The sequence below is a fragment of the Oculina patagonica genome, chromosome 8, assembly GCF_052425735.1.
Source record: "Oculina patagonica isolate OP01 chromosome 8, crgOcupat, whole genome shotgun sequence".
Taxonomy (NCBI): domain Eukaryota; kingdom Metazoa; phylum Cnidaria; class Anthozoa; order Scleractinia; family Oculinidae; genus Oculina; species Oculina patagonica.
Genome location: NC_135765.1, coordinates 8,729,063 through 8,861,395, shown reverse-complemented (window position 1 = coordinate 8,861,395; position 132,333 = coordinate 8,729,063). Strand labels below are relative to the sequence as shown.

Genomic DNA, 132,333 nt, shown 5'->3' with positions numbered 1-132,333 from the left:
GATCATAAAAACAAAGTGACCGTGTTGTGATATGACTTTACAAGTCCTGTTTGCATATAACGAACTTCCCAAAACAGTGTGATCAGATATCAACTCTCCTTAAGATATCAGTACAAAGTATAATATAAAGATAATGAAAAGAAACGAACTGATCGCAAGAACAAAGTTATGACTGTCTTGCGATATATAATTTAATTCTCCCAGCAAGTACTGCAGGGAATACATGGACACCTTAGGGAGAAATTATAGGCTGACTTTTACAGCGCTGAAACGCTTTAAGCAATACATGACACAAGTGGTAAAACTGACGAAATGGTCGTTCAGTGATATAGAAAGTTGTAAGCTTAAAAGTACAGTTGTTTAGGAAAAAAATCGACTTCAACGCTTGATTTCTGCGGGCGTAAGTTATATTTTTGCACCAGTACAATCTCTTTGAATTTTGATCATGAGAACAACCGTTTAGAGAGATTTAACGGTTTGGTTGCGATGCTTTGAAACCACCTTCAGCTATTGTCGAGCCTCACATAACTTCGTACACCCTTGCAACCAGAAACATGAATTTTCAACTTGCTGTTAAAAATGTAATGTTTGTATGTGGCTTGGGGAGATTAGAAATGTTGTTTTTGAAAGGGGAGGGGCAGGGGGACTGATTCAAAGAACATGGAGAAAAGGTAAAATAAACCTTAAACTGGACAAGAACCAACAACAAGCTCAAACCACATACGATACTGAATGGATTCGGGCCATTGTGGGATGCAAGCTGAGCGCTTACCCCGTTCGCCGTTTGGGTGAACGTGTAATAATACCTCGACAGCTGAGACCTCAGCTGCGTTTCAAACACTTGTAAACGTTACCTGAGGCCCTTAATCACACCAACACCTGGGGCAGTCACGCGACAGGGATGCCTGGAGCGCGAGTGCAGGGGCGCGCGCAGTGGACCGAACTGATGCGACAGCTGAGGGACGACTCCAGGAAGGCTCAGCCACAGCAGGACCTTCCTCGCCTTCGTCTCGCCCACTGCCAGGGTCCCTCGCGCATGGCTCGTCACCACAGACCTGTTCCCAGCGCACCCTGGTCCGGCCGCGCGCCCCGCACCCTTCCCCTATCGCGGACGCCCCTCACTCTTCGACAACATCGGGTTGAAGTGAAGAGAAAATGATGGGAAAGGCTTGGTCAGTACTCTGTTAATCGTTAAAGCTTGCAATTTTTAAGGTATTGTTTTAAAATGGAAAGCTATATCGTTCGAGTCCTGGTCTCTGCCCTTGTGTTGCGTACCCCAGGGGAGGTAGTCCCATATAAAAGAAACAGGGGTAATCGTCAAAAATTTTGAAAGGGCAGCCCCGTAAAGTTTCCAGAATCTCGTTCTGTGGTCGTGGCTTGCATCTACATCCCTCGTCAAAAGTGTTGGCACGAATTCCAATTAAAATTTCCTTTTTTCCCCTATCCCCTTCTCAAATGTTGAGCTTCTTGCGGGGACATATTGCACAGTCAATTCATTAACAGCCACAATGGGTTCAACATCGAAAAGGGGGGGGGGGGGGGGGAGGGGGACCTCTAAAAAGTTTGAGCGTCAAGTATCCGCATTTTTGTCTTCTTGCGTGCGTTCCCTCTTTGTCTCGGTTTTCTGTCGGGTGTGGTCAATTGTGGTTCTTTGATGCTTTGGCGCGCTGTGTGCCTCCCCCAAAATAGGCATCGATTCTAAAAGAAAACTAGTTCCTGACACGAGCTCTTTCTGGCCCATGGTAAACGGAGCCATCCATAACCTCGAGACCGTCACTTTAACTTCTTAGGCGTGAAGATACTAATGCAAAGTTCTTTTATTCACTCAAGTTTATAAATTGGTACCTACAGCTTGTTGGGAAACAGGCTTGACAAGAATCGCTGGGACTTGCTATAGCCGACAGGCATCGTAGCAAGTGAAAAAAGTAATACGATCAGTCAAAAAGAGCGAATTAAGGGCTGAGGTATGCGCTGGCAGTTGCGGGCTGCCACGCTGGTGAAGACTCAATTAGCAAGGGCCAATTAGCAACTGAGTGGAGAAGTGTTTTTAAATTATATACCGGAAAGTAAACTATTAAGTTGCGGAATGAGTTGAGCGAATGTATTGGGTCGAGCGGTCTTTACTCACGCGCTCCGCAGGGCGGGGCGTTGCCGTGCACGACCGGCGCGCTTTCTCGGCTCCGAGGTCGCGATCCTCTTATTATGTTGTACTTTTAAGTACATTAAAATGCAGTTTCAATTTTATACGAGTCACTTTGCTGCCGATACGGTCTCTGCCAGGAAAACTATCAAATTAGTACTGCCTTCATCGCATCTATCAAGGCGCAAGCTATATGTTATATCCATTTGATATGCGCCCGATAATTATCAGCGGCTTTCTTTAAAATGATATTTCAGCCTAGAAATTTGTGCACTCTAAACGGTATCTCACAGCTAAAATGCCGCGGTGCTAGAATATAACGTTTATTTCGCTTGCACACCACATTAAACAACGTTAAAAATACTGTTCCTCCAAACATCGGTTCTTCACGGACGAATATCAGCTAACGATGATTTTTTCGCGAATCGCCGGTGAACTGTTTTGACAGGGCGTAAAAAACAAATTCAAAGCGAGCGCTTGTTTGTGTCGTGTGCTCCAACCAATACTGATGTCCACCGCGAATATTCTAAATCGCGGGACTATCATTTCAGGTATTGAAAGCGCAATAATATTTATCACGTAGATTAAATCAAGGAGGAGATTTCGGCAAAGCGAGTGCTGAATCTAGCTTTTCACGGGCAGTTTTCGCGGGCAGTTGTTCAGGTTGACTATATACTACCTGCGAAAAAATGGGTGATTTTGATGGCTAACTAAGAAAATTTATTTCCATATTATTAAAACTAAACAAACTCTTCATGATCGTCCCATGGTTTTATTGCCGTTTTGGTTAAAAAATTGACGTTTTCCGGCCGGTTGTTACATTCAATCTGTACATCATGTAGTACAAGTTAACTGTTTAACAGAAAATAATGTCACTAAATTGTTTTCAAAACCAACTTCCAACATCATAAATGTGCATGCACTTATGTTATTAGATAACTCTGAGTTAGCTATTTGCCGGTCAGCCATTGAAGTCAGCATACAGAACTGCCAGTTTGAAACAAAAGTTGTTCTAACTTTTGGTTGGAACTACTGTAGTTTGTGACATTCCCAAATGAAAGCTGTCTATACAAGGTGGTTCTAACTTGTAAGGTTGTGGATGAAACCCTAGTGTGTGGCCATTCAAATAAAAAGTATCTAGCAGTACTTCCAATTGGTTCTGTTTATTATGCTCTACAAGGTGGTTCTAACTTTTAGTCTGTGGATGAAACCCTAGTGTGTAGACTAATTCAAATGAAAGGTATCGAGCAGCACTTTCATGCGGTATTGCTTGAAAAAAAAAAAAAAACCACCAAAAAAAACTACGTTTTCAATGTTTTTCATAGTAAAACCTACTTTTTAAAAACTCCGCGCTATTGCAGCGCTCCACACCCAAAAACCCAACATAAATTATATAATTGCGACCCAGTGGGAACTCTTAAACAACGAATCAAACATTGAACGATTTATTGTATATACGTTTCTGAGTGCCCCTAATGTTAGCTTTACCGGTCAGTTCTTTTTAAACTGATGATTGCCGAAAAGAACTAACTGAATAAAGAGGAACGATTAGAATCACTTCGGAGCATAGAGACATCAGGTTAAACCTTGAATAGAACATGTTTGTTTGGATTTTTGTTCCTCGACACCTAAGCAAGTTTAACTTTCGCTAACTCGCTCCGTTTTAAGATCTTTAAAGATCTTTTCAATTTCTTAGTTTTCAGAAAGAAAGTGGCAAACTCTTAAATGACGAGACGGGAAATTAAAGATCAAATATTTCAACACCTGAAATACGTTTCAAAAACCTTCTCCCTTACGTGAATGAGGAACAGAGCGTAAGAAGAAGTGATCTTTATTTGAAAGAACGGTGATATTTCCTAAGGCAGGTAGTTATACCGCAAGCAATTTTCATTCACTCGCGCGCTTAGAAAAAAAAGATTGACAAGTTTTCAACATCAACTCTCCAGTGCCCTCACCCTCAGCGCCAGCTCAATTTGGCGGGAAACTAGGAAAACCACCTCGTCTGTGTTCACATTTTCCCGCCATTTTCGCCATCAGCTTGAACCCGTTGATTCGCACAACAACAAAATTAATCACGCGGTTAAAACTGATTGGTGAAGTGGCAAATGCAATCTAGAAAGATAACAAATGTTGCACTCGCAATCGTTTGTTATATTGCTGTATTATTCATTTTCAAAAGCTTCAAATTCCACGATTAGTATCTAGGTGGTATGACTTTCAAAACTCAAACCCGCCGGAAGGTGTTTAAGTTACACTCAATTTCTGCCCTAGCGGGAAGAAAAAAAAGGCACTGGAGCACTTAATTACAGCAGGAATATTGTTTTCCAACCGTGGTTGAAGCTAAATTTACAAGCAAACAGGGTATTGATATCGAAGATATTGACCTGTCAGTCAGTACAATTTAAGTATGCCAATATATGAAATATTTCGATTCGCAGTATTTCAGATTATAACGAAATGTAACAAAACAACATGTACTTTATCGTCCAAGTGTGGTGTGGTTGTATGCCCCTTTCCCTCTATTTTGTAGGTATAAACATCGTACGTTTCAGTATGTTCTATAACAAACATTTTATCACGGCCACACCCAACACGTACATGCCTTAAAACCTCTCAGTTATAGTTGGAACACTCCAAACGATCAAACACTTAGTAGTATTCAAGCTTTCCTAAAATACACTTTTTGAGTGTTTTTAGTTTTAGCCTTTCCGGTCAAACATCAAGAATATTTTTTAAGTGAGGAATACCATTAATCGTTGCACACGTTGCACACGTGATTATCTGATCATGCAAGAGCCGAAGGAATAGAAGAGGATTGATAGATTCTAGGTTCTTACTAAAAGGAGCTATGCCACAGAGAACACATCTTGAAAAAATTGTCAAATTCTTCAAAGTTTGTCATTTGTAATCCGTACAATCTTCGTCAGTCGAAGATCCATTGGTTATTTTTGGGTTTTTATTACTCTGCTGATGTTTCTCAACCTTAGGAAACTATAAAACTTATTTCGAGGTTTCCTTCAATTTGAAACTAATTAAAAAATGAGTTAAAGTACCGTGACATAGCTCCTTTAAGTTTACTGTTACGAAGCGTACAAAGGTAATAATTCGAGTGTATAGGTTGTTTGGAATTTTATTGCACGCTTGCTATCACACTAGCATTATTTCGAAGTCTTTAACTAGCCATTTTGGAGGGAAATGTTAAGTTTGGGACAGGCAGGTTATCACTGCTGCCACAGCACTGTAAATTTGGCGCCAAAAGAAACAATTCTGCTTTCTGATTTAGCAGTCTTTATATATCGGTGCTTTCGAAGGTTCGCAACAGTCTTGGGGTGTTGCTACTTACGGGTAGCTAAATGTATACCATGTGTGGCTTGGTTCCATCTTTTGAAATATAAGTGTTTTAAATAGAACTTCGTCTTTTGTTTTAAGCTCTGGCCAAACGCTATTTAGGAAATAGACCGCACTTTCTAGGGCTTTTCTAGCGTAATTAAACCACGCGGGATGTTAGGAGAACACGAGAAAAGCTTGTAAATCACGAGCCGTCAGGAACGATATCCATGTTTTTAATATTTTTCCAGTCCGGTGAAAGTGGACCTGTTTATTTTGTGTTCCTTCTCATATGTTTGTCTCTGCGTTTTCGTTTTTTTTCTCAAGTTCCTTCGCTCCAACTGCATGTGGTGGGCGGGAGAATTTATTTATGTGATCCAACCTCACTAAGATTTCATAATGATCATTCACGAGAATCATATCCTTCGTTTTAACCATCAGATAGACCAAAAGAAGACATTAAACGAACGTTAATTATTCATTCTTATGCGTGGTCCAGCGTAATACGGCCATGTCGGGAAGCGGGAGTTTACCGGTACAATAGTACATAGGTTTTTTGACCAAGTTTACCAATCAGAGCGCTCGTAGTATCTGAGTTATTTTATAATTGCTGATAGAAAACGATCGCGCGCGTCTCTCTTGAAAGGGAAAATTGATTGTTTTACCATATTTCGGAACTTTACGAAAACCATATTTCAGTAAAATCGTGTTGAGTAATTCACATTGCGATATCGTGCATTTAAGATACGGTATCTAAGTATCGTAAAAAAAATAAAAACAGAAAAACAGAAAAAATAGCTTTCACTCAAAGGATTTCTTTAATTGTAACTGGGAGGGGAGGAGGAGGGTGAGGGGGTGAATCCCATATAAAGGTTACGAAGGGTCCTTTGGTACCCTAAAAGGCACCCGAACATAATTATGTGGGCGTGGCCCGAATTCATATTCACCTCTAATCTTAGGTACCATATCTGACACAGGAAGAGGTTCCTGTAAATTTGTTTCGGCAGTGATACCATAAGAATTACCAGGATAGCTATACCCTAAGCGAAAACAAACACAAAACGATAATTCCTAAAAGGTAACACGATTCGTCCCCGTCACTATAATGACGTATATTTTTCTCGCAAACGGCAAAAGTATTTTTGTGTTTGTTGTGAATGTGGGATTTTCCCCCTATTTTTATGAGGGATTAATTTTAGAATTCCATAAAAAGGTAACAAAATGAAAGGCAAGCTCGCGTATGCTGTTTGCCGTATAACGTCATGCTTAATCTCTCTAATGTAATTTTTTACCCACGTGACACGGAAGAGCTCAGGAGCTCGTTAAGACGTGTACGTGCATCAAGATCGAATTGGAATTTAGAAGTGTCGGTTTTTGTGGAGGGAGGAAAACCGGAGAACCCGGGGGAAACCCTCGGTGCAAGGACGAGAACCAACAACAAACTCAACCCACAATGGCACCAGGCTGGAATCGAACCCGGGCCACATTGGTGGGAGGCTAGCGCTCTCACCACTGTGCCACCTTTGCTCCTCTGCTCTACTATAAGATGGGAGCCCCCGACTTTCACCGCTTCCTTCCCCAGGGCCGTACCTAGGATTTTTTGTCTGCGGGGGCAAACTCCGCTAAACTCCGCTGCGGGGACAAACTCCAATAAATCAAACACTATGTTAGAAATGGAGATTTCCTGGCGGGCGCAACTAAACCACGCCACCTGCCCCCCCCCCCCCCCCCCCCCCCCCAATAAAAATGATAAAAAGAAAAAGTGAAGGATTCAGGTAGCTGTTGAAAATGACGCCATAATGCAAAATTTATCTGGCAACAATTTGGTAGGGTTGGATGATGTGTCAGGAACTTGACATCACCATGGCAACGGCATTTTGACAGGAATGTTTTCCCAAATTTGTAATTTTGCGTGTTTCTGTCAATAAAAATTAACTTAAATGGAATTCTGTCTTGATTTAATAAAAGGTGGCTACAGTCTGGCTGTCAAGAAAATTGAATGGGGTTGAGATTTTTTTTTTTTTTTTTTTTTCTTTTAAGGACATGGGAGATTATTTGGCTTACTTTCAGTGGAAATGAAGTGCTTTCAATTTTATACTCATGGCTTTTATCCCTTCTACCTACCTACCCCCTCCCCCCCCCCTTCCATTTACTTTTGGTTAGTTTACCCAGGCTCCAACTCGCCATATCTACCGAACTTTGAATTCTAATGGCGCGCGCTGACTTGTAGAACAGAGGTGATCTAGTTTTTCATTTTGCTGTCTAAAGGAAGTTTGCCGGAGGACATCATTAAGTCCTATGAAGGTGGAAGTCTAACGATTTGCAAGTTTTGCGTCGGCTGTTATTGTACCTTAGAACAAAGCTTTAACGGGTTGAACTCTTGACTCGGTACAGTTTTGCTAGGTACAAATAGCGTTGTGCTTGCTTTAGACGGACGGCAAAGGTCTTCAGCCACATCAACTAGGACTCGGAACTAGACTTTAGGGCTGATTTGAAGGCGGTCATGGCGATATTCGGCTTGAACTCTTCCTTGGCTGGAGACTTAGAAAAATTCTGTTGTAATGTCCGGGGGTATTGGTTCCCTTTATAACGATTTTTTCCACATCCGGGGTATTACATTGTGAATAAGATGGAAAGGTTGCAAAGAGCGCAGCTGATGGTCGAAAGGAAATCACTTCAAACCCTTATGTGAGTAGAATTCTCTTCATTTGATGATTATTTTGCCGTTTGGCTAAGCTAGCAATCAGAGCGGCCTGTGATTCGATAGTCAGCAGCAATTCGATATGCGGGGTTTCCGGCCGTGAATTGACATGAACTATGACCGAATGGTCTCGCTGAGTCATGAATTATTTAGTTATTTTAATCCCGAATTCGTTGAAAATGAAGCGATCGTCGATGTAAAATGCTTTCTGATAGTTCATTTTAGACCATGCATGGATTTAGAAAGCTTTAGTCCATCTCTCGCTCCGGCGCTTTAAAAATTTGTTTTCATTTGATGTTATTTCATGTTGTAAACAAGTTAATTAAATTGGTAGAATTCATGATTTGAACAAAATGCCGTAAATGCAGTCTTGTTGGTTCATAAAGAGATTTATTAGAGTAATTTACGTTGAACATGAGCTACAACTAGTCGATTCATGCAAAGCTTCTTGCAAAAATATGTCTTTAGAACTAGAGCTGTGTCAAAATCTTTAGACACCTTTTATTAAATCAAGACAGAATTATTTTTACATTTTTACGGGTTTAAAGTACATTTTTATTGATTTTGAGTACTTTGCAGTGATTTTGGGTGGTTTTCTGGCATTTTGGAAAAATTTTGAAATCCAAGATGGCGGATCCATGATGGCGGCTGTTCAGAGAAGGTATATACACACGTACAATGAATAGGGTTCATAATAAAACTAGAAGCACAGGTAAGCCAAGCTCCCTCAGAGACAATCAGAAAGTAAAACTCGCTGGAATCGCTTTGAAACGGCCCCAAAATTTCGCCACGGAAACACAAGTAACAGACAGAAGAGGAGAAAAAAGGTCGTTTTTATTGCATTTCTTTTCCATATTTCGAACTCCTGTGTACGATCGTTACATTCCCATACAAACTCTTACGTTTAGGCTGTTACGCAATGCCATTTCATGTTCACGGCTCTCAACAATCTTGGGCTACCTGTGCTGGAAGTACTTACAAACTACCTCGTAAAGGTAGAGGTTTTGAATTATGCTGGCAAATGGTTTGTTTAATTTTAATTTTCAATTATCTACGTAGTCATTCCTGCTCAGTTTCTGTGTGTATTATATTTATTAAATTCTTTACAATTAAAAACTATAAAAAAGATATGAACACATTGGAAAGCGTTTTTTTTTTCTATGTGATAATGATAGCTAAAAAAAGATGCAAAAAAATAAATAAGTTTCACCGTAAAACTCTACACACAAAACTTGATTCTTCCTGAGTATCGGGTCGGCAAAATTATAGATCTTGCTGGCCTCGTATTGCGAGGATATTTGTATCCATTTTGGATTTCCATGGCAACGATCACCTTAACAACCAGCAATGTTTCTAAACTGTGGCGGCACAATTTGGTATTTCGGAAATATTTATTGAGTGACGAATAGCTTGCTATGGAGGAATTTCGTTTGAACGGTGCTTCCTATTTTCTTAAACAATTTTGAATTGCCTGTTTCTTTGGCAACCGGTGACGTAAAATATTTGTTCCAAAGCAAGCAGGTTCTGTAAACAGTGAGAAGATTTTTTTTGTTTTGGTTTTGTAGTTAATATCTAAAGGATAACTTGCGTCGATCTCTCTTTTAAGAGAGAAAAGCACGTCATATGTAGTCAATAATTCAATTAGTTTAGGCGTTGTCAGTTTCCTTGACAACCGTTTACGTAAAGGATTATGTGGGCCACGCCCAGTTATCAGCTAATACGAATTATAATTCTCATTTTTTTGCTGCAATGCGATTTGGACGGTTATCACATAGTGCAGATCATAACATCAGTTTTACAAATTTAATTGTTTGGCATTTAAAGATGTTTCAAACGGCTCAACGTTTTTGTTGTTTTCGTTTCCAAAACGAATGGTTACTATAGGAAAAACAAACGTAAATCCATGTTCAGTTGCCATAGTAGCCATGACCCTGACTACCAAAATGTTTAACAAAACATATTTTGTTGTCAAAGCAAGGAAATTCTGTAAAGAGTGAGAAGATTTTTAATAGCAACTAAACTAATCAACTATCACATTATAATTACCCACCCCTTACGACGCAATGCAAGTCATGCAGTTCATTCTTTTGGTTTTGTAGTTAATAACTTAAGGCAAATTATATTTGCATCGATCTCTCTTTTCCTCAGTTTAAATGGATTCTAAGCACGTCATATGAAGTTAATAATTTAGTTGGATTGGGTTTTGTCAGTTTCCTTGACAACCGTTAACGTAAAGGATTATGTCGAGACCAAGCCTAGTTATCCGATATACGAATTATCATTTTTATTTTTCTGAAGGAATGCAATTGAACAGCTATCAAATAGTGCAGATCACAACATAGATTTTACAAATTTTATTGTTGGGCATTAAAAGATGATTTTTTTCTGTTTTGCATTAACGATGCATAAACACAACGTTTCTTGTTTTCGTTTCCAAAACGAAGAGTTACGTTATAGAAAAAAACAAACGTAAATTCATGTTCCGATTCCATAGCAACTACGACCACGATTAGGAAAATAATTTCAAAATACGGCGGGCATTGAAAGAGTTTTTTCGATGACGTTTGCCTCAAAACATGACAATATTGTTGTACGTGTGTATAAGTTGCTATGGAAATAAAGTCAGACGAATTTCACTAAGTGCGGAGAACAACCCAATAAATAATCGATGGTTGCCAAGATTTTCTGCATTCCGCCAGCAAAGGTGAAAGTCGAATGCACAGTGAGAAAAATGGCTCTTGCAGAAGCAGAAGGCAATTTTGATTACTCTTTCCTTGGAAATGAGGACAGGCATTTCAACAATAGTGGTATGTATTTTTTTTACACATTTTTTTAATCAAACAAAGCTGGCTGTGTGTCGGAGTTAGTTAATTGATTCTGATACGCATGAGAAGCGAGTTAGAAGAAATCTTACTTCGGGATAATGTGTTACTGAGAAATAGAGAAAATCTTTTAGTGTTAATTTATGTTAGAAACAGCAGGGGAGTTGACCAAAATTTTTTCGTTTGTGATAAATTCTTGATAACGGACTCCACCGTTACATTTTCGCAACTGCCCTATGCCATTTCACTTGATTTTGTTTTTTAGCATTATTAAATTATTAGCAAAGAAAATAACTAAACAACAATTACAGTCAACGGACACCTCACTATCACGGATGCCATGTTATTACGGAGAGAAGTCGAACTCCCTAGTGAATAAAAATTACTGAAAACAGCTCTCGCCATAACAGACTTCTTCTATTACGTTCACAACTTGCGGTCCCGAAGGTGTCCATTATGTGGGAGTTGGACTGTATCGATTAAAGGGACTGTGTCAGGGCTGAGTTAAGTTTATATGATAAAGTTTTGCCAAATACTAGCTATGTTTACAAAAAATTATTTCTATGGATCTAAATAACAAAACCATAGCTTCATTGCAACCAAATGTGTCCCCCGGCCGTTATAATTTAAAGTTATACGCAAACAAGATGAACTATAAAAATTGTTCCGCAGCCCAACGATACATCAAAGACCCATATCGCAATCCGTTTCAATCGTCGTCGCTTTTGGCCATGCATCTGTACCTTCTCTTGTATTTTGTGTGTTTTTGAAATGTTCCTTCACTGTTTTAAGAGGTTATTTTTATATCTCAACGAATTTGATGTTCATTTTCCATGCCTAAATTTAGCTAAAATCCGCGACACAGTTCCTTTAAATCTTATTTCTCGAATCTGTTTAATTTGTAACCGAGCCGGCTAGTTTAAATAGCATGCTTTTCTCCTCAGTTTCATTGTATAATTTTCCATATTTTGACTTATCTCAGCAGTTCTGCCCAGCAAACTCTTTAGAGGAACTAAGCTTTTGGAGTTTATTCTTGACTTGCTGTCGCAGCCTCGGTACTCTGCGATAATTTCATGGGAAGGGACCAGCGGACAGTTCAAGATCATAAACCCAAACCAGCTCGTACGTCTTTGGGGTGAAAGGAATGGCCGTAGAAGCATGACTTACCAAAAATTCAGCCGAGCATTGCGTTATTACTACCACAAGAACGTCTTGAAGAAAATTCGTGGACAGAAATACGTGTTCAAGTTTAATCTCCAGGAGCTTGAAAAGCAGTATGGCTCACAGGGAGTATCATTTCCCGCCACAAGCGACTCGACTGGCAACGGCGACAACGAGATTCCCGCCACTGGTGGCTGCATGTATCGTCCAATCGCTGAGCAGTTCAATCTCCAGGAGCTCAAGAGGCAGTATGGTTCACAGGGAATATCATTTCCCGCCACAAGCGAGACGACTGGCAACGACAGCCACGAGATTCCCGTCACTGGTGGTTACATGTATCAGCCAATCGCTGAGCAGTTCAATCTCCAGGAGCTCAAGAGGCAGTATGGTTCACAGGGAGTATCATTTCCCGCCACAAGCGAGACTGCTGGCACCGGCAGCTACGAGATTCCCGCCACTAGTGATTGTATGTATCGTCCAATCGCTGAGCAGAACTTTCCCGCCATGGGCGTTTTTGGAGTAAGTTCTTCCATGGCCTTCACGGGGCCGCGTGAACAACAAGGCATATTTTCCCTGCCTTATCCAAATTCACATTGGTCGTCCCACTGTTACAATCTTTAAGAAAAAGCATGTGCATTTTACGTCTTGGCTTGTGATTTTCAAAGGCATACGCGCACATTCCCGTTCTTTACCAGTTGCAAGTACTTTTTCTTGTTTTAAATTCTGATTGGTTTATAGCGCGGATACATCGAATTTTTGATAACTTTAGCTTTAATTTCAAACGCTTTGTAATGTTTTTTGCTTAAATGCGTTTAGGTGACCGCACTGGTCACCAACAACAAGCTTCTAACTACACCGTCAAGAGGCTTTTCAAGAGAGAGAAGTCAAAAGATAATTTGTATATTTTATTTCCCAAAAAAATATAATATATTATTTTTTTCCTAATATAAATAAACAAATTAAATAAAATACTGAAATCACTTTATTTAAGTATCAATGTATTTAGCACTGTTGTGCTAATTGTGGACCCTAAAAAAATAACCAAATATTGCAAATCGAGCATAAACTTGTTAAAAATTTAAACCTCAACCGGCAGGAGGCTGACCAGTTCGCTATTTACAAAGCGTGGAGGAGTTGAATTCGGGACGACCGAAGACAAATCCATTTAATGACAGGGAGGTGGATTTGAACCCGGGGTCTCCGGATTACAAGTCCAGCGCCCAATCCGCCTCCTAGGCTCGTATGCAGACTTTAACTTATATTAGCAAATCTTGAAATGTATCAGTATCGCCCCATGTTTTTATCCAAACTAGGCAGGATTAACTCCAGGGAAAGCGTTTACATTAATGAATGCTTCATTCAAATATACGAAATCAAGCTTTTCGACGATGTTTCACTGTGAAAACAGGGTCGGATAGTTGCTCTCCCCCAGCTGACTGACTCGCTACCCTTCAATAGAACAATAGATCAAACAACAGGAACAATGTCCCTAGCACCCAAAAACAATAAATGCGGCACCAGCAAAATGACAAGCTTGCGAGGGCTGCTACACTTGTGAAAAAAAAATGTATTCAAGAGTGGTTCTGAATCTTGTATGTGATCAATTTTGGAATAAAATTGTTTCATAGTTGATGAGCCCGAGGCTGTGTTTTGTGCTTATATTTAATATAAGAATAAGAATAAGAACTTTAATAGTAAACTCCCTCACAGGGCTTTTCAGTTACTATTTACAATAAAAAATAAAACTACTTAACTCTAACAAGAGTTAGGAGAGTATTTCAGGAGAGTATTTCAACCGTTGTTAGCGCTTCCAAATGTATCAACCACCCCCCCCCCCCCCCGTTTTACATCGTCGTTTTTGTGATCTAGTTTTTGTTCCTCACAGACCCCCTTTGTGGCAAATTTAATGCTAAGTGGTAACCCTGAGATGGACTAGCATCCCATTTAGGGTGGGAGGGGGGGGGGGGGGGGAGTGAAGTACTCCTAGTCGCTTCATACTGCGGAAACCGGGATATGCTCCGGCCTGATGGGCCATGCACAAGGCTCGACGTACACTTTACCTTATCTACCTTACCACAGTCCTTCAAGGTATTTTTTCTTACATTGCTCGGCGTCTTACCGTGAACATCACACAAAGTTTTTGGATTTAATTTTGACAACGTTTTTGACATCTTGACGTTCGCTTTCTCCCATTCACCTTGTATTTTGATTGGCCAGTTGAAACAGGAACCGTCAATTAATTTATAAACTTGCTTAAGTGGCAACGGAACGGCGCGCTGCAGACACGTGTACATCGTCGAGAGCATGAGCAAAACATAAAAATTGCGAAGACTGAACAAGTGCGCGCTGGTCTTTGTGGTTGTAGTAAAGTGCATTTTATTTATACAAGAACTTATGCCGGTTATGAGATGGCGTTTTCCTTTTTTTTATAGGCAAGTTCCTGTGCGTTGTGCGGAGAATCCCAATAAAAACACAGCCAGTACTGATGGCTTGTTTTTGAAGACTGCAAGTAGTCCGTCAGGAACTACGGCATGTTATCTGTTATAAGGTGATTGTGCGATGCAGTCTTTGTGTCACATAGCCCACGAATGACCACTGCTCAGTAGCTCAGTGGTTAGAGCGTGCGACTAGTGTATGGAAGTTCATGGGTTCAAACCTCATCTAGGAACTCAGAATTTTTTCCTGAGTTCTCTGATAAACACACGTCATTTCATTATCATTTATTCGTAATCTACCACTTAAATTATTACTCCTTCTACAATATAAACACGCAGCTCACGAGCATCATGGCGATTGTTAAAGCTTTCAGGGCAGCTTGTATGCTATACTCGGCTCGGTCAATGCCCGCTGCAGTTTCTATGCAGTTAGCGTGTTATGATCTGTTGTGGCTTCTCGTATGTCCTGTGAGTAATTGCGCGCGCGAGGTCCACGCGAGCTTTACACACGTTGATCATGTGACCTGCGACCACATGTCAATCACGTGGTGAGGCTTTGTAACGCACAATAGTATTTCTTTGCTCATCGAACAGTTCAGCTGAACCGTTGTCAATCTCTTGTCATTTTAACGCATCGTCTTCACCAAAATCTAATTTTATTATCCATCAAACGACGTATAAGAGGGAAAGAAGAGCGGAAACGATCAAAATTCTTACAGCAGCACTGGGCAGACGACCTTTACACTGAAGTGAGTAGAAATGAAACACGCTTGGTCTCGCTTGTGAGTCATATTCCGCTTTCAGATCAAGATATTAACAACATATCTTTCATCTATGTTATAATTGCTGTCTGCTAATCTAATTTAAAGTATTTTTTAATTATATGTTATCGAATAATCGAAATTGAGTTAGATTTCGTATGAAGATAAGGACATTCTGGTCGATTCTCACGCGACGCTTTTCCAAGCTTCACGACAAAACCGTTAATTTATGTATTGTTTTATTTATGATAATTCTCTGCTGGATATGGCCCATTACGCATAAATTAGCTTCACAAAAGAAATGCAGTGTAGTCCCTAATTAATTACCTTTTGTACAGTGTTTGTACAGGAGTCCGCTGAAATCAAATTACTTACTCCTGCGTGACTATGCATCGAAGTCAAATAGGTTTTATAAAATTGACCTGAATCAATCTCAGTTACCGTTAAAATATACAGTCAAAGCTCTCCTGGCGACCACTCGTTAGCGACAAGCTGTAAATATGACCACCATTCTAAAACCATTGTAAAACCACGTTTACCATCTTTATTATTTACTACTCACGTTTTAATTGTCACTCAAACTAAAAGCTCTCGTAAGCGACCGCGGCCACCTTTGGGAATTACCAACTTATACTTTCCTTATTTTTAGCTGGCGTGCAGGCTAAAAGGAGCGACTGAATGCAGGCTACTTGTTTGTAGGCTCTCGCAAGTGAGTGACCGCTCGAAAATGCTGATTCTTATAAGTGACCAATTAAACAGAAGTACACACTACTTGGTCAAATTTACCGGTGATATAGCATTGTCCGACAGATTTTAGTCTCCCACGCAGACGCTGTTTGCGCTTGTCACGTGAGGAGCCCAAAGAACGACTGTGTAGGAGGATATAAAAATTCTTGTTGGTAATAATCTCGAATTAAATGTTCAAGATGGCTTACGGCTGGAGAGAGAATTTTACCCCGAGAATGAGGTAGAAAGCTTTGTGCTAAAAGCTCTGCTATTCGACCATCGGTTACAAAAGCTCATTCACTTGCATGAATAAACTGAACGAACGTGCGAATGATTTTTATTGAAGTACGGGTCTTTTGGTCTTTTTAAATCACTATACTTATGACTACTCGCTCTCGTTTGAGCGAATAGTGAACCAGGCGCAGAAAGCAAGAGCGAGTAGTCTACTGTTTTAATGGACACTTTAAGGCTGCAGTCCAAGGCCTTTAATTTTGTGTAATTTTTTTACGCGATCATGTTCTATCAGGAAAACAATGAGAGAACCAATCAGATTTGTGGATTTCTAATAGAACACGGTTAAGTGTCTACAAAACTCAATTATTCACTGTTCTTTTCGACATTATAAATTTAAAGCTTGCAAGTTCTCTTTGCGATATTTACTCTTATCTGTATTTTTTTACATGCAGGGAATAGAAGAACAGTATGTCTGTAAGCGTGAAAGAAAGCCCGAAATCACAAGGAGATTACAGTAAACCGTCTGAAAACCACACAAGCAAGGATTGCAGCAAGAGTGTTGTTAATAAGTCACCCAAACAGAGACACAAAAGTGTCCACGCTGATATAAAGCCATTTAAATGCAGCGAGTGTGGCAAGTGCTTTCGTTTTAAGTCGTACCTTACAAGACATAGCATGATACACACCGATGTACTGCCGTACGCCTGTGACATTTGCCCGAAACGTTTTCGCTATACTCAATCTCTTAAACTTCATCAAATTACACACACCGATGAGCAGCCCTTCACTTGCGCCGAATGCGGCAGAAAGTTTAACAGCAGGCGAAGTTGGAGGAGACACCAGGTGATTCACACCAAGGAGAAGCCCCACAAATGCCTCACTTGTGGCAAGTGTTTCGCGCTTCATCAAAGCCTCAAGGAACATTTTATACTCATGCATACCAGTGAGAAGTCCTATAAATGCCCTCAGTGCGAAAAACAGTTTAAAAGGCCACGTGATGTGGTAGTTCACCAGAGAACACACACGGTTGATAAACCATACAAATGCCACTGGTGTGACGCGCGTTTTAAATGTTTGGCAGGCCTCAAAAATCACAAATTCAGTCACACCGGTGAAAGGCCTTACGTTTGTTCAATCTGCAACGCGACGTTTACACAAAATTCAGCCCTACGAAGGCATAAGATTCTAAAACATTCTAGTGACAGACCTTTCAAGTGTACCCAGTGCGAAAAGGCGTTTGCCCTCAAGCGACATCTTAAGGAACACGAGAGAATACACACGGGAGAAAAGCCTTTCGAATGCTGGGTTTGCTTGAAGAGGTTTAATCGGAGTGAATACATAAAACAACACATTCGTACACATACAAAAGAGGCACCCTATAAATGCCCTAAGTGCACGAAAACATTCATGCACCATAGCAGTTTAAAACAACATCTAAAACGACATTAAATAATCAGGTATGGTTCGTGATCGAGAAACTCGCTCAAGGCCCGCTTCGCAAATTAATGACGAATGCGAGTGCTCTAAGTGCCGAGATATTCTGAGACATGTTTTTCTCCTTTCTAGAACAAAATCCCTCGAGAAGCATGCGTACAATGAATGAATGGATGAATTTTATTAATAATGCGTCAAAAGTATCTAGCAGAGGAGAACCCTCAGCTAATAGTGGACACCTAACTAGGCTGTACATGTACATGGAAAACTATAATTGCTATTTTCGTAGTACGGAAGTGTCGATTCCGCTTAAAACTTAACCATGACAAACTGTAACTGACCAATGTCTGAAGTAAATTTGACGGCTACAGAAGAGTCTTCAAAAGACTGTATCGGAACACGTTAGAGTGACTTAATTTAACCCGTGAAACAACATCAAACAATTAGTGCCGGATAAATAGTTAAACTAAAAAAGAAAACAATAGAATTAGTGTCCAATAGTATTTTGTTGTTTTGACTATTTCACAGGTTAAGGAAAGCTAAGTGAAATCACATTAATTACAGTGAAAATACGAGAACCGTGAACACTTTAATAATACTTAGAAAGAAAAATTAGAGAAACTAGTTATCAAACTGTTCCAAAAAACTCTTGACTCCATCAGTGTCCATGTTTTAACATTTTCCACCATTTTGAGCTATCATTTAGTTTAGATAGTTTTAGTAGTTTTCTGCAACAATTTTAATTTCCAAGATTAATAAAAGTGTTCACGTTTTTATGGTTTTCACTGTAATACATTGTAGAAAAGTGATTTCTTTTTCTTTAACTGAGATACTGAATGACTTAAATAACCATATACCACTTATTGCAAGCCTAACCTCAATCAGACGTTCTTTATTTTCAAGAACGTCTGATCAATAATTCGCTGTCTCACACATTGTTGAAACAGAAATGAATTCCCCCAGGGAGGAGACTTCTTTCTGAGACTACATGACGTGGAAGCTCGGCTCGAAAGGGATACCTTTTTCAGGTTGGAGGTATACAAAATCCGGGATAAAACCTCTCTCCTCCGCAGAGGCTCCAGAGGGGGAACACGAAGATGAAAAATGGGGGAGCGCGTTGGACGACGGGAAGGGCTTTCGTTTCGATTCTTTCCTGGCTCAGCGCGCTTACTTTCGCGTCTCCCCATTTCCCATCCCGCGCGAAACACGAAAGAAGCCTCTGCGGAGGAGACAGGGATTCAAAGCACGGGCACGCGACAAACCAAATATGCTGTGACAACTTAGCCGCAAAAGGTCTTGCGAAAAGACTACAAAAAATAACGGCTAAGGCTAGTACCGTGCAAGTTGTTGTTCAGCTGGGAACAGACAGGAAATGTAGCAAGATTCAAAACGCACGTGTCGACTACAGTCTAAATTTATTTTCTACAATATATGCGAAAACTTTGAAAATTATCAGATCACATTTGCATTGAAATAAAAACGTACACTTGCTTTCAATACAATACTTCAGTCTCTGTTCCCTTTTTACCGAATGGTAATGAGGTTATGTTATGGGCCGCATTTTCTCACTCGAACACTCACTCACTCGATTCTGATATCAAACCGCAATTAATTTAGCATTAAAACGAGAAACGTGCTGACAGAAAGGTCCTTTAAACGCATTCAGCACATGTCAATCAAATCTCAACCTCGTTCCAGGGTCTCTCTCTTTCAGGGAACTAAATTGAATTTCACAAAACAAATCGAAAGAGGATCACTTCCACTTATCCTCTGGTGATAAAAGAGAAAAGAATTCGCTCAACGAAGCCTCAGAGCATAGGCTATCAATTACCCATTCACGTAAGAAAACATTCAAAGACGCGTTATAGTAAACACAACATTCATGCACGTTTTTTTTTTTCGCGTCACATCATCTTCGTGTCACGTCATCCGTTCTTCATCTTTTTGAGTCGTGCAGAAACGCGCATCTTTCTCTCAAATTTTAATGGCTGCTTAAAATAACGCTATACGTGCTGGCAGAAAAGTAAACATATTCACAAAACAAATTTACTTAATGCTAAAAATGATCAAAGGTTACACTTAAATATTTTTTGTGATAAAATAGAATTCGCGCTACGAAGCCTGAGAGCACGAACCATCAATGACGCAATTCCCATGGAAATTCACAGGGAAATAAAGTGAGATTGTGTTACATTATTGAACGCTTATTTGAAGAAAAAAATTATCAATGACCCATTCACGCAAGAAAACATTCGAAGGCAAATTAAGTGAGATTGTGACATTACTGATAGCACCAATGAACTACATATAGTTACGCTTAAAAACTGTTAAAATTATTACGCTCGCCTTGTGACGTGTTTTAGTCAACACAACATCCACGGCACGTTTTTGTTTCGCGTCACGTCACCTCGTGTCACGTCATCCGTTTTTCATCTTTTTGACTCGAGCAGATACACGAAGTGCTCGGGCGTATCTTTTCTCTCAATTTTTTTTCGCTGCTCAAAAATAACGCTATACGTGCTGACAGAAAAGTAAACATATTCACAAAACAAATTTACTTAATGCTTAAAAGGATCAAAGGTAATACACTAACCGGTAAATATTTTGGTTGTGAAAACTGAATAGCGCTACGACCCCTGAAAGCACGAGCCATCAATGACGCAACTCACGTGAAAAAATAAAGCAAAGTGAGATTGCTTTACTTTATTGGACACTTATTTAGAAAAAATGCGGAGGTCGGCACTTCATCCATCGAATTACCATGAGGTTGCTCGAAGAGCCTTTGATTAAAATATTTCATCGAGACATTTACGATATGTCTAATTAAGCTCGAATTTGCGGTGTCTATTACGCGTGTAGTTAAAGCTAAGACTTTTCTTTAGCAAAGCCACTTTGAACGAACGTTTAGAGCTATTGTTCTTTGCTTCGTTACCTTGTTGATGATGTTGCTGGACCTTGCTGTAGTGGCATGCTTTGTTTTGTAAAGCGGCAATGAATTTAATTTGCAAGGTTTTCCAAAAATCCTCCCTCACGGTACATCAGTTAGTCGAGAATTATACTTGAGGCAAAGTCATCCTGTGGGAGCTCGGGCTAGTGTACACGTGTAAGGCAGAGCACCCTCGAAGGTCTCGTTTGCCTCCCTCCCCTACGGGAAAGAAGTGTCGTCGCCCTGACAACTATCTCCCAATTATAGCGTGAGGCTGCACGTGAAAGGCAAGGCTAATTAAAAATGCGTCGACTCTATCGGGGGCAAGGTGTTGGAGAAAGCCAAAAGTGTACAAATCTTGGATATTTTTTCCATATTCTTTAATCACGGAGAGAGGCAGCCGGACCAAAAATTTACTGTATCGAAAGTATGGTCTTCAAACTATACCCATGCGAAGGTTTGGAGTGAGCGGATGAAATTAAAAGCAATATTTGGCTTGTTTTTGTCGAACAGTGTTGTTTATCGGGCGTCGGAAGTGTTCACCCTTGCATATATTTAGGTAAGAGTAAACTAAAATTAAAAATATCGGTTAAATAGGCTTTAAGAGGAAATCCGCCAGGACTTCGAGTAGTTATTGGACAAAATTATGTACCAAAACTATTTACACCTGATTGCAAGCTTTTGTGTTGCTGCTTCAAATATCTTATCGAAAGAAATCTTTTCTAACAACACCACACATCGAAACACATTTTGAAGTTTCGCTGAATTCCACTGAATCGCTTAAAAGATGTAAGCTTTTGCCCATAGCTTGTGAACTTTAAATATCATTTTCTCAGACTCTGATAAGAAATTGTTGTACCAGAATAATTTCCATCTTATTGCAAACTTTTTTGTTACTGCTTCAAATATCTTATTAAAAGAAATCTTTTCTAACAACACCACACATCGAAAACACATTTTGAAGTTCCGCTGAATTCTACTGAATCGCTTAAGACGAATTTACAAAATGGCTACACGTGAGATTTTAATTTGCCCATACCTTGTAAACTTTGAAATTCATTTTCTCAGACTCTGATAAGAAATTGTTGTTGGTGTTATCACGGATAATAACTTACATCTTTACCTTTTATTAAGGGTAGGAAATAACGCAATAGGATTTAAATTATTCTGGAAATTGATTTTTGTCCAACTTTAATAAATATTACTCGACTTCCTAGTGGATTCCGTCTTAAATGCTATGTAACAGTCGAAAACCATCACATAGACAACATATGATGTAAAATGTGAACTTACCTGGCTGTTTATTATATTTTCTTTCGATATGAATTTTAGCTATAAAGTTTCATACAAATCCTTATAATTTCGACGCCGTCATTTTGACCGAGTTGTTAAAGCGTGAGCCTGGGCTCCCTGTGGTAATACCCACCTCGTCATAGCTTAATTGTTTTGTGCTGTGCGCAAAATATTGTTATTTTCGGGCATCGGGCAGCCAAGGTTTCCATGGGAGCAAACACCATAGCAACAAGCAATTTTTTCAAAACACACTCAAAGTAAGTAAGAGTATCTAGTTGAAATACCCACTGCATCATAGTTAAATTGTTTTGTGCTGTGAACAAAATAATGATGTTCGCGGCCAGCAAAGGTTTTCATGGAAACATTGTAATTTGCGGCCAGTAAGAGGTTTCCATGGGGACAATAACCTTAACAACATGCAACACTGGTCCAAAACACGTTCAAAGTAATTAGAGTAATTAGTGGAAATACTTCACGTCATGGCTTAATTGTTTTGTGCTGTGGAAAAAATATTGTTATTCGCGGCAAGCAAAGAATTCTATAGGAGCAATTACCATAGCAACCGACAAGCATATATCCAAAACACGCTCAAAGAAATTTAGGGTTGTAAGTGCTCATTATTCTTTTGTGTTGTGAGCAAAATACTGCCATTAGCGGCAAGCAAAAGGTTTCCATGGGAATGCTCACCTTAATAACAAACAATGTTTCCAAAACATGTTCAAAGTAAGAGTAATTAGTTGAAATACCCAACGCATCATAGTTAAATTGTTTTGTGCTGTGGACAAAATAATGGTATTCGCGGCCAGCAAAAGTTTTCATGGGAACAGTCACGTTAACAACAAACAATGTTTACAAAACACGCTCACGGTAAATTAAAGTAATAAGTAGTAATATTCTTACTTCAATTGTTTTGTGCTGTGTGTAAAATATTGTTATTCGCGGCCAAAAAGCAATGTTGGTCCAAACAATCCAAAGTAAATTAGAGTAATTAGTAGTAATACTCCTACGTCATAGTTTAATTGTTTTGTGCTGTGTGCAAAATATTTTTATTCGTGGTCAGCAAAAGTTTCCATGGGAACAATCACCATAACAACAAGCAATGTTGATCCAAACACGCTCAAAATTAGAGTAATTAGTGGAAATACTTCACGTCATTACTTAATTGTTTTGTGTTGCGTGCAAAATATTGTTATTCGCGGCCAGTAAAGGTTTCCATGGCAACAATCACCATAACAACGAGCAATGTTTTTCCCAACAATCTCACAGTAAATTAGAGTACCGTTTTTAGTAGTAATACTCCTACGTCACAGTTAATTGTTTTGTGCTGTGGGCAAAATATTATTCTTCATGGCCAGCAAAAGTTTCCATGGGAGCAATCACCATAACAACAAGCAATGGTTGTCCACAACATTCTTACAGTAAATTAGAGTAATTAGTGAAAATACTTCACGTCATGGCTTAATTGTTTTGCGCAGTGCAAAAAATATTGTTATTCGCGGCAAGCAAAGGTTTCCAATGAAGCAATCACCATAGCAACAAGCAATGTTCAGATCCAAAACACATTCAAAGAAAATTAGAGTAATTAATGAAAATACTTCACGTCATGGCTTAATTGTTTTGCGCAGTGCAAAAAATATTGTTATTCGCGGCAAGCAAAGGTTTCCAATGAAGCAATCACCATAGCAACAAGCAATGTTCAGATCCAAAACACATTCAAAGAAAATTAGAGTAATTAATGAAAATACTTTATGTCATGGCTTAATTGTTTTGTGCTGTGGGCAAAATATTGTTATTCGCGGACAGCAAAGGTTTCCAATGAAGCAATCACCATAGCAACCGACAAACATATTTTCAAAACACGCTCAAACAAAATTAGGGTAGTGAGTGCTCATTACCGTACGTCATTATTTTTAAACTGTTTTGTGTTGTGGGCAAAATATTGTTCTTCGCGACCAGTAAAGGTTATTATAGGAACAATCAACTTAACAAAAGCAATGTTAGACCAAAACACGTTCAAAAGTAAATTAGAGTAATAAGTGCTACGTACCACACGTCATTTTTAATGTATTGTACTGTGGGCAAAATATTTTTATTCGCGGCCAGCAAAGATTACCATGGGAACAATCACCATACCAACGAGAATTTTTCAACCAAATAGTAATGAGTGATATACCCACCGCGTCATACTTTAATTGTTTTGTGCCGTGCGCATAATAATCAGGGTCGGCCAGGGGGGTATGGGGGGTTGTGGTATACCAATATATTTGAAAACATGTACCCAGTATACCCAAAATTTACCTTCAAAATCATGCAAAATACCAAAATTTGGAAAAACAAGTATATTTATACCTAAAAGGCCCAATTTTAGCGTAAAAATACTGTATACCCAATTTAAAATCCCCCTGTATGCTGAATACCAAAAAACCCTGGCCGACCCTGAATAATGATATTCGTGGCCAGCAAAGGTTTCCATCGGAACAATCACCTTAACAACAAGCAGTGTTTCCAAAACATTCTCACAGTAAATTAGAGTAATTAGTAGTAATACTTCTACGTCATAGTTTAATTGTTTTGTGCCGTGGGCAAAATATTGTTATTCGCGGCCAGTAAAGGTTTCCATGGCAACAATCGCCATAACAACAAGCAATATTTTCAAAACACGCTCAAAGTCAATTAGAGTAATAAGTGGTAATATTCCCAAGGCATAGTTTAATTTTTTTGTGTGTCTTGTAGGAAAAATATTGTTATTCGCGGCAGCAAAGATTTCGATGGGTACAATTACCATAACAACGAGCAATGTTTACAAAATACGCTCAAAGTAAGTAAGAATAATTAGTTGAAATACCCAACGCATCAAAGTTAAATTGTTTTGTGCTGGGGACAAAATAATGATATTCGCGGAACAATGACCTTAACAACAAACAAAGTTTCCAAAACACGCTCAAAGAAAATGAAAGTAATTAGTAGTAATACTCTTACTTCATAAGTTAATTGTTTTATGCTGTGTGCAAAATATTGTTATTCGCGGTCAGCAAAAGTTTCCATGGGAACAATCACCATAACAACAAGCAATGTTAATCCAAAACACGCTCAACGTAAATTAGAGTAATTAGTGGTAATACCCACCACGTCATAGCTTAATTGTTTTGTGCTGTGTGCAAAATATTGTTATTCGCGGCCAGCAAAGGTTTTCATAGGATCCATCACCATAACAACAAGCAATGTTTTCAAAACACGCTCAGAGTCAAATAGAGTAACAAGTGGTTATTATTCCAAGGCATAGTCTTATTTTTTTGTGTTGTGGGAAAAATATTGTTATTCGCGGCAACAAAGGTTTCCATGGGAACAATCACCTTAACAACAAGCAATGTTGGTCCAAAACATGCTCAAAGTAAATAAGAGTAATTAGTGGTAATACCCACCACGTCATACTTAAATTGTTTTGTGCCGTTTGCAAAATAATGATATACGCGGCCAGCAAAGGTTTCCATAGGAACAATCACCATAACAACAAGCAATGGTGGTCCACAACATTCTCACAGTTAATTAGAGTAATTAGTAGTAATTCTCCTACGTCACAGTTTAATTGTTTTGTGCTATGGGCAAAACATTTTTCTTCACGGCCAGTAAAGGTTTCCTGAGAGGCAATCACGATGGCAACACGCAATGTTTCCAAAACACGTCCATACACTAATTAGTCAAATTGCTGAAGATTTCAACTGAAAATCTTGTTTCTATAGGTACGTGGCAAAATATTTAATGTTTTTTTGCGTGACGGTACAAGTTGTTAAAGAGGAGTTTCGTTTGATTGGTCAGAAAAAATTTACATAGATGAGAGGGTAATGCATAAATAAGCTCGCTGCAAAATAATTAACGTCGTTTCCAGCAAAGCCTCAGCTCAGTTTGCCTGACTCCTAGTTGGCAAAATGTCATTTGTTGTAAAATTAGAAGACAATTCTTCCCGCTATCTTCTTGGCGAAGAAAGCTCTCTTTCCAGGAATGAGGGTAGGTTATTTTTTTGTTGATTCACGAAAATAGCGCTTTTAGGGATATATAAATAACACGAAGAAAACTAACCAGGATCGATAGAACGCAAGCCGAACTGCAAAAATCAGGGAGTCAGTTTCTGTTCGCGATTCGGAGAAAGTGCTTGGAAAACAAACTTATTGAAAAAGGATTGAAAGAGAAATGTTAGTTTGTTAGGTTCAGGCGGCGCAACAGCCTTGATTCAAAGGGGTCTTTGAAAATAAATTTTTCATGGCCGGCCGGGTTGTCCGTATAGCGTTCAACTGTGCCCGAGGTATACGTACTGAGTACGACTTGAGGCCGAATGCATGCTTATCAAAATGGAAACAGCGATTAAACAAGCACATCAAACTAACGCACTTACTGTCGAATAAGATTGAGGAAAGGTGTCCTGTTAATGCAATGGCAACGATTCAAGGGTTTTTCTTTGGTTGGTTGGTAGATTTGTTCGCGTGAGTTCGTTCGCACGCTCGCTCGCTCGTTCGCTCGCCACGCAAAAGTTCGCCTTCAACTGATAAATCTATACTTGCATTAGAAGAAGAACTATACGCCTGCAAGGAAATATTGCCAATAAATTTTGCCCTCCTTCCGTTGTACCTATTTTGCATTATGAGCAGATATTTATATCCATTTGTCATTAATAGCTATTCACCTTATTACTTTTCAGTTTTTCGCCCCAAAAAGTCAAACAGAAGGCCTCATCTTTTTGAGTTCATGCTCGACATCCTATCAGAGCCGCGGTACTCTTCGATAATCTCATGGGAGGGGACCAGCGGGCAGTTCAAGATCATTAAACCAGACATGGTCGCATGTCTTTGGGGCGAGAGAAATGGCCGAGAAAACATGACTTACCAGAAATTCAGCCGAGCATTGCGTTATTACTATCACAAGAACGTCTTGACCAAAATTCGTGGACGGAAATATACGTACAAGTTCGAATTCCGAGAGCTTGAGAGGCAGTATGGATATCAAAAAGCACCACCTCCCCCGACACAAGTGTGTGGTCTGGGAATGACAGATGCGAGATTCCCGCCACTTGTCACTGCTTTTGTCAGCCAAACACCGAGAAGAATTTTCCCACCATTTGTCCCATGATGGCCACGAGGTTGCAGCATGATAGGGAATCGGTGCCTTCGTTGCAGTATGCAGACGTAGATAACTTAACGTACTATGTTAACTTCTAAACGTGCAAGTAACGAATAGAGCCCGAAGAGGTCATTGTATCGTGTGTGCACTCCTTAAGTTTTTGTGCAATCCCCCCCGGGGGGGGGGGGGGGGGGGGGGGGGGGGGGGGGGTATTAACCATTCCCAGCTTTATGGCTATCCCATCTTTAAATCCAAACGGAATTATTTCTATTGTATTTTTCAAATTTAATCCTTAAAATTGCTTTTCTTAGCTCGTACTTCTTATAGTGTCATATAAAAGGAAAGGATTTCCTTCACAGTACCATCCAAATCCCAATTTTAACTGTAATAGCAGATTTTCCATTAAGAGGGTTTCAAAGGGGTGGTGGCTTTTACGGTTAACGGTTGAAATTTTGGCTTTTTTACGGGCTAACGGTTAATGTATTTCCATAATGGTTAACAGAAGTTAAAAGTTAATTTTCATTGTTTTAAAAAGTTAAAAATTAATTCCATTATTGAAAAATATATTTTAGGTCTCGGGCCTCTGGGACGATGAAGTGAACTAGTTTGGTTTATTACAATTACTGACCGATTTTTTACGGTTAACATATTTTACGGCTAACGGTTAAAATTTTCCAATTTTAACGCCTACCGGCTAAATTTTTGGCCGTTTTATGGTTGTTACTAGCCAATCACCTAAGCAAAAATGTTTGTTTTCTTGACTTAAAGTGCAGCTATTAATTTAAGCAACAGTAATCTTGGATCATGTTTAAATAATTATAGGCTGCTAAATTGCCACTTGTACATATAAGTGAAATAACCTATTATTAGGGAATTACAATATGTAGTGTGCATTTCTTTTTTTATGAAACTTGACAACAACTGGTTATGAGATTTTACCGTAACCATCAAATATTTTTTGTGCGCAATAAGCCGAAACACGTCACGCCGGATGCAGGTAAAACTGGGGAATATTATATTATATACCCCAATGAGTTTTCAAACTTCGCGATTTATATTCGCACATTTAGATTTCATCGCGAGTGATTGTTAAATTAAATAGAACTGAACATTTTAAGCAGACCAACAATAGTTTGAACGCCGACATAATTACTTTAACGTGTAAAGGAGCAATGCCACGGTATTTTCAGTCTTTTTTTCTGATTACTTTCGCATTGAAGAAAACCTCACAATTATAGTTTTCTAACATAGGAAAACGCCAACGGAGTAATACAAACCCAAAAATAATCAAAGATTGATTGGACTGACCAAGATTAAGACAGATTACAACTGACAAACTTGAAAAAAATTGCCAATTTTTTCAAGATGCATTGTCCGTGACATTGCTCCTTTAAAATCTTTGACGAAAGGTTTCCCAAAATAAGCGGCATTGTGTAAAAATATTTGAAGGGTAACCAGGTAACAAACACAATAGCCTCCATCATTTGGCTTTACAAATATGCACTGAGTTGTGTCCTTGGACATTATCTGTTCCTCGAATCGTAAAGACCACAGTTTTCCTCGAAAACTGTTCGCTTCCCGGAACAAACAGCGGACAAACATCAGTGCAAATTTTTGCGCCAAATCGAGGCTATTGTTTATATAACTTAAGGTAACTAGGCGAAACAGACGACACCTAAATAGATTGGGTTGAAGAAAAAATAAAAGCAATGACCAGTTTATTGGAAGATAAAAGAGCAGTTATCAATCGAGTGTCGTAAAACAAAAATCAAAATAATCACCCTGGCCGCCCATTACAGGGAGGGCAAACAATCTAGGAAAAAAAAAAACAATCTAGGGAACCAATCAAGTCTTGAGGTAAATGCATGAAGCCTTTGCGAAGCGCGGAGAAATGAGCCCGAGCGATGGAGTCACGTCGTGTTTTGGATTTACTTCTGATTGGTAAAGACTGAGAGTGGCGCGAGTTTTTTTTTAGACCAATTGCGTAGTAATGCAAAACCAAAGTAAACGCGAATTACTTTCGACACTCAATTGAACATCGCTCTATTAGATGTTGATAAACTAAAATCACATTACGTGACGAGAAAATAGTCATTTTTATGATTTCGAAAAACAAATATTTCTTGTCTTATACTGTATCACTCAATATGTTGATCGTACTCCAGTTATCATTCTTTAAGAATAAAAGCTGATTAAGATTTGAACTGAAGATATGCTGGTAATTTTTTATTAGAGTAAAACAAAATCTCATCAATCCTGTTTGGTTTTCACGTACCAGGGTTGTATCAGCAGATTCGTTGCTCCCTTTGCAAGGGTTGAAATAGCATTTGGGATTCTCCGACGGGTTTTGTTTATAAACGTCTTAGAGCAACGCCATGGGGCTAAATAATCGTGTCTCCGGTCCCCATTATTAATATCTTAATAAAGGTATTCCGTTTATAGGGGCATTAGACCAAGACGATCGACCTTTCGCCGGAGCAAAAGTTTGTGCCTCTTTTAAAAGCGGGTGACGTGTCCCCATAATAAAGGTGTCCCAAAGAAGAGGTTCCATTTTGTAATTAACTGTTCGCTTGCCCTCTGCTTCTGTGATGACCTTGAAATTTTGTCTCATCTTTGGGTCAAAATCGCTGCGTTTTATTATTAATTTTTATTTCCTTTCTACAATTGCAAATGGAAAGAGGAGAGAAATAGATGATGTATATAGCGTTTTGTTGTTGTTCTTGAAAAAGCACCAGCAATTCACAAAGAGCGTTCTCTGCCTCCCCCGATTCCTCTAAGGGAAAAAAACACCAATTGATTTATGTCCGTCTTTTCCTAACATTAGCGTTGTGACAGATAAAGAAAAAACTTTTAGAGTCTCGTATTGATTCCCTCGCAGGAAAGCGTTACAAGCAAAAAAAACGGCAAATTGCATGATATGTGATGTTCCAAGACGTTACGGTCACATTTCAGGTCACGGCAGGTATGGTCTACCCTTACCACGTCAACTTTTGCTCTCGTTCGCGAGATGGAATTTTCAACTATTGATTGTAAACAAAATTTGAAAAGAATTTACCATTTTTTTGGCATCGCTCAATCAAATTTCGATTTTCAATTAACTGGAAGTTTAATTCGAAGTTTGCAACGGCGAATTAAAGTTCTGTAAACGATATACTATTTTTTTTATCTATTTTACAGCACTATAAAGGAAAAGTAGCATTATATGGATAAGACAATTTCCAAATCTTAATTTTTTTTTCAAATTTAACATTTTTCTCCAAAAATTGGAATTTTGTGTGAAAATTAATTTAGAAAAAATGTTATGCAAAATGATATTTTCGATACGAATGACACACAGACCCAAGTTGCTTATTGCTATGGAAACTGGATTTAGCGCCTAATCTAGCTGTTGACAAATTTCACTTTCTTCTCGAAGTACTTTCAGCTATGGAACTGAGAAATACCGCTTTTAGCTAATGCGACATTATTGAACGTTTCTACAGTTTTCCATTTGTACAACACAAGACGGATTTAAGAAGCTTGAAAAATCTCTAGCTGCCAATAGCTACTGGAGAACTACAACAATACAAGCTTGAACAACAATGCGTGGATGCAGTAAATTATAAAAGTGAGAGACCTATAGGTGCTCAAAAAGAAGAAATCAGGCACCTTACAAGTGATATGATTAACCTTTTTTAAATTAATTCTAAGAAACTTAGACACAAAAATCTACATTGGAAATTCTTTGGTGCCTGTAAAGAATAGCGCGTGAACGATGTTAAGGGTTCAATGATGAGGGCCTTATTCACGATAGCCGCCAAGTTTGTATTTGTTTTATAACGCAAATTAGGCACATGATATCTGAGGGGGCAAACGAAGCTTAATGGGCAAATTTTAGCTGGTTAATCTTATCATGTTTGATATTTTTTTTCATACCATGATTGAGTTTCAATAATGTTGTAAAAAATATTTTTTCTAAGTTTTACGCAATTTCGGCGCTTATATAAAATATACAATCGGCTTGCGTAGCTAAAAAGTCAAGTTATCGGGCAACTATTTCAAACTTACCTCAATAATGAAATCATTATTCCATAACCTGGATCTCAAATGTCATTTTGGCGCAGATAGTTCACTATTTCGACAAGCCGATTTTCCGAGAAACGACACCATTTCAATGTTTGCCAACTGGCAGAAGACTTAGCTAATTTGCAATATAACATGAAAACCATCAAGGCGGCTATCGTCAATATGGTCTATTACAGAAAATCAACTAATTCAAAATAATAACAACGTAAGTTTTGAAATCAATTAGCTTCTTATTCTTTGAAATTTTTTTCACGCCTCTATATTGGGAGCAGAATGATGCAGATTTTTACAAAGCAAAACTAATTTTGTTTTCTAAATAGTTTCCGATTACTGACGTTTGAAACGACTTCAGTAAGCGCATTATTGTTTCGAACCAAAATTAATATGCCTGAATCGAACTTTCGACCCATGACCAGGCAATGATTTACTGTATTTATTTGAACGTCTCAAAAGCTATGTCTTCTTTTCCAAAGTCTTTCTTTTAAAACTGTCTTTACTGCCTGTCGCAAACTTTTTATCCTCCAACAGTAAACAAGAGGGTTGAACGTGCTATTGAGAAAAGCAATCGTTGATGCATACAAATAGCCTGTCTTCACAGGTGTTGTGTAACCCCAGACCTTATGTGCTAACTTTACGCACAAGAAGGGTAAAAAACATGCAGTGAAGAAACCAACCACGAAAATCATAGCTACTGTGGACTTCTTGTACCGTAGCATGTTCTTTAACTGGCCCGTCTTTTCTTGCAATTGTTGACTTGACTTGCTCACTTCAATATTAATTTCTACGATCTGAATTCGGCTCTCGTGTTTCCTAACGCACCGTAAAATCTTTATATATGCCAGGTACGTAGAAAGCAAACTGAACGAAATCACCGCGATCGAAATATTGTTGTAAATAGCTGGGGTCAGGAGAGAAATCCGAAACGCGGCCAACACGATGAAAACGATCCAGGTGCACGCGACCGCGAAAAGAACACGCCTGGCCGTAACAATTTCGTTGTAGCGTAAATGGAAGTACAAAGCTAGACACCGTTCCACGGCTACTCCAGTCATTGTAAGCACTGAAGCGCCCGCAGTTATGTTTCCAAGGGATTCAAGCAAAATCCTTGTTGGGCAGTACATGCCGAAGCGGTGCAAAAGCTCGCCGATCTTGTGAATAACAAAACAGGGCTGCGCCAACAAGCCAACTGTTAAATCACTGAAGGCGAGGCAGCAGATAAAAACGTTTGACGGCGTATGAAGCCATGGGGTTTTCCAGACGCTGTAGATCACAATAAAGTTTCCAGCGACGGCTATCGGGGAGGAAGCAATGTTGACAATCGAAGTTACAATGTGAGCTACGAAGAGGTATTGCGCTGGATTAAAGTTTACGTCAAAAAGAAAGCATGTTTCTTTCTTGAATGGAGTGACCAAGCGCACTGAAGTATTGGAAAAGTTTGCATTTGATTCCAGTGACATGTTGTATCGCTCTTTTGTTTTGAAGGTTGGTGAAACTGAAATAATACGAATCCGTCTGAAGCAGGTTCATCAACTTGTAAAGCGGTGATAATTGGGGTTTCAGTTTCTTATATAACTCGAAAATAGACACATTCAAGCATTGGTCAAGTAAGGCTTAATGTTTATTGACGTTACAGCTTGTCCGTGCATGCATCTTATTGGTTAATTTCTTCGTGATGTCATCGATCCGGCACTGTTTATATCCTTCAATTGTAAATTATCTAAGTATCGAAACTAAATAGAACATTTAACATTTGTATCATGCAAAGATGGACCCCTAATTAAAAGTAATACAATCAAAAGTTTCTAGACTGTGAAGAGTCGATATTTTTTTTACGCTGAAATTGTCGGGACTTCGCGTTTGAAGGCCGGCTCCCCATCTTCATTAACTGAAAAGAACTTTGATATAATTTAATCTAACTGCTCTTTCACCGGATATTTCTTGCACGCTGACGCCTTTAAATAATTATGCACATATATCTTTTTTATCCTAGCTGGAAAAGGAAAAAAAAAATCATTTAGTCGATTGGCCAGTTCTGCTATAATGCACCGTGACATTTGAACTCAACAGTTATGACCAAATTTGACCCAGGCTCTGAAAGGGGCCGGGATTGTGCGTGATCTGTGAATTGGTCAAAATTGGGCGCGTTATTGCGTTAATATTGTTGATGTTCAAACAAGGAAAAAACGCTAATGGATAAAATGTGTATTCCCCCGAATAATAAATTTCAAAACGTTTGGCAACTTTTTCTCACACATTTATATAGATATGAATCAAGCCTGCGAGCACAACAGTAAAATTTTCTTATTTCATTTTTATTTTTATTTTAGCCAAAAAGACGAATTCGAAAACGAAAATGGTCTGGGAGATGTACTTTGTTAAAGATAAAAATGTAGTACTGAGAGTTAAAAGCTTTAAAACATCCTGTGTTATTAGAGAGGTTATTCATGACGTTTACGGAAAACGACAAACGGCAAAAAGGAATTTAAACTTTTGCCGTCTCTCTTCAGTTGTGTATAAAGTAGAGTGAAATTATTTGTATTTGCAATGAATAGTAGGAGACGTTATTCCATTTTTGTGTGCTTTATTTACGGATTAAAAGAAAAGAACTCAAAATCAGAAATTATCTTTGCCGTTTGCCGTTTGCAGTTAACGTCATGCTTAATAACCGCTCTATCGGCCCAAAACGATAGCCACTTGATTTAGTTTTTGATTGACATTTCATTTCTTGTACATTTTCCGATCTTTTTTGAGCAGTCCTAGCATTCGGCTGCTTTGAGCGAAGTTGTTTAGCTAATACAGCTTCTCTCTCTCGGCTATACCCTTTCTAGTTTACCAACCATATTTTATTAATTTCAAAAAAACATATATATTGGTGTAGATGTAATAAGGTAAAACCTTCTATTATTATATTTAAGGCTCAAGTTGAGAAAATTTACCAACTAATATTGCCAAATCTAATAATAAATGGCCTGTCCATGAAAACAAATGGGGCAAGTATGTTGAGGTATGATAATCCTTTAAAACTGCGCAGAAGTCTAAGAAGTTTAATTTAGGTAATTTAGAATAATTTGTTGCAATCTAGAAAGGGTCTCTTGTGCTTGTAATATGCGCGTAGTTTTTTTTGTATGTGTATGTAAGTAATTGTGTCTTTTTTTTCTTTGTAAGATGTAAGAAACTTCCAATACTAAATAAAAATATCAAAATACAAAAACAAATACCCTTTCTAGTTTGTTGTCAAAACGGCCAAGCTACTCTGAAGACTGATGTTTACTAACCCTGTACTGGAGGGGCTTAACAAGTCAATATATAATGATCATAACAACAAAGCACTTAACCTGCACTTAACACTTGTATGTCCCTGATCGATATTAAGCTTAACTTGCGTAGGAAATGCCTGTCCTTTTTATTATTTGGCCACGCATAATAACGGGCGACATGGTGATATTGTTATTCCGTAAAATCAGTAAAATAGGCCCCCTCAGGGACTAACAGAGTATTAATCATAAAAACTCAACGAAGCAACTTAACAAGCACCTGCATAATATTTTACAACACGCATATATATTCTCCTTTTTTTTAAGATGGAAAATATATATATTTTCCTTTTTTTAAGATGGAAAACGTTTATACAAATCCTCGTCATAGACGGCTCTCTTCAAGAACTAAAAGTCTCGTTTGTGTTACTTGCAAAGTTAATTTTAAAAAGAAGCATTACAGACGAATTAGCGTTTTTTTCTAAAAGGATTTTACAGTTTCGTTTTACCTTGTAAAATCGTTTTTACAAGTAACAATTCTTAGTTGTTTACTCTGTTTCAGTGGCATGCCTGTAAACTAGCTATCTCGAAGAGATACATTGTATAAAACTAAGTGCATGACCACTATAAACAACATTTACATTTTTACGAGCTAGAAAAGATAGTTTTTACGAAGTGTAGCTTTGTAGGGTAAAACAATTTATCTCATCAATAGGTTCAACTTTGTTTTGCCTTTTAACGATGACACAATAAATACGTCTTTTAATTTCCTTCTTTATGTCCCTCTTGTAAAAAGCGTAGGCAAAAGGATTAATGGCAGAGTTTAGAACTAGAAGAGGGATTTTATATTTCTCGTCATAACATGGTTCACGGTCTTTGAAAATTAATATAAAACTACAGCGCATATAAAATCCGTAACACAGTAGAAACAAGCCAATCACAATAGCCATTATTTTGATCGCGGACTTCTCTTGAGGTTTAAACAAAACACGATGGTTAAAACGCAACTGTTTTGTTGTGATGCGGGCAGCTCGATCGTGCTTCCAAACAACATGTAGCATGGATGCAAAACAGAAGATCAAAATGAAACATGGGAGAAACTCAAGAAATGTTACACCCATCCAAAACTCAATGTCAAAGAGGAGAGATGCTTGAAAAATAAACCGGTTTAGTGCCGAAACCATGCTTATAAAAGCAACTGGGATTCCCCAAGATAAGGAAACCATTTGAATGACGCGACGGCGCTTCATAACTGTCAAGTATCTCAAAGGCTTGACAATTGCTATGTATCGGTCCAGTACCAAACTACACAAGTTCGCCACGGACGCGAATCCAAAAACAGCCACCTTGCAATAGATATTCAGTCCGATTGTGCGTTGCAGCCAGTTGCCATCTCACAGAAGAACATTGGCGGAATAACGCTCATCCCGACACAGAAATCCGCCACTGCGAGCGAAACGACAAATGCGTTGGTTTTGGTGCGAAGCTGCCGTTTTCTGCAAACAAGGAAGATGATAAATCCATTTCCAGTTATGGTCAGGATGGAAAGAGACCAGCCAAGAATCCAAAACCAGGTTCCCATTTCCACAAAAACTTCTCAGCACTGGTTTGTAGTTTTTTTCAAAACATAATATGTTGAGTGCATTACTGCAATGATCTTTCATTTCTTAAAGACATCTGTTCATCATTGTATATAAACTTTCTCTTGACGTATTAACATAAGGTAATTAACAATTATTGCACTGGCTGAAAAACTGAGTTAAGGTGGATTTCCACTGACGTGTAATTCTTTACGTGCGTTTACGCGGGAGGAAAAATTTAGAGAAAATGTATGAGGACCTGTGTGCACGTTTACGCAAGGCGTTCATACATTGTCTCTAAATTTTTTCACACACGTCAACGCACGTAAAAAAATTACGCGTCAATAGAAATCCAGCATAAGTGAGAATTCAAATCGGTATTGGTGACGAATATCTTTAACTAAAATAACTAGACAACATGGATTAGATAAAAGACAAATTTTTGGAACATCCTTAATGTAAAATAGCTGATTTTAAAAGTCCTTTGGAGAGATAACAATGAAGCGAATTGCCTTCGAGGAGTTGCCACTCGAGGAAGTTCTTTAATGACAAGATTTCATTTCCTTTGCTCGCATGGTTTCTCGTTAAAGCTTTCCTTCTAATAAAATCGAATAACAGGCCGCATAACGCTTTCAGTCACCCACTTCCCAGTAAAATAACGAGTAAGTCAAAACGGCCGAGAAAAAAAAGCTCTCTTATTATACGACTGAGGTAGACAGAGGGTCAATAACTTTTATCGACTAATCAGATTGCACCATTGCCAGTCCAATATTCTCTAAGTATTGAATCGGGTATTGTCCTGAACGATCCCGCGCGTAGTAAACTGTTTCGTGCAAAAGTATAAATAAAATAAAATAAAATAAAATAAAATAAAGGAGTAACAGCGACAGTAACAGTAACAATAGCAATTACAATAATAATGATAATGATTATGATTATGATAATGATGATGATAATGGTAATTTTAATGATGATGATGATGATGATGATGATTATAAGATAGAACAGTAACCTTTCAATCTAATCCGTCCACACCCTTTTGAAGTTCGATTTTATAAAAATTCACGCCAACAGTTGTTGCACCATTACAAAACAAGATTTGACTTTCAAACAAGCATGTCCTGTGAACATCTGTGTCGCCCTATGCAATAAACTTAACATTCACAATAAACTCTTGTTGTCCGAGCTTTTTAGAGGCTCTATTTTGGTATAACCTTATTTTGCACCGCACCCAGTGGACACATTATCACATGTCACTTGACACATGTAAAAATGTCGTGATTCTTTAAATCTATTTTACGGCGACACTATTGGTCAATGAATACCCCAACTTTTAGGAAATCTTCTAATACCTTTTAAGTAGAAACGTTGGCGTGAGGTCAGTTAGTCCAAAAGTAGACATTTGAGAAAAATCCACTCTAACATGAAAACATGAAAAAAACCTGGGGTGGCGATTCAAGAGACGTTTTTTTGATAAGCAATTACAGCTATCGATCTGTACATGTTTCTACAGCTTTTCGACAAAGTATCATCCATATAGTAAATAATAAAGATGGTAAATTTCAAGCTCGGTGATAAATAGTGAAGAAATTATTCAACATGACACGAACGTGGTACAAAGAAAAAATCTGAGTCCCCGACGGGAATCGACCCCATGGCCTCCCAGATACCGGTTGGGCGCTCTAACCAACTGAGCTTCGAGAGACTCGTTGTGAGCTGGGCCATTTACTAGGTTGATATATGACACGCGTCCTGCATACTGCTAGGATCAGCAATGTCGAAATCATCAAATGTGTAGTAAATAATTAAGATTGTCCCACGCTCGTGTCATGTTGAATAATTTCTTCACTATCATCCATATATTTCAAATAAGTATAATTTTCAGCGGTGAATTCAATTCTGATTAATCGAGAAGCTCGGTTTATGAAGATTTAGTATAATTTCCAGAGGTGAATTCAATTCTGATTGGTCGAGAAGCTCGGACTATGGCGCAATATTCACCGCGCCAGGCGGTGAATATTGCATCTCTAGGTTTGGCTACTAAGCCATGCCACGTTTGCCATCCAGGCCAGTGAACATGGCGGCATTTGCTGCATGAAAATTTCTCTCATTTAAAAGAAATAACTCCAAATCCTGGATATTTGAAACATTGGGAATTTTGCAAATTGACTACCAAGGCTTTTGGACCGAAAATATTTTCAAGAGATGGTTTTCAAGGCATTACAATTGATCGTAAACATGGTGGTTTTGGAGTTCGCACGCGGCCATGTACTCAGTCAGATCGACTGACAAAAGATTGTTTAGTTCTCTTCTCACCGGAGATAGTAATTTCGAGAGGATACACACAATTGCTCAGCAGTCACCAACGATTAAACAAAGGTAGCAGATATCTATCTTTTTCGTAGTGTTTTTTTTTTCAGTTTCCGATTTATTGCTAAACGTTGAGTGTAAATTACGATTTAAGCGATGAATTAAACTGGTTTACACGTATGCAAGCGAGCACTTGTGTTTCCTTTTATTGTTATTTTGCAGTTCTTGATATTCACATCTGAAAAATTATACTAAAACAATTATTCGCCTCAGGCTCAGTGATTATTCAACAATAAACACTGAGCCTGAGGCGAATAATTATCAAATACAACTATATTTGTAGTCATTTCTGACCGTTAAACAACCGTTGCTATGGCTGTTACTGTGTAAACAAACTTCTTCCACTGTGTACATTCCTTGGATTTCACACCCATCGAAAGGCAAAATTATTTCAGAATGGTTTATACCAGTGTTCAGGGGTTTAAAAATGACTTTTTCATCAACATCGTCATATTCTTGGCCATGCGAGATGTTCCTACCCGGGATGTTGCCGCGCAAAAACTGTTAACGTGTTTACCTTTTCTGTCGTTTATGCTACTTTCTTAGCATAAGTGCAAAACCAATGAATTTTCTTCTTCTTTTCATCTTCTTTACCATAAAAGTTTTGTTTCTTTCATCTCAGGGTGAAGTGCAACTTCGTTCCCAGGGCTTTTCCTGCCAGTTCGAAATTACCATGGGAAAAGCCCTGGGAACGAGATTGGGTGAAGCGATAAGACATTCATTCATGTGGTTAATAAAAATGTGATGATCCTTTATTTTGCTTTAGTATTTGCCTGTCAAAATGCCTTTTTTAATTAAAAGAAACTAGATGCTAATTCCATGCCGTGTTTAAACACAGCTTGCGATGCGCAATTTGGGGCGGCCTTTTAAAAGAAAATTGAAATTTGCCAAAATCAATAACCCATTTAACAGTAGGATGATAAAACAGATATTTCTAGCCAGCGGGAATTCCTTTTATGTTTTAGCTCCCCGCTTGTTATAACTTTTGTGATTTTTTTTTTGCTAGATGTACTCGCTTTTTAACATCATTGTGCATCTCTGTGATTTTTACTTGACAATGTCTTCGTTTTTCAGTACCTTTTTGCAATTGCATGTGTTTTCAGATAGTCAATTAAATGCTTATTCTTTAATAATGAGTTCAGGCGACAAAGATAATTAAGCCGAACAAAACTGAAAAACAAGGCATCATTTATTAATTGAGTGTTTCTCGCGGCAGTTCATTCTATGCTCCGAATAAATCGAGAATAAAGGTCTTAAAATCGGATGATCTTCAGCAATCTTCGGGAGACTGTCGGAAATATTTGTTGTCCACTCGGTAACATTCAAAAAACTTTGCAAGACTATCGAATCATTTTCATAAGTCCCGTCCGACTTCGGAAAGTTTCGGAAATCTTAAAATCCACATTGGAAACTTCGATGTTCGAGTTCCTCGATCGGCTGATTTGCTCTTTAACGTACAGATGGTAATGTGCAGATTCACTAGAACAAAATTTTAATTCGTGAATGATTTTTAGATACTTACGTTTTCTATAAAACATGAAGCAGGGTAGCACTGGAATGTCTAAATAAGTTTCTACCATATAAAATGGCAACTTTTCAAGATGAATTATTTCAAAATAATTGTTTGCGTAATATTGGATTCTACGTCTGCTCTGATTGGCTATTATCAAAGTATATTTAATGACTTTGAATTCTCTTTATTTATTAACTATTGAATGCAGTTATTTTGAGTTGCAGACTGAACCAAAACTTGCTTAGCGGCCATTTTTGAGGATATGATAAAAAATAAGATTCTACTTTCTACAAATGCGCAAAATGAACGACATCAGAGCACAAAGTCACGGAATCCAAGTTTTATTCCTTGAAAGAGATTGGTAAAGGAAAATTGTGAAAAGGTCGGCGTTATAGGAAACTTATTTACCCAGCATAAATTTCCGACGTTTGGTTGCGTTGGCGCCAAAACGGTTGACAGACGCACTGGGCGATCGACTGAGAGATATTCTTTGTTCTCAGACAATGAAAAGAAATTAACTTCGCTTCCATTGCCAACAAGGTAAATTTAACCACAAGTCTCGCAGCTATGCTGGAATTAAATCCTGCTCTAATTTATAAGAAATTGAACAAGATAGCGCACCAGGAACGTCCACTGAACTTTCGACTTGAATTCATGTACAAGCTTAGAGATACCAAAAAATTAAGTGAGCGACGAAAAGTCGACGAAACCCGATAAAGAACGTCAGAAGTGCAATTTTTTAATTAACAAGCCACAAAGACCAAACTGATAAATACAAAAATCCCAAATTAATACTGTCGTGTGACAGTTCCGTATGACTAAGACACTAAAACAAAATGAAAAGGATATATTAGACTTGCCATCTGTTTTGGAATTTTGTTTTTACATTTGCGCAAATTAAAATGAAAAAAGTGCGAAACTTCGAAAGGCTTAAACACCGCATGGACAGGCCGGAATTTTGTAGTTTTCTTAAATTCGGAACGGCAATTTTATCTGATAAGAGTGATTTGTTACATGAAATCGTTATTCTTCTGCGCCCGATTGCGGTAAATGTGGCACGAACTACGATGTAAATTCTCTCAAGTACAGTGCGTGGGTTTCGATGCATTAAAAATTCTGATCCCATGAAACGTCCAGCGTTTGAAACTAGAGAAAGAGAGTTTTAAACTTGCTGAGTAAATACATTTACTGCAAAAAGTTATTCATTGGCTCGCCAGCTAGTAATTGCTGATAGGCGGCAGGTGCGATGATAGCTTTCAATTGGGTTTACTTGCCTGCGCCAAACAATCATTTTTTTCTTTATTCTGCTGTTATCGGTGGTTTTTGTCTATATGATTACATGGGCAGGGGGAAAAAAACGAGAAAGAAAGAGTCTTGAAGCGGTTGATTAACAACGCAAAGGCAAGAGCCAAAGGGCCAGAATGACGATTCAGTTTTTTCAGGATCCAACTTTAAAAACTCAACACTACTGGAAGTAAACGAAATGAGAATGAATTCAAGCTCTTCGGACAATGAGGCAATCTCCTTTAGATGTGCATTTGTTAACGTTACGTTTTATCTCGATCGCCAAGAGCTTGTGTTGAACATAGCAACTTGTGCACTGAACGTGTTGTTCGCTATGAGTTCCACTCTGCTCAATAGCGTGGTGCTGTTGGCCATTTGGAAGACTAGAGCTTTGCACACTTCATCAAACACTTTACTTAGTGGTCTGGCCGCATCGGATCTGGCAGTTGGCTGTGTAGTTCAGCCGGTGTATATAACGATGAAATTGCTGCAGATTCAACAACATCTAGGACCTTATTGTGGTGTCAGGATAGCTTCGGAGACTCTCACTTTGGTGGTCTCTGGGACTTCGTTTCTTACGTTAACATTCATCGCCGTTGAGCGTTATTTAGCGTTGTATTTGCACCTTAGATACAAAGCCATCGTAACGTGTAAGCGGGTAGCGATTTGCCTGGCTATCTCGTGGCTGCTCCCAGTTGCATGGGCATTAACCAGATTTTGGGTGCGTTCTCGGACATTCGCCGCCATTACAGGTTTAGTCATCATTATTTGTTTATTGCTCAACATCTGGGCTTACTTCCAGATATTCCGTTTTGTCAAACGTCACAAAACGCAGATCGAAAATATAACTTCAAGCTTGCAGGCATCTGGCTCAACAGTGGAAATTTCAAAGTATAACAAAACGGTGGTCACCATGGCAACTCTCCTACTGATTTTGATTGTCAGCTATGCGTCATTTGTCGGCGTTACCAACTCAATAGCGTTTGGTTTTGGCGGGAAAAACAGACAAGCGCTTTTTAGAGCTTACACAGTTTTAGCTAACTGGATTTTCGCTACTTCTTCTTTGAACCCAGTTTTGTATTGTTGGAGACTGCGAGAAATTCGTCAGGCAGTGATTAAAGTAATTTTCAATGAAAGTCAGTGAACGTTTTTGGATCTGACTATAACTAAACATTTTTTAAGTACTTGGTTCCATCTTCAACTACAATTTACTTATTTTTATGTATTTGTATACTTAACTACTTGGTTGTATCTTGTTTTCCACCTTATGTGTGTTACAACCGAGATAAAGCATGACAGTTAATTTTTGTAACAACTCAGATCGTTAAGTTTTGCTATTCTGAGCAGTTTTTTTGGCTTGTAAAGTTTACAACTGTAGAGGTAGGTTGCTGGTAGGCCTTTCTCGATTATGCTAGCATTTTTTCGAATTTTTTTTTGGGAAAACGAGCATTTTTTTTTCGTTTTTTCTTGAAAAAGAATTGCTAGCATTTTCTGTCATTCTTCATGACTGTGATCCAGATTTCAGCACTCAGAACTCAGAAGGATAAATAATCCTAAAATTTCACAGTTTTGAGTACTCTATTTGATTGTTTTCTGTCTGTTTCGACTGTTTATGCGTTGTGTTACTTGTGTTGTGTTACTTGCGTGTGTTTTTTTTTAGTTTTTTTTTTTTTTTTTAAATAATATTTTTTTTTATTTCTTATTTTTATAAACAAACAATTATTAAGTATCACCTGTTGTTGATATGAGCATATAATGTAAGAGTTCGTACGTTTTGTTTGAAATAAAACAAAAGCATTCTTTGGAATTCAAGTGGCATTTTTTAAAGAAATCAGGCATTATTTTAGCATTTTTTTTGGCTTTATGCAAGAATTTCTAGTAGCATTAAATGCCAGTTTTACTAGCATAATCGAGAAAGGCCTAGTTGCTGGCCGTAATAAAACTTTATGAAAAGAAAGTCAGTTTTGTCTTCTAGATTACGACTCAAGCTTATGGTAAATATTGTACTGTCTGCCCCTGCCATGACGGCCTCAATCTCTCAGCAGACAGGTGAGACGAAAGGTGATTCTGACGTTTGGGTTTTTTTTTCGCAAATGTCCCTGCTTGTAAAAACAATTATTATATGGCAAAGCCAGTCTTAGGCAAATCCGAGCGTCCTCGTTGGTTCTTTCTTGGTTGGGATTTTGCCATACGGACCGTTTCCATGGAAACGGTCCAAGCCGTATATTTTTTTTCCAAAGCCGGCAAATTCAAAATTTTCAACTAAAATTGCGGGAAAGAAAACGTGTAAAACTGTATTTTTTTCTTGAAAAGAAACTACCTAAAGAGTGAATGTTTTCGAAGAGCACAACATGGACGAAGAAGACGAACATTCGCCGAGCGAATTTTATTATCCTGAAGATTTAGAAAATTTAAATGAAGAGTTTGCAACAGGCATCAGCGAAAGCCAGGAGGCCATAGACGACTTTTTGAACAAGCAGAAAACTGAAAACACAAATAAGAAGACGGCAACGGACATGAACACCCTCTTTCGCTTCATGGAAGCTAATGGAATGGAAAACAAAATAATTGAAAGCTTACCTGCGTCCGAGGTTGACCACCTTTTGTCGAAATTTTTTATGAACATACGCAGGAAAAATGGAGGAGAGTACGAGTCGGCAACCATTTCAAGTTTTCAGCGCAGTATACAGCGATACTTAACTGAGAAGAAATGTCCGTTTAACATCCTCAAGGACAATGAGTTTGAAAAATCCAGAAGAGTTTTAGCAGCGAAGCGCAAGTCACCTGTTCACGAGCACGGCAAAGATAACAAGCCTCAAGCCGCTCAGGCCATTGACAAAAACGAAGAAGATGCTCTTTTTGAAGCGGGAGAATTCGGCGATGCAATACAGTTGCTCTTCAAAGAACCCTTACCGTATGGTGGTTTTTGTCATTACACTTCGGTTTCCGAGCAAGGGATGAAAGCCGTAAGCTACGCTGGCGAGACGTTGAGCTTCAAAAGCAAAACGACGGCCAAGAAATCTTGGTTTGGCTAGCCGAGCGAGGTACGAAGACCCGACATGGCCAGGAACAAGGACACCAAAGAGCCTTACAGCCTAAGCTTTATGCCACAAATACGGAAAGATGTCCAATCAACTTTTACAAGAAATTCCGCAGTCATCGGCCAGTGGAGATGAAAATACCTGAATCACCGTTTTACTTGGCGGTCTGGCATAATCGACGCTCAAATGATGAAGTTTGGTATATGAAGGCACCCCTCGGTAAAAATGAAATCGGAAAGTTCCTATCCACTGCAGCGAATGCTGGCCTTCAGCAAGTAGGAAAGAGAGAAACCAATCATTCCGTCAGAAAAACATCTATTTCAAGGCTCCTCGATGCAGATGTTCCGGAGAACTTTGTGGCCCAGCTGAGTGGCCACAAAAGCACGGAGAGTTTACAGTCTTACAAATCAGCAAGTTCTAAACACCAGAGAAGGACCCTCAGCAGAGTTGACCGTTCTGGATTCGGAGAAGATCTTCAAGTAGCCACTCATTCGACTGCAGCAATCGCCACAAGCATGGCCGAAAATTCATTGATGAATCAGTCCAGCGATCCTTTACTGTCTTCTACCGCTCCAGGACCGCATCCAGTTTTTGCAGGTGCAAACATAGGATCCATCAGTGGATGTACCTTCCAAGTATTTCACGGTAATGTGAAAATTGTTCAGAATGAAAAAAAGCGTCGAATTGTTATCGAGAGTAATGAGGACGATTAACTTTAAAGCTGCTTATTTATGAACTGTGCATGTAAAGCTTGAACTGAATGATTCTTTTGAATTGAATTGCACAGCAGCAAACTTTTACTGTTCTTGCAGAAGTACATGATCTACTGCCGTTCTTGGTCCTCTTTTTGTGTGATACTACAGCAGTTGAGACTTTTGTAAAATTCCTTTAAAAATCGCTTTTGACGTCTCGAGAAGTCTTGTTTATACTGATTTAAAATAATTTAGCGTTCAAATAAATTTGTTCTCAAACTCGTGGTAGCTTGTTCTTTCTGAGTTGCTCGCGTCATCAAAAACACGTTGCGGCGGAAGCCCTTTGAATGCAAGCCGACCGGAAGTGCCTACCCCCATAAACAAGCTGCCCCGAATGCCACATAATAAACTACTTACTAACCAAGCTTGCTCGAGCCGTACTGGGGAATATTGGCCCTCGGTCGTTTTTGTGCGGACCTCGCTGCGCTCGGTCCGTACTGCCCCCACCTCGGGCCAATATTCCCCAGTACGGCCCTCGCGCTCGGTTAGTAAGAGGTTGTTATTATGGTCGGTTCTAGTGCGATAGCGAAATGATCTAGGCCTCTGTTTATATTTTTGCGTCGGGCTTCTGCTTCGGCTGATTAAAGACATAACACAAACCTCGGCCTTGATAATTCTCGCTACCATGCTCAACCTCGTGCAATATTTGTTAATTGCCGCGACGGCGTCTAGCGGAAGTATTGACAGCCGAGTGTATTGAAAAGCAATTCGCCGCCGAGCTAGGACGAACTGAAAACATTTTTCAGGACTGTTTCATAGGGTTGCCACAATCAACCATTTGCGGTGAAGAGCGCTTAGCGATCGTGTTTTTTTTTTTTGATACATGTAATCGAAATACAGGTAAAACAAAGCCAAGTTAAGTTGTAGGGCAAATTAATCAGAGCTAAGTTATTACTCTATTAGAAAACATCTTGTTTAGCTGTGGTTTAATGCTCTGGTAATGAATCAGCGATAACAACATCATCACTTGATGAATCTGTTCATACGATAACTCCTTGTTCGATAGTAGCCTTGCATTAACCGAGCTGTTACTGTCGTTTTAGAGAGCACAGTAACTTTTTTGCAGAAAAAAATGCGGAGGTTTTTTCTATTTTCTTGGGGGACGTTTTCTTAAGAGTGGTGAAAAAATAAAATAAATATAAACCGCAAAATTGGAAATCGCATAAATTTTGGTCGCAAGCTACTTTGATTTTTTCCCCCTGAGTCGTAGCAAGCGCAACAGACGGGTTTCCCTAAAAGTGAACTTACCGCGAGAAGCCAGAAGAAGGTAAATTTTCTTTTATGCTGTTTTCCAAAAGAAGCCGTCAAATCAAAAGCGATTCCGCACGAACTGTTGTCTAAAAAGGGGTCATGAAGGAGGAAAAACATGCAAATCGACGTCAAAAGCCCATTTCCGGGTCCTGTTCCAAGCGTCTTGAAAATGTGGTAGCACATTGCCGCAAGAGAAACTCCGGAATTTTTGAAAAAAATTCCTGGAAAAAAAGTAAGGCAAGACTTCAGCTGTCAAAAACTCCAGCGGCGCCCATAATCTTCAGATGAAATTTCTGAGTATTTTTATTCACATGCAGTCGCCATTTTGCAAGTAGTCCATAGCCAAAGATATTTTGTGACGCACCTGAGGCCTTCCGCTACGGCTTCATTAAAACTTCATTACTTCTCCGATATAAAAATTACAAAGATATGAAAAAATGCTTAATGGACATCAAAACGTAAGAACAAAACCCGGAGAACAAAATGAAATAAAATATTTACGTTAATTATAATCATCATATCTAATATATACAAAGTATAAAAATGACACAGATAGCTTGTTCTTAAAAAAGTAAGGCAAGACTTCAGCTGACAAAAAAACCAGCGGCGCTCATAACCGCGGTAATCAAAAGCACTTCACCGCGCTCACCGACCGCGAAATCGCTATTTTATTTGATTCGATTTCGTCCTTGACAGCGGTTTAAAGATTTTTTGAAGCCACCCTATCGTGGAAATGCTTTACAAAATCCTTGTACAAGGTTTAGTCAGTGTATCTTGTATTTTCAGTTTCTTTTGCACGTGCTCCCGATGAAAAATAGTCTTTCAGTTAAACAACAGAATTTAAATTAGAAATTTAACCGGTAATTTAATAAATTCTTTGTCCTTTGTTTCGTCTATGAATCCTAATGGAATTCTCCTCAGGTAGTACACATCTCCGCATGGGATTTGCAACTTTTGTCCGACTTCCTGACATGTGCAATTGAACGACACACTTAAACTTGTTTATACAGCACAGTTTTATAACAGGTCACAGCATGGGTGGCGACGGTAAGGAAAGATTACCAAAAAAGGAACAAAAACACCTGTTATTTTTCTTTGTCCCAAACCTTTCGGTCGCATTAGCCGAAACCAGTTTACTAAATTCAGCGCCAGTAAAACTGCAGGCAGGTGACATCTAGAAAGCATCCTTTCGGAGTGTCAGCGTCGATGTGAATCAATGGCGGTCGACAACAGAACAAACAGTTCTGCCTTCACCCTCGAATGTTTTCTTTTGGATGTTAATTTAGATTTCACGGAGTATCTCTTCATCGCGCACATATTGACTTCAATTCTCAACTCTGTTTCCTCTATCACGGCCGCTGGTGGCAATGGCATCGTAATACTCGCCGTATGGAAGACGCCTGCGCTTCACACGCCGTCGAACGTGTTTTTGTGTTGTTTGGCTCTAAGCGACCTCACCGTCGGCTTGATTGCACAACCATGTTTCGTGATCCACAAAATTGGCGAGCTTCTACACGACTACAGCATGTACTGCACGACGAGAATTTTAATAGAATCGCTGGGATATATAACGGCGGGTACTTCTGTTCTTACTATGACCGGCATTGCGATCGAAAGGTATCTTGCATTATATCTTCATCTACGTTATAAAGAAATCATAACCACGAAGGGCATCTTAATCGCTGTATCGTCTCTATGGGTCTTTTTCATCTTGCTGGCCGCTTCCCGATTTTGGATCGCGAACGATAACATCTTCAACAACATTGCTATTACGGTGATCTTTGTCAGTTTGATATTCACTTTCTTGGCGTACCTGAAGGTGTTGAAATACGTTCGCCGCCACGAGAACCAAATAAGGGATCAGGAAAACTTTCAAACGGCAGATAGCTGTCCGGTAAACTACCGTCTGTCAAGGATTATGCGCTACAAAAAGTCCACTTTGACAATGTTGTATATCGTAGGCATTTTCGTCCTCTGTTACATTCCGTTTTTGTGCGTGAAAATTGTTCACAAGATCGACGGGTATACTACAAGCGTTAAAACGGCGTATTTGTACGCGTCAACCGTAGTGTTCCTTAACAGCACTTTTAACCCTGTAGTTTATTGCTGGCGTATACCGGACATAAGAAGAGCGGTAAAAGAGGTTTGTTCGAGTTGCTTTGGAGTGAAAAGGCCAGCTGCCTTTGCTACAGCGAACACGGGGTTTCATCGTAGAGGCGAAATGAGCGTTAGTTTTAATGTAACACGGAATTCACTTAGCATTATACCGGTCTGAAATCGACATTTCATGTAAAAAGGTATATGTTCATATATTCAAATCATATCGAGAAAGTATTTACTCAGGAGCAACATAATAAGAGACTTAGACGTCGATCTTTCAATGTGTCAATTTTTTTTATTTTAAAATTCCGGCTAATGTATCTTTCTTGCCATTTTTTGTCTAGTTTCCTTTTACCTTTTGGCAAAGCCAAATTGGAAAAGGAAAGTGTTTTCATTGATGGGTGAAAATTCAGTTCATATTCATATTCACATCGTTGTTTAAGGCCGGAACGAATGGATGATATCAGCAACTCTGCTTTAAAAATTAGTGCCATATTTACTAGTTAGAGAAGTGACTTTTTTAAAAAAGGAAAAATGAGATTTGTAATAAATTATTAGTGTGGAGGATGAAGTTAAAAATGTAATGTTGGAAGAGATTGAAATAAAAAGGAAAAATAGAGATTCTTATTATTTGCTAATAGTGCCTCGAGGCATTCGTATCTAAAAGCTACTAAGCCTTTATTTACTGGCATTCAATAATTAAAGGTGATTATTTATTCTTTTTGTTCCAAGACATGAACAAAAATTAACACGAAGAAGGCATTTTGGTTTTCTTTTCATTAAATGTATACATTTTTTCTAAACAATGTTATTGTTACAGGACCACAAGCTTATTCAAGAAAGCATCAATAACACCTTTGGTCAAACCTACGCGAAAATTGATTAGAATAATTGAAACGTCCTCGTGTCCAAAGAAAATGTTCTTTATTAATTAGTTTTGGTATTAGTTAGTGGTCATGTCTAAAGCTCTGAAAAAAATAAATGAAAAGCCCTTTCAAAAAGGACAAAAATGGTTTTTGGGCATTTTTAGACTAAGATAAAATATATTTTCATTTAATTAAGGTTTCAAGCACTCCGTGGCTATTATACGCGCGACTCATGTTATCAGCTGCCTGCATGTTGTGAAAATTATGTAAATATTCAATATTTTACAAGTTCGGGTTTTTAAATAGCAACCCTTCACCGCCTTTTAAAAAAAATCCTCGTAAATGATTCCAATAAATAACGGAAAATGCTTACACTGTTTCTTATCAATAAAATAACGATATTATGACTGCAAAGCCCAGCCGATAAGTTCTTTCGCACACCAAAGTGAAAAATATTTATTTTGTAAGTTAATGTGGCCTTGGACATAAGTGAGTTTGTTTGGGAAAAAGCTTGGTAAATATTTTTCAACGGCGCCTTGCGAATTTGAATAAAAAAGGGAAAAAGGGTTTCGTCATTGTAGAGATGCAAACAGCTGTGTCCGATAATTCATGTACCCAGCTCGTGCGCACGGACAAAATATAGATATGTGATGGCTCTTAACTCAGCAAACCGAATCTGCCATGCATGCTCATTCCATCTTCGACAATATTTATAATATTTTCTCCTATCAGTTCAACCAGCAAAGAGAGATAAGCAGATACACAGAATTCACCGAGTGGTGAAACAAGCTAAAATTCATACTTTGCAGGGAAGTTATCTTTAGTTGATGAATCGCCTAATTCCTAGAACTGGTATTAAAAGAAATGTGTGACAACCAGTCAGGAGAATCACTCTCTCTTGTTTGGGGGCCTTGGAGGTGGAGGGGGGAGGGGGGGGGGGTACTCAAAAAGATTTTATATGGGGAGGTTCCTCCTTGAGGTCATATACCATTTTTAAAAGGTAAACTTAATGTAACCCTTTCGTATACATTCGATAAAGAATGGTTCTCCTTTCACATACTTGCAGAACTGAGATACTGCATTATTGTTCTCATTTGTTTTTTTACTTGGACAACCCCTTAAAATACTTGACTGTATAGACCGTTTGATGGGTCTATTCAATATATTTTAAAAGGTGCTTTTAAATACCTCAATGACAGTTCTTCAGCTACCCTTTTCTTAACCCTAACTCGTGAAACGATTTAAACTTAAAGAAGAATTTAATAAAACAATTATTCCATTCGCTCTTGTTGGATATGAGTTGTTATAGCCAACTCGGCGCTTCGCGCCTCGTTGGCTATTCACCACTTCGTATCCAACGCGGGCTCATAGAATAATTGTTAATTATTTCACCGTGAATACGGCTTCGACGCAAGCAAAAGCACAAACACATTGAATTTTTATGCTCATGCTTGAACTTTTAACAAGAAAAAGCACAAGCACAAGTGTCTATTTTTTTCCTGTTCGCGTGCTTGCGCTTGTGCTTGCGTCGCTATAAGCAATATCTAGCTTGTGTAAATATAAGATATTTGCCTCGCTGTATTCGTGTTTTGCCAGCCTGCCGAACAGCATACAAGTCATTATACAGCGCAATCCCGATCTCTCGAACCTTTAAGGGTGTTGTAAATAAGCTAGGGACTGGGGCCGATTAAGACCTGCGAGGTCTTAGAGACGAGTCTCGTGATTGACACTAAAAACGCGCACAAGGAAGGAATCGAGGGGAGAACTGAAAGAAGTCTGTAGTGCGGAATATATCTATCGGAACACAGAATTATCTCTTAGAGCAACATTGTCATATCTCGGAATCTATCACTAGAAGTCAAAACACAGGTAGTTATTCTTAATTATAGTTTAATTTATTTTTATATATACTTCCAAGAAGTTTTTATTTTTCTATTTTGTATTTTTATTTCGTGACGCATCTGCAAACTAGCTCTATAGCTAAGCGTGCCGACCACGTTAAATAAAGATTGATTGATTGATTGATTGATTGATTGATTGATTGATTGATTGATTGATTGAGAGTATGAATCGATAAAACAAAGGGAAACAAAACTTGGTTAGAAAAATCGGAAGTTCGAAAATCGGTGTTAAAGTTACGCATTATCGGAAACATAATATCTTGAACGGAAGCCCGGTAACGTATTGCTTTGATATTTCCTAGATCAGACGTGTTCATATTATCAGGCAAGCTCATTACTGTGCTCAATTGTTTCAACTATGAATCTAACCCAGCAAAACAGTTTTGAGATAAATAAAAAGTCGGAGTTACTATCCTTAGAATTCAACTTATACAAGAAAGAATGTTAAAAGCTTCTGACACTTTCTCAGTGTAAAAGCAAAGACATAGTCCTATCAGTGGATGGAATTAACCTTTTTTGGGATCCCATAAAATGCTTAATCAACAAGCCATATAAGCTACGCTTAACAATATTTATCAGCTAGTTTCCTGTTGCATCAGATAGAGATATTGCTTTAAATTGCAGGAAAGCAGAACGCGCCGAAATATGACATAAGCTGGTTCCAGGCACACACAAATACAATCAAGGCATGCAAAATGTCCAAGTGTACGGTTCACTATTTTAAAGGCACTTTCAACTCATTTAGTGAGAACTTTATTATTTTTTTGTACACACAAATACAGCATGTATTGTACTGAATTCAGTCGTATCCAGATTCCCTTGGAAATAACTAGACAAAACATTGACATTTCTTGCATTGTAGCTCATTTAAAAAATGTTGTATATTGCAGTCAGGGATGTTTATTTCAAATGTCCAAAAGATCACGTCCGTGGGTTGTGATGGTAGATTTTTATCAATCTGTTTTTTTTCTTGTTTTGACTCAAGAACGAGTTGCTTTTTTCTCATAACACAATTGTGTTAATTAGTTCGCATGCTTTTCAAAAGCGCAGTTAACTCTGTATTACAATGCATGGTTCCTCTTACCAATACCCTGATTTTTACATAGTTTGTATAATAACTTGAAAATATAGTCATTTGAAAAATAAAATTTGGTTCGTTGATTCAAGAAAATCAATTAGCAATTATGTAGATGCAATGCATTTAAATTTCTGGATGCATTCAATTTATTCCTTTATTGTGTTCCTCTCCACAATTTAGAGCTATTGCCGGTTTCATTTTGTAGCACTCAATGTTTAAATCTTTTATCGCTTTTTATCACTTCTAACATTCCTTACTTCAAAGTGGATTTTACTTGCAAATATGCAGTTGTAGCAAGGCCGGCGACACTTTGAAGAGCGTGAATCCCAATATTTGCATTCTTTGATATACTCCAACACTATAAAGGGCGCGTGATTCTCACTAGTAGCATTCTTGTGCGTGTGTGCCGAATTGAATACATGAAAGCCGTAGCCAATTGCAACATGTTTGTCATCGATATTATCGACTTCGTTTCTCGCTGCAATCCCTACAGTGTTGTTTGTATCGCTGCCACCATTTTGGCCGCTGTTATTCTCTTTCTAGACCAGTTTTCGTGGCGTTCACGTATACTTATCTTCGACGAAAATGAAGAAATACAGCAATCCACTTACCGCGGAAGGCTAAGTCGTCCAGTTGGTCCTTTGGAAAAAGGACTCACCAATGCCGTTGACAAACGACATATTCCAAAGGTAGTGGTTCTTCTGCGTATTACGTCGAGAGTACATCTGGATCCCGACATGGTTAGGCAAGCGTTGGTATTGCTCGCTAAACGCTACCCACTTTTGAGGATGAAAATAAACAAACAGTCGCGAAACGGCGAGCCGGCCACTGAATACTTCACTGAAGTGGAAGACTCTAGTGTAATCAACTTTAAAACAGTAAATGACTTTAACGCAAATGACCTTGAGCCTGTTTTTGAGCGGGAGTTCGAGACACCTTTTGACTTTGACTTTGGTCCCCTGTGGCGTGCCACTCTTTTAGATGAAATTCACGTCGATGGAGAGAGAAACGCCTTCAAAAACGCCATTGTATTCACCTACCTTCATGTCATTGCAGACGGTCGGTCAATCAGGCTAATGCTGAACCAATTTTTTTGCTACTTAACCATGGTTTACGGAGGCCAAAAGGTTCAAGTTGGTAGTATGCCGTTCCGTCCATCCACAGGAGTTTTGTTGCGACATCGTTGCACTCCTTCTGTGTTGGACAAAGTGGTTTTTAGCTTGTCTTCATGGATGTCACGTTTAAAGGCCGTCCTGAAGATTCCCAGACCAGAGAACCTTTACCTGACCACCTACCCGCCGGTGTTTACCCGTGACCCAGCAGCACCCGATAGGACATCAGTTGTGTATCGAGAGTATTCCATCGAAGAGACACTTGGATTAATCAAGGCATGCAAAATGTCCAAGTGTACGGTTCACGGAGCCATCACTGCAGCCTCACATATTGCCATGGCAAAAATACTACACAAAGGAAGAGATGGCATGCCAAGTGCTGCCATGTCTCTCAAAACAAGCTGCAGCATTGATATTAGAAAGGAATGTCGTCCCGAGATTGAGAACAACGAGTTTGTGTTGTGTGTGAGCAGTCTCCGCACAGAAATCAAGGTATCACCCAAGAACAACGACTTCTGGAAGTTTGCAAAGAAATGTGACAGGCAATTGCAGTGGGCGTTCCTTACTGGTCAGCACCACAAATTCCTGAAGCAGTGCCACCTTAAATTGACCGCAGCTGAGCAGCAAAGAGCACCACCAATCCAGCAAGATTTAAGAATCTTTAACTTGTCCAACCTTGGGCGACAGGAGTGGGAGGCAGCGAAAAACGGGCCATACTGCTTTGATGGACTTCCAGTCTCGGTTTCTGTGAGTCCTTCAGGGCCCGTCTTTGGGATGTTATGTGGCACCGTCAACGGAAAGTTATACTGGACAAATAGCTACAATAAGCGCGTCGTGACCAAAGAGCAGGCCGTCGAGTTTCTTGATCTTACACGAGAAGTTTTAAGGGGTGCATGTAATACGTTTTCTTGCTCATAAAAAGGTTCTTTACTAGATAATGTAATAAAACTTGAATTTAATAAAATGACTTTAAATATATTTTTTTAATTAAAAAAAGTGTGGTTCCTCTTCCGCCCGAAATCCGCTCGTGGAATCAATTTTCGAGAACAGCCGAATAAAAACTGTTGTCGTTGAGCTGATTGATAAAATCGATAAAAAGGTAGGTGAGCTTAATATCATACTGCGGGAAATTTTTAATTTTGTGCTAATATTGATTTACAGTCGAATCCCGATAGCTCGAACCCTCAGAGGAATTGGAAAACATTTTAAATCATCGGAAGTTCGAGTTTAATCGAAACTGGTAAGGTAAAATAATAAAATCTTCTGGCGCTTCTTTAATAAGAATTTAGGTAGGTATTTTTTAAACCTATTTTGGGATCCTTTCAAAATGTTAATCGATCCTACGCGACTCATATCAGTATCTATCAGCTACTAGTTTCCTGTTGTGTTATATTTGGCTCTAATCAGTAGCTTATTGTACTTCTTATACTTTATTTATAGTTCATTTAGAGCTAGCTTCTTTCGTTGTATATTATGGTCTCAAGATCTCGTATACTTTGTTTTTCCGCTCATTCCTCCAAGGCCAGGGAAACTTATAGCGCGGCACACATTCACACGAATGCTAATATTGAGAACCATGCCTTTATAGCATGGAATATGTTCCGAATGCGAATATTGGGATTTACGCCATTCAAAGTGGCGCCTCGCTACAAGTGCATATTTGCAAGTAAAATCCACTTTGAAATCAGCATACAGTATGAGTAAATTAATGCAAGGGACTGTTAAAAGTGAAAAAAGCGCTAAATTATTTAAACACTGAGCACTACAAAATGAAACTGGCAATATCTCTGGAAAAAAAAAATGACCTTCTGAACACAATTTAGGATCGGAATATATTGTTAAAATGTAACGAATAAACGAAATATTAAAGCATGTATTTACATAAATTATGATGTTCTTAGATCAAAGAACCAAATTTTATACCACAAAATTTAATTCCCTGCCCATTCTTGGGAAAAGTTAGTTCCAGGCCACTAAGGTCTCTGTTGAATTCTGCAGAGATATACTGAGTTTTTTGGGATATCGTAGGTTCCCCATTCAAATAAACCGCTAATCAAAAGAAATCGATTGAGCATTTGTTTTTTATTTTGTAAATATTCGATTGTTTGAGCTATCCAGATGAACAAACACTAATCAAGGGAACACCAGCTAAAATTGCGAATCGGTTCTTTTCAGATCTTTTGGGTTTAAGAATAAGCTCGTAAAACTACTGACTCGTCCCCCAAAACGCTATTAGGAGAGGTCCGCAATCTGTTAAGATTGTATTTGACAGGCATCGGCAACTTCAGAGCGTGCATTTTTTGCCCTCTGACGTCTAAAGAACAACCCAAAAACACCACGAAGCAAGATTGTCTGAACTGCCTTGTCATGCATTGTCACAAATCGATTACGGACACACCAGACACTGTTAAAGACATTTAAGGAAAGTTGAGTAGCGAAGGAGAGTATGTACTTGTCTTGAAGTACGATGCCCCCACCCTCCACATTTCAAAACGCTCTTCCGCCTCTGAAAACTAGTTTATTTTTTTTTTCGTCAGTTAAAATGTATGTACCCGTATAAAGATCTAACTTCACATTATTAATATCCTGAGCACCTCTTATATTACCATGAGATGGGTAAATACCTCTTACAAATGCGAATTAAATAACTTTAATTTGAACGCATTACCTTACCTTAAAAATGCATCGAGAAGGTTACACCTTCTTGCTCATGGAACTTGGTGTTTTCCTCGGTGGGGGATATCTCGTGTTGGAAGACACTTTGTAGTTTGTGGAAGTACACCACGCGTTTCTCAAACAAGACTGGCTACACGACAACAAACTTGAAGACTCAAGCCGTTTCACGACGTAACCCTTGAGCCTTTTATTTTCCCGCGTTATGAACTTTGCTGAACGTGATTCTTCTTCTGCGGCAAAAGCCGCGGAATGTATCATCCCTTGAAGTAGTAGAATGAAGACAACGTGTTTACCAACCCTCATATTATAACACGTCAATGCGGATTATCATTCGATGCAATTTTTTCTTCCTTTTCATTGGCCGAGAGCCCACCACGTGATCTACAAATAACTGCCTACAAATAATGGTCTGCTCGTGCGCATTAGCGTCTGACAGTGATTTTGCTACAAATAATATTCTGCTCATGCGTAGTTGTGTCCACTTCCGAGAAAAATTGCAGCTCGTTTTCCAGAGGGAAAGAAGAGCGGTTGGATTTGACTACTAGGCCCGAAAAAACAGCGAAACTACAAAGAAGGCAATGGAGTTTCCTCCTATTCTATTTCGGCAATATCTGAAAGAGAGAGAATTGGATGAAGACCAGCTCGTATTATCGAAGGCGAAGTTACGCTTTCGTCTGCATTAATTCAGCAAGAACTAGTGCGGTTTCCACGCAGTTCCCGAAGGTACTTTGTGCGAAACAAATTTAGTGATCGAATGATAAAACAATTATTGAACTCGGTTCTCGCAAAATATCGTGATTTGTCAATTATTGATCTGCTCGACACTGACAAATCACGATATTTTGCTCAACCTCGTCCGATAACTGTTAATTGTGACGTCTTATCAAATTGCACTTGTTAGGAGTCAGGTCGTCGATCTGGAGTTTACTGTTACTGATGATTCCTGCGTTTTTCTGTCCATTAAGATATAAATATATGCGTAATGAAATGTATGTATAACATAGTTTAGACAATTGAAGGCTCAAAAAGCCTAAGTTCCTAGCATCAATTTCCATTTCCGTAGCAACTTTCTTTTCGCACTGATAACCCAAAAATCCCACTAAAAAAGGCTATGCTTTACCGAGTTTATTCTAACGGACCCACCCGCAAACAAAGAAGAATGGTCATCGATCTTCATTCATTAGAACACATTTTTCATTTTGTAAACAGTAACGTTTGAAGCAACCTCGTACTGAATTTGCGAAACAGTGAAAACAAAAGCTCAGAATGACGTCCGGAAAGTCGTCTTCTACAGCCCAATTTTTAATATATAATTTCATTTTATATATTTTTAGCAGTTAGATCTGAAATTGGGAAAAATAATAAACACTTAAGTTTGTGAATATAAATAGATTTAGCCAAGCTAAAAAGCGAAGCTCCCTGGTTATTGACCCTGCCCTTTATGTAAATCCGAATTTTAATTTACTGATCGTAAACAGAATTTTTTTTAGCACATCAGTCTGCGATCCAATGCAGCGGTAAACCTTAAAAAAACATTCCACTTCGATGAGTTATATATCTGAGCCCGCAATATGGTCATGTGATACTGGTCAGCGACTACCTTGTTTTGACAGCTGTCAATCGACCATAACAGGGATATCCAATAGCAAAGATGTAAACTCTCGTTTACCTTAACGAACCGGCTTACCAACCTATTTCTGGGGTATGGCCGCCATCTTGCGCGACTTACGTCGGTAGGCGCACGCGCCCACGAACCATGCGCTAGCCATGATGACCATGAACAAGCTAAAAGTATGTGAGGAAAAAATAGCAGAATCACCGACACAAGAAAATCTTGCCAATCTCGAATCGGCTAAGACAGAGTATGAAAAAGAGTATGATTACATTGTAAGTGGCTCAATCATCCGTTCTCGCGCTACATGGTTTGAACAAGGGGAAAGAAACAGCAAGTATTTCTTAAATCTAGAAAACAGAAATAAGAAAAAAAGCTGCATACGAAAGCTTGTTCAAACAAATGGAGAAGAGACTACTGCTCCTGACACTATTATGAATGAAATTCACAGTTTTTATTCAGAACTTTACGACGAATTAAAAGTCGGGATTAGAAACTGACTATTCAACTTGTCCCTTTCAGGAAGATACCCTTTCATCTCCTAAGTTAACTGATTCAATGCGTGAAACGTGTGAGGGCCAATTGACATATTCCGAATGTTTCAAGGTTCTGTTTACCTTTAGTAACAATAAAACTCCTGGAAACGATGGGCTCACTATAGAATTTTACAAGTTCTTCTGGTCAGAAATCGGGACGCTTCTAGTGGCCTCATTAAATTATGCGTATTTTCATGGAGAACTATCCAATTCGCAAAAGCAAGCCGTAATTACCTTAATTGAGAAAAAAAGACAAGGACAGGAGATGGATAAAAAACTGGAGACCAATTTCTCTCGTAAATGTGGATGTTAAAATCGGCTCAAAAGCTATTGCTAAAAGACTAGAGAACGTCTTACCACATATTATTCATTATGATCAGAATGCCTTTGCGAAAGGACGAACCATTTTCGATGCAACTCGTACGATAAGTGACGTTATGGAATTTACAAAAATGCGAGACTACCAAGGTATAATGTCTGCACTTGATTTTGAGAAAGCCTTCGATTCTTTAAATTGGGACTTCCTTCATAAATCACTAGAATTCTTTGGCTTCGGAGAATCCTTCTTGGGGTGGATCAAAACCTTTTACAAGAATATATCAAGCTGTGTTACGAATAATGGTTTTTCCACTCCCTCTTTTAATCTTAGACGAGGTGTTCGCCAGGGTGACCCACTCTCACATTCTCTTTTCATAATAGTACTTGAATTATTGGCATTATCCATACGTAACAACGATCAAATTAAGGGTATTTCAGTGGAGGGTTCTAAAATCAAATTAGTTATATTCGCTGATGATATGACATCATTTGTTAGGGACAAACTTCTCGCACCGCACTCTTTTTGATACTATCGATCTGTTTAGTACATACTCCGGACTCAAGCTTAATCGCGACAAAACGGAAATTCTTCTACTAGGAAATATGGAAGTAAGCAGCTCAGAACTAGGTGTAAATGAAATATAAGTAAGGTTCTAAAAATTTTAGGGGTTAACTTTACCTTCAATCACTCACTGTTTTATAAGCTAAACTTCGAATCAATCGAGAAATCCTTGAGAGGATTGTTGAAGGGCTGGAACTGGAGAGGACTTACACTACTGGGAAAAATCCAAGTGATCACATCTTTTGCCATACCAAAGATCTTATACAGGGTTGTTCTCATTTCAAACAAAAAAGAGTTTATCAAAAAAATAAATACTTTACTATATTCTTTTGTTTGGAAGGGAAAAGATAAAGTAAAGCGCACAGCATTTATTAACCCTATTGATAAAGGATGCTTGAAAATGCCCAACATTGAGTCAATGATTTCTGCCCAAAGAATAATTTGTATCAAAAGATATCTTTCCACTGATCCCGCTAGCTGGAAGTTTTTTCTGGATTTTTATCTTAAAAAAGTTGGGGGGGAATTTTTGTTTCATTGTAATTTTAATTAATCTAAACTTCCGATAACTCTTCCAGAATTTTATAAAGAATGCATTGCGACATGGACCCTTTTAAACGAGGACAACCCCTCCTCATCCTCAGAAATAGCAAATCAAGTCATATGGAACAACCAGTTCATTTGCATTGAATCCAAGTCAGTTTATAACAGTAGGCTAATCGATAAATTAAGTAATACCTTTAAATCATCCCAAAACATACACACTTTCGGACAATGAAAAAAAAGATGTTCTATGGTCTCCAACTCCTTTTCACAAAAATCGCATAAAGAAGAATCTACTTTTTTAAACTTAAACAGCATCCTGTTTGTGTTTAAGATCCTGTTTAACATTTTATATTGGAATTCTCTTAATTTAGTATCCAGTGTTGTTTTGAAGGGCAGTAGATATATCTTTTCCCAGTCTAACTGGGATGCGTGCGTGCTGAACAACCAGTTCATTTGCATTGAATCCAAGTCAGTTTATAACAGTAGGCTAATCGATATTGGAATCGTGAAAATTGGAGACCTCTACGACACATGGGGAGAGTTCAAGTCGAACAAGGAACCACTTTATTCAACTCTCTCGCCAGTTGAACATTTTATACTTTTCAGTCTCTTCAGTGCTCTTCCAGAAGAATGGCGCAAACTATTGAAAATAAATAAAAACTCTATCTCCTCAGAAACTTATGATCTAATCCAAACTGATTTCAACTTACGTATTCAAGGGAAAAAAGTCAATTTGCAAAATCTTAAATCGAAGTCATTATATGACAGTTTTGTTTCTAAGATATCCAGTATACCAACAGCGCAAAAGAAATATAACGAAGCTTTCAGCACGCACGCATCCCAGTTAGACTGGGAAAAGATATATCTACTGCCCTTCAAAACAACACTGGATACTAAATTAAGAGAATTCCAATATAAAATGTTAAACAGGATCTTATACACAAACAAGATGCTGTTTAAGTTTAAAAAAGTAGATTCTCCTTTATGCGATTTTTGTGAAAAGGAGTTGGAGACCATAGAACATCTTTTTTTTTTTTCATTGTCCGAAAGTGTGTATGTTTTGGGATGATTTGAAGGTATTACTTAATTCTTTAAATATAACTGTTAGGTTTGATATTAAGGATGTTCTTTTTGGGGTTTTAGATACAGATAATATAAGTAATCTAGTCAACTACATCCTTCTTGAAAGTAAATATTTCATTTATCGTTGCAAGTTAAATAAGGGCTACTTATGTACAAGACTGCTAGTTGATAAATTTAAAAAGACGTTTCAAACCGAACGTTTTATCGCGAAAAAAAACAACAACAAAATCCATTTCCATGACAAAAAATGGAAACCGTTACTTCCATTAATACAACAGTAGCTGTTATCTCATCCTCTTTTTTCTAAGATTCCCGTAATCACTCTTTAATTTAAGTTTAAGTTGAATATGTAATCCTTGTATAGTGTAGTGCAGTGTAGTTCTTCTTTCTTTCTTTGTAGTTTGTAAGTAAGGTAATTGTTGTAAATTTTGTATTTTGTTTTGCATGTTCTTAAACTATACCTGTAAAAGAAAAAAAGAAATAAAATACAAAAAAAAAAAAAAGATGACCATGAAAAACCAAAGGCATGGTTCTGTTAATTTTCTATGGGTTTGGGGCTCTGCTCTGCGGCCCCATTGGGCAGCTGGGAGCTCCGCTATTAAGCACAAGGCAGAGTATCGTTTGCCATGTTTTGGTTTGACAGACTGAATAGCACGTATCGTCGGTGTGGGACATTTAAAACATGTACAGTCTGTTTAATTTCATGTATATATATCAGATGATCTGCTAAAGCGGCTGAGGGCCGCGCACGTAGAATGCTGAATCCGCGCGTATGTTTTCAGTAGCACGGCCGCGAACCTAGTCAAGTGAGCACTTTTCGTTAACCAGTTAACCAGTTTCGTTCGAGAGCTGGGGGAACTATCCAATTCTAGTGTAGTTATAAAGTTGTTTAAAGGTGTTTAAACAAGTTAAAAGTAAATAGTCATAAATCCTTGACATGCATCCGAGTTGCATCTTTTGTTGGGATTTCAAGATCAAAATTTACTACAGGCAAAATTGTAAAAACGTTTATGTTTTTACTTTTAACTTGTTAAAACCAATTAAAAGTTAATAGTCATAAATCCTTGACACCATAGAGTTGCATAATTTGTTGCAATAACAAGAAATGGGCCAAACTTGTGATTATCAACAACGTTCAATATTTAGTACCCATGTTCTTCAGTTCACCTATCGGAATAATATTTGTTAAAACAGGTAGGAAGGGAGGGCATGATCTCAGGCTAGATAAGGCGAGATCTGAGAACCAAAGTCGTGGCAAACTTTTGCCGAGGCGCTAAAGTGAGTCGATGTTGGATTGAAGTGGCTCACAGCTGAAATATATTTGGCTGGGAGTCGAAGTTAACTTTAGTGCGGAAGTGAAAAAAGCAGTAAAAAGGAAGTACCAAGGCCAAGCTGAGATCGATTCAATGTTTATTTCACTCAATAACTTTACTTCTGAAACATGTTTTATAATCAATTGTTTCTTCCTTACTCTTATTCTTTTCATCCCTTTCCCTATCACTCTTATTATTTCTGGATGCCTGTACCTTTTGAAATGTGCGAAAGACTAAACGATAACAGCAAACGTTACATTACAAATCAGTGCTTTTTTCTTTTTTTCTTGATTTCTTACTCTTACTAACATTTTGCCCCACTGGTTTCTACAAACTTTCCCATGAAATCCACCTTGTGATCGCCTACACTAAGGCTAATTTGGTTCATTTTTCAAAGTAAAAAGAGGTTTGGACATTGGAATGTGAGCCTCGGAGGTTGCATTTCGCTTAGAGGCGACGCAGTCGTCATCATCCGGTCCTGTTGGGTAGCTTTCTGGCCAGTACATATAAGTAGTCCAGACATTCATGCGAGTGAACAGTTCTCGCTGAAAAGAAAATAGAAATAAAGATAGATAGATCAATGAACAGACAAACACACAACCAAAACAACAGCTAGATAGCGTAGTCTACCTACCTACCTACCTTCCTTCCTACCTACCTACCTACCTACCTACCTACCTACCTACCTACCTACCTACCTACCTACCTACCTACCTACCTACCTACCTACCTACCTACCTACCTACCTACCTACCTACCTACCTACCTACCTACTTACCTACCTACCTACTTACCTACCTACCTACCTACCTACCTACCTACCTACCTACCTACCTACCTACCTACCTTAACCGAGCTTTTCGAGTGTTCTCCCAACATCCCAAGTGGTTTTATTACGCCAGTAAAGCCCAGAAAGTGGGGTTTATTGCTTTTATGGAATAACTATAGAAAACGTTTGTCAAAGAAATAGGAATCTATTTTATTTTTCCTGATCAAATGTTTTATTGTCAATAAGTTCATCGGATGACACGATAGTCCAATCACAGCGGCTGAAAGAACAAACACAGATTCCGCTCCACCCACAAAATCCACGGATGGACGCGACTAAAATGTTAATATAACCGTTCATAAGAAAGGAAAGGAAAAAGGCAAATTGTCACGGTACAAAATGTATTCAACGATTTTAAAGTTCTTTGACGAGGAAAATAGCAAATTATGGCCAGAGTCATTCATCTCGAAAGTAAAAGACTGCACGAAAACTTTGCAACTTCACAAACTTCACTTCGTTCCACAAACTCTGCTTTAGAAATTTGTTATGAATTTATTTTTTCTGTATTCTTTTGTTTTCGCCGAATAACAGACTTGGCAGAAAGCACTGCCAGTGCTTTCTGCCAATTATAATTCAATTATAATTCCATTATTATTCAAGCGCGAACAAGGACTCAGCGTAAGTTTCTGCCATCAAAATAATTCAAGTAAGCTTTCATCGCAACCAATTAGCCATGTTCGAAACGAGCGGGGGATTGGGTACAAATATTCAATATCGATTGAATTGAAAAATTGGGCCAGCCATCTGAAAGAGCATCCAAAAATTAGTAACTTAACCAAATTTGAGAGTTATTGGTTTAAACACAAAGGCATGGTACTCTTTTATAAATCGATAAAATAAGAAAGCTTAGTATGGATTGGATGGACAGCTGTCCATCCAATCCATACTAAGCTCTCTTATTTTAACGATTTATAAAAGTGAACCATACCTATGTGTTTAAACCAATAACAAACAAATTTTGTAAATAACCTAATTTTTGGATGCTCTTTCAGATGTTAGGGTTCATTTTTCAAATTAATCGATTTTTAAAATTCGTCCCCAGTCCCCTGCTCGTTTACAACATGGCTAATTTGATGAAGTTTTAATTCCTTTCAAATAACATTTCTAAGTAAATGCTGAATGGAACGATAACCATGTTTTAATGTTTTTCCAGTCCCGTGAAAGCGGACCTGTTTATTGTTTTCCTTCTCATATGTTTGTCTTTGCGTTTTCGTTTTTTTCTCTAGTTCGTTCGCTCCAACTGTGGCGGGCGGGAAAATGTATTTGTTTGATCTACCCTCAATAAATTTTAACAATGAGAGTCATATCCTCCGTTTTAACCATCAGATAAACCAAAAGAAGACATTAAACTAACGTTAATTCTTCGTCCTTATGCGTAATCGAGCGTAGTCGCGGCCACGTCGGGACGGAAGCGGGAGTTTACCGGTACAATCGGTATATTTGTACATAGGTTTTTTTTAAACCAAATTTGACCAATCAGAGCGCGCGTAGTGATAGTGATAATGATAAGTAATTGAAACACTCCGAACCAGTCATTAATTATCACATTAACAGGTATGTAATCTAATAATTCTTACATTAAGGTCTTTGCAGTTTTTGTATCCTATCTGCGAATCGCAAGAAAGTTCAGGATCTATGGGAATGGAGATCGTGTACGTTCCAAATACACTCCGACATTCTTCTGCTCCTTCGAGTGGGTCCGTGCAAGGCGAATCTTTAGCAAGGGGATGGCAGCACATCGGTTCAAGGCGTTTGTACGCGTCGTCTACCGTCATACAGTAGAAGGAACCCTCTGAAAGTGTAACTGGCTGTTAGTTTAAGTCAAATATAAGGAAAGTACATTGTGTGAATTTTACACCGATATTATACTACTATCAAAATATATTATAGCAATTTTATTTAACGCCTGAGCATCGTGCAAGCATTTGATTCAGGATTAACAAGCAGGAAACAAACTTGATGATCCAGCAGTGTTCTTTCGTATCAAAAATTGTGTATTTAAGATAAATTAATGTGATAAATTAATTTTTCCAATCCACAGTGTAACAGTAGATAAAATGTTACAATGTATAAATTAGATTTGTACCGTAGATATATATCTACAATATACCGACAAAAATTTCTATAACGATAATATGTCTGAAAACTAAAAATGTCAAAAATAGAAGCGATAGCTCATTAGAAAAAACTCTTTCCTTGTTTGCAAGTGTTTTACCCCAAAAGTGGCAATTTTCTACAGATATGAAGCGATGTCACAATACTACCTGGAACTAGCATAGTAGTGATTAGGTCCGCTTAACTCTTGTCCACTCTCTACTCTCTTGTATGTGCTTTCAGGCAAAGATGGCTATACTTCCCGTATTCTATTTTGAGTCTTGAATTCCCCAATGTAATGTAGTTAGAGTTTTTTTCCCCACTACTTTCCAACGGATAAAAAAATTAATTTTCCTTGTGTAGGTTTTAGGATTTTTAGACGGACATCCATTTTTTCAAATTTGTTCTTGAATAATTGTGTAACCGGTTAAGACTATTTTTATACCATGGGAGAATATTGAAATCCAATATAGCGGATAATCATGTTGCCCTGTAGGGCGAGCTTACAAAATCGAAGCATTATGTACCAACCTTAACCCCCACCACCATCACCACCCCCCTCCCCTCCGACTCCCAGTACGATATGTCCCCGGTTATTCGTTTTTTTTTTTTTTTTTTTTTGGGGGGGGGGGGGGGGGGGGTTGCTGGGTTCTTACTTGCTTCCCGGCACTTAGCTTCATCAGTCATCTTAAATCGATCGTACGTCAGGTATCGCCAGTTGTATTTCAATGATGTATCTGCCAGGGCTTGATGGAATACTCTGACTTTTCCAGTTCCATCTCTAAAGTACGATCTTCCCTCAGGCCTTAATTTCAGACGAACCTCGTCCGGAACGTTCTCAGCTTGAGATGTATCTCCATTGAGCTCTACATAAATCTTTATTAGAGAAAATAATTCAATTTTGAATCAGCCTTTACTTCATATAGAAAGTAGAAAATCTTTTAAAATTTCAGAGCTTTCCATACACATATATCGATTTGTTAATTTTGGTACGTTTCGGTATTATATTTGGGGCAGTCTGTTTGAGGAAGGAGTCCGATATTTTGATTGGTGTCGATAGATGAATGCCTGATTAGCTATTCCGTACCAATTTTGTGTAACGTAAAGGCAAATAAATTGCTTCCGTGTTTCACTTTTTGTTAAGTTTAATCATGGCTTTCAACACCCATGTAAGAATAATGTATATAAGTCGTTGCTCATGCTAGATACTTGGCACTAATGAAAGGCTATTTCCAACAGTACAAAATGTGTACCTTACAAAAGACCGAGTGAGGAGAAGAAATCAAATCGGACGGTTGAAGTGAATATTTGTACTTTAAGTCTTATAACCACAGAATATGATGCATGATGCAGTGCATTGTATTTTCAGAGGCCTTTTATTTTTGTGGAACTGGTCAACCAAAGTCAGCTAATTAAACATACATAAATGAGTGAAAAAATGGCCATTTTTGCAAAGGTGTCATAACTTGGAGGGACTAGAAGATTTTAAGCTAATGTTTTGCCACAACTGATAACTCATCATCCCCAACATTTGTGCTAAGTTTCAACGAAATCGGCGATTTGAGCTGTATCCCTTCCTGCCTGGTTTTCTCGTGGACATGGTCTTAAGCAACTAAAAAAAGCACACCGCTAATAATCTGCCCTCGAAGATATGGCATATCTTCCTTGTCGAAATGGTCTACCCCTTCGGGATTCCCACAAGGTAAATACAGCTATTTAAAAAAAACGAAAAGAAAAAAAAACTTTTTACAAAAGCTTTAACGACAATGCCAGGAGGTGGTTTGGAATGCAATCAATAAATGCTCAGGATCTGTCTTGCCTTAACCCTACTGCAGTAAAAATCTGTGATGGATGACAATGTGGATTATATAATTAGGGGTTTAAGAATAACAGGGTTGATGAAGCACCGTCAATTTTGATGAAACAACGGTTCATTGTCACTACCGATATACCTGCCGATAATGTCGTGTTCGCTTTAACGCTTTTGTAATTCAATCTTTTCGAAACAGCTACAGGGCAATAGCTTATATATAAGGAGTACCTTCAAAAGGCGAACATTGTAACAGTCTTTACAGGCTTTGGAGATGTCTAATGTGAACGTCGTCTGACCGTCTTTGTGTAACTCCTCAAACATCTACAAAGGAAAAACAGAGAAAATGTCTTACAGAAGCATGCAGACGTTTCCCTTGCAGCACATGCGTTTCATCATTGTAAATAAATACAAGAAATATACGGACGTTTGATTACTACATAGCAAGAGGCGATATTTTTGTGCCAAAAAATTAAAAGAAAAAATGTTAATTGTGGCATGTACCAAAACCTTTTAAAACGCCATTTTATGCAAATTAAATTTCTACCAAATTTATTTCAAAGTTGACACGATAGCTTTCTTGTGGGTACCTCCTCCAGTCATGCAATCTGTCTCCCTTTCCTTGGGTAAATTTTAAGTATCGAATAGGTTTACAATGACGTCAGCAAAGGTTACTCCATGCAAGTTACAGAAAAATCTAGATTCACACCGCTGGGTTCTTGACACTGTCAAAAGGCCATTTGTGGATCCAAGTTTTGTGGTGAATCTTGGTAAAGCATGAAAGTGCTTTATTTTCAATTTGTTCTATCTCGTATAAGGCTTTTTTTAAAGTTAGAACTCCGTCAAGTCGTCCTGTGCCTTTTGCAGCGGTAACTGCTCTCTGCTGGAAGCTTTCTATTTTTTCGCCGACGTTCCACAGTGACCGGAACTCGAAACCCTTGTAGGCCTTGTACAATTGCTTGGCAAAACTGGTCTCCATCTTCTCGTAGGAAGTCAATAGGTTATCAAGGAACGTTTGTTGTATGTTGTCCGCAATTGGAGAACCTATATACGGTAGAAATAAAATTACCATGGGCCTCGATTGCCATTATAGTGATATCTAGTTAAAGGCATGGCAAAACTAGGAAACGTTAGTTGCAGAAACATTGCTCCTTGCCAATAATCAGAGGCGGCAGAGCGTTTTGGAACGTGGGGGGGGGGGGGGGGGCTCCAGGAGTGGGGAGGTTGGGGTTGGTACTCAGAATGTCCCAAAAATACTAGGCAGCTTTTCATTTTTGGAGCAACTTTTTTCCGCCGGCTCTAGCGACATTTTGTATCCTGAGCAGTTTCTACACCGAAGATTTCCGAAGATTCTGATTGTTGTTTGAAAGCCATACGAACGTATCCGATAATTTTTCGAACTTTTCGAAAGATAACTGAAGTTTATCGTAGACTTCCAAGAACTGAAAGTTTCGATGTGTGAACTTTCGATCCTTCAGCAGTAAAAACTCGTCAGCAAACAAGACGTCAAGCAATTGCAAAAAAAGGATGGCTTCCTCGCCATTGTTCTAAAGGAAAGAAATCCCTTTAATGTCAAAAAACAATCTAAACAGTTTGTGGACCTCTACTAGTAGCGCCTGGAAACATTGTTCCGGTAACAAAGTGTCACACATGCGCACAAGCTAGTCAACATTTTTTCCATGGTAGCTAAACTGGGCAATATATGGTAGGGAAGCAAAATTTGTGTCCGGGAAGCAAAATTGTTTTTGAGCTGAGACAGAACCGCAAGATGTGCCGGCCGTTGTCAAGGTGATGGCAATTTTGTCGTTTCTGATCAAATTGGAATATTCCATTTCTTGAGCAACTGGGAATTCACTTTTCCCCAAAGACGATTAACAATCATTTTTCTTCGATCCCCACACAATCTTCAGTTTCCACTTTTTCTCTCGCGTCTAGTGTCAAATTACTTGGTGTTGTTTTCGAGCGCTCAATGATCGTGACTCTCGTTTTTGTTATACTCAGTTCACCGGCTATGTTTTTATGACAACTATTAAAGCGCTTATGTGTGGCAATATTTACCTTTAGAATTGCCAATGGTTCTAATTTGATTGGCCGTTTCCCGCAAATTACCGATGTCGAAGTTGTATGTACCAATATCGTTATCTAGATCCATGATCCTTGATATGAGGTCAATTCTTGTAGCGCCATTAATAAAGAAACGTTCTATTTCTTCCTTGAACCTTGCCGTTTGGTGAGGTGCTAGCCTCTCTTCCAGCAAGCAAACTAAGTCCGCTGCAAGTCCCTCCTTGTTCAATTCGAGGTTTGCCTGTGGTGTAAAATATTTTTTTACGAATGTGGTATTCACAAATATCAATCAAATAGCGCAAAACACAACCAGAAAATCGTAAATGGAACTACACGCAACACGCAGTTGAACTACGCGCAAGCAAATCAAACTTGCGCAACCATAAAAAAATAATCAAACTGTGCCAACAGGAATGAATACGGTGCTCACACAGAAAAATATGTAAACTGAGTTGGCCGAAAACCATTCAGTAGAAACAACTAATAAAATACCACTTATGTTTTGTATGTAAATCGAAAAAAAAAAAAAACTGCTTGTTTAACTGCTAAAAAAAATCGAGCGTGGGTCCGGGCGTGGGTCAATGGTGAAAAATGCTACTGGAACTGCTTTACCAATATGGAAGCTTATTTCAGCTCTCATTCCGAGCATGGTTGTTGTTTTGAGTTTGTAATATGTTTCTTAGGATCCAGCTTAGCGACTACAAATCTGACTCTCGATGATAATATATTCTTTGATTGTGATGAATTCTCCAGATGCTTGAAGGTTTCCAGAGAACTTTGAGTGTTCTTATCGGCAATACAATGGAAAGGAAATAATTATCTGCTAAAGCCGAGAATAAAAAAAATACGTCTTCTTAAGTAATTTCTTGACCCACATCTCTACTCTGGCTGTATTTTTCAAACTGTAAGTTTTAATTTCAATGATATACTGGAACGCAAATTCCGGCGACGAAATTAGAAATACATTATTTTTAATGCTACAGCTGTTTCTAATAATTACAAAAATTACAATAATTACACTACCTTCATTATCTCTGGCACCTCTTGCACTTCCATTGTATCAAAATCCAAATCACTGGGATTCGATAGAGCGTCGTATTGCTCGCCAAAAGTCATCCATTTTTGTAATTTCCCTTTGTTTTCTTGGAGGGTACCTTTGTTGCACAATGTGGCAAAAGTCTCGACGAAACTGACAGAGGCATCCAAAATACCACTTGGGCTCTTCCCTCCTACTGAGCTTACGAATCCTGTAATGCTTTTAAGTATCGCAAAAAGATGCTGCATACTAAACTTCGGTACGTCTTCAACCATCGCCATTACCGTCTTCAGATTGTTGTCCATGCGCTTTTCCAACTGCTCAATACTCTAATAAAGAGAAAGCGAACGGGACTGTAAAATAACAGTAAAACAAAATACAGAAGCAGGGTTGAGGGGGAAGGATACTTTCTTGCAAAATGCGTTGTCGGCATAGCGGCGTCTGCGGTGACAACGAAAACTGCCAACAATGAACCTGTTGCTAAGAATAACGTCATCGATATACAACTTCGCGTGCTAACATTGAAGCCACGAAAGGGCAAGGACAATGCCTAAAACGTTTCTCTGTTATCCCTTCCGTAAAGATCGTAATATGAGACGGTGGCCCTTCAAGTAAAGAAGCGATTAAAGGCTTTAACCGGGGTTTCGAGCGGAAAATGGGAGGATCATTTTTTTTTTTTGTAATTGGCTCGTATCACTGATTTTGGCTTGAAACGCCAGACACCGGATGTAAACAGCGGATTTTACAAAGAAAGCACATGTTTGAATCCGAATTTATTAGTAATATAGCCTTTTAGAAATGCAGAAAATAATATTTTTGAAAATCTATTCCAGACAATAATGCGCATTAGAGATACGAAGAACGACCAATAGCAATTCCGTTTGCCATTTCTTCCACTTCCAGATAGCGAAAACGTGGCTTTCTTGGTTAAAAAAACATGTGACACGAGTCGATTCTTTTAATGGCGATGTTCCATGTCACACGAGACAGCTTTGTTTACGGCAACGGCGTTTCACACGAATTTTTCTTGCCCCTGCGTTAGAAAGTGTACAACATTGTTGCGTCATTTTGAAAGCATTTCAAAAACCTGTAACAGCAACACCAACAATTAACAATAACAACAAAAATGTCAAGGGTACCATGTTACACACGTTAATATTGCATTAAAATCCTCGTTAAAAGCAGTCTCGTTTAACAATCTTGTGCTTTGAAATATTCAACAACTTTTATTTAACAAATAAAGAAGCCTAAGCCATGTTTTATACTGTCATACAACACGACGGGCATTTGAGAACACGAGGGAAATGTAGAAAACATGAGACGCAGGCGAATGTTTTCTACATTTCTCGAGTGTTTTGTAAATTCCCGGAGTGTTTTATGACAGAATAAAACATGGCTTAGGCTTCTTTCTTTGCTTTATGATATAGATTTCAGACGCCGCGAGTGAAAAGTTTAATTAAAAATAAGGTCTTGTAAATGTACAACGAGAGCGACCGAACAAAGATGAAAATCAGCAATTAGTTTACGGGAAAACCAGAAAACTGGCACAATTTCTTTCAGTGTTCGACGTAAAATAAGGCTAAGCATTTCAGGTAAGTTTGTTACCTTTCAATCTTGATCTTGTCTTTTTGAACTTCAATAAACTTCACCGACTCTAAGTGCAATTTCGTCTCAGCATAATATAGCAGTTTCGATGACAGCCGTCCCTTGCTTCGTTCGACTTGAACAAGGCGTGTAATTTCCAGAAAAGCTATTGCTTCGGATCTTCCCGTAAACCTTTATTGTTGTCACAATTTTCCAGCATGAATAGACGATTTAAAAGGAGATTGTCGAAGAAAAACTTCGAAAGAAAACTCTCTCGCTCGCTTTCCTTGCGAGTTTCATTCAACTCAAGAAGTGAACACCGCGCCGCAATTTTTCCCGCCTCCTCGTATTTCACTTCGTTTACATCAAAATGAAATGTCCAGTGGATTAATATAAAACATTTATTCCATTCGCCCTTGTTGGATACGAGTGGTTATAGCCAACTAACAGTGAACGACGCGCGAAGCACTTGAGGAAAGCTGACGAAAAACAATAAAACATGATTTTTCTATGTTTTATACTGTGATAAAACATTGGTTTTTTAGCCAATCAGAGCGCGCGTAGACTCCTATCTATATTATAAAGTAGGATATCGTATCTCACATGAATAATAATAATAATAATAACAACTTTATTTAATGAGGGTTACACATTACAGTTGAAAACTGAAAAACCTGTGGCCCTCCCCTAGAATAAAAGTTAATACTACTACAAATATATTATCAATAAAAAAATGAGAACAGATAAAATAGATAAAAACAAGATAAAAATACAAACAGTAATTTGTTACAATATATCTAGGGACATCCATTTGACACAATCGAGGCCACGCAGCCGATTAAATATGAAAGACAAATAAGACTTACTAATCTGTATAGCTCCTTTTGCCTTTCTGCCACCCTTCTAGCCTCCTTCATTCTGTTTCTTTCATCGAGTACTTGGCGGTTGGCTGTTCGCCAAACCATTTCCTTCACTACAGTTTTTAATTCCTTTTGTTGTTTAACTGAACTTTGTATTTTATTGTAAGCAGTTTCATACGGCCTGGCGTACTCGACAATCTTTTCAGCGTTCTTCTTTAATTCCTCCCATCTCATAATTGGAGCAAACAGTTTATTGTTTCCAAATCTATCAAATCCGTCTTTGTCTAGAAAGCCTAGCCGTCGTTCTGCATCTGCAAAAATATGAAGGCAGTAAGTTTACATTGAAAAAGTGAGTAATAAAACGAGCAATAACAAGGCGTCTGTTCTCAATATCTGCATTCTTTCAAGTTAAATGGATATGTGTAAACGGGTATATTTGTTGAGCCATTCACAGCAGTGCCTCAGTTTGTATCTATAAGTTCATATGCAGGATGTTTTAAAAACGTGTTTGCTTTGGTTTAAGTACAGTACTAATCTCGATCGATCTACGTAGCCACTTTGTTAATTATCTCTTAATGCTTTGAGCGCCATTTCTTGAAAATATTTTTGACCAAAAGCCTTTGAAAAGAAATGTCAAAATTTTAATGCTTTGAATGTCTTGGAGTGGGAGTAAATTCTTTCAAATGGATGAAATTGAAATTTCATTCAGCAAATTTCGCCATGTTTGCTTGTCCGGATGAATATAATTTTCACTGTCCAACATGATGCTGTCCAACAAAGTAAAATAATAGATTAGCACGTGACCACAATGCAGATATTTGACTGGTGGATTATTGCTGAAATATAATATTTTAATTTGTAGCTTCGCTGAATGCTCTTACGAGCATGGTCAAGCAAATATTTATGATGGCAGCGATACTACACTGAAACTAATCTTTAATTTATTTTCAAACGTTTATTTTTAACATTCCTAAATAGAGACTGACTTTAAGTCAAGCTTAATTTTCCGCGGCGACGGGAGTATAGTAAGACATTGAAAACATAAACATTGAAAGAACCTGCAAGACCACCAGCATATTATTCACCTTACTAGGTGTCTTTGATCACAAAAAAAAGACACGAATATAAAGGATCTTAGCATAAAAATTGCATCATGTAAATTTAAATTTAAATAAAGGGCAAAATAAATACAACAGGGATCGAGCTCCTATTTTAGGCTTGGCTAAACATATAAACTAACCTTGTTTTAATGTAGTCGTATCATGTCTATCTTTTGACAAGGCAACTAAGAATCCTAACACACGTTTGGCTTCTTTGAGATCGTTAGCCCAAATACGATCTCCAGCATACCGCTTCATCAACTTTAGCAGCGTCAATGGGTATCTGTTTTTCGCGCTATTAGAGAGGCCCAATTTGCGAACATAGGTGTTTTTCACTTGGCCATTGGAACCATCAACCATCGGTGCTAAAATGCCAAAAAATGAAAAAAAAAAAAAAAGAGCCAAAAAATTTATTATTGATCTGTTAGACATTAACAGTTTCATACAGAAAAAAAACATCTGGTCACATCGGTTTTTTGAGGTTTGCAGCTGCACATAACACCAACCCTTGTTCTTAGAGCGGATTGGTCAAGAAAAGCACCCCGAGAATCGCCGACAACAATCATTGGGCTCACTTGAGTCACAAAAAAATGTTCTGAATGTTTCAAACAATCATGTTAAAACAACAACAGCAGCAACAACAACAACAACAACAACAAAGACTTTTGAACTGAGTTCGCCCGAGTCTCCCAGTTGGACAAATAGCCCCTCCCAAAAAAAAAAGAAAAGAAGGAAAAGAAAAACTTCCAAATTATCAACTGGGTTTGTCGCCGGGGGCCGCTAAAAGGCGCGCAAGTGTGACCAGGGTCTTAACACAAAAGGCTTCGATAAACAAACACAAAGAAAAAAACAAAGGAAAACAAACAAACAAACGATAAATAAATATTTGTGTTCAGACGGCAATGCGTATGTGGAGATCTAACGGGATAACATAATGCAAATGTTGCCGAAAGAAAAGTACATCGTACTTGTCCCGTCATCTCCTTTATCTCCTCGTTCCCCTCTATCCGGGTTTGCTGTTGCACCAAGTTTCATACAAGGAACTACACAGGGACCAACTCCAATTGCACATCCTGGTTTCTATTTACACGACATCCCACTTCCGCCATGACTGCCCAAGCCCCCTGAAAAAGAAAAGACGAAATATTACGTAAAAATTAGATTTATTAATGAAAAGAACTCAATACAATAACGTATGTACACTTTGCTCAACACCAGACTGAGGTAACCACGAGCCTAGTAATGGACAGCTTTCTTGTCCTCTTTGGGACTCGCCAGCACTGCGTAAGGCATAATGGTAATGGGAGTTCTCATTATTTCCACCTCAGTTATCCAACACTTGTGGTATTAAAGTTGGATTGCTGGAGACGAGCGCACCAGTAGTCTTAGACCACTCTTCTCGTTACTTGAATAAAAATCTTTGCACGAGGATTGTGTGGGTTGTTGTTATTTATTTAGAAAACGCAAAAAGTATTACCTTCTCCTCCAATTCCATTTTTAGCTGCTCTGGCTCCTTGCCCAGGACAAGTTTTCAGTTCTATCTTTCCGAATATTCTTCCGACATAAAATGTTTGTTGTCCTGCGTCACCACCGTTTCCTGTTTTGGAATTTTATTTACAATATGATAACGTACATTACTGATGATGATGACGATGACGATGATGATGATGATGATGATGAGTATTTAGCTGATGATGATGATGATGATGATGATGGTGATGATGATGATAAGTATTTAGCTTACAGAAGCTAATTGGAGACACTCTACTACTTTACAACATATTAAAATTAAAAATGTCCAGTTAAGAATACGTCACCATTTTTGCTCTTTAACTACTTGCTCTCTAGACTAAAAAACCTTCCCTTTAACTGACGGAACTATGTCCGGTCATGCAAGTTGTGGTACTTTGTTAAAAACAATAAACCAATAGAGCTTTGCACATTCACGATAAGCCCAGTAGTAAATACATGTATGTTACTTCAAAACAGTGGAATAATTATAGCAAAAATGATTGTTTAGTTGGACCTATTCAAATGGATGGCAAAATTAAGATCGAAAATGTACAACATTCTTATGCGAAGATGTACTTGGAAAATAGCTACCATTATCCTAACTTTTATTGCATTTAATAGGTATTGAGCAGTAACGTAGTTTACTAGACCTGATTTCCCCGCATTCCCGCCATTTCCACCATCTTGTCCTTTTTTCCCAGAGTCCCCGTCGATGGATTTGCAATCGTTTTTTTCGCATTCGGCAAATGTCTTGGCTGGTTCCTAACATTTGGAGAAAATATAAAATCAAATTCATGCATTTGAGATAATAAATAAGTATGACAATAGTAAAATAGGTCGTATGGAGTGATCGTCCGGGTAAGAGTAGTTCTGAAAGAACTGTTGCTGTTGACTGACGTTTCGACAACCTGAGCGGAAGTGATCTTCAGAGTCAAGTGAAAAGTTGTTCAAGTTTCGTTCGATGATGTTATAGGTCTAGTCCATTAAAGTTGTTTAGTCAGTTTAGCCGTGATGTTATTGGCTGCAATTAAGACCCGTGTAAAGCTTGGATTGTATCTAGATTTATGGCGGTTCTGTCTCGTCAGCAAGATTTATCAAAACCAGCCAAGGATAGCATCAGAAGCAGAATTGCTTCCACGATACAGTTAGCCTCCATACCTAACAACAACTTGAACGACATAAGCACTGGAACGATAGAAAACCGACCAGAAAAACATTGTTATACTACCAGCCGACAAAGGACGTGTTACTGTTGTTATGGACAAGACTGATTACTATGACAGAATGGACGCACTTGTTAATGACAAACAAACCTACGAAGATCTGTAAACGTGACCCGACGTCAGCACTACAACGTAAACTTAACATCATACTACTTACGCTAAAAAAGTCTGACGCTTTCAGGACACTCAACGTTACTTCCGACTGCAGTGCTCAGTACCGCAACCACCGAAACTTTACGGACTACGAAACTGCACAAACCGATACGGCCCATAGTCTCGTTCAGTGGGTTCCCTACGTATACCAACTGTCTTAATACCTGACAACTATACTGCAATCCCTTACTGAAGAATCCAGACGTAAACTACAATCTACTGAAAAATATATTGACGCCATCAAGACAGTACAGATACCTGACGACTACAAACTTGTGTCTTTTGATGTAAAATCAATGTTAGGGTCGACCAAAATTGCAATTTAGTTCGTCTCATGTTAAGTTCGACGTTTGGCCCGGGCCTTACCACCGAACACAGACGAAATGGACGCTTTTCACAAACACCTCAACGAACAGAACGCCGACATTCAGTAAAACGGAAAGTTTCCTTCTCTAGACTGTCTGGTAAGCCGTAACAACAACCAACTACGAACTACAGTGTACAGAAAACCGACGCTTACTGATGGATTAAGGGAGGAGACCTCCTACAACTCGACTTCCCACAATGCTACGATTATCAAGACTTTGACAAGACGAGCGAAACTAGTTTTCAACACACCAGACAGTCTACCTGACGAAAACAAATACCTTGACCGCGTTTCCCACATGAACAACTAAAACAATGATGAATTGTTCAACAATGACACGAGCATGGGACAAAGAAAAAAAAACGACTCCCCGACGGGAATCGAACCCATGGCCTTCCAGATACCGGTTGGGCGCTCTAACCAACTAAGCTACGAGAGACTCGTGGTGAGCTGGGCCATTTACTAAGTTGATATGTGACACGCGTCCTGCATACTGCTAGGATAAGCAATGTCGAAATCATCAAGTGTGTAGTAAATAATAAAGATGGTAAATTTTAAGCTCGGTGATAAATAATGAAGATGAATTTTTCAACAATGACACGAGCATGGGACGAATTTAAAGAAAAAATATGAGTACCCGACGGGAAACGAACCCATGGCCTCCCAGATACCGGTTGGAAGTTTTAACCAACTAAGCTACGAGAGACTCGTGGTATGCTGGACCATTTACTATGTTGATACGTGACACGCGTCCTGCATACTGCTAGGATCAGCAATGTCGAAATCATCAAGTGTGTAGTAAATAATAAGGATGGTAATTTTTAAGCTCGGTGATAAATAATGAAGATAAATAGACCTTTTTAGCTAGCTTGTCACGTGGTTTGAAATGGGTCAGAACAAAACATTCAAGATGGCGGATTCGGTTGTTGTGTTCGAGTCGCACTGGCCAAAATACTTGAAAAACGTCCCTAAAGTATCTTCAATTACTATTGCAAAGCAACCTAACAGGCTGTGGAGAATAGGAGACTGCGGAAAAAGGATATAAATTCTTACAGAAAATTACATACACAATGTTTTTGTGAAAGAAGACAATCATGGATCGTGTTTCGTAAAGGTCTGCTGTTTCCGGAGCCAAAAGAAAAGCCGAGATTCCCTATCAATAAATTTTAAATTGAAAAGTGACAAGAGAAGAGGAACTGTTACAGAAGCAAAATGTTCTTAATTTTGTTAAGCTGGGTAAGTTCTTACAACCACGCGCGCTAGACCAGAGAATAGATGATGATACAAGATACTCTGTCTCAGTTGTGCAATGTGTTTTTACTACTATAGTGTTTGTTATGTTAGCCTTGCTGTTAAAAGACCCACTCATATTCTATTAATGGAGAAGATATTATGAGTGGTGCTTTCAATTGTATATCTTATCCAAAAATTAAGTTACTTGCTTGAACCTACCTTGCTAACCAGTAACTGCCTTGTATTTCATGCCTGGAATAATAAACTGGCTACAGAAAAACCTTTTTGTGTTATGTGGTCTATTCATCTGTATTGCTAACTTTTATAATCATTTGGTGGTGAAATTTAAATTTGTATACTCTCTTGTCGTAGGAATGGAGGGCACTTCAATCATGTTTTAGGCCTTTTGTATTTGCTGAACCACTGGTGTTTTTTTCAGGATCAAGTACATTCCAGTAAATAAAACCTGCACTAGTGTTCCTCACAAATGGCATAAACGAAGAGGGGATAGCATTAACCCAGAGCCAGCCATGAAATCTGTATTAAGAAAAGCTTCATCTGACATGGCTGATACACTTAAATTACATCCGGTCACTTGCAAACTTTATGATGCCTGAGGAAAGGACCCTACTGCCTAAATTAACATGACATGACAACAACAATAACAACCATTTTATTTTGCCAAAATAAACAGAAATAATTATAGCATAAAATAAATTAACTAATTTTTAATTGTAAAAATATTCTCAAAGTAGAAATGTTACACACAGATGGTTCCTGAACAGCTGTTACACTCATCAGTTAAAATAGGATTCATGAGGTTTGAAAGTAAGTTAAGCAACACACTGTCCAGACTTGATTGATGGTACCGAATGAACTTATTGGTAGTACTTGTCGGGTATTAAAAATAAAGAAATGTCTCGCTTTCTTATGACCTCCTTTGCATTAAACTAGGGTTTTATCAGGAAGGGAGGGACGTTCAGTTGAATTTCTACTTTCTTTATTCTTCTTCAATATCAAAGCCTTAATCTGCCACGATACTGTCACCAGCATTAAGCTTGGATACTTCTTTATTTCCTGAAAGTACCTCAAGAAATCCACTCCTTGTGAGAATTTGTTTATCAGATATTTAAACTCAGGGTTTGTACGAGTCCTGGAATTTTATTGTGTAAGACAACTGGTCTTGGAATGTTTTGAAAATCTGTTAAACTCAGGTAACAACTGAATTCTTAGAACTTGCATCATAAGAAATGTATGGAAGACAGTAAGGAGATCTAGAAATAATATTGAGATCTTGGGAGTGAAAGGGTTAATGTGAATTTTAGAGTCCTGGACAGATCAATTTGAGTCCTGGAAAACTCCTAGAAATTTTTTTGTGAAAAAGGTTATGAACCCTGTAAATCTGTGTTCAGCTGTGAAACAAACGAATTGCGGTTGTTTCGCCTACCAGTTGTTTCGCTAACGACCAGTTCGCTAACGAGTTAGGTCGATTCGCTAACGTCTAAAGTCGTTTCGCTAGCGTATAAAGTTAATACCCTGACGTCTCTTTTAGTTTTTTTTTTCATCAACAGAGAAACAAAGCTTCATAATACCTCCCTTTAAATCAACTCCCACAAGAGATTTCAAAGTATTCAGTGATGGATTTGTAATTTGAGTAACTTTGTGATTGAAGTATACAAGTGAAATGGGCACTCGATTTTTAATTTAGTGCAATCTATGATTATAATATTATAATACCGGTACAAAGAAAACACTTTTAGAAAATTTGCGAGCGAGTAGCTCTCGAAAAGCAGTTAGATCGAATTAGCCTTCACCCTCTGAAGCCGTTTCAGTTAGCTTTACGTTTTACGTCAAGGACAGCATTTAGCTCTTCTATCTGTTTTTTCTTCTCTGGAAGCGACCGCTCAGGAGCTATTTTCGTCCAGCTGCAAACTGATGGGCAAGCGATTGGTTTCAGTCCTCTTGAACTTGTGTCAAAGCACACAAAATTCTCTTGTTGGAAATGCTCCAAACAAACTTTGGTATAAGTTAATACCTTGAAATCGTTCTTAGGATCTCTTCTAATTCTTGAAATCCATACATTAAAGCGACAATGTAACAAGCTTGAGTAAATGAATGTTTCAAGTTCATCAACAGTAGGCAAAGCGCTAGCGTAGTTGGGATCGTATTTTAGCGAATAAATGTCTCTTACCTTGACGAGTTTTTTATCGCTGGGAAAACTATGGAAAGATATCTCTTCGTTAGTAGAGATAGTAAAGCAGTTATAGACACGGGAGTATAAATACTCCATATCGAAATCCACGCACAATACTTCACTTCGAGGAAACGCCTGTTTGTTTACCCATTTCAGACCACGTGATCAATGTATGACGTATCAAGCTAAAAAGGTCTATTGTTCAACACTGACTTTATTAGACCAAACACCCACCGAACTATTTAAACTGCCGAAACAACTGCCGAACTATTTAAACATCCTGACTATGCCCTACATCAAGGGCACTTCTGAGACTATGGCACGGAATCTACAACCCTACAATATCTCTCTCTTAGTTCCTTGCCCCCGGGTGGGGGATAGGGCAGGCTACAATAACTATGTAGTTCACAAACCCATAACCGACGTTGCGACATTAACCGAATAACGTTAAAGACAGGGACGAACCTAACGACAGACGGGGAGCGATTCAGTATGAGATCAAATGCCAGGCCTCCTACATCGGAGAGACCGGTAGAAACCTCAACACGAGACTGACTGAACACAAACAAGCGACGAGAAATGGTGATTAAAATTCACATTTCTGAACACCATTGACTTACAAACCACAAAATTGACTGGGACTCTGCTGAATGCTTAACCTACAGTACTAACTATTTTCAAACGACTGACTCTGAAAAGCTGGTACACAAACGTAATTAGAACAGACGCCTATCAACAGATGTCAACAACCACCGGCACCTGACAAACGACTAATTCAAGACGTAAACGGAACCGAGAACCGAAAAACAAACCGCAAACAGAACGACTTGATTTGACTAACAATAGACGGATCGAAACTGACCAATTACTGTTGACAAACTTTACACGAGTCTTACAGCCAATAAGATCACGGCTTAACTGACCAATCAACTTCAACGGACCAGACTTATAACATTGATTCATCAAACGACAACAACTTTTCACTTGACCCTGAAGATTAATTCCGCTCAAGTTGACGAAACGTCAGCACATATACATACATATATCTTATTATCCACTCCCCTCGGGGATTTTCAGGGATAATTTACAACACTGGTTGGGGGACTTTGCCAGACTGCTTATGGTGCAGTTTACAAGTAATGAAGGAATGAGTAATGATGCCCCCTATGTGAGTGTGAAATTGAGATAGACCACTACACCGGGGACTACGTCCCCTACTCTTTACGACAGTTTCTCTCAGAACTACTCTCACCCGGACGATCACAATATAAGACCTACTGATACTCCTGGGCTCAAACCATTTACTATAATTCTCGTTTCAGTCAAGGACTGTACGAGTATGTCGAGTAGATGCTGTCATTTCTTTGCTTAAGCCAACTTTTAACTTAAAAAACGTCGCTGTTTTAATATGTGGCTTTTCGTATTTCTCCTGGGTGGCGAGATGTAACCTTGTTTGAAGCTTTTCGACCAGTCACCACCTGCAGTACTAGGTACTGTGGTGTTTTAAATTGATGACTGCATAATTAACGGATAGATTATATAATTATGTTAAGTTAACAAAACATCACACGGATGTTGTTACAGACGCATTTAAAGCTACAACCGCAGGCACAAATACTTAACAATTATCCCTAGAAATTACCCGGAATATTGCTTGGTATATATATTTACCTGCCGAGACAGTTGTCCGAGTTAGCTAAATTTAGAGGATATACTGAGTAGAACCCCGGTAACTCGAACTCCCTCACAAATTCGAAGTAAATCCCATTTCTCCTGGATTTGATCACACTTTTCAGTCATTTTTACTTGGTCTTGGTTACTCGGATACCTCGAATTTCCCGATAACTCGAACTAAATTTCGTTTCCCTTTATCAAAATTAACCCCGACAACTCGAATTTTGGCTCTTGCAACTCGCCACGGATGCTCATTGAAATAACTAAATTTCGTTTCCCTTTATCAAAATTAACCCCGACAACTCGAATTTTGGCTCTTGCAACTCGCCACGGATGCTCATTGAAATATCCGTTTAGCTTATTTTGTCGTGTAATCAGATTTGAACACAAAAACTCAAACTACACGTATTTTTCAGATTTTTTGAGTCATACTGTTACGATCAACGTAAAGACGCCGAGTCCAAGCTAACACAACAACTTTTAATGGCTGACGAACAAGACCACGCGAGAGCGAGGCGCGGTTACATAACCATCTTAGTCACGTGCAAAACTTAATTATGCAAACTTATTCAATATCACAACATCTTCCCCTTTGTAAAGAAAGTGTCTTTCACAAAGTTCTCGCACAAAAAGCGACTGAGTTCCTTAGTAATAAAAACAACAACAGTGAACATGTTCAGCAATTAATCAGAGTTCCAAATAAAAATGTCTAACAGGTCTAAGTTGTAAAGTCCTGAAAACGGGCTGGTGGTTTCACAATACGACCACTCCTTGTAACAGTCGGATTGGATGCAAGTTCCACATGCTCTGCTGCAGGTTTCACAACAGGCGGAGGTTCAGCTGAAGGTTTCACAACAGGCGGAGGTTCAGCTGCAGGTTTCACAACAGATGGGGAATCTGCTTGTGGCAATGATCGCAGTGGCTCAAATGCTGGTTGCACAATAGCTGGAGAAACTGATTGTGGCACTGATCGCAGCTGTCGGCGATTTCGCCTGTACGTTTGGCCACCCGATACAACAACATAGGAACGTGGGCCAATCATTTTCTTGCAAACAGCTTCTGTCCAAGTAGATTCTTTTGGCTTCTTCATCCTGACTGTCTGTCCAGGTTGCAACTCAGGCAATGCTTTTCCTTTCAGGTTGTAGTAGAAAGCCTGCTTCTGTTTAGAGTTAATCAGCTTGTCTTGGACAGCTTGTGGGGGAAGTGTGTTAGGCTGTAGTTGTTTACTTGACAGAGGTAACAAATTGCGTGTTCTTCTGCTGAACAGCCTTTGTGCTGGGGATGAACCAATTTCTGTGGGCGTGTTGCGGTAGTCTAGAAGAGCAAGGTACGGGTCAAACTTTCCACACGCTGCCTTCTTCATTAGGTTTTCACAGATTTTCACAGCACTCTCGACCTTTCCATTACTTTGGGGATAGTGCGGAGAGGATGTGATGTGTTGAAAGTGCCAGTCATTTGCAAACTTTGCAAACTCAGCAGAAGAATACTGTGGTCCGTTGTCGGAGATTACAACCTCCGGAATTCCATGACGACTAAAATGCATTTTCAACTTTGCAATAACTGTTCTGGAGTCTGTCTTTTCAAGCTTGTCAACCTCGAAGAAAGAGGAGTAATAATCAACTGTAATCAGGTACTGACGCCCGTCAAAGAAGAACATATCTGTGCCAACTTTTTGCCAAGGCCTTGATGGAATTTCATGGGGCATTAGCGGTTCTCGAGGCTGCTCTGGCTTGAAGGAATTGCAAATATCACACTTGAGAATGAAGTCTTTCAACTCAGCATTCATACGCGGCCAGTAAAACACCTCTCTAGCTCGTCTGAGGCATCCCTCGATACCGAGATGAGACGAATGAACCATTTCCATCATTTCCTTTCTTAGCTTGGCAGGTACAATAAGACGCTCAGCCTTGAACAGCAAACCATTTTGAGCTGTGATTTCATCTCGAAACTGAAAATATGGCTTGACCTCTGCTGGAACTTCATCGGGAGTGCTAGGCCAACCTTCTAGGACAACTGACATAAGGGTTTGAAGGTTTTCATCTGAGGCTGTGCCTTCTTTGAATTCCAATAGTCGTGCTTCTGAAATGGGAAGATCCTCTGTAAGTACTATCGCCTCTAACTCACTACAGTACTCGGTCTGAGTGGGAGGTTCATCTAGATAGGCTCGGGACAGGGGATCTGACATAACCATCGAGCTTCCTTTTTGGTACTTTACATCAAGGTTGTATCGCTGTAGACGCAGCAGCATCCGCTGGAGACGCTTGGGAGCAGAGCCAAGGTCCTTCTTGAAGATAGCTTCTAGGGGCTGATGATCTGTTTTAACGTGTACCACATCTCGACCAAACAGGTACGTATCAAATCGCTCACAGGCAAACACGACTGAGAGAAGCTCCTTTTCAATCTGCGCGTAACGACCTTCTGCTGGAGTTAGGGCTCTAGAGGCAAATGCAACTGGCTGACCCTCCTGAAGTAGGGAGGCGCCAAGTCCAGAAAGTGATGCGTCACTTTCGATTGTGACTTCCTGATTGACATCGTAAAACTTCAACACTGGAGCTTTACAAACAAGATTCTTGATACTCTGGACAGCTTCATCATGAACAGGCAGCCAACACCATTCAGTATTCTTAAGCTCCAGTCGTCTCAACGGCTCGCAGACACTGGACAGGTTTGGTAAGAACTTAGCCAGGTAAGTAACCATGCCAAGGAATCGCTTTAGGGATTTGACATCTGTCGGGGTTGGCATGTCACGTATGGCACGAACTTTGTTTGGGTCGGTCACCACACCATCAGCAGTGAGTAGATGACCCATGAATGGTACTTGTGATAGGCGAAGCTTAACCTTCTGAAGATTAAGTGTCAGATTCAACTCCCGGCATCTTTCAAGGAAAGCCGTTAAATTCTGATCATGATCCTTTACTGCTTCATCGACAGTGTCTCCAAATCCACAAACCAGGAAATCATCGGCGATAACTTCCACTCCTTGGAGACCCTCAATTGCTTCATGCATCTTCCGCTGCCATATCTCGGGCGCAGAACTTATGCCAAATGGCATTCTCAGCCAACGAAAGCGGCCAAAGGGGGTGTTAAAAGTGGTGTAAAAGCTTGATTGCTCAGTTAGTTTCACTTGCCAAAATCCACTTTTCGCATCAAACACACTGAACACTTTGGCATTTGTGAGACGAGTTGTGACATCTTCAACTGTCGGTAAAGGGTAATGAGAGCGCTTAATGGCAGTGTTCAAATCTTTGGGATCCAGACAAATGCGAACCGATCCATCCTTCTTGGGGACTGCTAAGACACTCGACACCCAGTCAGTTGGCTCTGTAACTGGAGTAATAATCTCCTTGGCAACCATCTTGTCAAGCTCGGTCTTCATTGCCTCTTTCTTAGGAACAGGCACTCTTCGTGGGGGGTGAACAACAGGGTGAACATCTTTACTCAGCTGGATGTTGTATTCCCCGGGTAAACAGCCAATGCCTTGGAACACATCAACAAAAGGACTAAGCACAGGATCATTGGTGACATCCTCAGAAACTACTGGATCTTGTTTTGGGGCTTCAATTACATTATTGATAGGGGTATCAGCACTAGAGGCCATAATCTTGATAAGACCCATCCCCTTTGATGACTGCAAACCAAGCAACGGTGTGACCATCTGGTCGACAATGACAAAATTCAGTTCATGCTTACTACCATTATATTCCACTTTCAACCTTGCAAAACCAAGTGCCTTTCGCTTCGAGAGATCATGCATAACCAGTGTAATGTCCTTGGGAACAATTTTAGCTTTGCTGTGATCGTTTGTTGCCCTGATGTAATCCTGCAGTGGCAAAATATTTGCAGTAGAACCTGTATCAATTTGAAATGTCACTGATGCTGAATCATTGACAGTTAGTGAAACGAGAGCTTGATCTTGACCACTGATGCTATGAATGTAAAATTCTTCTTCGACCATGTGAACTTTCGCACCTTCTGAGTTGCCATGACACTTGACTGCAAAATGACCTTGTTTACCACACTTCTTACATTTCTGACCAGAGGCCGGGCACAATTTCCTTTCCAGTGCATGTTTACCACCACAAAACAAACACTCTTTCAGCTTGGGAGGTCCCTTGTTTGGCGACGGAAGCTTGGGAGGCGGCGTTTTCCGGCGCTTGTTTTTAAACGGAGGTTTGTGACTCACTCGATTAATATCTTCGTGTCCTGAAGATTCTTCTGAAATTTCGGTCGCTCGCTCGTGAGTAACTTGACTTGCCTTGATAGTTTCGATGGCTTTATCGAGATCGAGGTCTCGCTTTCCAAGAAGCTTTTCACGAACTCTATCATCCTTCACACCGAGAATTAAGCGGTCTCGAACCAGCGATTCTCGTAACGCGCCAAAACCACACGATTCTGAAAGCTTCATCAATGCAGTTATGTAATTATCAAGCGACTCACTGGACAATTGCTCACGTTTGAAGAAAACATATCTTTCATAGGTTTCGTTCCGTGCAGGGACACAACGCTCTTCGAACTTTTCAAGAACCTTATCAATCTTTAGAGCGTCCGAAGCATTAGCCCATTGGAAGGTGTCGTACATGTCCATTCCTTCTTTACCGATCACATTCAACAGCGAAGCCACTCGAACTTCTTCTTGTTTCTTGTGAATGCCAGCCGCTAGCTCGTAAAACTTCCATTCACGTCGAAACGATTTCCAATTTTCTCCTTGATGCAAACGGTCGGTAAGATTCAGCGGCGAGGGAATTTTCGCTGTAGTACTGACAGCAGCCATGATACTTGTGATGCCACGTGCAACGAACCAAAGCAAACTCGAACGCAAACTATAGACTTCACAACAGCCTACCAATCGTGGACGAAGCGCTGGACTTGAAGACTTCGAAGCTACGAAGTTATTCTGAACAGTTGGGTTAAAATCCCGCGTCTGACACCATGTTACGATCAACGTAAAGACGCCGAGTCCAAGCTAACACAACAACTTTTAATGGCTGACGAACAAGACCACGCGAGAGCGAGGCGCGGTTACATAACCATCTTAGTCACGTGCAAAACTTAATTATGCAAACTTATTCAATATCACAACACATACATACAAGCACAGCACTGTATAATCATAAGAATGCATAATCGTGTTACAGTTTCTGACGAGACTTTATTTCATAGGTACTGAGATATACTCATGAAAATCACAGGAAGTAAAAATCGTACTGATTCAGAGCTTAGCCAATTAGAACCGCGAACGATGGAATTTCACTAGTGAAAAAACATCGTTCGTCCAATCAACAACGCGAACGATGAATTTCACTAGTGATGAATGAACGTACAGGGTTGTACGGCAACCATTGCACACAAATCGCGGGCTTCGACAGTGGAATGGATGTTTATGGTTTGAGCCGTTTGGGTTATGCTGGACCAGGAATGGATCGTGGATTGCCCGATTTTCCCGGAACGACGACAGTAGAAGCCGTAGAAGGTAACATTAGTTCCATTTGTACTACAACAAATGTGTTTACTCGGCCATTAAGCTACTACGATGGCCCCTCGCTCAGACCCAGGCCCCCACCAGACACCCGCGTCGATTTCACGGAATTGGAACGGCAAAGGGATTCCCGGGAGAAACGCAGCACGGCTATGCTGTGGACAAATGTAAGCAAAGAAATTGAAAATTTACTGAAAGAAATTCAGTCTAAGCTTAATACCAGCCAAGGCCCAGAGGAGGCTAAGAAATCCCTTGACCTACTCTCGGAAAAATGGAAGACACTCGAAGGGCTACATACGAAATACCTTGCTGGGATAAATGAGAGAAAACGCTTGGAAGATGTACAGAGTCGTTATTCCAATCTAAAACGAGAGACCCGTGACATTATTGATGAGTGTGAAGGTTTGTTGCAAAAAATAGACCTTTTGCCTGGAAATGCTCAGATGAATCCTGGACTACTAGACCAGGACCGGGATCGTGATGACAATGTGTCAGTTTCCTCTAAGTCTTCCAATGTGTCCGGATCCTCACGTAAGAAATCCTTGAAAAAGGTGCTTGTCTCAAAAATGAAATTGGACCTAGCAAGGGCTAGGGCAAAGGAAGAAGCCGAAGCAGCTCGAATGGCATACGAACATAAACAAAGAATGGAACTTAGGCGTCTTGAAGAGCAAGCAACATTAGCTGAGCTAGAATGGAAAATTGAAATGGAGTACAACGATGAGGAAGCTTCGACACCTGGAGCAGCTGGTCCTTTGGATGCTGCCACATTTCTAGTTGATAAACGTCCACATTCTACCCCAGTCGTTTCTGAGAAAATGGAGACCAGCAGACCTAATACCAACCCAGGTGCCAGTTATGCTATTAGTGAGGTGTCTCAACTAAATCCTTCTCAGAAAGAGCCAATTCCTCCTGTTTCCATAAATACCAAATCTCAGTTCAGCATGACAACTCAGCCGAGGTCATCCCTCTCAGCGATAGGATCTAATGTGCGTAAGACCCCTGACAGCATAAGGTCACTCCAGTCCTTTAGAGTACCTGGTGTTAAACCATCACAGGGTGTTACTCGTGGTGAACAGGTCCCACATGATCCCGTTGCAGCAATGTGGAAGGCACAAATGCTAAGTGGAATGCGACCGACACAGTTTAGTGGAAATCCAGTGGATTTTCCCTCCTTTCGTGAACAAATTTGTACGCACCTTGAAAGCGATTTGCTAACTGATGCCCAGCGTGTTGAATACCTCCCTAAGTTTGTTACCGGAGAAGCATTGGAAGTGGTAAAACGAAACAGAGGTTGCTCCTTCATCGACATAATGAAAACCCTGGAGGAACGCTTTGGTCAGACCATAAGGGTGACTCAAGCATGCATAGAAGACCTCGTATCAGGTCCCAAGTTGACCTATGGTGACAATATTGGACTTATGAACTTTTCTGAGAAGCTGAATGCGGCTACAAGAATCCTTCAAGGCGACGTTGAACGTGAAGCAAGTGTTGCAACGAACCTTAGGCGCATAGTTAGCCGTCTGCCTAATGATCTCATCATCAAGTGGCAAAACGAGAATTATGTGATTGTCAAGAGCGGAAGGTCTCCTCGGCTGAAGGACATCGCCGCCTTTGTAAAGAGACAAGCATCCATTAGGAACGACCCGGTGTTTGGAGGTCAAATGTTGAAGCGTGAGAATAGAGAAACCAAGTTGCCTCCTAAGCCTCCACCTCCACCAAAGCCACTAAAGAATCCCACAATCAGTGCCACGGATGTTGAAACTAAACTTCCTGCCCCTAGCTCAAAAAACTGTGGAATCTGTAAATCTAAGCGACACAAGCTTCAGCATTGCCCCATCATCAAGAAGTGTGAACATGTGGCAGTCCGACGACACTATGCGGCATCTTGTGGATTTTGTTTTAACTGTGGCCTTGAAAGGCCTGGACACGGTTCTGGTTCTTGCCCTGAACCGCCAGCATGTTCAAAATGCCCTGGTCGTCATCTTAGTCTTCTGCATACTGATCAGACCCAGGATAGTCGCCGCCCCAACCCACCGATCAATAAGGATTCCAAGGATAAAGGTGACAAGCCTTCAGCTACCTCCTATCCCACAAGTCACGAGGGCGTAAATACGGGGCAAACTGCAAGTGCTAATTCAGGCAAACCTGAAACAACACCCATATCATCTGCCAGTTTGTCTACCACAGAAACACAAGTTTTGTTGAACGTTGTTCCTGTCATTATCACCGCCGAGAATGGCAATGCTGTCTCCACCTACGCCTTTCTAGATAGCGGCTGTACTGACACCCTCGTTGACCGCAGTTTAGTTGATTACCTTGACATACAAGGAACACCTGAGCAGGTTAGAATTAATACAATCACAAGCAGTGACAATGTTGTGGAGTCTAATCGAGTATCCTTTACCTTGAGCTCTTTGGAAAGTTTTGGAGAAAGTATCGAGGTTTCTGAAGCCTATGTTCTACCTGACCTTAACCAGTGACAACGATCCCTGCCAGAGCAAATTGACGTCCAGAACTACCCTCACTTATGTGACATTGAGTTCCCAGCAGTTGATGTTAAGAGAGTCTCCATTCTCGTGGGAAACAACATCCCCTACGCGCACATACAGAAAGAAGTTAGAGTTCCCGAAGATGAGAAGAAAGGACTCTATGGTTGTCGATACCCCCCTCGGTTGGTGCGTTGCTGGTCGCTATGGCGTCAAGGATCCGAAGGGAGTCTCAGTAAACTTTGTTTCAGTTGATCATAAGCCAGTTGACCTAATTGAGAAATTCTGGAAACTCGAAGACTATGGAGCTGTTAAGTCAGGAGAGAAGCCCCTCTCAGCTGAAGACAAGAGAGCAATGCAAATAATTGAAGACACCACACGTCTCGTCGATGGACGTTATGAAGTGGGCATGCTTTGGAAGAAGGATGAGCGCCAGTTTCCAAATAATCTTGCTATGGCGAAACAACGCCTAGAGTCCTTGCGACGTCGCTTGACGAAATCGGGTAACGAGGAGATGGCCACTAAGTATCGTGAAGTAATGGACGGTTACATCAGCAGTGGATTCGCTCGCAAGTTGTCAGAGAAAGAGTTGGCTACGGAATCCAGTAACCATTGGTATCTCCCACATCACCCGGTAACTAGCCCTACCAAGCCTGGAAAGGTGCGCATAGTTTTCGATGCGGCAGCCGAACACGAAGGAACTTCGCTTAATAAGAATCTATTAAGCGGGCCAGACATGACCAACAGTTTAGTTGGTGTTCTCCTGCGTTTTCGCCAAGGTACAATTGGTATTGCTGCAGACATTGAAGGAATGTTCCACCAGATACGTGTACGGAAAGAAGACCAGGACTCATTGAGGTTCCTTTGGTGGACAAATGGCTATGAAGACCCACCCGATGTTTATGTTATGCAAGTACACATATTTGGAGCAGCGTCCTCCCCTTGTGTTGCAAATTCCACTCTGCGGCGAGTCGCTGACGACAATGCCGAGGACTTCAGCCCCAGTGTCATCGCAGCTGTAAAAAGAAATTTCTATGTTGATGACGCTCTCCCTTCCCAGAATGATGAGCAGTCAGCCATTCACCTGGCTGAAGACATGGTCAACATCCTTGCCCGAGGTAGCTTCAACCTGACTAAGTTTACGTCAAATTCAAAGGAAGTGCTCAAGGCAGTTCCAAGCGACAAGCTGTCCAAGCAAGGACTTAACCTCGATTTGGATGATCCACCCATTGAAAGAGCGCTGGGAATACTTTGGTTTGTTGGAGATGATACTCTGGGCTTCAAGATAAAGGACCTTGACCGCCCCGAGACCAAACGTGGTATCCTATCAACTGTTTGTTCCTTGTTTGACCCGTTAGGGTTTGCTGCGCCTGTAGCGCTGGCTGCAAGATGCTTAGTGCAGAACCTGTGGAAGGCCAATTTAGGATGGGACGAACCCCTTAGCGAAGAGTCTCTGTTGAAGTGGAGGTCTTGGAAGTCTCAGCTACCTTCCTTATCACAGTTGCGCATCCCGCGATCCTATTTCCTACCAGATGATGACCCGCGAGAATGCAAGTTGCAACTTCATGTCTTTTCAGATGCATCTGAGGTTGGCTATGGGACATCATCATATTTGCGTGTTGAGAACACGGATGGACGAGTCCATTGTACCTTCGTTATGGGCAAGGCTAGGAATGCACCAGTGAAGTTCGTCAGTATTCCTAGACTGGAGTTGCAGGCAGCTGTACTTGCAACTCGCATGTGCAAAATGTTACGAGAAGAATTAGAACTGAACATTGACAGGACTTTCCTATGGACTGATAGTGAGATAGTACTGCACTATCTAAAGAATGAGAAACGAAGACTTCAAACCTTCGTAGCTAACAGAGTTGAAGAGATTAAAGAGCACTCACTTGTGCAAGATTGGAATCATGTGCCAGGAACTTTGAATCCTGCAGACTATGTGTCAAGGGGAATGACCCCATCTTCTCTGACCGCCAACCACAATTGGCTTCGTGGACCTGACTTTCTGTGGGGACCAGAAGACTCCTGGCCAGGACAAGAATGTAGAACTTTGCCTACTGAAGGTCTGGAGCTGAAGAAAGAAACTCATGTACACTCTCTGGAACTGACCCCTGATCCAGCTGCAGCAAAGAAAGAAAACCCAGAATTTGAATCCCTCCTTGATCCTGCGGAGCACCCCTCCAAGTTCTGATAACAACCTGCTCAGATTGGACCCGCCTCAGACGCAAGGTAGCATGGCTCTTACGATTTACATAGTTCATTAGAGATAAAGACAAGGTCGTGACTGGAAGGTTAACCGTCGATGATTTGAATGCAGCTACGGTGGCTATTGCGAAGATTGTCCAGAGCTCAGCATACACACAGGAGATTAAAGATTTGAAGTCAAATGGTGTCGTCAGAGCATCGAGCAAGATTGCTGCCTTGAATCCCGAATTGGATGCCCAGGGAGTACTGAGAGTGAATGGACGTGGCCAGAAAAGAGTAGCAGAATCTACTATGGGCCGGCAAACCATTCTGCCCAGAAACCATGCCGTAGCTGAGAAGATTGTTCGTCATGTCCACCACTTCATTGGCCATTTGGGGCGTGAGCATGTGATAGCCAAACTGCGGGAAGACTTCTGGATCCCACAAATCCGCGTTCTAGTTCGCACAGTCCTTAGCCGATGCATCAAGTGCAAGAAAGTCCTTGCCAAACCCATGGTCCAGCAGATGGCACCTTTACCGGAGGCACGGCTCATGGCATATGAACCACCATTCTCGTACTCAGGAATGGACCTTTTTGGCCCCCTGTACGTTAAACATGGCCGCGGGACCACAAAGCGTTGGTGCTGTCTCTTCACCTGCTTAACCACTCGTTGTGTCCACCTAGAAGTGGTTAACTCAATGGACACCGACGATTTCATCCTGTGCTTGAGGCGTTTTATCAATCGTAGAGGCGAAGTGAAAGAGATACGTTGCGATAATGGCTCTAATTTTGTCGGAGCTCAGCGCGAGTTGAAGGAGAGTCTTGATGAATGGAACCAGGGACGGATCGAGAGTGAGCTTATCCAATACGGCTGCAAATGGGTATTCCAGCCCCCTACTGCATCGAGCATGTCCGGCGTGTGGGAACGTTTGGTTCGAAGCGCGAAGACGGTCCTGAAATCTATCCTAGGTGGACATGTGGTCACAGACGCGGTCCTGCAGACGCTGCTTACTGAGGTCGAGCGTGTTCTGAACGGCCGAGCCCTAACAGCAAACTCGGATGATCCAAGTGATTTTGAGCCACTGACGCCAGCCCACTTCTTGATGCAGCGTAAGGTTGTTTGCTTACCACCCGGAGTCTTCAACAAGACTGACATGTACAAGAAGAAGTGGAGGCAGGTGCAATTTCTTGCCAACTTATTTTGGAAAAGATGGCTTAAAGAATACCTACCCATCCTACAGCCTCGAGCTAAATGGCGGAAGGCGTTGCCTAATGTTAAACCCAATGCATTGGTGCTGCTAGTCAACGATAACACCCCGAGGGGACACTGGAACCTTGGACGTGTCATTGAGACGTACCCTGGGCCAGATAGCTTGGTGCGAACTGTTAAAGTTAAAACTAAGGACAGTGTCTATGTTCGTCCTATACAGAAACTATGTTTGTTAGAAAATGACCTGAATTCCATGTAAGAAGAAGTGCGTGTAACCTGAAGTCCATGTGAGAAGCCACATATTTGGGACGCTTTAGGAGATCGCCCCAAGGCGGGGTGGATGTTGAGGCCGACTAGCGGCCGAAATTAATAACCGGAAATTGATTTAGGTCCGTTATTAACTGTGCACAAGTTGCTCGGACTGGATCGAGTCACGTGACTCGATCGCACATGGTTTTGTGATGGAAAGAGTTTCGTGTCGGGCGGATTGCTCGACAGTGTTGTTTTTTGATACAGTTTTTACCACCTAAACCGCACAGAACATGTAAGTTTTGATTTCATAGTTCCCGTTTTTTCTTATATTCCGAATGTATTGTAAAATTAGGTTTGTTTTGTTCAGTTTTTTACCGTAGGCGTAACAAGTCAGCGTGTCGATTAAGTTGTCAAGCCGTGGAGATGTTTGTACATTGGTACAACGAGCATCGCAATTAAAGCGTTGAGTTTACAACTGCGTGTTGAAAAGATTCTGTGAATTGTCCCGAACATCAGGCAGCGAATTGATTAGCTGAACGTGAATTCTTCCTAGCAGTTAGTGACCTCTGCCATTATTAGCAGACACTTGACCTTAAGAACGTGGAGAAATTTTAATTTTAACCTTCTAGTTTTTAAGACAATTTAGAATTTAAAATACTTTGACCATTTTTCAGCTTTGAATCACTTTTCGCCTCAACACCGTTTTTGGTACTCTTGCTTGTTTGTAATCATGGCAAAAAAATCTCAGTTCCAATAAAATAAACAAATTACACCATGGAAAATGCTTTCTACGATTTTGATTCACTCGTTGAGGTGTATCAGAAAACTCACTCGTTCGTTACGCTCACTCGTTCGTTTTCTGATACTACTCAACTCGTGAATAAAAATCGTACGCGCGCATTTTCCATGAAGTAATCTCTATATACACTTAAGTGCCGAAAATAAGTACTATCAAGTTTTAACATGGTATATTAAAGTTTTAATAGAACCCGATAACTCGAACCCCCTCTTACTCGAACCTTTTTTTTCGAGTTACCGGGGTTCTTATGTATTCCGCAAGATTGAGAAGGATAGTAATGAATTCCCACTGGGAGCCCCCACTCCCAAACGCCCCAGGTAAGAAAAAGATATGGGAAGAGGCGAGCCCGGAGGCGGAAAGGAGCGGGAGCTAAGGCACAAAGGTGAGCCATCGCTGCGGGGAGGAGGGTGGGACGACGATCTGATGTCTGGCGTCCGTTTTAACAAAGAGAGTGAAAAACAGGACAAAACAGACCTATTTATACTGAACTAGCCAAAAATTATACACAGTAGACTCCCTAGAGTATATACAGAAGCAGGGATATCCCAAAGGAATTAGGGGCGTTTGTGCTTGAGGACTCCCAGTGAGAATTGTCAGAGATCAGAGATTTCATAGCATTCAGGTTCACATACCGTTGTATCGTCATCGGTTCCTTTTCTGCCATTCGCACCAACTTGTCCCTCATTTCCATTTCCACCATTGGTTGTGATGTCAAGGTACCCATGCGATACTTTAGCAAACAGTTCCACTTTTGAAAAACATAAAAAGAATAAAAAATATATAACGTCACTTTCTCAAGTAAAAGTCATTTCAAATAGAAAAATGTATCTAATCAATTTGAAAAGTATCTGATCAAATTAACCTAATCGATTTAATGTGAACGATGTAATTTGCTCGATTTAGAAGGAAACTGGTCAATTTGAAAAGTATCCGATCGAACTAACCCATCTGTTACAGAAAATGCCATTCGATTTAGAAAAGGTTTGTTGATTGAATTCAGGGAGCTGTTGTGGTCATTTTGGAATGATGACTTTCGATTTGTGATGTTGAATTTTGACAGTATAAACGCGCCATATTATCATAGCGGGTATTTGGCTAAACTAAATAAAACAAACTTCACTCAGCCGTGACACAGTCCCTTTAAAGGTCGGGACACACTAGGCGACACGTCGCGGCGACATGTTGCCTCGTGTGACATGGTGCATTCTTGCGACAAACTAGTCGCTTCGACAGAATTTTGTCGCTGCGATGTGTCGCGCGAATTCAAACTGGTTTGAATTTGTAAATGCAGAGGCGCTCGGGCCACGGATGGTTCGTAGAGGTTTACCACTGGAAGATTGTCGTTTTACCGGGGAAAAGATGTAACATTGGGTACTTTTGCGGTATGTTTTTATAGAGTGACTATATCGAAGCCTTTGAATTTGAGGCGTTTGGGTGAAAAAGGTAAACTTTGAGAATTACAGCTCATTTCATGAAGACGGGTCGGCATTCTGACGGAGCGAGTGTGCTACCTTTCGCTTCGCTTTGATAGTTGAGAGCAATTTTAGAATTAGCATATTATGCTTATTTTCACTCGTAGAACAAAGCTTACATGAACATGTAGCATAAGATTGATAAAATAATAAACAGACGAAAATTTCAGATCACTTCATTTATTTTCAGTCGTATCTTAAGCTTTGGCTACATGTGGCCTACCAGGGACAAGTTGACACATACGGAGCATGCGCAATTGCTGCAATCGGCCAAAACAACATCGAAGTCGGCGGTAAATTTCTCCAAAATGGTCTTCGTCGATGTTTCAGCGTTCCCCATTTTAGAAAAGGCCGCCATAATAGCTATTTCAAAATAACTCTCGCCAGTCTTTTGAACCGACAGGGCCAAGTTTTGGCTCAATCAACAGAGAGAAAATATATATAAACGCTCGGTAAAAGATAGCGCGGGGGAGAGGATAACTCTTCTACCAGGGACAACTCTACTACACATAAACAGGCCCTAAGCCAATCAAAACCGATGCATACTGGTGCTTTTTTTTTTTTTCATGCTAATAAGCCGTAAATTCAGAGGGTCATTCTTGTGGGCTGTGATTGGTGGAGTTTGATGAAAGCGGTTGTAAACTAATCACCAAAAATTAGGTTAACTTTAAATAAAAAAAATTGGGTTAGCTTTGTCATGAATAATAAGGATTTTTCAATCTCTGCCAGGGAACTTTTGCTGCCTGAAAATCCAGGCCTTTAGCAGGCTGAGTAATAAACTGAGGTTGAATATTTGCTGAGATTGAAGCATTTCGTAATTTGACACTACCTGTCGGTCCTGATGCTCCATTCCTCCCTGGTTCTCCATTGTCACCTGGAGCCTGGGTCTTGAAAGTTTGTTCCAATTCCGGAGCTCTTATGTCCAACTGACTGTTTTTCCCAGAAACAATTTTACGGCTGAATACTCTCAATGTTTTAATCCCGTGCATTTTAATGACGCCCTAGAAAACAACATCAAAAATCACAAACTACTTAACAAAGTCATTCTTCAAAAGCTAATTCGGTTGAATGAAGTTACACGAGAGTCCTGTTGTTGCTGCTTTTTTTCATTAGTCCTGAGCTAATTAGACACGTGAAGCGTAGGATTTGTTAAGCAACTACCAGTATTATTGCGGACCCAAGAGAGGCCCGCAACCCTAATCTTTACAGTGACCAGCGGATTGCGTATTACGCGTGCGCGCCACGTTTATAAAGGCTATCTGCAAACCGGAAGTTGAAAATTTTGTTCTTCCACTAAGAACGATCGGAATGCAAAAAATGTGTCAATCACGACAGTTTGTCGTAACACCGGAAGAGAAAAATCTTGTCTCCAAGAGCGATAAGAATGGGAAAAATCAACAGTTTGTCACATTAGATCGAGGCTTATGTCGGAAGATTGCAGACATTACGTTTTGCAGACGTTGTTTTATAGGTGTTGCTTTTGAGAAGATCTGCTGTGATTGTGTCACAGATAAACTACGGCAAAGCGAATGATTCCAACAACGGTTATTCTCGAGAAATTCCTTATAACACTGACAACAAAGCGAGTTTGCCGACGGAGGAAAATCAGTTTGTCGAAACACCGGAAGTTGAAAATCTATTCATCAAGACGATAAGAATGCGAAAAATGTGTCAATGTCAACAGTTTGTCACATAAGATCGAGGCTTCTGTCACATGGAAGAAACATTACGTTTTGCAGACGTTGTTCAGGCGTTGGTTTTGAGAAGATTTTCTGTGATTGTATCACAGATAAACCAGAGCAAAACGAATGATTCCAACAACAGTTATTTAATCTCGAAAAATTCCTTACAACGCTGACAACATAGCGAGTTCACCGACAGAGGAAAATCACATCTTAATTGCACCGCGTGCTCGATTAAATCATGCATTCCTCGCGTGACGCGTTACTTTTGTCCAGTGATTTGTCAATTATCAATCCGTAATCTTCCACCATGAACGGTTAATGCAAAAGGATCCGAAAATGTATCGTTCAAACACTGGGAAGTTGAGAATTTTTTTCCTCCACAAAGAACGATTAGAATCCGAAAACAAAAGTTTGTCGAGGCCCGCACTTTCTAACCTGTGGTTACCACTAGTTTTTATGAAGTATATATGCACAGAAAAATAACGATATGATATGCAATAGTCTAGCATTTTCGATTCGCATTTTTTTTCTTCTTTGACAAAAGAAAAACTTAAAAAAGAAATAATCGACACTAACCACAGGTAGCACAAGCTAATGATTAAAGTCAAATTAAATAAGAGGATCCAATTTTTAAAGGGACTATGTCACGGGGATTTCACAGTTTTTTGATCAAAACTGTTCTGAAATAAGTGGTAGGCAACTAAACCCATAAAAAACATCAACTTTGAACATCTAAAGGAAGATATAACCTTAATTTGCGGATAGAAATCAAGCTACGGCTAGAAATATCGATTTTTTAAAGACGCGTGGAAACAATTTGAAAACGTTTGCCTAACGTTTTCAAATTGCAATCCGTTTACATCCGAGGCATCCGCGGCCAAAAATGCTACTTAACGGATTCAGCGCTCTAATATTTCAATTTTTAATAAAAATGGACAATTATTTTTAGGTTTCATGCGACACAAATATAAATTTTGGCCGTTCAAAAATCCGGTAAAATCCGTGACATAGTCCCTTTAAGGGTTTGTATGGCAACAAAACAATTGGATTTAGGAGGCATAGATTTGATATTTTTTTCTTGTTTAATTTGCGAGCTAGCGCTTCTCAGGTTGATTTGAAACGATTTTGGTAAGTTTCTGCCCTGTAATGTAATGGTGCACACGTTTCACACGGAATCGAGTTTAAATGGCAAGATTATTGTCCTATGAATTAAATCACTTCCACAAGACTTGGTTTGGAACAGAGTAAAATACAACTTTGTTAAAAAACTCATTAATAATTCATAAAGAAAATACAAAAGAAATTAATGTTTAATGAGTTTCTTTATATCTGATAAAGACACGGCTAAACTTTACGTTCACTTTTCTAGGCCAAAATAACCCCAAATGTAAATATTAGTGCAAGAATGAGTTGATCTACATCAGAAGATTTTTAAGCCGTTCAATAAATTCGCAGTTCGTGTTTTATCAAGTCTAAAAAACTCGGCTGCGTCTCGTGTTTTAAACTTGATAAAACACTGCTGCTCATTTATTAAACATTACATAGCATCCCACTCGAAGCTCGATATATTTTATAAAAAATGGTCAAAATCGCCACAGTATTTCCACGAGCGCAAGCTCCTCTAATTTCTCTTTTCGTTCGTTGATTCTTGAGTTGCTAGTACTGTATTAAGGAGAAGAAAAATTCAGAAAATTCAGAAAAGGGCTACTTTCTTGGTCCCGGGGGGGGGGGGGGCGGTACATTCTATAATGGCCTTTACGGGGAGGCTCCGCCCGAAAGGGGTACCTTTTTCAGGCTTCAGGTATATAAAAGGGTAGGGATTTCACGAGTTTAAGTATATGAAAGGGTATGGAAATATGTCATTTGGCTATTTAAAAGGGCCTTTAATTAAAATATTTCGAGCAGACGCAATTTATGGCTGTATTACCTTATTGTTACTTATTTTCGCGGGAACTTAATTTCGCGAAAATGGAACGGGCAAATTTCGCGGCACTTAATTTTCACGATTTGGCCAAAAATACCTAATTAGCATAAAAAATACAATAGAAAACGTTTGAAATAAATTTTCGCGGGTCTTTACTTTCGCGATTTTTTGAAAACCGCGAAAATCGCGAAAATTAAGTCCCGCGAAAATAAGTAACAATAAGGTATTTTAATTTATTAAGCGCTACATAAAATGACAAGAAAACGTCGTTTTTTAAGTCCACACCATGTCTCTTAGGTATATGAAAGGGGTACCTTTTTTCAGTTAAATTTCTGTCAAAAATGGTATATAAAAGGGTAAGAGGTAAAAACTTGGGGCGGAGCCTCCCCGTATAAAACATTTTTGAGTACCCCCCGGGTTCTTGGTATGCCTGGTGTTTGAACCCCACACAAAATGGCGCCATGTCGAGAGAATCCATCAGATAGGGAGGGACATTTAACTTAAACGTGGGTCCCACAGTGTAATATGAAGTTGACGAAAACATTGCCATGCCCCCGATCGCAACTTGCCTCCTCTCCTAAATTACTTCCAGAATTTTATAAAAACCGTCTCGTTAAAAATCTTAAAATCGATCTTGTCCGTGTGCAGTAACAAGTTAAAGGATGATCACGCTTCCAGTTGCTGACGTGATGTCTGCTATTGCTTCCGGTGTATTATCTTTCATTTCATACATTGTAGGATTGTAAAAAAGGTCACTTAAATAACGTATGGCCCTTAGCAAAGTTTTACACACCTCAATATATACTGTATCAGCTTGAACCTCAAGCTCGATATTATTGGGTTGCGACTGTTTTTTGCTAAAGTTAACATTCTTCTTTGTTGCTAAGTGTTCTTGTACAAAATCCATGTGCACAACTCGGCCAAGTACTTGATAACGGTCTATTAGTAAAAACCAAAAAAAAAAAAAACAAATTAGTAAAAATTAATACAGTCGAAGCTCTCATAAGCGGACACCCTCGGGACGCGAAAAAAGTGTCCGCAACTGGAGCTGGCCGCTTACTAGAATGCTTTTTGTAAGCGGCCACTAGAGGTGTAGGGGATAGATGGCCGCTTACGGGAGCTTGCCCAGCTAACATAATGGTAATATGCATGTTAGTGGTGTTTCGAAATGTAACCGGACGTGGATGACGACAAAACAAACACTGAAATATACTACTGTAATTACAGTAAAATCATTGTGACGAACCGCACCGCACCGTCCCGCGCCGCGCCGCGCCGCGCCGCGCCGCGCCGTGCCGTGCCGTGCTGGACTGGACTGGACTTGACTCTGCGGTACGATATGGTACTTTATTATATGACCAGCTCCGTGAGCGGTCAAGATGAAACGAATCCCGTGCTCTGATTGGCTACCCGAGCGGTCAAGATGGAGCCATCTTGACCGCTCGGGATCGCCCGCTGTGTTCCCGCAAGCGAAAAAACTTTTCAGTTCTGTCGACGCTTTTAAAAAAAGCTTTTCCGTCGTAAACTTGAGCTATGTAACCATTTTCCGAAACAACACAAATATTTTCTGCCTGTTTCTAGCGAAAGAGAGTCTGATTACAGAGAAATAGGAGTTTCGTGAATTTTATTTGCCACAACAACCAGCTATAAATACAAAAATTAAAACGCAAAGTGACTTGAAGACATGATATAGGTTTTGTTCGGCGGAAAAGGGAGAGAAGTCAGTGACATACCTGAAGAATAAAGAATTCGGCAAACTTGCCGTTTGCGAGTGTAAATCTTGATGGAGAAAGCGGACGGCACGACGAACCAGGCACTGTAAGCTTTTAAAACATCTTTTCACTGAAGCCTCCAACGCACACGTCGAATAAGGTCGGGTCGAACATTTAAATCAATGATGTAGGAAAGTTCAGGCTTTTACCGTGAATTTATAAATCCTAAACGCTCTCAACATCACAATTTCAATATTCAGCTCGTGTCAGGGCAGGTTTGCACCACTACAGCGCCAGAAGCGAGCAAATACTCTGAAAAACGTCCAATAATCAAAACCTGGCGGCCAGATGGAATGGACATTCTTGTTTTAAGGCTTCCAACTCAACGCTGATTTGCAATTTAAGCCATTTCGATATCCTTTCCCGTCCGGCCCTCCTTAACTCAGTCAATAAGCATTTTATCATATGACCTGACTGAATTTTTTTTTTCTTTCTATTCGTGGATACAGACGCGGCAGCCCGTTTCGCGCGCATTTTGAAAAGCCAATGGTAGCTCGTAATTTGTTTGGGAAGCCAGTAAAGTGCATTTGAACTGCCGATGTGCGTACAAAGTTTTTAAACTTCTGTTAAAATTGTCAACCAAATCTTCAAGTTTTAGCTCCATTCCAAGAAGATTTAAATCCGACTAAATGCCTCGTACATGATTGCAGTAAGAAGAAATTTCAAAGGAAACGTTTATGAAGGACTACAACAAAGAATTTGCATGACGTTGCTAGTCTTGCTCGTCTCTCGGCGAAGACGGAATTTATCCTGATTGAACAACTTAGTGACGTTTCTTCTGAGCCGAAATTCACAATTGGTTTGAACGAGAGGATTAATTAATTTTCCACCAAGAAGGATTTTGGATATTAAAAACAACATTAGATCTTAATCTACGAAACTACATAAAGACTTGGAAAGGGATTGTACTGGCAGTTCAGGATTTTGCTTCGCTTCGTTTCCCTTCGGCTTCAAGTTGTTTTGTTTACCACGGATCATAGGATTCATGAACGTCTGCTGTTGCTGCTTAGTCCTTGAATTCGTTAGTTCCTCGACGATGTTGAGCTCTGCATTACAGTTGATGTCCAAATTGTGCTTAAAATGCTTTGTGAAAACAAGCGGAAAACAGAGAGGTTAAGCATGACGTTTACGGCAAACGGCAAAAATAATTATGATTTTGCTCGCTTTTTCTTTAGCACTTAAATAAAGCTAGTCGAAAAATAGGAAAAAAATCCCTTAATCACAGTAAATGCAAACAATTTCCCTAAATTGTATAAACGGCTAAAATCAGACACCAAAAGTTCGATTTTTGCCGTTTGCCGTTTGCCGTAAACGTCATGCTTAACCTCTTAATTATCAGGTTAGTCGTAAACATGTACTCGCATTTTGTTTGTTGTGATTAAAAATTACGCAGCAGAAAGAGAAATTTGAGTTTACTTCGCTTTTGCATTTTGTCTTCAATGTTTATCATGACTTCAAACCAGGATACGTCTTTGTCCGATTATGTTGGTTTTTTTTGACGGCTTTTATTTCGATTTTATTGTTGTTGTCAGGAGTATTTCTTCATCAATTGGCAAGTTTAAACACGTTTTGTTTTCATTTTTGCGCCTGCAAACTACATCGCTTTCTAGATAGTAAAGTTTTGATAAACATGTTGGACATTCTTTGCCTTTTAGAAAAATCTTAACTATCGTTTATCTGAATTCAAAGCTGTGGAATCATTTGGTTCCAATTCCGGCATCTCGCAGCAGTAGCGGGGCCGTACGCCTTTCTAGTGGGGCCGTACGGCTTTTTCCGGCAATGCTAGAGCGAGGCGCACGGCCCTCATACGGGACTTTTTTTCATATGGTTTTCCAAGGAAATTGCGCGCGGGTCCGTACGGGTCATATGATAATCTGCCATCTTGACCTCACGCTTGGTCAATAACCCATATGTATTTTATTATTTTTATCGTAACTCTGAATAAAAGAAAAAATACTTGCATTCGGATTGTCTTCTTTTCCCGCTTTTTCACAAATAGGTATTCGGTCTAACTAGCTACACTACAGTGTAGTATATAGCACACAACATTTGCTACTTTACCGTTCCCCTTTGCTACAACGGACGGTGTTTCGATCCACTTCTTCTCAGGTATGTTAATCTTTTTGCTGAATGCTTGATCGCCTTCCTTTACAGATACACATCCAAGACCTACAATGCATATTTTTAAATAACTGGAATTTAAAGGCGTAAAAGACCTTATAGAGGGAAAATTTCTAACACAAATTTACTTAACGTAAAAATCATTATTACTGATCGGCTTTTGTTCATGTTGCTCATTGCAAAACATGGGTCATATCTTTTCACGAAAAATTATTGTATAGCTCACACATTCATGCACTGAGAATATTCGGTCATTGAATGATTCTTAAAGTAATTGAGGCGATATTCACTGCGATGTTACTCTAGTGCATTAATCGATGTCCAAGTAAGCTTAAAAACAAAACAAAATAAAAAGAAACTGGAAATAGGTGACCGACTTTAATTAAGGGGGGTCACAACAATGTTCAGTGCTTTCCAGCTTTCATAATTTGATGGGTAAGTGATACAAACATTTATCAGTTACCGCTACGAAAATGATATTAAACGAATACCAAAACATTGCTGAACAGCTGTGTCATTTTCATGACGTCACTGGTAGCCATAGCAACGGTATAACCTGTTAAAAACACCCTTAATTTTCTCTTTAGTGCTTTTAACTCAAAACAGTCTGGTGACCCTCATTTTGTATTATTGAATAATGATCGGCATCTTAAAATACATTTTTTTGCACAGTTAAAAAAATTCTCTTTAGCGGTCGAAACATGTTTGTAAAATTAAGGGAAGTTGTCCTGTCCCTGATGTATAGTGTTTAGTTTTAAAATCACTGAGGCGCAATCACGCTATTGTTTCCATTGTAAGCAAACGATCCTCTCTTGATTTACAAATGAAAAGAAGCGGCTAGACAGTTATTAGTATGCAGAATCTCTTCATTAGTAAGGAGGAAGACAGTTGTTAATATGAAGGAAGGCACTTGTACATAACAATAGAGGTATACATTTTAATAACAAAGGAAAGCGAATGCAGGGGAAGGCAGGGGAAGGCGGGGGAAGGCAGGGGAAGGCAGTGGAAGGCATATTGAAGGCACAACCCGGGCTTAAAAACAACATTATATACTACTAATAACATAATCTGAACACACCTTGTCCGGATCCGAAATCCAACATTGCCAAGAACATGGCAGTTGATAAAATTAGGCAAGGATTCATTACCTAACAGGAAAAATTCAACTACAAGGTACTGCTTTATGAAGGTAGGTAAAATTGCCACTCTTTTAGACAATGTCGCCTCAGCAGTCGCACAGAAACTGCGATAACGACTGTGGTGATAGAATTATCTTACGTTAAAAGATGATTGCAATTTTTACGCCTAAACGAATTTGCGAGATGAATCAATTCTTGTCAACTGGACCAATCATTTTCAAGTAGCCCGGTGAGCAACCATCAAAGACACCTGTGACATCTTCGTTTGGTGATTTATTGTGAACGTTTGCAGTTTAAGGTGGCTGAATACAGTTTTTACGTGGCTCAAAGGCGCGCGCTACGATTTTCTGCTTGACGTCATTATTGCTCGCGCGCGCTAAAATGGCGCTAGCAACTCTAAACAGAAACGAAAAAGAGTTCCATCTGTTTTACCGCGCTTTCCCACATTTTTATACAAAAGAAAACTTCAAAATGCTTTCAGATACGTCTTGAAACCTGGGACGGAAAACAATACGACAAAAAAGGTGGATAAACAGCCGACAGAGAAGTTTTAATTCTGTCTTTTATTATCGCTCGCGACGCATGGCGTCACATTAGCGCGCGCTCGCACGCGCAATTTGATTCACTTCGGAGGTCGTAAAAGCCAGATTTTGATCCAGATTTTCTCGTACAACCTATTATGAAACTTTCACAATTAAATGTAAGGGGTGAACCACGTCCACAGCCAAAATTTTGAAACAATCTGTAAGACAGATTTTGAGCTATTTTAAAAATCGGCAAAATATCACATTTTCCTATTTTGCGAAACATCTGTCTTACAGATTTTTATATTATTTTGCATGAACGATAAATCAAAGCCAATTTCTTATTTCTGAAATTTTGAGGTAGGGTCTTGGTTTTCATGTTACGTCATAAAATTCTGAAATCAAAATTCACTAGGCCTGCTAAATTTTCGTTGTCATTAGGCGAAAGATAAACTACAAATATATATTTTTGCAAATTTCCAGATCGATAGTGTCATTCGTTTTTAAAACAGAGCATTTTGAATATTTGAGTTCTCCGTCGTATGTGACATCAAGCTGAGTGCCGTGACAAGGCAACAGCAGCTGAAATTGCGGATCGGCTCCTTTCAGTGGCACATTTTTTTTTTATTGGATCTTTTTGGGTTTAAGAATAAGATCGTAAAACTACGCATATTTTAGCCTGTACGCCTGGAACAGGCTACGCATATTTCGGTGGTGGGAATATTATAAAAATAAAAGGCGTCGAAATTTTAGAGCTCAGAAACACAGTAATTCTCATACGAGATTGTAGTATTAATTTCCTTGCACCTAAACAAGAGAAAATTATTTTCTCTTGACCTACATTATGGAATGAACGACTTTCTTTCGTTAAAATTAATGGAGTAATTAAAGCTGTTGAGTTTCTTAAATGGCTAATTTGCTTATCTTGAAAGAACTATCGTACTCTTTATTTTGGACTGTAGAAAACTCGCACTTTTCGTGGAAATCTCGCATATTAATAGATTTCTGGAATATTATTACACCTTAACTTTCCTCTTCTTTGTTCTCGATTTGAAATTCGGATACTTCCTCAAACTAAATCTTAACTTTCCTCCGACAGAAACTTATGAGGGGTTGTCATTTTATTTGTCCGTCATCTTATTATCTGTCTATTTTACTTTCTAAGTATTCCTTAGTTAAGTTATTTCTAAAATACAACTTTTTAACAAAATGAACCTCATCTAAGATTCTTTTATTCCTTGTATTCCAAACAGCTGAAACTACTTCATGAAATACGATCACGTCCGATTTGTTTATTTTCACTCGCACTTGTCAATTTTTTTTATACATTTACAATGAGTTAGCTTAAATATGAGCTAAGGTTGTTGCCCATTTCATTTCACTGAAAGCCTACAAGTGAGCAGAATAAAGTTCTCAACTCTGCAAGTCATTCTTTCTTCACTCTTAGACTGAATCCATTACAGCAAAAACCCACATAAAAGAACACGTGTTTTGGCGGTTCAGGCTGTATTTGTTCTTATATATCGGGTGTTTTGCTGCAAAATCAGCCTGAAAATGTTCTTAAGGTGTTCTTAAAATTGTTCCTAAAAATTAAAAACTACACAGACTACCAACAGATAAAATCAATGTGCAAGCACAACATTTTAATTAATTTATTGATGGAGCTAACCTTAACTGCATTAATTCCCATACCTGGAAACTCTATGTGTGCAATGGTACGTTCTAGCACATATATTGATCTACTTAGTACTGTTCCTTAGTAGGTTATTCTAATCTAACTGGCAGACAGATACTCCGTAATTGGTAAACACCTTCAAGAACAACACAATCAAAAGCCGATCGACCTTCACAGCCAATTTGCCATCCTAAAGAAATGCCGCGGAAAGTTTGAGTGCCTAATTTACGAGATGCTCCTAATTAGGAAAAAAAAACCATCCCTGAACACTCAAAAGGACTCCATTCCAGCGAAACTGTTTACTTAATTATGCACATTTTTCTGTTTTTCACGCCTCATTTATTGTAATTTAGTTTCACACTTTCTTTTCCATAAATATCGTTATGTACCATGTAAAATTTGCATTTGATAATGGTGACATGTCGTCGCCGAAACGTCATGTACTTTTAGCGTTGATATTTATTCTTAACTGGCAGACAATTTTTATAATAAGGACAATTTTTATTTTTCAAGCTGAATGTGTTCTTATGTATATATGGTACTTTTTTGACCACATCTCAGCCTGAGTGTTCTTAATCCACTTGTTCTTTTAATGCGGGTTTTTACTGTACAAGTCTGCCCAAATTTTATTCGGTAACAGTTCTGAATAAAATATCAGTAAAGTGAAAAATGTAGTTGAAAGTATTAACACCACTGCTTTATATTGCTTAGCTTTACAAAGAATATCTGAGCACACTGAAAAGGAATGCACTCTACTTTCAGCTTATTTACGCACGCTTACAGTTCAATTTTTACGGGGATGGACGAAACACGCGATTCTGGAAAACTTGTACAAGCAGAAAAAAACAACAACAATAACTACAACAACTTGGGGAGAATCTAAGCCACGATTATGAGCGAGAAATCAATTCACAAGAACCTTTTAGAACGTCCAGAGTGAGATCAAGAAACTCGACGGCCTGCTCTCTGCTCACGACGCGCGTATTGTAGCTATTTGTACAATACAACCTTCCGTTGATGGTGCCACACAGGAACCCAAAGACGAGCCCCGAAGGACGCAAAGACGCCGAGCCTGCAAGTCCATCAAAGCAGAATGGACCATTTTTTGCTGCCTGCCACTCATGTCGCCCAAGGTTGGACAAGTTAAAGATTCTTAAATCTTGTTGGATTGGTGGTGCTCTTTGCTGATCAGCAGCGGTCAATTTCAGGAAGCAATGTTTCAGGAATTTGTGGTGCTGGCCAGTGAAGAACGCCCACTTAACTTGACGAGAACACTCTTGTGCAAACTTCCAGAAGTCGTTGATCTTGGGTGATACCTTGATTTCTGTACGTAGACTGCTCACACACAATACGAACTCGTCGCTCTTAATCTCGGTTCCTTTCTTATATCAATGTTGCAGCTCAATTTGAGAGACACGGCAGCACTTGGCATTTCATCTTTTCTTTTGTGTAGTATTTTTGCCATGGCGATATGCGAGGCTGCAGTGATTGCTCCGTGAACGGAACACTTGGACATTTTACATGCCTTGATTAATCCAAGTGTCTCCTCGATGGAATACTCTCGATACACAACTGATGTCCTATCGGGTGCTGCTGGGTCACGGGTAAACACTGGCGGGTAGGTTTTCAGGTATAAATTCTCCGGCCTGGGAATCTTCAACACTGCTTTTAAACGTGATATCCATGAAGACACACTTAAAACAACTTTGTCTAACACAGAAGGAGTGCAACGATGTCCCATCAGAACTCCTGTGGACGGACGGAACGGCATGCTTTCGACTTGAACCACTTCGCCTTTGTATAACAAAGTTAGGTAGCGAAAAAAATGCTCCAACATTAACAGGAATGAACGACCGTCTGCAATAACATGAAGAAAGGTGAATACAATCGCGTTTTTGTAAGCATTCGTTGCTCCATGCACGTGAATTTCATCCAAAAGAGTGGCACGCCACAAGGGACCGAAGTCAAAGTCAAATGGTGTCTCAAACTCCCGCTCAAAAACAGGCTCAAGGTCGCCAGCGTTTAAGTCCTTTACTGTTTTAAAGTTGATTATAGTTGGGTTTTCCACTTCAGTGAAGTATTCAGTGACCGGCTCACCATTACGCGACTCTTTGTTTATTTTCATCCTCAAAAGTGGGTAGCGTTTAGCGAGCAATACCAACGCTTGCCTAACCATGTCGGGATCCAGGTGTACTCTCGATGTAATACGCAGAAGAACCACTACCTTTGAAATATGTCGTTTGTCAACGGCATTGATAAGTCCTTTTTCTAAAGGACCAACTGGACGACTTAGCCTTCCGCGTTGAGTGGATTGCTGTATTTCTTCATTTTCGTCGAAGATAAGTATACGTGAATGGGACGAAATCTGGTCTAGAAAGAGAATTACAGCGGCTAAAATGGTGGCAGCGATACAAACAACACTGTAGGGATTGCAGCGAGAAACGAAGTCGATAATATCGATGGCGGACATGTTGGCTACGGGTGTCATGCATGTAGTGCGACGCACATGCACAAGAATGCTACTAGTGAGAATCACGCGCCCTTTATAGTGTTGGAGTATATCAAAGAATGCAAATATTGGGATTAACGCGCTTCAAAGTGTCGCCGGCCGGCCTTGCTACAATTGCACATTTGCAAGTAAAATCCACTTTGAAGTAAGGAATGTTAGAAGTGATAAAAGCGATAAAATATGTTAAAATTGAGCGCTACAAAATAAAACTGGCAATAGCTCTAAATTGTGAAGAGGAACACAATTAAGGAATAAATTGAATGCAAAAAATTTAAATGCATTGCATCTACATTATTGCTAATTGATTTTCTTGAATCAACGAACCAAATTTAAGTATTCAAATGACTATCTTTTCAAGTAATTATACCAACTATAAAAAAGATAAGGGTATTGATAAGAAGAACTATGCATAGTAATACAGAGTTAACTGGGCTTTTGTAAAACATGCGAACTAATTAACACGATTGTGTTTTGAGAAAAAAAAGAAGCTTGTTCTTGAGACAAAACAAGAAAAAAACCCAGAATGATCAAATTCTACCATAACCCACGGACGTGATCTTTTGAACATTTAAAATTAACATTCCTGAACGCAATATACGACAATTTTTAAATGAGCTACAATGCAAGAAATGTCAATGTTTTTTCTAGTTTCTTATTTTCAAGGGAATCTAAACGCGACCGAATTCAGTACATTACATGATGTATTTGTGTGTTTAGAGTATAACATAAAGAAGGCAATTGCAAGGCCGGGAAGCGTAATCATTGTAAAAACCAAGTTTTGGTTTATTACAAGAAAATTTGATTTAATACAATATTTCGGCTCTATTACAGGAAGCTTTTCATATCAAAGCCTCCAGAGAGTTAGAACTATTTCTCTGATTACCAATATTTCTATACCGTTTATTACGTAACATCAACACGCCTTAGATATTTAAGTTTCCTGTTGTAAAATTTAACATCACACGACTATGACTCTGTAATAGAGCCGAAATATTGTATTAAATCAAATTTTCTTGTAATAAACCAAAACTTGTTTTTTACAATGATTACGCTTCTCGGCCTTGCCTTCTTTATGTTGTATTTGTGTGTGCCTGGAACCAGTTTATAGTCATATTTCGGTGCGTTCTGCTTTTCTGCAATTTAAAGCAATATCTCTATCTGATGCATCAGGAAACTAGCTGATAAATATTGTTAAGCGTATAAACTTATATGGCGTGTAGGGTTGATTACGCATTTTTAGAGGATCCCAAAAAAGGTTAATTCGCTCCACCGATAGCACTATGTCTTTAATTTTACACTGAGAAAGTGTCAGAAGCTTTTAACATTCTTTCTTGCATAAGTTGAATTCTAAGGATAGTAACTCCGACTTTTTATTTATCTCAAAACTGTTTTGCTGGGTTTGATGCATAGTTGAAACAATTGGACACAATAATGAGCTTGTCTGATAATATGACCACGTCTGGTCTAGGAAATATATCGAAGCAATACGTTACCGGGCTCCCGTTTAAGATATGTTTCCGATAGAGCGTAACTTTAACACCGATTTCTCAAACCAAGTTTCGTTTTCCTTGAAGGGTCGAGAGATCGGGATTGCGCTGTATAATGACTTGCATGATGTTTGGCAAGCTGGCAAAACACGAATACAGCGAGGCAAATATCTTATATTTACACAAGCTAGATATTGTTTAGTCTACTTTTTTTAGTGATTTGACTTTTATTTGGCCCTGTCGGTTCAAAAGACTGCGAGAGTTGTTTTAAAACATTTTGAAGTCGGTGTTGCGCGAGAACAACTATCCACCATCTTTTATTAACAAGTGTGAGAGATCACTGTCAAAACCACCAGCAGATTTACCAACTAATGGCTTTGTGGTACTCCCCTATGTTCAAGGCATTTCCGAAAAGATTGGCCGCGTTTTGAGAAAACAAGAGATCAAAGTCGCCTACAAACCGCTAAAAACTGTAAACAGTTTGTTTCCGCGCCCAAAGGCTCAAAATGATGTTGACCGCCCAAGATCTGGCGTAGTTTACAAAATCAATTGCACCAACTGTAACTTTGTATACTACGGTCAAACGGAGCGACCATTAAAGACCCTAGCCTGAATTTCAGACATCCCTCTGTGCTCGCCTGCTTGCCAGAAGGAACGTCTGAACACATTTGGGCTTAATGCCGTCCGGTGACGTCACTACCCGAAAACCGGGTAGTGATTTTGATTGGTTGATTTAAAAATTATTTGCATAATTATGTGAAATTATGACTGAATTTTACCGCGCGAGGATTGTAATTTGAAAACGTTTGGAAAGAGTTCGAAAGAGTTCACCTTCCCAGAAATGAATTGATTAGTCATTTACCTTGAGTTTATTACTTTATTAGTTTACCTACGGATGAAGAATAGTAATGGAAATCGGTAGGTTTTAATTTGGCGGCATTCGTCGCTTCGACATGCAGTGCAGTGTTTTGCCAAATTTATATGTAATCTTGTTTTGTCAACAAAGCCGCTCGACGCTTATGTCCTGCAGCCTCGATGAGCCAGTGATTTCTGAACTCAGTGCCCACGGTCAAGTAGGATATTTTTGGTTGAATTCCGTTTCTTGATGCCTCTGAAACCGTCGAAATTGATTTATTTATTAAAGTACTCACGAGTGTGTTGTATTTGTCCGTTGCGTAACATATTATATTTTGATCGCTAGATAAAGCAAATCAGTTTAGATTAAATCGCTTCCGTAAAAGTATATAGCTTGCAGTCGATTAAAATATCATTCATTTGTCTCAAGGTTTTTAATAGTTTACTATTAAAACAATTTTATACCCTGTAATCCTTTATTTAAGCGATTTTTCTTTCACAATTTCATGGCCTCGACAGAAACTTTTCCGCATGAATTAACACCAAAGTGTAGTGACGTCACCGGACGGCATTAGGCCCGAATGTGTTCAGACGTTCCTTCTGGCAAGTAGGCGAGCACAGAGGGATGTCTGAAATTCAGGCTATAAAGACCCGGATTGCGGAACACAAACGAGCAGTGGCCATGTTCGACCATGACTCAAAGATCTCCTGTCATGTACATGAAAATAATCACCACATGGATTTCAATGCCGTCAATGTAGTTGGACATGAGCGAAATTACCACAAGCGACTCTTTTTGGAAGCCTGGTTGTCCATAAAGGATACGCACTCTGGGAACGACCATGCTGTCATCCCAGAGGTTTACAAGTCCTTGTCACGCGCATGAGTTTCGCGCCACGTTTTCTTTTGTTTCAAACTTTTACACGTTATTTTTAAAGCGCGCGCTAACGTCCTGCTATTTTTAAATCGCGTGTGAAAGCTTTGATTTTTTAACTGATGAAGGCTTAAGCAATAGCCGAAACGTCTTGAAAAAATAACATCAAAACACAGTCAGCGACAAACCTTCAACAAACTATTTATTATGGTTGCCTTTTCTAAAATCAGGAACGCTGAAACATCGACCAAGACCATTTTTTGGACAAATCTACCGCCGACTTCGATTTCAATTTATCTGCAATTTGTTTTGGCGTTATATGGTGTTTGCGCATGCTCCGTATGTGTCAACTTGTCCCTGGTAGGCGAGGTAAACATAACCAAACTGTTTATATGGAGAAAAAGTTGGCTCGCTCCCTACCTTCAAAGCAACCTTCAAAGCGAGTAACCCTCCACCCAGGGTCACCCTGCCCCCGAGCCAACTTAGCAATTTCTCATGTTAAGGGTTCGCAGCTATTTATAAAGAAACGTATGAAAAGCTCTCTCGCCCGTGGTGGCTCGGTATGGGTAACCCTCTTACCAGGGAGAGGACAACTCTCCTCCATATAAACAGGCCCTAAACGCTTGGCAAAAGATGGCTCAGGGGAGAGGGTAACCCTCCTACCAGGGACAACCCTCTTCCATATAAACAGGCCCTAATTAGTTAGGCGTCAGGATAGGATGTAGATAAATGTTTTTTGATAATTTCACAATTGATATTAATTCAATATGAATTGACACATTTTGCTGTGGACAGTTGTAAGCCAATAATGAAACTTGTCATAATGGCTGTGGCATGGACCGAGGATGTTTAAGATGTGAATATGTACCAGGCTTTGTCAAGGAAAATACTCATCAAGTGGCAAATCTCGCTGCTATGCACGACTCGGAACTTTTCAAAAGAACGAAATCAATTGCATTTTGGGAAATTCGACCGTACAAAGAGTAGGAGCTGTTATCAAAAGATTAAATTATTGACTTGTCTCAAACCCGGAAAAAGCGGATACTGTTTATTGCGTGTAGGAATTTTGGTCTACCATTCAAGAAGTCCCATTTTCCTTTTGGGAAGGCCAAATTTGTCTTTCCACTTATATTCCATCCGAAATTTTCGGATTTTTTTACGGAAATGGCGTGAACAACCTTTGTTTTCATAGTTGATGAGCTTTTGATTTACAGGTGAACCCCTATGGAATTGTAACGTCCTAAATTTGCATTTATTGTAATATTTAACGAGAGAATAGAAACAAGGAGCGTTTTAGGACTCAAATATGTTATAACAATCTGTAACAGCTTGACGGACAAAATTTCAGTTAAATACAATAGATTGTTAACGAAGTAGGCTACTTTGAATTTGTTAAATTCTATACCCTTAATTTTTCACATTTCGATTAATCACAGTCGGTTAGCTTCAGGAACCGCGTAACATTTTTCTCATTGGGGAGGCTGACTAGTGACTTAAAGTTAAATGGTCTCTTCCATATTATAGCTCAAAAGTAAAACACTCATAAACAGATCTTAATTTGCCTTTACTTGGTGTCACATTTTGCTTTATAGAATAACCGAGCTTTTGCGCGCGTTGTAATTCGTTGATGCCTGTCATCTATTAGAGAACAGACGCACAGATGACGTCACGGGGTGGTGTGACTTGCGCGCGTGATCAGAGTTCATAGGCCACTACAAAGCAAAAAAAAAAATCAGCTTAATTACAAATCTACAGTGAGAAATAATACGCCAAGCATCGTTCCCCTTTCGAAGCATTTAACTGGACTAAACAAGCTTGAAGAAGACATAAGCCATTTAAGAAACTCAACAGCTAAATTAATTAGTATTGGTAATCAAATGGTGACGTGTGAAATTAGGAAATAATTTCACGCGCGTTTTGTCAAAATGCTAATTAACATTTTGACAAAATGCAAGTGAAATTATTTCCTAATTTCACGAGTATACCATTTGATTACATTTTAATATCATAGGTGACAAATTACGCTTGCAATCGTAGGTTTTTGACTGGTATATTGCCTCGCGAACTCCGAGCTTTGAAAAGTTGAAAGCAGAAATTTTGCCTTGAGTTCACAAGTTTGCTAGTCTTTGAAGAAAACCTTTTAGAGATTCCTTTTTGCTGTTGACAAAAAGTGTCAAAGATGAATCAACTGTCAATTATTTCTCACATTACTAGTGACCGTAGTTCGTCTTGAATGAACTGAAAACGGTGCCCGTTTAAAACGCTTAAAAATTCGCTCGATGCCATTTATGTAATTGGCTCAAGTCTAGAAGACGTTTTGACGTTTTGAAATATAAAGTATCATCAAAAGTTTTATTACATGGCCAAGGCTTGCTGGCTAAGATGAAATTCAAGCGAAAATGTACAGTTTTTAAAGCTTAAAAGCTTTAAAACATCTTTTACAGTGGAACCCCGATATAACGATCCTCGATATAACGATATTCCCAATATAACGATGAATATTCTATGTCCCGGCAAAAGTTACAGTAAAATGTATGGGACAAAACCCCGATAAAACGATCTTCGATATAACGATATTCCCGATATAACGATGAGAATTTAAAATCTTCCCCGATATAAAGATATTTTCAGTACACAGTCACAATTTGAGCAAAACATCGAACTTAATCCAGTAGCATAACAGTAATCGAGTAATCTCTAACGTTTCTGATAACAGCTTTGTACGATGGTATTAGGCCTTTCTCGATTATGCTAGTAAAATTGACATTTAATGCTACAAGAAATTCTCGCATTAAGCCAAGAAAATGCTAAAATAATGCCTGATTTCTTTAAAAAATGCCACTTGAATTCCAAAGAGTGCTTTGTTTTGTTTCAAACAAAACGTACAAACTCTTACATTATATGCTCATATCAACAACAGGTGATACTTAATAATTATTTGTTTATAAAACTTGGGTCAGAATTAAAACTTTTCCAGCCAACAGCAACTAAACAGTCATATTTGAAGCACTACCATGCGCTGGGTACACACCAATCTCGAGCCCAGGGTTCATCCAGTCGGTCAGCGGTATGGGATGAACTCTGGGAAACTGGAATCGATCAGATCAATTTCAGGTCGATTCCAGGTTGAACCTTGGTCTTCCGGTTTTTATTGCGCATGCTCGTAGTTCCAAGCGGAAGTAAATTTCCCAGAACCGGGAAGTAAATCGAAAAAGTTGAATTACAGTATTACTGGTGTTTATTGATTCAACAAAAGTAACAATAACGTCCTGCAGTTAACAAAAGAGAGAGTTAACAAAAATGCGTCTGGTGTTTTGATTCCCTTTAGTCCCTTTCTTGGGCATTCTGCTATGTTTGTTTTAAAATCAATGGTGTTGTTAGCCGTCCAGGATTCCGTCCGTGAAGACTGCGTGCGTGTGTCCGTTGTTGTTTTGCCGAGGACAGCTTACATAATACACAGCGCACAAACAAGCTATTCTTGGATTGCAACCACGTGACAAGGCGGCCATGTTGGATGACAAAACAATGAAAAATGTTTTTGCGGAATTTGCATAATAAAAACGTTTTGTTCCCAACGGAGGAAAACGCTTTGTTTCTGTCATCCAACATGGCTGCTGTGACGTCAGCTGCAAACCAGCAATTGTTCTGTTCATAAAAAAATTTTGTTTGGCGACTTTCGCATACTTTTGTTTGGCGACTTTTGTATATTGGAAAGGCTTCTCGCTGACAGCGCATCTTTTCAGGATAGGTTGCATGTTTTAAAGCAAACAATTTTTTCCTCGTTGAATGGCGGTGATATAAATAAAGACGTTGAAGGCCACACGCACACAGGTCAACGCTATTCAAAAGGCGTAATTAGCATTTTGGCGACTTAGCACGTGCACACGTGTGTTTTAATTTTTGTACAATTCATTTTCTTCAGCAAAACAACAACGCGTTTTGTTCAAATTCTGCGTCATTATAATTATTTTGAATCGTGCACTGTCTGCCATATTCAGTTTTTCAACCGGAACGGAGATTTGAATAAAAACAGTAGTTCTAGCGAGATTAGTAAGTCAACTATAAATTGAGTTTTCAATCGACCTTGTCCTTGGTGACGCCGTCGTTTGTTGTTTAAAACTTCGTTCAGAATCGACGTTTAAAGGAAGTCCTTTTTATTCATGGTATCTTTTACGTTCAAAGAGAAGGGAAGAATTAGAAAATACTTCATTTATTTAGAGCCATATCACGATTTCTTAGGTGTTTTTACAAAATTAAGCTGATACTTCTGAACATTTGACCATGGAAAACAAAAAAATGTTTTTCCAGGGTTTCCGGTTTGGTTTACTTCCTGGAAGATTTTCAGACTTCCGTGTTGATTTCTATTGTTCTGTGAGGGCCAATAGAGAAAGAGAAATACATTTCAGTTTCCCAGAGTGTCTACCGGCGACCCTACTGCTGACCAACCGCTGACGGACCGCGGAGCCGGGAGACACTCTGGGCTCGAGATTGGGTACACACAAGAGAAAGAGTTACCCGCTGACCACCCATACCTTTTTTCCGTTGGTGCACACACACAAGTAACACAACACAAGTACATAAGTAACACAACGCACAAACAGTCGAAACAGACAGAAAACAATCAAATTAAGTAATCAAAATTGTGAAACTTTAGGATTGTTTATCCTTCTGAGTTCTGAGTGCTGAAATCTGGATCACAGTCATGAAAAATGACAGAAAATGACAGACAATTCTTTTTCAAGAAAAAACGAAAAAAAATGCTCGTTTTCCCAAAAAATGCTGAAAAAAATGCTAGCATAATCGAGAAAGGCCTAGATGGTATACAAAAATGATACTTTATTCTAAACCTCCGTATCCAGTGAAAAAGTACATGTTTGTTTACCCCGATCAAAAACGATATTTTCGGCTATTACACGGCCATATCGTTATATCGGGAGTTTCGATATAACGATACCTCGATATAACGATATATTTTTCTGCTCCCTTGGCATATCGTTATATCGGGGTTCTACTGTATTACGGGCGCCATCTTGCCGCTAACTACGTTGCCATGGCAATTTTATAATTTCACATGTGAAATTATAAATTAACGTTAAAATTTCGCGCCAAAATTAAGGAGTAATTTGTCACCTATGATATACTTTATTAATTGTAACGAAAGAAAGTCGTTCATTCCATAATGTAGGTGAAAGGAAATTAATAGTACTGCATTCTCGTATGTTACCGCAGGATCATAATTCTACTGAGAATTACTGTATTTCTGAGCTCTAAAATTTCAACGCCTTTTATTTTTATAATATTCCCACCACTGAATTATGCGTCGTTTAACGATCTTATTCTTAAACCCAAAACGATCCAATAAGACGGAATTAAAAGTGCTACTGAAAGGAGTCGATCCGCAATTTCAGCTGGTGTTCCCTTGATTGGTGTTTGTTCATCTGCATAGTTAAAAACCATCGTTTGCTTACAGATAGAAAATTGCTAAATCCCTTTCTTTTGAGTAGCACTTTATTTGAAAAGGCAACCTAAAATATCCCTAAAATATATCAGTAGTAAAGCCCCCCACTTTGCGGCAAATACCCTTATTTTTACATAGTCTGTGTAGTTACTTGAAAATATAGTCATTTGAAGAATAAAACTTGGTTCTCTTGCTAAAAATATTAAAAATAATGAGCTTTCGGCTGTCGCTCTACAGCCTTCGACGGATAAAAAATTGAATACAAAATGAATAAAATATATACAAGAAAGGTGAGATAAAAAGAAAATAATAAAACAAAAGCGAAGTAAAAATGTGCTAATTAAGAGGCTGTTTTAAGAATACAGTATTGGCTTGGAATGGTATACCATTCTCACTCATTAATTATGCCGCTCATTGTCCGGCGTGGAAAGATATGGGAAAAGATTGTGGCCGAGGCAATGAACGACTGGGTGAGAAAGCACTATAGCTGTGTATTACGTCGCCGAAGGGGAGGTTGGAGGGTCGAAAATTCGCCCGGAGTTCCCGGCTTGCGTATCTCTTTCGAAATGCCCCGAAACTAAGCCAAGGGGTCTTTAAATACGGCGATTGTGCACGTGGTGATGAAGCATTACCTAACGCAACTATCTATAAACAAATGGGGGTTATGTAATCCACGCACTTCTGAATTCCGCGTCATAATTATGAATGAGAATAGGCTTTGAATTTTTGTCAGCATGCTTAGTAGCAGAGGTGTGCCAAGCCTCCAAAGTTTTTCTAATGCGAAAAGAGCCTTTGTCAATGACAATAGAATTCTCAAAGTCTATGCGATGGTCGAATGACCACGCATGTTTCGCAATGTTTGAGCCATTCGCACAGGTTTTTACATTTTAATATTTTTAGCCAGTGAACGTCTTTTATTAATTTTTATTATGTCTCATCCTGGCTGCGCTTCAATCTTTAAAACTTGGCTCGTTGATTCAAGAAAATCAATTAGCAATTATATGGCCGGATGCAATGCATTTAATTTTCTTGCATTTAATTTTCGTTCCTCTGCAATGTTATATTAAAAGCTATTGCAAGTTTTATTTTGTACTGAGCACTCAATGTTTACATATTTTATCGATTTTATCACTTCTTACATTGCTGACTTCAAAGTGGATTTTACTTGCAAATGTGCAGTTGTAGCAAGGCTGGCGACACTTTGAAGGGCGTGAATCTCAACATTCGCATTTTTGGTATACTCCAACACTATAAAGGGCGCGTGATTCTCACTAGTAGCATTCTTGTGCATGTACATGTGCGCTGCACTTCAGACGTGATAACCGTAGCCAACATGTTTGCCATCGATGTTATCGACATCGTTTCTTGCTGCAATCCATACAGTGTTGTTTGTATCGCTGTCATTTTAGCCGCTGTAATTCTGTTTCTAGACAAGTTTTCGTCGCGTTCTAGTATACTTATCTCTGAGGAAAATGAAGAAATCCAGCAATCCACTTACCACGGAAGGCTAAGTCGTCCAGTTGGTCCTTTGGAAAAAGGACTTATCAATGCCGTTGACAAACGACACATTCCAAAGGTTGTGGTTCTTCTGCGTATTACGTCGAGAGTACACCTGGATCCCGACATGGTTAGGCAAGCATTGGTATTGCTCGCTAAACGCTACCCACTTTTGAGGATGAAAATAAACAAAGAGTCGCGAAATGGCGGACCGGTGTCTGAATACTTCACTGAAGTGGACTCGAGTGAAATCAACTTTAAAGCAACAAAGGACTTTAACGCTGGTGACCTTGAGCCTGTTTTTGAGCGGGAGTTCGAGACACCTTTTGACTTAAACTTCGGTCCTTTGTGGCGTGCCATTCTTTTGGATGAAATTCACGTCGATGGAGCAAAGAACGGTTACAAAAACGCGATTGTATTCACCTTTCTTCATGTTATTGCAGACGGTCGTTCAATCCTGCTGATGTTGGAGCAATTTTTTCGCTACATAACTTTGTTATACAAAGGCCAAGTGGTTCAAGTCGAAAGCATGCAGTTCCGTCCATCCACAGGGTTTCTGATGGGACATCGTTGCACTCCTTCTGTGTTGGACAAAGTGGTTTTAAGCATGTCTTCATGGGTGTCACGTTTAAAGGCCGTACTGAAGATTCCCAGACCAGAGAATCTTTACCTGACCACCTACCCGCCAGTGTTTACCCGCGACCCAGAAGCACCCGATAGGACATCAGTTGTGTATCGAGAGCACTCCCTCGAAGAGACACAGGAATTAATCAAGGCATGCAAAATGTCAAAGTGTTCCGTTCACGGAGCCATCACTGCAGCCTCGCATATTGCCATGGCAAAAATACTACACGAAGGAAGAGACAAAACATCCCATGAACCCGTGTACATCAAATCAAGCTGCAACATTGATATAAGGAAGGAATGTTGGCCCGAGATTGAGAGCAACGAGTTCGTGTTGTGTGTGAGCAGTCTACGTACAGAAATCAAGGTATCGCCCAAGAACAACGATTTCTGGAAGTTTGCACAAGAGTGTACTCGTCAAGTTAAGTGGGCGTTCTTCACTGGCCAGCACCACAAATTCCTGAAGCATTGCTACCTGAAATTGACCGCAGCTGAGAAGCAAAAGGAAGCACCACCAATCCAGCAAGATTTGAGAATCTTTAACTTGTCCAACCTTGGGCGACAGGAATGGAAGGCAGCAGAAAATGGTCCATTCTGCTTTGATGGGCTTTCAGGCTCTGTAACTCTGCGTCCTTCTGGGCTCGTCTTTGGGTTCCTATGTGCCACCATTAACGGAAGGTTGTATTATACAAATAGCTACAATAAGCGCGTCGTAAGCAGAGAGCAGGCCGTCGGGTTTCTTGATCTCACTCTTGACATTCTAATGGACGCTTGTGAATTGATTTCTCGCTCATAATCGTGGCTTAAATACTTTAAAAGAACTAAAATTTAAGAGAATCTCCAAGTGTTTGAGCCGAATTTATTTTTTTTCTTGCTTGTAGGCGTTTTTCCGTCCATTCCCGAAGAAGTAGTCAGTAGATGCAAACGTACGTAAGCTGAGAGTCTAGTACATAGCTGTTCAGTGTGCTCTTGAAGATATTCTTTTGAAGCAATAGAGCAGTGATTTTCACTTTTTCACTGATATTTTATTCAGAATTGTTACCGAATTAAATTTGGGCAGTCTTGTAGTGGATTTGCAAGATTGAAGAAGGAATCACTTGCTTCGTTAAAAAATTTATTCCGCTCACTGGATGGCTTACAATGGCATAGATGAGCATTTAAACTAACTCATTGTAAATCTATAGAAAAATTGACAAGTGCGAGTGAAAACAAATACAGGATTGAGTTTCATGAAGTATGTAGTTTCACCTGTTCGGGCGGCCGAAGGAAAAAAAAAACCTTAGATGAGGTTCGTTTTGTTAATTTGTGCAAAATGAACTAAGGAATGCTTATAGAAAGAAGAATAGACTGACAGATGATAAGATGACAACTACATTTAAGTTTTTGTCGGAAGAAAGTAAAGTTTTAGGTTGAGGAATTATCCAAATTTAAGTTTTAAAAGGATCCTAGTCAGCTACGCCTTTGTTTTTCTTTACATACAGTGTTCGAGAGTTTCGGTATTTTATTTAAGGCAAAGCTTGTCTAAGCAAAAGAGATCACTGTGAAACTGCTTAAGGTAATTAGACAGACTTCCAGTAACACAACAGTACAGCAATGCAATAAGACATCGCGACGCCAGACAGTTTTCATAATTTCGTTGGTATCGACAATGGCGAAGGCTGACTGGGTTCGTTTAAGTTTAATATCGAGAAGTCGGGAGGAGTTAAAAAAAATATAGAAAAGCCAAGTTAAATTATATTTAGAAAATCTATTAATATGCAAGTTTTCCTCGAAAAGTGCTAGTAGTTCTTTTAGGAAATTACCCATCTAAAAAAAAAAAACAGCTGAACTCATTCACTACAATCTCTTACCTCACCCGGAGGAATATATTTCTACGAGTATTACAATTTATCTGAAATCTAACATTTTGACGCCTTTTATTTTAAAAATATGCCCTTCATCGAAATATGGGTAGTTTTTTTATGTTATTCTTAAGCCCAAAAGATATAATAAGAGAAAATTAAAAGTGCTACTTCGGAAAAGGAGCCGATCCGCAATTACAGCTGGAGTTCCCTTGATTGGTGTTTGTTCATCTGCATAGCTCAAACCATCGTTTGTTTACAAAAAGAAAATTGCTAAATCTATTTCTTTTGAATTGCACTTTATTTGAATAGGTAACCTAAAATATCCCCCCAAAACGCAGTTTATATTTGCAGAATTCATGACCAGAGTCCTTTGTGGCCTGGAAGTAAGGCTGCATTCATTATGTATCCTACAGGGGGGGGGGGGGGGGCAGAGGATTTTAGGGGGGTTTCTCAAATTTTTTGAGCAAAAAAAGGGGGGATATGAAAACTGTTTAAATATCTCCTGGGGGGATGCTTATTTTTTGTACGATTCTGTCTAGCCTTTGTAATAGTTTTAAAAAGTGAAAAAAGAAATGATGAGTAGAGCAGCTTCTTTCAAGGATTGTAAGCAACAAGGGTACCTCTATTATTCTGAGAGACTATAGTACCTATTTTGAAGTTTTTTAAGTAGTGTGCCTGACCTGTTGATTTAATGTTTCGATACAGTATAGAAAGTAAAACATCTAAAATGGAAACATTTAATGCAACCTCAGTCTAAGCAGTGCAACTTTGTTGAATCAATGAATGCAAAAGAAAACAATGTAATTCAGTGCACAGTTTTATGAAATTGAACAACAAATGTGCACTTAAATGTTCAATGAAAAGATACGAACAATATGACTGGAAAACTACCGCGTCCACGTTTGAAAATATGAACAAGCTATACGTCGAAGAACTTAACAAATATTTAGACCATCATAAACTTTCTCTCCTTGGGAAGAAAAATGATAAGATAAGGAGAATAATGGCACATGTCACACTTGAGAGGAATGATGTTGAACGGCCGCTAAACAAGGGTGAAGAGGATGGCAGCAGCGGAGATGAATCAGTGGATGAGTGTGATAGTGAGAGTGATGATGATGAGGTTGTTGCTTTTAGTTCGACGTTTGAATCAATTAGGTTCGACAGATTTGTATTCGGGTCGACCTGCCGTTCTATCCGACAGGCCCAGTCGGATAGAACGGCAAAAGTTCGACACTGATTCAGACGTCGCACTTTTCATGTGCCGAATCTAATGCATAAATTACGCTAATGTATTTGTAAATATAAGAGGGTTTGTGATTGGCTAGTGAGAGGTCATGAACGCGGTCATGCATGATTGCTTTCCAACGCTCGAACTCTCGCTGTTAGTAGATTGCATTCGTATCATGTTTTCGTCCTCTGTTTTTGAATATATCTCTAAAATGAAATGAAACAAAAAGCAAGACTGGAAACCAAAAGTAGTAGTTAAATTACAGAACTGTTTGATACTAGACACATTCGACCAAAGCCTGGCAACTGTACTTCAAGAACTGTGCTGTTTTTATTCTATTTTAAACCACAAAGAGATATGTTCTCCCACTGAACATTGTTCTTGTTAATTTTTTTTATAAAGTGCGCGACTTGAGAAGTCCTTGTTTTCCTCTGGGCACAGAATGAGTTCGGCACATGAAAAAGTGCGACGTTTGAATCAACTGCCGAACTTAATTATTTGGCTCGACCCAAATAGGTATTAGGTTCGGCACATGAAAAGTTCGACGTTAGAACCGGGCCTTAGACTGGCTGGCATAGGTATGATATAAACAGTCAAAGCTCTCTCGATGTTGTTATTAAACATGTCTCTTGAAATTTCAAACATATATAGTGTTTTGATATTTCTTGTGAGGGAGGGGGGGGGGGGTATTCATTTTTCGGCTGATTGCTTGGGGGGATTATGAAAATTTGTATGGACCTTGGGGGGATATAAAAAAATGAGCCGCTGAAAAAAAAATCCTCTGTCCCCCCCCCCCCCCCCCCTGTAGCATACATAATGAATGCAACCTAACTTTGACAAATTGTTCTAAGAATTAGCAGGGAACTACATTTTGTGGAATCTGTTGTTCCGTCATGTGGACAAAGTTTCTAAAGCGACCATATTTTCAAAGGGTATTTTACCGACATTTGGAGTTGTTTAAACTTAATTTTAGATTTTAGTTTGCGAAAAAAGAGGTTTTATATATAGCTAGCAGAGTCGCGCAATCACTAGATTTGAGTATTTAACAATTATTCGCCGAAGGCGAAGTGAATATTGTAGAATCGATGTAGAATAATCCCCGAGACGAAGTTGAGGGGATTATTCAACAAAAATCACTGAGCCTGAGGCGAATAATTGTTTTAGTATAATTTTTAGAGGTGATCAACAAGAACTAAAAAAAAAAATAACGATAGCAAACAAGAAAACAGCAAACACAAGTGTTCGCTTGCATACGGTGTAAACCAGTCTAATTCATTGAGTGCAATCAGAATTTATTTAGCTAATTAAAGCAAAAAAACGGAACAAAACAAACACTATGAGAAAGATAGATGTCCGGTACCTTTGTATGATTGTTGATGACTTCTAAGCGAATGTGCGAATCCTCTCGAAAATGAGTAGCTCCGGTGAAAAGAGAACTAGATATTTGCTCAATCGATCTGACTGAGTTTCTCATCGATCGCAAAACCGCCGTGTTTACGATCATTTCTAATGCCTTGAGAACCATCTCTTGAAACTATTTTCAATCCAAAAGCCTTGGTAGTCATTTTTCAAAATTCCCAAGATGGCGGCGTTCAGTTGTCGAGTTTTGGGCTACTTCAGAAAAGGATTTCGTAGGGTTTAAGCACTCGTTAGAAGCTGAAATTTTGGTGAATAACATATCTTTGCATAAACTTTTTATTGGCGTAAAAAAAATTAATGGCCATTCTGGAGTGAACTTCTCCTTTAAAGGACCTTACGGTAGCTGCTTTATATTCAGTTGCCTTCGCCGGATTTTTCCGTTGTATTTAGTTACGTAATATTGTTCCCAGCCATATTTAATTTTTTAGTGAGTACATAACGATGTTTGTACCCTGGGTACCAGAGGATTTTTCTCGCGCGCGGTGGATACTTCAGGGGCCGAAGGCCGCGCCGATGGCCGAAGGCTAACACCGGAAACCGCGCAAGAAAAACCTCTGGCACCCAGGGTACGATGTTTGTGCCTCGTAGTAAGACCGAACTTTACAGGGAGGGTTACTGTGTCTATATCATTTAATCGGGAACTCGATACTGCCCCATTAGTGTTCTAAGAAGGTTTATGAATTTAGTTGGTATTGATGCTAATAGAAATCTCCCTTTGCTTTAGACCACTTGTTTTTCACAGGAGCAACGCAGTTATACGCTATGAGATGGAAAAAATCTCCTATATGTCATACAGGGAAATTCTTAGGTTTCAACCCGGACGACTACGGTATCCATAGCTTTAAGCTCCGTGGGGATAACGCCCGTTCTTTGTAACAGCAAATCGGTTCCGAAAGGCACTTGAAAGTACATGGCAAATGGAAGACGGACGCTGCCAAAGATATGTAGATATGTATGTAGGTCGAGAAAAGCCTCGATAACAGGCTACAAGTAAGAGGAAATTCCGACTCAGACCGAGCGAGAGCTGGCACAAATTATCAAAATCGGAATTCTTCATATGCCGCCCACAGAAAGCCTATAGTAGGCCTAGAAACGTGGTGGGATTATTTTTCTTCAAATATTTCTTCAACCGGTCAAAAACTTACAAAACCGTTATGACCCCCAGTGTCTGCTAAAACACACCACAGGCTTCCCAAGCTCAAAAGTCGTCTTTTAGATTGTTTTTTTTTAGAGCCGATAATATAAAAAAATAATGAAACTCGATGTGTTTATCATAGTTATTCTAACATGTCTGAGCTTCATGTTTAGGAGTTTTTTTGTTTAATTTTGTCCATTAGTTATCTCCCACTCTATCAGCCGCACTGTTCGAACTGTTCTCTGTCGCCAAGTTCCTCAAAATCTCGCTCTTGCAGTCGTAGATGAACCTATTAGGAATTTAGATTGTTGAATAAATTATGATTTGTTACGTATATGTTGTTTTGTTTGCTTTTTTTACGATGACTTTCATATATTAATTATGTTGTAACAGTTTCGAGGTCAAAGCTTCATATTGAAGAATAGATAAAAATCGCGAAATTTAATACACTCTAATTGTACCTTCCTCACAAAATCGCGAAATTAAGTACTCGCGAAATATAGCTCTTGATTTTTCGCGAAATTAAGTACTCGCGAAATTTAGTGAGAATAAGGTAGATCATTTCGGTCAATACAATTTGAAAGGCACTGCCTATTTTCTTCCGGCTCTGATAAAAAAAACACACACACACACGTAACAAGAATTTTAAGCAAATTTTTATTACGAGTCAAACTGCAATCTCTTACACATTACGACCACTTTTAGTACCTCCCCGGGGGTATCACATGAATGTGGCACAACCATGGGCTCCTGGCACAACTGTCTCACGGCATATAGTCCTACATATCTTCCAGTTAAAATAAATGCCGCATTTAGTCGAATAAGCGCCGTCCCAAATAAGCGAAGCCTATGAATAACGCCGCATTTGGGACAAAATGTTAATAAGCGCCTCCTCCGAATAGAACAGTCCCGATGCGGTGCTTATTCGAAGAATTCCCTTTGACCACAATGGAACTCTAAAAAAGCATTGTAAGTTTCCTTCTATCACATTAACAGACAATATTTCTCACTTAAAGCGAATATATTACACCATTATTCGATCATCAGGACAAGTTCCCTGTCCAGAATTATTGCAGTACGTAGTTTTGTTGTGAAGGCCGCCCATGAACTTTACCGTCACACCAAGCCCAATTTCTCTCTTTTTTTTCCAGGTACCTGTGCAAGCAGTCTGTTTTTATCTTTTACTTTGTTTAATTAGTGGTGTCCTTAAATAAGCTGCCCCCCTCCCCCGACCCCCCTCCGCGAATAAGCGCCGCATTTGAAACTTGAATAGGGTATACATTCGCTGAAACTAGACTTTACACTCATCACATGGAAACGTAATCCACAGTCCAGTTGACAACCAGCCAACATCTCCAAGTACACAAATCGTTAGTGCGCTAGACTCTTGGTCGACCGGTCCGTATTCGAGCCCTAGCCGGGATCATTGCATTATGTTTTTGGGCAAGACAATTTTTTTCCCACACTGCTGTCTCCACCAAGGTGTGTGTGTATGTTGAGAGGAGGAAGGAGAGGATAATCCTGCGATGGACTAGCATCTTATTTTGTGGGAGTAAAATTCTCCAACTATATATGAAACTGGAAGAAGCTCCGGCCTGACGGGCGACTAGGCTCCAACGTTTTTTGTAAGACCATGAAGAAAATCTCTTACGACCAGCGCGTACGGGTACACGAAAAGTAATTATACCGGAGGCCTCGAGCTCGAGGCGCCGTCCATATCCCTACTCTTATATAACATTTTAGACAGAAAAAGTTACAAATGGCAAAAACGAAGGGTCTGTTTTACTCTACCAATTACTCTTATATTGAGTTGTCTCGAACGCAGGCGCGGGCGGGCGAGGAGGAAATTCCTAAGCAGACTGAAGGAATCACATTTCTAGGCCGCGGGTAAAATAATAAGGGGTAAAGAATTATCCCTCATATTACTTTTCTTTTAATCTACCGAACACAGGGCAGTCGATCTATCTAAATATTCTAAATTGTTTTTTTTTTTTTATTTGAAGCCCAACGGACCCCTGTCGAAAGTAAAATTCAAGGGTAGAGATGCGTGTCCCTTCTGGAGCTATGTAAAAGGGGCAACATCTTCGATTTTATTGAAGGTTTATGCACGTTTTTATTTTGTCAGGTAGCGAAAAGGAAGTTTTCTTTGGTCTTCAAAAGGGTATATAAAAGAGCAAGGATAGTAAGGATCTGGATGGAGTGCCCTCGGTGAGGTGTAGCGGAGAGGGGAGGGCAGGGAGGGGTGATGATGTGGGTTATGCACTTGCGATAAAAATATTATTTTGGACAAGACGTTGCCGCTCAGAAATGATTTGCCATTAATTTAACCTTTGGTTGTTTGCATATCGTAAAACAACTGCTGTAGATAGTTCTGCGGATAGTAAATAACGGTACCAAGCGCTGTATAGCCTAGAAGAACAGCCGCTTAAGCGATTAGGATGCGAGACGGCTGTATTCGCAGCCTAAGCGCTGTAGCCTTGAAATAAGTTTACGATCGTAAGTCTCCTTTGAGACTTAACGGTTTTTGCGTGAATTTATGTTGGCACAGAGTTAAAAGGGAAGTATTTTGATTGTTTTTCGTCGAAACCGTGCTATAATCACCCTACTTGTTGATGGAAAGGGTCGAAAAGAATTTCAACTTGAAATACTCCGCCGGAATTTTTCAAGTTCTCACCTAAGTTCTCACATTTTTGTTTCCGAAACATCCTCGGAGACCCAGGGGCAGTTAGTCGGGGCGACGGGCAGCTCATCGGGACGACGGGATTTACGGGCGAAAGTTTAAAACAACTCGGAAGAGCCCCTGGGCACTTTCTTTTACCGAACCAGTTCCAGAAGCGTTTCAATCCCTTCTTTCTGATTGGCCAGAAAAACAATCCTTTCAAACAAAAGCAAAAGTCAACCAGTATTTGCATGTAAATGGCGCAATATTTGAGTATCATTATCTGTACAGCTCTCAAGGGATTTCATAGCAAACGAACCAATTAATCTTACTAGCGACAAGTCCTTAACAGCAAAAGCCAGCTAGTTTTTGTGTTTACGACTGCAACTTGATAAATTGTCCAGGCAACGGCTATCAAGCGAGCTTAAATTGAGCACGCAAAAAGTTCATGAACAGATGCATGCAAAATGTTGCTTCTTTAGACAGTGAGCAAACAACGTGAAGTTGATTGGATATCATGAAGAAAAACGTTGATAACAGAAAGAGGTCTCTGTATACTAAACGCCATTTCTAACAACACAAAGGAAAACACGCTTGGAAGGAAGATAGACCGAGGAAGAAGCCATAGCAAGAAGGACGACTAAAAAAACACTTTCATTGTAATACTCGCTTTGTGCTGTATTCTGAGCCAATGATAGCGCAGATTTCCGTCCAACTCGTTCATCTGCAGTACAATTGCAAGTGAGAGCAGTTGTGTTTATTACAAAGTCAAATGTGTATAGCTGGTGTGCGGTGCAAGAGAAGTATTACGCAGAACACTTCGTAGATTTTTACATCGTTAAGTAACTCAGGACCACTCACTAATGGATTGAGAAGAGGGTCCTGAAGGGGGGTTCTAAATCCCATTTCCCAGCCAAAATTTTGAATAAATCCCATTTCCCAGCCCATTTTTTGCTCAAATCCCAATCCCAGCAGTGAAATTTTTGGTAAATCCCAGTGCATGAAAAATCAAGAATTAAACGCACTATACGTGCAGTAACTGTGTTGTTTTAATTGTCCTAAATCCTGTTTTTATTTCTGCTAGTTGAAATTGGTGAATCCCTTTTGTTTTCTGAAATTCTCAACTCAACACATCCGTATTAACGTTTTCTCCAGTTCTTTGAGTGAGTGAGCAGGAATGTCTCCGTGTGTGTTACTAGGTTAGTAGAGGAATTGCCGTCACCGACGGCGTTTCTTCCAATCTCGTACCTCGAGTCTTCGTTCCATACTGCGCAATCTTGACGACACGAGCGACTCTCAACAGCTCCGTTGCAAGATTGATTTTGATTGGTTTTAAAAACAATAAAATGGCCGGAAGTAAACACCAAGAAAATCGTTGAGTCTTGGTTTTTAAGCTAAGCATGCGCAATTCAACCGGAAGTCCAATATTTTTGGACTTCCAATCAGAACCTTCCAGGCTCGTTCGTTTCCAGATCGCTGTTCAAAGGGAACGAAGACCCTGGGTACGATGTGTTTCGCCCATATTGGATTACGCTAGTTGGAGCATGCTCAGTCATAGCTGTTCCGCTCAGTAACTAAATCACTGACAGGAAAATTGACCGCCACTTGAAAGACACTTGCGTGCAGGCGTTGGTTTTGTTTCAGAGTTTTCAACATTGTAACTATGCCTTGAGGAATATAATTGAGCCTGAAATATATGTTTTTTTCGTGTACTCACGTGCTTCCCATTCCCATTTTCTGGTTGTGAATCCCAGTCCCAGTTACCCAAATCCCATTTTCCCAGTGAAAACATATGCAAATCCCAGTAAAAATAGGCAAATCCAAGTTCCCATTTTACCCCTTCAGGACCCTCTGAGAAGTATTCAATTGTGGATCATACAGTCTTGCTCTGGTGTAGAGTCAGCAAGAACAGACGTTCAGTGACAGCGTGGCTGTAAAGCGGCGATCGACCGAACATAAATACCCCAGAGAAATATTTTGTCTTGCATTGGACGGCGCGCAACCAACAGAATATACCAGACAGTAGTTTTGTTATTTCCTTACAGCGTTTCTTGTTCACTCAACATAAGCCGGCCGGTCGTGGTGTGAATGTTTATTGGATTAACAGCTTGTTTGCACAGCAAGACACCTTGTTTGATGTTCATCACGAGAAGATACTGATCTACTCAGTAAAAAAGTTACTCCAACTTAAAGTTCCAACATTTCAAGATACCAGCTTAAAAACGCTTTTTTACAACATCATGGACAACAAAAGGGAAAATTAGAGCGAAAATATAACATAGAGTGGCGACGTCGAAGCCCAATATCTCCATTCATGCTCTACAAGCATTTTATACTGATTTCGCGTAGATTCAAGCTAAATTAAACAGACTCGCAGCAAAATGTTGCATGTACGGATTACAGCCCAGCAAGACAGCGAAGCCACGGTACGTTATAATTAAAGGCGAACAGAAAGCACCAAATCGTTTTAAACATGGAAGTGAAACGTATAGAAATGGAGAAGAAAATGCGAGAGAGATACTTTTGCTTTGAAATGTCCCTTATAACGGCTCGTAGGCTGAAAATCATAGATCGTCAAAAGTCTCTGGGAATTTATCGGCCGCATACCATGGAAAATGCGGTACACGACCCGAGGAAAGAAGGGCAAACTAAATCGTTTTTCTTCACACAGGCTGTTGCTAAGGATTCTAAAGTTAAACTTCCACCTGTATTACAGAAAAGAAGGACTATTCCTGGGTTTCCAATCAAGCTAGCACACAACAAGAATCCCCGAAACATCAGCATGCTTTCAAAGAATATTAATCACAATAACTTTTGTGACAAGGAGCGCGCGAAACGCCTTCTTCAAAATGAGAGCATTCCAAGACGGAATCGATCAGTCGAAAACTCAAAGTAAAACAATGATAGAATCTCGGAAACTCGATAAAATTAAAGAAGATAATCTGGGGAAAAATAGCAAGCACAAGAATGGAGGACTTTGCAGCTCTGCTGAAATATTAAACAAGGATTTGATTATTGAAAAGGAACAATCACAGTTGCAATTAGATGGTCAAAATATTGCCGTAGACAATGTCGGCTTTAAAAATGAACGGAACGCTGATGAAGCTGAAGAGGGCGAATTTTTCGAAGAGAATCGAAAGGGAAATGAACAGGGCGATTCGAACTGCAGCAATACTGGAGAAGAGAGGCCCGGGGGGGGGGTACTTGGGTAAATTTTTGTTGGGTATGTGTCGCTGGCCTCTCAGAACCCCTACCCCATTATAGTCATATTCTATGGCCAATTATAGACCCCATCTTAGTCACTTTTGGGTAAATTTAATTTTTACGACCCCAACTTAGTCACTTTCTGGGAGCCGTTTGTCAAATATTGAACAACAGCAATAAATACGGTAACATTTTTTTCGGCGAATATTTCCGTTCATAAATCACAACTTGCCAGATTTTCGTACTCTCAAAATCCCGGAAAAGTGTGACCCCATTCTAGTCACCCTATAAAAAATGCTTGAAATGGCGACCCCATTATAGTCAGTCCAGTCGTTAAAATGCGACCCCATCCAGCGGCACATCCCCATTAGCCCATTTATAGGAAGTGCCCCCCCCCCCCCCGGGAAGAGAGGTCAGAAGAGAACGATCTTACGGGGAATTTAAAATCACAGCCGTCGTCGCAAACATTTATCCAGGCAGAAATGACCTCAGCGCAAACGCAAACAATTAGTGAATTCCCGAGTTATCAGGAATTGCAAGCTTGGCGCAAAAGCTTGGAGACTAGAATTTTAAGTTCTGGTAAAGATTTCAACGCTACGAACAGATTAAAATCTGCCTCTCTGACAGCGTATCGGAAAGATATCGACATTCACGAAACTTGTGCGATCAATGTTCGACCACAATCTGCGTAAGCAGTATTGTTACACTGGACGAACACGGTCAGCGAACGCAGTTTCTTTTAGGCTCAAACCTGTTTGCATTTGCAAGCTATTTTCATTGTGATATAATTTTGAGTGAAAATTAATAGATCATTTTAAACGCACACCGTTAGTTTGTTTGCTGATAAAATGTTTTATCAAATGAAGACAAATACAAATTAAGCTATTTTGCTCTCGTAGTTAAACTTTATTGGAAACGATTAGTTTACGCATAAATGAAAGTAAAAATCCTCGTTGATGCGTGACACTTTAGAAAAACTATACCGAAAAATACAAGTGACTTGTGGGATATTCCATAGCATACTACTCGAAAGCGTTGCATAGCTAGTATACGCCCAGTTCCCTTCTTATTTTGGCCTGCCTTTTTTTTCTAGTAATAGCCCTACTAAATGCGCGCGTAATAAATACGCTATAAAAGTGTATCAGGCGAGCTGCACCATGTAAAATCCTTACGCGGCTACGGGAACGCTTCAGCGAGAA

General features: G+C 39.4%; 9 protein-coding genes and 3 pseudogenes across 10 annotated transcripts; 7 read left to right on the top strand and 5 right to left on the bottom strand.

The window, feature by feature from the left end:
• Positions 1–15,169: 15,169 nt before the first annotated feature.
• On the top strand, positions 15,170–18,185 carry LOC144662477 (uncharacterized). Of its 2 annotated transcripts, XM_078523287.1 has the most exons (3): positions 15,170–15,335; positions 15,997–16,056; positions 16,760–18,185. In XM_078523287.1, exon 3 carries the CDS (start codon positions 16,776–16,778, stop codon positions 17,754–17,756), a length of 981 nt encoding a protein of 326 aa, XP_078379413.1. In that variant the 5' UTR covers positions 15,170–15,335; positions 15,997–16,056; positions 16,760–16,775; the 3' UTR covers positions 17,757–18,185. The 2 variants fall into 2 exon arrangements, with proteins under 2 accessions (XP_078379413.1, XP_078379414.1); XM_078523288.1 differs by lacking the exon at positions 15,997–16,056.
• A 12,928-nt stretch (positions 18,186–31,113) lies between these two features.
• LOC144663520 (adenosine receptor A1-like) lies at positions 31,114–32,654 on the bottom strand. The gene has a single exon (XM_078524490.1). The coding sequence runs from the start codon at positions 32,592–32,594 to the stop codon at positions 31,584–31,586; it is 1,011 nt and encodes a 336-aa protein (XP_078380616.1). The 5' UTR covers positions 32,595–32,654; the 3' UTR covers positions 31,114–31,583.
• A 2,405-nt stretch (positions 32,655–35,059) lies between these two features.
• Positions 35,060–35,973, bottom strand: LOC144663099 (octopamine receptor beta-2R-like; annotated as a pseudogene).
• A 5,098-nt stretch (positions 35,974–41,071) lies between these two features.
• LOC144662617 (uncharacterized) lies at positions 41,072–42,523 on the top strand. The gene has a single exon (XM_078523468.1). It carries the CDS (start codon positions 41,338–41,340, stop codon positions 42,280–42,282), a length of 945 nt encoding a protein of 314 aa, XP_078379594.1. The 5' UTR covers positions 41,072–41,337; the 3' UTR covers positions 42,283–42,523.
• Positions 42,524–43,325: 802 nt separating this feature from the next.
• Positions 43,326–44,931, top strand: LOC144663814 (uncharacterized protein KIAA1958-like; annotated as a pseudogene).
• A 2,241-nt stretch (positions 44,932–47,172) lies between these two features.
• On the top strand, positions 47,173–48,899 carry LOC144662916 (melanocyte-stimulating hormone receptor-like). The gene has a single exon (XM_078523851.1). The coding sequence runs from the start codon at positions 47,399–47,401 to the stop codon at positions 48,455–48,457; it is 1,059 nt and encodes a 352-aa protein (XP_078379977.1). The 5' UTR covers positions 47,173–47,398; the 3' UTR covers positions 48,458–48,899.
• A 3,609-nt stretch (positions 48,900–52,508) lies between these two features.
• On the top strand, positions 52,509–54,159 carry LOC144663225 (uncharacterized). The gene has a single exon (XM_078524139.1). It carries the CDS (start codon positions 52,547–52,549, stop codon positions 54,155–54,157), a length of 1,611 nt encoding a protein of 536 aa, XP_078380265.1. The 5' UTR covers positions 52,509–52,546; the 3' UTR covers positions 54,158–54,159.
• A 7,832-nt stretch (positions 54,160–61,991) lies between these two features.
• On the bottom strand, positions 61,992–68,840 carry LOC144662002 (uncharacterized). The gene is made up of 6 exons (XM_078522734.1): positions 68,674–68,840; positions 67,325–67,659; positions 66,847–66,939; positions 65,462–65,681; positions 64,289–64,503; positions 61,992–62,427 (listed from the first exon to the last, which is right to left on the bottom strand). Exons 1-6 carry the CDS (start codon positions 68,765–68,767, stop codon positions 62,257–62,259), a joined length of 1,128 nt encoding a protein of 375 aa, XP_078378860.1. The 5' UTR covers positions 68,768–68,840; the 3' UTR covers positions 61,992–62,256.
• An 853-nt stretch (positions 68,841–69,693) lies between these two features.
• On the bottom strand, positions 69,694–104,145 carry LOC144663097 (uncharacterized). Its single transcript, XM_078524030.1, has 11 exons — positions 104,079–104,145; positions 102,941–103,048; positions 99,901–100,046; positions 96,328–96,499; positions 94,659–94,774; positions 75,422–75,533; positions 74,737–74,856; positions 74,348–74,383; positions 73,400–73,624; positions 72,166–72,470; positions 69,694–70,044 (listed from the first exon to the last, which is right to left on the bottom strand). Exons 1-11 carry the CDS (start codon positions 104,143–104,145, stop codon positions 69,694–69,696), a joined length of 1,758 nt encoding a protein of 585 aa, XP_078380156.1.
• Positions 89,723–93,733, top strand: LOC144663098 (uncharacterized). The gene is made up of 3 exons (XM_078524032.1): positions 89,723–91,669; positions 91,837–93,519; positions 93,595–93,733. Exons 1-2 carry the CDS (start codon positions 89,723–89,725, stop codon positions 93,232–93,234), a joined length of 3,345 nt encoding a protein of 1,114 aa, XP_078380158.1. The 3' UTR covers positions 93,235–93,519; positions 93,595–93,733.
• Positions 104,146–106,332: 2,187 nt separating the features above from the next.
• Positions 106,333–108,838, bottom strand: LOC144662568 (uncharacterized; annotated as a pseudogene).
• Positions 108,839–118,226: 9,388 nt separating this feature from the next.
• On the top strand, positions 118,227–120,793 carry LOC144663633 (uncharacterized). The gene has a single exon (XM_078524642.1). The coding sequence runs from the start codon at positions 118,693–118,695 to the stop codon at positions 120,436–120,438; it is 1,746 nt and encodes a 581-aa protein (XP_078380768.1). The 5' UTR covers positions 118,227–118,692; the 3' UTR covers positions 120,439–120,793.
• The last annotated feature ends 11,540 nt before the right edge of the window (positions 120,794–132,333 follow it).

Coding starts and splice junctions, on each gene's coding strand:
- LOC144662477 (XM_078523288.1), top strand. CDS start 16,776: ATGTCTGTAAGCGTGAAAGAAAGCCCGAAATCACAAGGAGATTACAGT.
- LOC144663520 (XM_078524490.1), bottom strand. CDS start 32,594: ATGTCACTGGAATCAAATGCAAACTTTTCCAATACTTCAGTGCGCTTG.
- LOC144662617 (XM_078523468.1), top strand. CDS start 41,338: ATGAGAATGAATTCAAGCTCTTCGGACAATGAGGCAATCTCCTTTAGA.
- LOC144662916 (XM_078523851.1), top strand. CDS start 47,399: ATGGCGGTCGACAACAGAACAAACAGTTCTGCCTTCACCCTCGAATGT.
- LOC144663225 (XM_078524139.1), top strand. CDS start 52,547: ATGAAAGCCGTAGCCAATTGCAACATGTTTGTCATCGATATTATCGAC.
- LOC144662002 (XM_078522734.1), bottom strand. CDS start 68,767: ATGGATCTAGATAACGATATTGGTACATACAACTTCGACATCGGTAAT. Junction 66,940..67,324: donor ACAGTGTCAAGAACCCAGCG/GTGTGAATCTAG, acceptor TTTCCTTTGTAG/ATGTTTGAGGAGTTACACAA. Junction 62,428..64,288: donor AAAACTGCAAAGACCTTAAT/GTAAGAATTATT, acceptor TTTTCTTTTCAG/CGAGAACTGTTCACTCGCAT.
- LOC144663098 (XM_078524032.1), top strand. CDS start 89,723: ATGAGAAGAAAGGACTCTATGGTTGTCGATACCCCCCTCGGTTGGTGC. Junction 91,670..91,836: donor AGCTGAAGAAAGAAACTCAT/GTACACTCTCTG, acceptor CGATTTACATAG/TTCATTAGAGATAAAGACAA.
- LOC144663097 (XM_078524030.1), bottom strand. CDS start 104,145: ATGAATCCTTGCCTAATTTTATCAACTGCCATGTTCTTGGCAATGTTG. Junction 74,857..75,421: donor CGGGAATGCGGGGAAATCAG/GTCTAGTAAACT, acceptor ATTCCAAAACAG/GAAACGGTGGTGACGCAGGA. Junction 74,384..74,736: donor AAATGGAATTGGAGGAGAAG/GTAATACTTTTT, acceptor TTTCTTTTTCAG/GGGGCTTGGGCAGTCATGGC.
- LOC144663633 (XM_078524642.1), top strand. CDS start 118,693: ATGTGCAGTTGTAGCAAGGCTGGCGACACTTTGAAGGGCGTGAATCTC.